This window comes from Coffea arabica, chromosome 9c (genome assembly GCF_036785885.1).
Source record: "Coffea arabica cultivar ET-39 chromosome 9c, Coffea Arabica ET-39 HiFi, whole genome shotgun sequence".
Lineage (NCBI taxonomy): Eukaryota > Viridiplantae > Streptophyta > Magnoliopsida > Gentianales > Rubiaceae > Coffea > Coffea arabica.
This window is the reverse complement of record NC_092326.1, coordinates 42,865,202-42,993,284: the sequence shown is the minus strand read 5'-3', so window position 1 is coordinate 42,993,284 and position 128,083 is coordinate 42,865,202. Positions and strand designations below refer to the sequence as shown.

The 128,083-nt window shown below is 37.8% G+C and overlaps 15 protein-coding genes across 28 annotated transcripts; 7 read left to right on the top strand and 8 right to left on the bottom strand.

The window, feature by feature from the left end:
- Window positions 1-1,243: 1,243 nt before the first annotated feature.
- LOC113707705 (nuclear transcription factor Y subunit B-6) lies at window positions 1,244-5,141 on the bottom strand. The gene is made up of 2 exons (XM_027229996.2): window positions 4,780-5,141; window positions 1,244-2,154 (listed from the first exon to the last, which is right to left on the bottom strand). Exons 1-2 carry the CDS (start codon window positions 4,838-4,840, stop codon window positions 1,412-1,414), a joined length of 804 nt encoding a protein of 267 aa, XP_027085797.1. The 5' UTR covers window positions 4,841-5,141; the 3' UTR covers window positions 1,244-1,411.
- Window positions 5,142-9,610: 4,469 nt separating this feature from the next.
- Window positions 9,611-14,069, top strand: LOC113707767 (nudix hydrolase 2-like). Of its 2 annotated transcripts, none has more exons than XM_027230078.2 (9): window positions 9,611-10,066; window positions 10,181-10,440; window positions 11,123-11,188; window positions 11,318-11,455; window positions 12,428-12,505; window positions 12,676-12,726; window positions 12,835-12,869; window positions 13,244-13,348; window positions 13,650-13,872. In XM_027230078.2, exons 1-8 carry the CDS (start codon window positions 9,859-9,861, stop codon window positions 13,335-13,337), a joined length of 930 nt encoding a protein of 309 aa, XP_027085879.1. In that variant the 5' UTR covers window positions 9,611-9,858; the 3' UTR covers window positions 13,338-13,348; window positions 13,650-13,872. The 2 variants fall into 2 exon arrangements, with proteins under 2 accessions (XP_027085879.1, XP_027085878.1); XM_027230077.2 differs by having other exon boundaries at window positions 9,612-10,066; window positions 13,240-13,348; window positions 13,650-14,069.
- A 9,678-nt stretch (window positions 14,070-23,747) lies between these two features.
- Window positions 23,748-26,257, top strand: LOC140014303 (uncharacterized). Its single transcript, XM_072064895.1, has 2 exons — window positions 23,748-24,112; window positions 25,688-26,257. The coding sequence occupies exons 1-2, from the start codon at window positions 23,815-23,817 to the stop codon at window positions 26,041-26,043; spliced, it is 654 nt and encodes a 217-aa protein (XP_071920996.1). The 5' UTR covers window positions 23,748-23,814; the 3' UTR covers window positions 26,044-26,257.
- A 103-nt stretch (window positions 26,258-26,360) lies between these two features.
- On the bottom strand, window positions 26,361-30,052 carry LOC113707970 (acyl carrier protein 3, mitochondrial). Of its 9 annotated transcripts, none has more exons than XM_072064896.1 (4): window positions 29,863-30,052; window positions 27,971-29,019; window positions 27,635-27,868; window positions 26,361-26,709 (listed from the first exon to the last, which is right to left on the bottom strand). In XM_072064896.1, the coding sequence occupies exons 3-4, from the start codon at window positions 27,857-27,859 to the stop codon at window positions 26,518-26,520; spliced, it is 417 nt and encodes a 138-aa protein (XP_071920997.1). In that variant the 5' UTR covers window positions 27,860-27,868; window positions 27,971-29,019; window positions 29,863-30,052; the 3' UTR covers window positions 26,361-26,517. The 9 variants fall into 9 exon arrangements, with proteins under 9 accessions (XP_071920997.1, XP_027086185.2, XP_027086186.2 ...); XM_027230384.2 differs by having other exon boundaries at window positions 27,971-28,071; XM_027230385.2 differs by having other exon boundaries at window positions 27,971-28,065.
- Window positions 30,053-32,121: 2,069 nt separating this feature from the next.
- Window positions 32,122-38,956, top strand: LOC113707968 (SNF1-related protein kinase regulatory subunit beta-2). Its single transcript, XM_027230380.2, has 4 exons — window positions 32,122-32,867; window positions 34,003-34,181; window positions 34,276-34,438; window positions 38,468-38,956. The coding sequence occupies exons 1-4, from the start codon at window positions 32,661-32,663 to the stop codon at window positions 38,789-38,791; spliced, it is 873 nt and encodes a 290-aa protein (XP_027086181.1). The 5' UTR covers window positions 32,122-32,660; the 3' UTR covers window positions 38,792-38,956.
- A 77-nt stretch (window positions 38,957-39,033) lies between these two features.
- On the bottom strand, window positions 39,034-42,918 carry LOC113707967 (oligopeptide transporter 3). Its single transcript, XM_027230379.2, has 6 exons — window positions 42,317-42,918; window positions 41,309-41,406; window positions 40,567-41,136; window positions 40,230-40,485; window positions 39,898-40,080; window positions 39,034-39,797 (listed from the first exon to the last, which is right to left on the bottom strand). Exons 1-6 carry the CDS (start codon window positions 42,887-42,889, stop codon window positions 39,180-39,182), a joined length of 2,298 nt encoding a protein of 765 aa, XP_027086180.1. The 5' UTR covers window positions 42,890-42,918; the 3' UTR covers window positions 39,034-39,179.
- A 956-nt stretch (window positions 42,919-43,874) lies between these two features.
- On the bottom strand, window positions 43,875-47,250 carry LOC113707739 (oligopeptide transporter 3-like). The gene is made up of 6 exons (XM_027230043.2): window positions 46,668-47,250; window positions 46,110-46,207; window positions 45,310-45,879; window positions 44,918-45,173; window positions 44,631-44,813; window positions 43,875-44,524 (listed from the first exon to the last, which is right to left on the bottom strand). Exons 1-6 carry the CDS (start codon window positions 47,190-47,192, stop codon window positions 43,907-43,909), a joined length of 2,250 nt encoding a protein of 749 aa, XP_027085844.2. The 5' UTR covers window positions 47,193-47,250; the 3' UTR covers window positions 43,875-43,906.
- Window positions 47,251-48,206: 956 nt separating this feature from the next.
- On the bottom strand, window positions 48,207-52,863 carry LOC113708716 (oligopeptide transporter 3). Its single transcript, XM_027231294.2, has 6 exons — window positions 52,168-52,863; window positions 51,574-51,671; window positions 50,384-50,953; window positions 49,773-50,028; window positions 49,461-49,643; window positions 48,207-49,353 (listed from the first exon to the last, which is right to left on the bottom strand). The coding sequence occupies exons 1-6, from the start codon at window positions 52,708-52,710 to the stop codon at window positions 48,736-48,738; spliced, it is 2,268 nt and encodes a 755-aa protein (XP_027087095.2). The 5' UTR covers window positions 52,711-52,863; the 3' UTR covers window positions 48,207-48,735.
- Window positions 52,864-60,167: 7,304 nt separating this feature from the next.
- Window positions 60,168-65,184, bottom strand: LOC113708968 (heavy metal-associated isoprenylated plant protein 7-like). The gene is made up of 5 exons (XM_027231716.2): window positions 64,742-65,184; window positions 64,398-64,596; window positions 62,812-62,999; window positions 61,042-61,132; window positions 60,168-60,602 (listed from the first exon to the last, which is right to left on the bottom strand). The coding sequence occupies exons 1-5, from the start codon at window positions 64,748-64,750 to the stop codon at window positions 60,265-60,267; spliced, it is 825 nt and encodes a 274-aa protein (XP_027087517.1). The 5' UTR covers window positions 64,751-65,184; the 3' UTR covers window positions 60,168-60,264.
- A 5,771-nt stretch (window positions 65,185-70,955) lies between these two features.
- LOC113708994 (protein FAR1-RELATED SEQUENCE 5-like) lies at window positions 70,956-75,971 on the top strand. Its single transcript, XM_027231748.2, has 4 exons — window positions 70,956-73,211; window positions 73,359-73,439; window positions 74,513-74,563; window positions 75,876-75,971. The coding sequence occupies exons 1-4, from the start codon at window positions 70,956-70,958 to the stop codon at window positions 75,969-75,971; spliced, it is 2,484 nt and encodes an 827-aa protein (XP_027087549.2).
- A 16,063-nt stretch (window positions 75,972-92,034) lies between these two features.
- On the top strand, window positions 92,035-94,526 carry LOC113708720 (uncharacterized). Of its 2 annotated transcripts, XM_072065120.1 has the most exons (3): window positions 92,088-92,384; window positions 92,991-93,072; window positions 93,376-94,526. In XM_072065120.1, the coding sequence occupies exons 1-3, from the start codon at window positions 92,373-92,375 to the stop codon at window positions 93,942-93,944; spliced, it is 663 nt and encodes a 220-aa protein (XP_071921221.1). In that variant the 5' UTR covers window positions 92,088-92,372; the 3' UTR covers window positions 93,945-94,526. The 2 variants fall into 2 exon arrangements, 1 of the variants encoding a protein (XP_071921221.1); XR_011821106.1 differs by having other exon boundaries at window positions 92,035-92,384; window positions 93,032-94,526.
- An 815-nt stretch (window positions 94,527-95,341) lies between these two features.
- Window positions 95,342-97,998, top strand: LOC113708533 (pentatricopeptide repeat-containing protein At4g16390, chloroplastic). The gene has a single exon (XM_027230997.2). The coding sequence runs from the start codon at window positions 95,690-95,692 to the stop codon at window positions 97,769-97,771; it is 2,082 nt and encodes a 693-aa protein (XP_027086798.2). The 5' UTR covers window positions 95,342-95,689; the 3' UTR covers window positions 97,772-97,998.
- Window positions 97,999-98,744: 746 nt separating this feature from the next.
- LOC113708535 (microtubule-associated protein 70-5-like) lies at window positions 98,745-104,140 on the bottom strand. The gene is made up of 11 exons (XM_027230998.2): window positions 103,336-104,140; window positions 101,683-101,768; window positions 101,350-101,415; window positions 101,101-101,271; window positions 100,787-100,957; window positions 100,543-100,698; window positions 100,284-100,430; window positions 100,107-100,178; window positions 99,429-100,022; window positions 99,169-99,311; window positions 98,745-99,033 (listed from the first exon to the last, which is right to left on the bottom strand). The coding sequence occupies exons 1-11, from the start codon at window positions 103,436-103,438 to the stop codon at window positions 99,015-99,017; spliced, it is 1,728 nt and encodes a 575-aa protein (XP_027086799.1). The 5' UTR covers window positions 103,439-104,140; the 3' UTR covers window positions 98,745-99,014.
- An 8,212-nt stretch (window positions 104,141-112,352) lies between these two features.
- Window positions 112,353-113,604, bottom strand: LOC113708995 (two-pore potassium channel 1-like). Its single transcript, XM_027231749.2, has 2 exons — window positions 112,709-113,604; window positions 112,353-112,578 (listed from the first exon to the last, which is right to left on the bottom strand). The coding sequence occupies exons 1-2, from the start codon at window positions 113,602-113,604 to the stop codon at window positions 112,416-112,418; spliced, it is 1,059 nt and encodes a 352-aa protein (XP_027087550.1). The 3' UTR covers window positions 112,353-112,415.
- Window positions 113,605-115,571: 1,967 nt separating this feature from the next.
- On the top strand, window positions 115,572-121,760 carry LOC113709034 (putative protein FAR1-RELATED SEQUENCE 10). 4 transcript variants are annotated; one of them, XR_011821030.1, is made up of 5 exons: window positions 115,572-116,019; window positions 116,310-117,422; window positions 117,520-117,963; window positions 118,053-118,969; window positions 121,019-121,760. XR_011821030.1 is itself a non-coding variant. In XM_027231784.2 (4 exons), the coding sequence occupies exons 2-4, from the start codon at window positions 116,397-116,399 to the stop codon at window positions 118,626-118,628; spliced, it is 2,046 nt and encodes a 681-aa protein (XP_027087585.2). In that variant the 5' UTR covers window positions 115,572-116,019; window positions 116,310-116,396; the 3' UTR covers window positions 118,629-119,210. The 4 variants fall into 4 exon arrangements, 2 of the variants coding, with proteins under 2 accessions (XP_027087585.2, XP_071920984.1); XR_003452556.2 differs by lacking the exon at window positions 121,019-121,760 and adding an exon at window positions 119,623-119,972; XM_027231784.2 differs by lacking the exon at window positions 121,019-121,760 and having other exon boundaries at window positions 118,053-119,210.
- Window positions 121,761-128,083: the final 6,323 nt, after the last annotated feature.

Genomic DNA, 128,083 nt, shown 5'->3' with positions numbered 1-128,083 from the left:
AAACGAACATGACTTTGATAGCTCCTCCAAACAAAAGGGTTCGCTATTGCCCTGACACACATGAATTTGGGGGCGGGGGGAAAAGACCTGTTCTCTATTCTTCTTTCTTCTTTTTTAATTTTTAGTGCCAAAGATATCAATTTATATTAATGTGAACTGGCTATTCCAAGATAGACATGGAGGAAGCAAACTCTGCTATGGTCAATCTTCGATTAATTTACCTAACTGGGAGGGACTCATTCGAACGGGGCCAATGATTCATGCAGTAAATTAAACTCGTGTCTTTGTTAGAGCACGGATTCATGCAGCCTACTACTATGCACCACAAATCTAGTAGACGCTGATTTTGTCATCCTTCTGTTAATATAACTTGGCAAGCAGCAGCATGAAGGGCAAATGTGGTACAAATCTTTGATCTCACTCCTTAAAAAAAAAAATTTTTTAATTGTAACTTTTCTGGCATTGACTAAATCTGCAACACAAACCTTAAGCTCGGGGATGGTAAGTGCTATTGTCTAAACTGCAAGGGAGATGAGTGTTAGTTCTAAATCTGCAATTACCAATATTATTGAGGATTCATGCTTGTTTGAGCTCGCAGAAGTTCCGTTAATCTGGTAAGCAAATTTTGTATACACAGTAAATACCAATTTATTTATTTAGATTTATCAAGTTTGGAGGAATGGAACTCTGTCTTTCCCAATAAATAAATAAATAAATATGGCCATTTTTCCTTGAAGAAATTTGGACACTTAGGTTAATCCTTTCGATTATATAAATTTCTTATATTAAATTTCCAAAAAGACGTGCCCTAGTTTGACTAATGAACCGAACTGAAACTGCTGAATATATATACTACTCAAGCAACAGTTTATGCTCGATCGTTAAGTATTTGAATTAACTTGAGCTTGAACATCAGACCTTGGGCTGGATTTAGCGTTTACTAGATTGATGCAGCCAACTTATAGTTTCTCTTTTTTTTAAAAAAAAAAAAAATCTTTTCTGGCACCTTAACCACTAAGATCAAAATTCTGTGGACAACCAACTTATTATAGTGTATACATTTCTTAATTTGAGCTAGGCCGAGTAATTTTTCTCGTCTGTTTTCATGGATGCGTGAATACAAAAAGAAAAGGTGATTAAAATAAGCATCCTATTACACGCTCACTTCCACTCCACCATTTCGAATATTCCACTGAAAAGCGAAGAGGTTAGACGGACCAAATTGTGCCAAAACAACATAACATGACAGCGCCTGCATCGAACTAGATAGATAGATTAATAACACAAAGTAGAACAACAAATTAAATGTCAATTGATAGATACCACCACATACGCAACAAGATCCGAAATAATTATCACCACCCCATGCAGCCAGCCGCTGATCAATTATTAATTACCTGCATTATCAGTATTACTCCTCGCAGTTGTCAAATGCTTGTTCTTGATGACCACCATCACTAGCCGCCACAGCAGCAGCCTGGGAAGAAGTTGCTTGGCCCCCTCCAGTTGAGGATGGATCTTTGAGAAACCCGTTCATGTGAATTGGAACAGCAGCGGTGGTGAAGAAGCCAGCAGCGACGAAAGGAGGGTGATGAGGCAAGTGAAAATGAGGTGGGGGATAGGTTGCAAAGCCTCCGCCTCCTAATCCTAAGCCAGCAGCTGCAGCTAGATGATCAATATTTGCCCTCTTCCCCACTGCAAGATCATGATGAGCGGCCCTTAGAGAGCCACCACGCTCACCGCCGTCGAACTCGCGAAAGCGGTGGAGATATAGGGTTAGAGGCTCAATGTAGTCATCGAAGCCAAGCTTACTCATGGCCCAAAGCACGTCCTCAGCAGTGATAGTCTTTCGCTGCTCGCGCTGGCAACGCTCATTGGCTTCTCCGGTGATGAAGCTAATGTACTCCGATACGCATTCCTGGATAGTTTCCTTGGCATCATCGGAGATCTTAGCATGTGGGGGAAGGATCTTTCGCATGATTCTGATCACGTTAGCAATTGGCATGAACCTGTCTTGCTCCCGGACCGTGCATTCACCGTCCATCATCATATGATCAGCAGCGGCGGCAGGGGACGAGGACGAGGACGATGGCGGAGTAGTATGGTTTGTTTTAGATGGCAGTCCCATGCTTATCTCTGCTGCTCTCATCATCCCTGGGCATGCATACGCCAATTGACCATATTATTAATTAATATATATGTATATATATATTTTTTTTTTTAAAAAAAAATGGAACAATAAAAATTTATTAAAAAAAATTTTCAATTAAAAGATATATTTGCACTCCAAAAATGATCCTTTGGCGCTCCTTCCTTCCTTCATGTAATCAAAGGTTAGATCAGAGTGCTAAAGTAATTATTCTTCAGCTGCAAATTAATAAATATTGCTTGCTACTAAATAATTTCTAAATCATATATAGTTAGACGCTTGTGTTGTGGCCTTATTAAATCATGAACAGCATCCTCTTTTGTGGTTTCTTTTCCACGCCTCAAAATTAACGCCTCAAAATTAGCCTCAAAATTACCAGTATCATCACGTTAATCTCTAGTTAATGAACACTACGTAGTATGGTTCTACTATATTCTGTGTAGTACTCTACTAGTATATAATAATAAGATCCTGAATGACCATGCATGCTCATAATTTTCTCCTTTTTATTAATTTTTTTTTCATTTTTTTGAAAAGAAATATTTGTTTTGAGTGTGATCAACAGGCACCGGCAGAGAAGTTAATGATAAAAAATAATAAAACCAAGAAAAATGACATCTTGAGTCAAAATTATAAGTATAAAAGAAATGAAACTAAAAGAGCACGTGGTATTTGGGCCAGGCAGCATCAACGACAAAAAATTCAGACGAGAGGAGAGGAGAGGAGAGTCTTGGAACATATATTTTTGTGACTCCATTTGTTTTTTTAACCTTACTCACAAAAAAAAAGTTAAAAAAGTGCTCGGAGGAGGAAACCGTCCAGGTTCCATACAACGCGCGACAACGACGAAGACGACGACGTAACAGGAGCGGTTCCAGTTCCAAGTTGCCGTCATCAATCTTTTGTCTCGTATCTACACATAATCCTCCGTCTATTTAACATAATAGTCACCACCATTTACTTTACTACTCCAAACAAAGCCGCAAGTAGCCAGAGACTCCCAGAGTTTCAGACTTCCAGTACTCATGGCTAAGCCAGTAGGACCTTTTAACATGACATGAAAGCATTGCATCTAGCTAGGAGCGGTTTAATTACTGATGATCAGAAAGCTTAAATTTTCCCAAAAAAAAAAACTTACTACTACTCCTCCTCCTACTAATATGAATGCTGAAAAAATTGCAGTAGACACAGATTCTTGTCGAATGTAGTTAAATTTAAAAGGCATGCGTGCAGAAAGTACTTGTATATGATGCATATCATCAGTGTTGTGTTGTACGTTAAATTTGAGGTTTAAAGTTTTAGTCCTGACTAACAAAGAAACAACATACACCGGGATTGTCCAAGCAGCAGTACTACTACACATCAGGACCGATCATACACACACACACACACACACACACACATATATATATATATATATATATATATGCAGATGATTAGGGTCAGAGTCTGTCCATAGACGACTAGAGTTCAACCGCTAGGAACCCAGAAGCATTAAAAGTATATTCAATTCCTACTTGCTGTTGTTAGTGAAGATGTCCCCCGGACTGCAGGCCAAATGGAATGCCGGGAAATGGAACCTAACTCAACACTAACAGGGATACAAAATGGAGTCGGGAAGATATTATAAGTCGCGCAGGAGAGTGCATGAGTGACAAGTGTTCGTTTTATTAAGGAGAGATGAATATCAAACACTACTGCATGCATGCCACTTGTGTCCCCTTTGCCCTTTTTGACAAATGAATACATCAGCTCCAATCGCATATTTGCAGCTCTGCAGAGTCATATAGTGTACCCCGGCCGGAACAGAAGTTCCTTTCTTTTCTGTGATCGAGAGACTCTGTAGTTTTTTTGTTGCTTTTTCTCCTACCTCTCTTTCGTGTGTACTTAATAACATCAATTATAATAATGCGTCTCCAGATTCCCGACTCCATACACTGGTAGTGTGTACATAGAACCGGGGGTTGGAACGCCCGCTGATCTATCATTATACTAAAATGAGCTACATCCACCACCCCATTCCATGCTATGAACAGCTTGGGGAAAAGTGAGATTTATTAGTTGAATTGTTAGGAGCCTGGCCTGATTTATTAGTACATGAATTAGCCAGCTAGGGAGCTATGTGTATACGGTTCGACAGGAAGAACAATTGAAGTGATGCACGGACAAGAGAGTAATCTCAGAGACAGTCTAGGCTGCTATATCTTACTTAAAAAACAGTAGTTGAAGACTAGAACTGTGGAACATATAGATACTATTACTGTATATGCGGATGCAAATGAACATTGACGGCACCCCATGGGAATGGGATACGACCAAACTTGCTTCATTGTCCTTTCAATTTCAGAATCAAAGATGCTTCCTTAATCCTTCTTCTTGTTTGTCGGTGTGCAATATAAAAGAAAAACCCAAAACCATATCTAGTTATATAGTATATAAAATGCAACAAAAATGTAGATAAAAAAAAAAGGAGATCAAATCATGTGCATAAATAACACTGTGATGTTGCCTAAAGAAGGCCGTGCGTTTAGTTGGCTCAATCTGAGGTGAGGAAAGAAAAAGAAATCGTCAATGCAGCATTTTTATTCAGAATACATAAATTCGATATCTTTTAGTAGCTAGTTCTTTACCGGAGTTTGGTTGGGGGAACCTGCGGTACCCAGTGAAGCCTCCATTTCCTCCAAGTTCCATCAGATCTCCCAGTAGTACCCTTTTCTGTGTCTTTGTTGTAGGACTTTATTTCACACACACACACACACAGAACACAAGAATTTTGCTCTGCGGTATGAATACGTGTGTGTGTGTGTGTGTGTATGTATATATGTGTGGATGGATGGAGAAGTTAGAGGAGTAGCTAGGGTACTAGTTGGTGGAAGAAGATGGTGATCTGCAGATGGCAAGTGGCTTTTATTTATAATGGTGAGCAAGAGAGGAAAGGGATGCTCCACGTGGCATCCAGGCGTGGTGGACGAGACGTTTGTATTCGCCGGTAGGATTAGCGACAGACAGAGGAGAGGAGGGGCTTCTTCACAGTTGGCCAGCACTGGGTGCATTTGACCGCCAGGAGAAAAGCTTAGCTAAGCAGGCCTGCCTGTGTTAACTGCTTTTGTTTTCATTTTCAGCAGCTTATGCTTATATTTCCAATTCCAATTCAACTTTTCGAACCTGGGGAGTGGGGATGAAATGGGGCTTCCGCCTTCCTTCACTCGGAGCCAGACACCAGTAGCAGTAAGCATCCAGGTCATCTCATGCTCATGCATGCATAGTCCATAGAGAGAGGTCATTTATCGGTCGTCGGGCTGTCAAACCTGCTTTCAGCGCCCATTATCTTGCTCGCTCGTGGTTGATTGGCGATTACAGTTGCCACTTACCAGCTCATCACAAGAGCACTAATGATTCATTTATTAAAGGGCCGGGGTCATTGACCTTTAATTACAAAACCCACTTAGATTTGCAAACCCAAATCCACAAAGAGGAGGTTGGAGTTAATCATTCTTTACTTTTGGTATGAACGTAATCAGTGAATTGCAAATTTGTCCTTTAAAAATTAATCATGTGATGAGTCCGTGACCTATTTTGGCTAAGATTTTATCAGAGAAGTGACGAGAGACTAAAAATAGGCATTTTTTTTATATATGTTAGTTAGGTATGAAAATCTATCATTTTTATTTTGATGAATTAAAATTTAATATACACAATATGTAAGAAACAATTGACATAACTTTTTCCTCACTCTTTTGGCTAGAGATAAGTTTAGGAACCTCCCCAAAATTTATGTTAATATTACTTGGTACCTCTTAAGTTTTAAAATTATCATTAACCTCTCCTAAAACCATATATTTTATAACAATCTCACCCTTGTATCATTAAAATATTCTTGTAAGAATCATTTAATGACACTATTTTTCTCCCAATTCCACCTTTTTGTATTGTTTTATATTGAATTTTCTACCAAATTGAATGTAATATAAGATTTACATGTTTGCCTCAAATTTTTCATTTCTATAGGGCTTTGTCTGAAAATTGTTAAAGTAGTGAAGATAATTTTGTCAATTCATTACTATAATAGTTATTAATGGTCCCATCTCACTCATATGAAAGTCCGGTGATATTTTTGAAACTTCAAATGTGTCATGTGATATTACTATAGACTTTAGGAGAGGTTTCTGAAATTATTTCTAGCCAAAAGGGTGAAAGGTATACTTTTGTTACAAGTTTTGAGGGCAAAAGTATACACTTAATAGTCGAAGGGTTAAGAGTTGACCAACTCTATAGTTTGAGAGTTATTCAGATCTTTTGCCCTGAATTTTATTAATGAATTGCTAAAAATCGTCTAGTACGATTTGATTTATATCGTTGTCTTAATGGCAGATTAAACATACACTAGAAATAATAGATGTGCACTTTAATAGATATAATAGATCTGAAATATTTTGAATAGATCTAAAAGTATAAGACATTGTCAATTTGTCTTCTAACAAGATAAATCGATGCAGCTCCCTTCTATACATGTTGCAATCGCCAATTTTACTAATCAACGCTTTAAACTCTAATGATGATGATGACATCTGACGGGATAGATTCAAGATCCCAATAAAATTTCAGATTTGACAACTAAATTTGAAATAAATTCAGATATAACAACAAAATAAGAAAAAAATTAGAAAATTCTCGCTAAAAACCTCCATGAGAAAAAGAAAATTCTCACTATAAACCTTTAAAAGAAACATAGAACTTTCATTAAGAACATTTAGGAGAGGCTTTATTAAAAATAATAATAAAATGAAATGGAAAAATCATCCAAAACGTCCCTCACATTTTGTAAAATAACTTTTTTCGTCCCTCACTTTTAAAAGTGTAATTTTATGTCCCTTACATATTCACATCGGTCAAATTTAGTCCCTAACTAGGTTTCCGATCATTTTTTGATCGGAATCCATCATATGCAAGGCACGTGATCATTTTTTAAGGGTAAATTTGTCAAATTATATTTTACATAATCTGATCTATAGTCATTCACATTTTATAAAATAATTTTTTTTGTCCCTCACATTTTATAAAATGATTTTTTTCATCTCTCACATTTCACAAAATGAATTTCTCCATCCCTCACATTTCAAAAAATGAATTTTTCATTTCTCACTAATTATGTGTGTGAATACATTTTTTTTAAACACATGTATATGTCTATTTGGTTTTGTTTAATAATAATAGCATAAACACATATATGTAATTGGGCCCAACTTATGGGCTATCTTCTCCTTTTGCATGATTATGACTAATATTTACAAATAGAACCTTAATTTGCATATTTTTATTGTATTTTGACCGAAAATAGCTTTATTGGCCAACTTGACAACGAATGCAAGATTTTTTACTAGCTAATACCAGATGAAATCAAATGATCACGTATAATATATGGTATTCGTGTTGTTAAGTGAAATCAAATAAACACATACATATATTTATGCTATTCGTATTATTAAGCAAAATCAAATAGACATATACATGTGTTTAAACAAAATGTATTCACACACACTTTTTTTTTTTTAGGGTTTTCCTCTCACACATAATTAGTGAGGGATGAAAATATTTATTTTTTGAAATGTGAGGGATGGAGAATTCATTTTGTGAAATGTGAGGGACGAAAAAATTTGTTTTATAAAATGTGGAGGACTATAGATTAGATTATGTAAAATATAATTTGACAAATTTACCATTAAAAAATGATCACGTGCCTTGCACGTGATGGATTCCGGCCAAAAAATGATAGGAAACCTAGTTAGGGACTAAATTTGACCGATGTGAATATGTAAGGGACATAAAATTACACTTTTAAAAGTGAGGGACGAAAAAAGTTATTTTATAAAATGTGAGGGACGTTTTGGACGATTTTCCCAAATGAAATTTATAAGTGGCTTTTCTCTCGAAGAAGAGGAACGTATTCTGAGAAGAGAAGAAGAAGTAGAGAGAAGTTGATAAAAGGGAGAAATAAAGAGAACTTTTGTTTGAGAGTTGGATTTGATAGGAATTGGAGAAATCATTGGGAATTTGGGTAAATGGGATTACAAGAATGAACATAGGTCAAGTGATGATGGTGGTTTGCTGGTGATGGAGTTAGCAATGAGAATGGTGGCATTGTCTCTGTGGCTTTTAAATAATTTCCTTTCACATGTATTGATAAATTTTGTAGGCTGTGAAGTATTTTGGTTTTGGAGTTTTGAAGTAATATTTGGCATTTGATTGAATAGAAATTTTGATCCAATCATCCGTTGTTCTCTTACACGCGATGGTGCATTTTCATAATCTTAGAAGACATATACTACTATTATCTTAACTTAATTAGGCGAACTACAACCTACTCTCCGTCTCAAGATTTTTCAAAACTTAGTACCTATTTATAAAATATTAAATCTTTCTTTCCTCTATTAATTATGTAGTGACAGAAATAATTTCAAAGGAGATTTTTTGTAAGTACCCTTTTTTGGGGGGCTGGGGAGAAGAATTATAATTGTGGTCGGTCCATCTTCTTGTTTGCTTCTCTAAGCTGTTTTTCCCCTTTTTATCGCTGCAGTTATAACACATACAGGCGGTAGTTGTTGTTGTTGTTGTTGTTGTTGAAGCCTTTCAGACTTCAGAGTCGATTGGGCAATGTGGGTTGCTTTGTAATTTTTCAAAACATAGAGACCTCTCTGATAATAATTTGAACAGAGCAGTTACCCGGAAGAGGGGAGGGGAGGAAGAAAATTAAATAACCGAAGTAGAAAGAAGAGTAAAATGCTATTTTGGTACTCAAATTTTAACATTTGTGCAATTTTCGTACTTAAATTCTGGATGAAAGCAAATTTAGTACCTAGTATTACAATGTGTAAGTACATTTGGTACACTTGACAAATTTTTTCGAACTTCAACGGAAAAAAAATCACATGCCATTATGTGCCCAATAATCAATTTTAAAAATTTTTTAAAAAAAATTGCATACCTAGTGGCCTACTTAAGGACCAATAGAATATAAGTCACTCGTTTAAGAATAAAATAACTTATTCTAAGAAAATATCAATTTGAGCTAATTATAAACGCCCAGAAATCCCCCTCTTCAAAAAAAATTTTTTTTTTTTGAGACCCTTATTTCAATCCAGTCTTTATGGATTTAACCATGACATTGTTCAAAAAAAGTTATGAAATTTAGTTACACATAAATACCTTGAAACAATTTGAGAATCCTTTAATGAAGCATAACCGTAAAAACCTTTTTACAATTTCGTAGCCGGGCACATGATTTTTTCAGTACGAATTCGAAAATATGTGTCAGGAGAACCCAATATGCTTAGAAGAGAAATTGTAATGTTGGTACCAAGTTTACTGTCAGCTAAAGTTTAGGTGCCAGAATTGCTAAAGGGTCAAAGTTTGTGTACCATTTGCATTTTACTTTTCTAGTCTAGAATGTTAGAATTGTAGAAGGCAAGCAGTGGGGAAGTAGTCGTGAATTGGGTGGCGGAAAAGGTCAGACTTCCACGTCGCCGTCGTCTTTGCCAATACCAAACAGACATACAATTCCGAAAACTGTACTTCCTCTTCTTCTTCTTACTTCTTAGCTCTTACATTGGCCGTCCGGTTTCCCCATCATAAAAAATTACGAGAAATAAGATAGCGTAATGATAAGATATTATCGAATCAAAAGCTAATTTACGACTATAATAATTAACAACATGATAGCGGTGAGATTATTAATTCCAAAACTATCGTCCTCTTCCTCCTCCTGCTTCATCGTCAAGAACAACCCCACCAGAACAAAATATTATGGTTTCTTTTCTAACCATCAAATACTTGCCTTCTTAAGTTACCCAATCACAAGTAGTAGCGCTCGGAGTCGGACTCGGACAAGGATTACTGGTCTATCTTCTTGTACATCACCAGGTCATCTCACCCCGGCACTCCTATCTCACTCCCTTGTTATATGTTAAAAAAAAAAAAAACAGAGATAATTTCGGGTCAAAGTTTTGAAGTCCGTTAATCATTGTATGATATCAGGGAAATTCAGCCAAGGTACCACCAGGTTAGGAAGCTACTGCTTGAAGAACAACACCACCAGAATCAGATCGTTATCATCAATGAATACCACGTCAGCTTTGGAGGTTTCCTCGTCATTGCCGCCGGACAAGCTGGACAGGATTTTAGCTGGGAAAGACGATGACCATGACGGTGTCATTGTCCAACTCACCGATCAGCCCTTGGACCCCTCTCTCTTTACTTCTTTGCTCCATGCATCCCTTTCCCACTGGAAATTGCAGGTCAACTCCCATCCATTGTATTTTTTGTCCTTTTTTGAACTATTATTCTCGAAGCTACGAACCTTTACAATCGTCAGGTATCTGTTTTTTTTTTTTTTTTTGCATTTAAAGAATCATTTTCTAGATGCCATGTTGGCTGTTTTTTTTTTCTTCTTTCCAACCACCCTTCATGCTTATATGTCTTGCCACTACAATCTCAAAGCTTCAATCGTTTGCTTTTTGTTTCTCTTGAACCATTTTCTTGGTCGTGGTAATTTCGTCTTTGTAAGTTCCCTGGGCAATTTGTGATGTAGCAAAAGGTTCAAGATTGGATTCAAAATGGGTCAGAGCACATTTTCTGATTGAGAACAAGGCAATTACATAGGTGATACTCTCCTTTGGTCGTGGGGGTTGGTTTAGGCTTATCTTATTCGTTGATGTACTTGATTACTGGCCTTTTCTGATTAGACACATAATCTTCAAGTACATCTTCTGCAAGGATGGTATCAATACTTGTAACCCAACTTCCCATTGTTCCACTTGGTCTCATCCACTAGTGTTCCCTTTGGTGCTAAGGAAATAATCTTTTCATCTTTTCACCTATGCGAGGGGCTATTCCCCTGCTTTTAAGCAACTTCTGTAATTTTTCTACAACTTCTCATTGTACTGTATATTTATTGTTAACAGGTTATCATCTTTGCAGGGTAAGAAGGGTGTTTGGATCAAATTGCCTATTGAGCTTGCTAATCTTGTTGAACCTGCAGTCAAGGTTAGTTTGTTGCCATTGTCAATGTTTTGTATATCTGGTTAGTAGAACAAGCGAGCCTTCATTATGGTGTTATAGATCCAAAATTTCTCAATGATGGAGAGATTTTGTCATTCCCATATCGCTTTTCAGGCAGGATTTTATTTCCACCATGCAGAACCAAAGTATTTGATGCTTGTCCATTGGCTTCCTAGTACTACAAATACTATCCCAGCAAATGCCTCGCACCGGGTTGGCATCGGTGCATTTGTCATGAATGAGAAGAATGAGGTACATATTTATACATTATTCACGTTCGCTTAATCTATTCTCTATTGCATGCACAGGTGCATCTATTACAGCTGTATTGTCCAGGCATTCCATAGTTTCTTTATTTATTTCACAATTTACAGCTGGTATTTAGGATAATCAGCATTGAAGTATTATCTCTACTTCAATAAAACTTCATTTTGTGCCGAATGCATAATGTATGCCAATGTATCTACACATGCAAATCATGTACAGGTATAGTTTACTTGTATAAGCACATGTATGAGCAGAGGTGCTTCTGCAGGTAAAGAGATGCTACTCAGTTCATTAGTTGTTAGCTTACTCGGTGGGCATTTTCTTGTAGTGATCTTCCAGCTTCCGCTCTGGAATTGTGTTTAGAAGCTTTTGCTTCATGAGCCCTCAGCCCTCATACCGCAGAAAATAACGCTAGAAACTAACCCAAATTAAGCTGTAATCATGGATCTTAAAATATTTTTCTGCAACATGCATCTTTCCTCCAAAATAGAGAATGTTATAAAGTTCTGAATAAATGCTCAGAGATGGCATTTTTGCCTTGGTTGCTTCTGTTACTCACTGCTAATCTCCAAGAACTAAGCTATGAAAGGCGCATCGTCTTGAGATTTTGGTGTTGCAGGAATATGGGAAATTGAATCTAGCATCACTCTGGTAAAAATGATCGTGCTTGTCACTGTCCAAAGTTGTATGTCATTTTCTGATTTTCATTTTTTCCTTTGGGGACTCTATGTCAACCTTTTTCTTCTTTGTTGTCTCTGTGATGGTTTGAAGAAATATTGATTTTTGAGGGGTTTAGGGCTGAGAATTGGGAGAGTGCCTTGCATATCATTTACTGATAATGTTGGTGACTTCTCTAAGTGAAATAATCAGCATGTTTTGTAGGATAACTTTGGAATTTAGTTTTCCGGACCTTGTGCATATTTGATTGCAATATTCAGTTTGCAAATTCTTGTTTAGGTGTTGGTTGTCCAAGAGAAGAGTGGAAGATTTCGTGGAACAGGCATCTGGAAATTCCCTACAGGAGTTGTAGATGAGGTATGTGGAGCTGGTAAGTTTGATATTGTAATTGTGCAACGTAGAGAGATATTGATAATACTAACAATGATCATGATCATGAAAATTGAACTCATCAAAAATTTAATACCAACAATGAAAGGTTTGCTTTTGGCATTTTCCACGCTCATTAAATCTTCTTATTTACTCAGGGGGAAGATATAAGTGCTGCGGCAGTTAGAGAAGTTAAAGAAGAGACAGGTGTAAGTGATTGTTTCTGACTTTATTTGATTAAGTAATGCCAACGTTTTCATTGTACATTTGATTTGATATTGATATTCTTTTTGTACTATTTTTTTCTCCGGCTGTAGGTCGATGCAAAGTTTGTGGAGATACTGGCGTTTAGGTATATGTGTTTGCACAGTCCTTTTATCTCCATTTATGCATTGTGAATCTGTTCGTTACATCTACTCTAGCTTGAATCTTATCTCTTTTGCCATGACTACTGAACTTGTCTCAGGTACATTGTTAATTTTGTTTTGGATAAGATGAAGGCTTATATTAAAGCCACTATAAACTGATGGAAGCACTAGTGATATTTTAATGAAATATAGTTTGCATGCTTGGGCCAAATTACACATATTTTTGGGTTTGCACTTGACATGTTGCTGCTGTGCCATGTTTAATAAATAGAATACAGTGTTCAGCTCTGCAACCATGCTCGTACACCATAGCTAACCACTTAACTTGGGATTTTGTGTCCACTTAATTTTCAGACAGAGCCACAAGTCATTCTTTGACAAGTCAGACTTGTTCTTTGTGTGCATGCTGCGGCCTCTTTCCTTTGAGATTCAACTGCAGGAAACAGAGATAGAGGCAGCCCAGGTATGCTAGATGAAGTTTTTGAGAAATAATGAAGTCATCCTTGCTAGTTTTGGATGTTAAAGGAGAATCAAAGAAATCTGACAACATTGCGGATCTGGTTGAGTGAGGTTCTTGTGGGAATATCCTGATAGTTAATACGAAATGACAATTTATGTTCCTCGAACTTCCCAGTTCTTTGTAGGCAATTGTCAATTTGCAGGTGTCTGAGTGAAAGACACTCGAACTTGTCATATTCTCCCGAGTTATCTCAGCACCGATAAAGTGATAATTAATTGTTGTGCTGGATTACTTTGCTCAACAGTGGATGCCGTTTCAAGAATACGCAGCTCAGCCATTTGTGCAGAAGCACCAGCTTTTCAAGGACATTTCAGATGTATGTTTAGCAAAGAAGGATGGGCAATATGCTGGATTTACCCCGGTGCCTGCAGAGACATCTCTCTCGGCGAAGAAGACGCATCTATACTTAAACAAGCACGGCCTTAATTATGAATGAGTTATGATGATTCCAAGTACATGGTTCAAAATTTTCATTTTTAGGCGTCGTACGATGCCACGATGGCTTTCATTGATTCTATTTCTTTCTTAGTCCGGCTTTCCATGGGGAAGGTCGGGTCCTGTTTTAGAACAATTTGTTCCATTGGGGGACGGAAAAATGGCTTCCTTACCTAAGATATTTCAGTTGTACATGGCTTCAACGTCATCTGTGCGCAGATTTACGTTACATGTTCTTGTACCTTCCTGTTTTTCGTTTTGGTGATATTGCTTTAGTTGGCGGAGTAAAAAAAAAAAAAAAATTCAATTCATCCCTACATAAGGTGTATGGGCTAAGCCAGAAAGGGGAGAAACAACACAGAAATGAAGTAACTCCTCTCCTGATTCTTCCATGCTCATTAAGGCCACCACCATAATGGCTTGATGTTATAATAAGAACATAATTTCAACAGAGTTTATCTACAAAAAAAAAGAAAAAAAAAGTGACTAAATATCATGACATATCTGAGCAAGCCATAAATACAAACATTAAAATTCTTAAAACTAGGAAGGTAGGTCATTATTTAGTTCCCATTTATCGCATAAACTAGTGAATGTTTTTAGAATTCTTAAAATTTAAAAAAGTAGGTCATTATTTAGTTTGTATCTATCGTACAAACCCAAAGTCTTTTAGAGTAGGGTTTTTTGGTCCGATATTTACTGGAAGTTTCCTATAATATAAGATTAGCAATACCATGATATGGTAGCAGTAGATGCCCTAAAATCTAAGCATGATGCACCACGAAATATCTGTCCTTCATGTTACGTTTAAGAGCTCAAATTAAGCTCGATGGTTGACTCCTTGGTGGAAAATCTCCAAACGTACCAAGCCTAATCTTTCTGAGCAGTCTTTAGAATAAGATGCTGACTTAGTTGGTCCAACTCCACCCAAATCCGATGTGCTGTGCAAGGAAGCACTTTCTTTCTTCGCTGAAATTAATTGGCCAGAAAGTTAAAACTTTTGACATGCATTTTGATTCTTTTTTTTTTTTTTTTGTAGTGAGTAAAAGTTGATGAACTCTTTTTTTTCTTTCTTTTTAATCATATTTATTACTTGTTCTACAATACACATCTGTAAGTTGATCAACCTGGGAAGGGAACGTGCACGGAACAAGTAATTAGTAAAGTAAGTAAGAATTGAAAGAATAAATTAGGAGTAGAAAAGGGAGATATTTATTGTGGATGGGGGTGATATGGGATCGTTGGGGGCAGGCTTGACGAATTCACTCGTCAGAGACACGGATGATTGTCAGCCAACGCCATTGGAATTGGAAGCCCTTTTCGTTTTTAGCCTCTAGACTTCGTGCGTAATAAAAGTGGGCTTTTCTTGCCCATAAAACGATACCCAAGTCGACAAGATTAGGCTACCAACCTTACAGTTAACCTTCCATTTCCAACTCCCATCTTCTTCCTCATTTCCCACCATACCCTCTTCATTTCTCTACAACTCCAGCTTTGACACACACACACACACACACACACCTTGTGTGCTACACCTTCTATGTGACCAATCTACCCTTCCATCCACATTGCTAATTAATTTAATTAGCAATCTAAATTCCTTGCTAGTAGTTTAGAAAACGCCTTCCTTCCACCACTTCAACGCGATTTAATTTAAGATTAGCTTGCCCTTTTATAAATTTAAGTAGTCGTTGAATCCTCTTAGCAAATCTAAATCAGCGGCTAATTCTAAACGTTTTTTGTTTCCTTTTCTTCTACTTTAATTTACACTAGTTAGCAATAAATGGAAACTTTTACCCTCCATGCCAAAGCAGCATGCATATAATAAGAAAAATGTACTCGATTTGTGGAGTTATGTTTGTTGCGTGATTTACTTGGTGGTCACGTGGGAATCAAACTTTCAAACAAATTGTTAAAATTCTTATCAAAATAATAATGAAAGATTGATCCAGCAGTGAAATACGCCATCTATTCTTTCATTATTTTCACAAGAAAATTACTCAAATTCTTGATCGATCTATCAGATTTTCCCCCCTGTAATTATGTTACTTAAAATAGCAGCAACTCAAAGTTTTTGGTCTAGTTAACAGAGACTGGCTAGTTGAACATGTTAGCTCTAGAAGATGTCATGTAACGGACACTTAATTTGCCTGCAGGTGTACGTAATAAATACACTAACTATTGAGTACTCTTCTCCCAAAAAAGTGATACTCAGCAATAACAATTCTTTAAAGCACATAGTAGTGTATGTAAAAGATCCAAGCCCCTCTTATAGTTATACTGTGAAATGAAAAATAGAGGAAAGTTTGTGACGACCCCACCTCCCCCTAAGGCGTACCAAAGGGTTCGGCGGACCGCCTGCCCAGCTCTCGCCAGGACTCACTCACTATCTCTATCGAGTACAAGTCAAAAATCAAACAACTAGTCTATGCTAGACTTTACATATCTCGCACCTCGCTCGTACCCCTGAAAGGAAAACAAATGGAGTGGAATGAGCTAAAAGCCCAGTGAGGTTCCAAATAGCAAATTGACCATTATTTATAAGTACGAGTTTTCGATATAGCAAAGTAACGAGCATAAAGTTCATAAAGTGTTCATAAATGTGAACAGTAACACGTCAAGTAGCAATCTTAAAATGAGCAAATGTAGAAGTTTTTCAAAAGAAACAATAATCCAATAAACAATAAGTATTCCAAAGCATAAGGATACGGATGGCTCTCAGGAGCCAAATTCCCCTTTGCATTACCAGAAGCTTGATCACGTAGTAGTTGACACTCCGTCAACTTTCAAGTGAGTAACTAATCCAGTAGAACACCACTTACACGACTCTCCGTCCACCATTCACACCCCCTACTGGGCCCAAAATCCTCAATAAACACGGGTGGTAATACTCGAGTATACCGATTAGTCGAGGAGATATCACTCCACTCGACAATACAAGAGACCCAGGGTTCGTTACCCAATCGACCAAGCCCTTGCCGGCTCGACTAGAGTAACTCGCCACAGGGTTTCTGGAATTCCAGGAAGTGCGCGCATCATAATCAAGTATATCAAGTCAATTGCAACAATAAACAAGTATATCACGTAAGGGCAAGTGCGATAAAGTACACTCTTGCCCTTACAATTCACGTATATAACATGTAATCAGATTGGTCACGTATCAAGTTCAAGTATCAAGTTCAATTCGGTATTTGAAAGCACTCACCAAAAGATATAGTGCCTTTACTGGTCACTTTCAGGTTATACTCCGGTTCGGAGTCCAAATCTGCGATAAAACTCAGTTTGAGAACTTTGAAACATGACTAAGATTCACAACTTAGACGTTTCGTTCAATAAAAATCAAGAGATTGAAATTCACTCGGATAGTAGTCGTGAAACACTTGCTCGCTTTTTAAACGATAAAACTTTGTAACATTTATACTTGAAATTGTCTTGCGAGTTGAAGTACAAGGAAAACATACTTCGAGCAATCATTATTTCATTTCTCAAGGGTACAAGTTCGGCCAAGTCCTTACTTACATACCTCGAAACAAGAAGACTCAAGTACCCTAGATGGTTCAAGTACTATTCATATCAATTCGACCCAAGTCGCAAGTGTATTTATATAGTCCTCGAGCGTAAATTTGGGCAGCATGCCCTTTGTGTTTACCTAATTTTCCAGCCATTTAGGCTTCATTATTTTTCTTCAACAACAGCCCAACAACATACATATCAGCAATTTATGTCAAGAGCCGTTCCATAGGCTCACAATATCATAACAACAAGAATCGCATCAAGTACAAGTGCAGAAACGCAATGTAGTTCAAGACAGATTTGACGTACAAATGCGGTAATACCATACCTGAGGCTACGCTTATCGGATTAAAATGAAACCTATGCCGTTTCGAAGCTAAGACACAGAGCTACAACATTCATGAAGGTCACTTAGTCCATTTCCTAATGTAACTTAGTCAAAATCTCAGATTACTAAACCAGAAACCAATTCACCGGCAGTTTAAACGCATTATGCTGTAACGGACCTAACTCAGTGTACACAAGTCCGAATCAGGTTTTCTTTGAGGCATTTTAAAGCTACTTCAGAACACTACAACTTTTATGTTTTGGCCCAGAGCTAAATCAGAATGGATCCTGGTCAAAAATCGTGTTAAACTGGACTGAACTGAAGAAACAGACTGCTGGGAAATTCTTAAAATAGTAGGGGTATTTTGGACTTTTCACGTTCTGCGTTGCTCCGATTGAGCTGAAATTTTGCAGGTAACTATAAAATACCATTCTCTACAACTTTCATGTTTTATGCCAAGCCAAATTCGGCCTCTAACATGGTGCAACAAAAACGGGCAGAATAGGATGAAAATTTCCAGAAATCTGAAATCTTTTGGTTTCAATTGAACTTTCTTCAATTCCTTGTTCCAATCACTACCAAGCCCCTTGTATAATCTTATATACAACATATACTAACTATACAACAAGTTTAGGCAGAAATTAATCAAACTCTAACTTACATATTTCATCCAACAATCACCACAACAACTTGCATCACTTGTAATCAAACCCAAAACATGGACTATTTAACATCTTAAACAAGAATAAAAGGATCAAAGCCATAGATCAGATTTTATACCTCAAAAAGAAGGCTTGCAAGAGTGATCCTCCACTATTTCTTGAAATTTTTGGTTCTCTTAGCTTCCCAAGCTTCCAAACTTACGATCAATCGGTTTAGAATTTTTGTTTCTCACTTGGATGGTGTAAATCAAGAAGAAAATGGTTGTTTCTTGCTCTCCCTTTTCTCTCTCTCTTGCTCGGCTGTGAAGGTGCAGAAATGAGGAAGAAAGGCTGCTAATATGGTGTTAATAAGACAAGAGGATTAGGACTAATTGTGACCACAAGTTGGCCTAACACTTGGCTCAATTTCAACCACTCAAATTTTCTCTTTCCTTGTTTTTTCTTTGCCTTAAATTTCGGCCAATAGGAGAGCTAAGAGGGGGAAGATATTTTTCTCCATTAGTGATAAACTTGTATGGCAAGAAAGTGGTAGTCAAGTGGTGCGTTCAATCGGTAGTGCGCGGGACCCGCCGGTTCGCGCCGTTTTTCTTAAAAACACACGTACTAGGATTTTTACTTCCTATTTACTAACCTTATATTATTGTTCCTAATCACATATTAATTCTCACTCAAAAGTCACTTTTAATCACCAAATTGATCCTTGGTCAGTACCGAAAATTCATCCGGCGAAAAATCGCGAAAACCCTAATTTTGCTCAAATCTTGAAACCGAAGTGTAAAACCCTATTTCCAGGTTCATCTGCACTTATTGTTGAACAATTGGGTAGTAGGGCCTTAATAAATAATAATTTTCAAATAAAAGGAAATTTTTAAGAAAACGTGAGGAATTTACAATTTCAATAATTAACATTAGAATCTCTAGTAAAATATGAAAGATTTAAGAAACCGTTTAGTCACAAGTAAACTAGGGTTTTTGATTAAACATTAGGGTTTCTAGTCGTTTAAAACAAAATAAGGTTTTAAATCAAACCCGAAGAAATATACTTTAATATTTTCTTCACAAACAACCTCCTAATATTCGGGATGTTACAATCTCCCCTCCTTAAAAGAATTTCGCCCTCGAAATTCCAACGGGTACTAAGAGTCCTTTAAAGTCAGTCAGGTACTAGAAATCACTCCAATCCCTTATATATGACCTTATCATTTAGTAAAGAGCTAAGAGATAACCAAATAGAACATGCAAAAAAAAGGCTCAATTCGCATAACTAGCCCTAAGTTGAAACAAAAGTCTCAGATATTCGAAAAATTTAAAACATGGCTTAGCCTCAAGTCGAAAATTTTACCCCTGGCGGTGCTTGGAAACACAACAGGCAAAGCCACACAAATACGAATAAGTTCAAAAGCAAGGTCAAAGCAGGGTTCAAACATATAAGTTCAAAAGTAGATTCAATTACTTCAAGTTCAAGAAGCACGGGTACAAATAAGAACTCACTCGACTAGCCTATACCCAGCAATTGACATTCTCAAACAGTCGCCGAATTCAAATCCTCATATAGGTCATATTACTCATGTGTAAAAATCAAATCAGGTCCATTACATGTACGTAAGAGCACACTCACCAAAACAAGTTCAAGTCCCAAATGAGCTCATCTTAGTCTGTCTCAGACAGTTCAAGTATTGCAAACCCCTTTGATCAGTCCAATAACAAGGTTAAATGTTAGAATCATCCACGCGTTAACCTTTCCATCAAAACTCACCTCAAGTGCAATCAAGATACAGACCCTTATTCTAACGCTCTTCACTATATGATACCCAAGTACAAGAATCCACAATAAGACAATTCACAACTCGAGCCGGCCGGTCCCAAGAGCAAATCATCCATATTAGAGATTCCCACCTGGCATAACTAACTAATGTCTCCAACAATAGACAATCGTTCCACACTTAACAAGTCAATTCCCACAGTCCGAGAACCTTCTCCCGGCACGAGCTCAAAAGGAGCTCTGATACCATCTGTGACGACCCCACCTCCCCCTAAGGCGTACCAAAGGGTTCGGCGGACCGCCTGCCCAGCTCTCGCCAGGACTCACTCACTATCTCTATCGAGTACAAGTCAAAAATCAAACAACTAGTCTATGCTAGACTTTACATATCTCGCACCTCGCTCGTACCCCTGAAAGGAAAACAAATGGAGTGGAATGAGCTAAAAGCCCAGTGAGGTTCCAAATAGCAAATTGACCATTATTTATAAGTACGAGTTTTCGATATAGCAAAGTAACGAGCATAAAGTTCATAAAGTGTTCATAAATGTGAACAGTAACACGTCAAGTAGCAATCTTAAAATGAGCAAATGTAGAAGTTTTTCAAAAGAAACAATAATCCAATAAACAATAAGTATTCCAAAGCATAAGGATACGGATGGCTCTCAGGAGCCAAATTCCCCTTTGCATTACCAGAAGCTTGATCACGTAGTAGTTGACACTCCGTCAACTTTCAAGTGAGTAACTAATCCAGTAGAACACCACTTACACGACTCTCCGTCCACCATTCACACCCCCTACTGGGCCCAAAATCCTCAATAAACACGGGTGGTAATACTCGAGTATACCGATTAGTCGAGGAGATATCACTCCACTCGACAATACAAGAGACCCAGGGTTCGTTACCCAATCGACCAAGCCCTTGCCGGCTCGACTAGAGTAACTCGCCACAGGGTTTCTGGAATTCCAGGAAGTGCGCGCATCATAATCAAGTATATCAAGTCAATTGCAACAATAAACAAGTATATCACGTAAGGGCAAGTGCGATAAAGTACACTCTTGCCCTTACAATTCACGTATATAACATGTAATCAGATTGGTCACGTATCAAGTTCAAGTATCAAGTTCAATTCGGTATTTGAAAGCACTCACCAAAAGATATAGTGCCTTTACTGGTCACTTTCAGGTTATACTCCGGTTCGGAGTCCAAATCTGCGATAAAACTCAGTTTGAGAACTTTGAAACATGACTAAGATTCACAACTTAGACGTTTCGTTCAATAAAAATCAAGAGATTGAAATTCACTCGGATAGTAGTCGTGAAACACTTGCTCGCTTTTTAAACGATAAAACTTTGTAACATTTATACTTGAAATTGTCGTGCGAGTTGAAGTACAAGGAAAACATACTTCGAGCAATCATTATTTCATTTCTCAAGGGTACAAGTTCGGCCAAGTCCTTACTTACATACCTCGAAACAAGAAGACTCAAGTACCCTAGATGGTTCAAGTACTATTCATATCAATTCGACCCAAGTCGCAAGTGTATTTATATAGTCCTCGAGCGTAAATTTGGGCAGCATGCCCTTTGTGTTTACCTAATTTTCCAGCCATTTAGGCTTCATTATTTTTCTTCAACAACAGCCCAACAACATACATATCAGCAATTTATGTCAAGAGCCGTTCCATAGGCTCACAATATCATAACAACAAGAATCGCATCAAGTACAAGTGCAGAAACGCAATGTAGTTCAAGACAGATTTGACGTACAAATGCGGTAATACCATACCTGAGGCTACGCTTATCGGATTAAAACGAAACCTATGCCGTTTCGAAGCTAAGACACAGAGCTACAACATTCATGAAGGTCACTTAGTCCATTTCCTAATGTAACTTAGTCAAAATCTCAGATTACTAAACCAGAAACCAATTCACCGGCAGTTTAAACGCATTATGCTGTAACGGACCTAACTCAGTGTACACAAGTCCGAATCAGGTTTTCTTTGAGGCATTTTAAAGCTACTTCAGAACACTACAACTTTTATGTTTTGGCCCAGAGCTAAATCAGAATGGATCCTGGTCAAAAATCGTGTTAAACTGGACTGAACTGAAGAAACAGACTGCTGGGAAATTCTTAAAATAGTAGGGGTATTTTGGACTTTTCACGTTCTGCGTTGCTCCGATTGAGCTGAAATTTTGCAGGTAACTATAAAATACCATTCTCTACAACTTTCATGTTTTATACCAAGCCAAATTCGGCCTCTAACATGGTGCAACAAAAACGGGCAGAATAGGATGAAAATTTCCAGAAATCTGAAATCTTTTGGTTTCAATTGAACTTTCTTCAATTCCTTGTTCCAATCACTACCAAGCCCCTTGTATAATCTTATATACAACATATACTAACTATACAACAAGTTTAGGCAGAAATTAATCAAACTCTAACTTACATATTTCATCCAACAATCACCACAACAACTTGCATCACTTGTAATCAAACCCAAAACATGGACTATTTAACATCTTAAACAAGAATAAAAGGATCAAAGCCATAGATCAGATTTTATACCTCAAAAAGAAGGCTTGCAAGAGTGATCCTCCACTATTTCTTGAAATTTTTGGTTCTCTTAGCTTCCCAAGCTTGCAAACTTACGATCAATCGGTTTAGAATTTTTGTTTCTCACTTGGATGGTGTAAATCAAGAAGAAAATGGTTGTTTCTTGCTCTCCCTTTTCTCTCTCTCTTGCTCGGCTGTGAAGGTGCAGAAATGAGGAAGAAAGGCTGCTAATATGGTGTTAATAAGACAAGAGGATTAGGACTAATTGTGACCACAAGTTGGCCTAACACTTGGCTCAATTTCAACCACTCAAATTTTCTCTTTCCTTGTTTTTTCTTTGCCTTAAATTTCGGCCAATAGGAGAGCTAAGAGGGGGAAGATATTTTTCTCCATTAGTGATAAACTTGTATGGCAAGAAAGTGGTAGTCAAGTGGTGCGTTCAATCGGTAGTGCGCGGGACCCGCCGGTTCGCGCCGTTTTTCTTAAAAACACACGTACTAGGATTTTTACTTCCTATTTACTAACCTTATATTATTGTTCTTAATCACATATTAATTCTCACTCAAAAGTCACTTTTAATCACCAAATTGATCCTTGGTCAGTACCGAAAATTCATCCGGCGAAAAATCGCGAAAACCCTAATTTTGCTCAAATCTTGAAACCGAAGTGTAAAACCCTATTTCCAGGTTCATCTGCACTTATTGTTGAACAATTGGGTAGTAGGGCCTTAATAAATAATAATTTTCAAATAAAAGGAAATTTTTAAGAAAACGTGAGGAATTTACAATTTCAATAATTAACATTAGAATCTCTAGTAAAATATGAAAGATTTAAGAAACCGTTTAGTCACAAGTAAACTAGGGTTTTTGATTAAACATTAGGGTTTCTAGTCGTTTAAAACAAAATAAGGTTTTAAATCAAACCCGAAGAAATATACTTTAATATTTTCTTCACAAACAACCTCCTAATATTCGGGATGTTACAAAGTTGACTAGGGTGAAAATAGTAAATAAGCAAATGAAAAGGGCATGTGAACCATGCAACGGCTCTCTATAAATAAGCCCAAGAGGAGATCGAGGGGATGGGAGGGTAGCTTTTCATTGTCTCTTCAGTCCATCTTTGCGTTGATACAAAGTTTAGGAGCAATACAAAGAAGATGACGAGCCATTTTCGCGGCAGTGACACGATCATGATCATGGCTTTCTTGGCTTTCCTCCTCTTTCTTGAAATTCCGGTGATGGCCGGCGGATCGGAGGACACGACAATAGATAATCCCATCGCGGAGCTGTCCACCAGAGAGGAGTTGGTGCATATGGCTGGTTACGGAGAAGAGAAGCTGTCCACGGTTACCATCAGCGGCAAGCTCCTCTGTCATGCCTGTGCGGATATCCATGATCATCATCATCAGGCTAACCAGTTGGACCAACCACTTCCCGCACCAGCTCCCGTCTCAGGTTTTGTACCAAAAAATGAGTTATTTGAATCTTCATAAACAAGCACTTACGTTTTTATAAAATGAAATATCCTGGGTTCTTTCTGGATTATCATACAACCGAATTGAATCATGCACCACTATACATGTGTACATGCATCTTTTTCCCCTTTAACATGATCAGATAAAATTAGTGGAATAATTACACTATTGAAACGTAGATATGGTTTTCTGTAAAATAATAATACATTAACCAGCATTGATATGCATGCTGACAGCAGCAGACTGGTTTTGTTGCATAGCTTCACATTCATATTGTCCGCCGGCCAAGACGACGCCTTTGCCTGCCCGGCCTTGATTCGTCGTACATTCGCATATTGTTGTTTCAAGTTCGCATGAGCAACGATTTTCTTTCTTTTTCTTTTTCTTTTGAATGTTTATTTTATTTTTCAGACATCTATCTATTAATTGCCAAGCAACTCAAGCGTCGGTTAAGCGTTGGCTCGTTAGGATTGGCAAATTTAATACTACTACTTGCGTTTATAAATACGGTGAACAATCAATAACTTGCCTTAATTAATACTAGTAATGGTTAATGGATGCATGTAATTAATAGCACCATTTGTGTCGTCCTTGTGAGTCCTATTTTGCAGTAGCAATAAGCTTCTCAAGTTACTAATCCCCTTTAATATTTGTTATATTTAATCTCGGTCAATAAACTCAATATTTACTACTAGTATCTGTTTTGGAGCAGATCAGAAAAGAAAACAAGTGAATCCTCCTTAATATACATTTTTCTTTCTTTAGGGGATCCATAATACGTGTGAGAATCTGAGTGTCATATATGCATATGGCATCAAAGTAGAACATGATTATGCTTATGGATCAAGTGTTTAGATCCCCGTTGTCAAGATTCAATAACTCAACTACTGGCCTCCTCTCCCAACCACAAACAACAACAGCAACAACAGAAGAAAAAGAAAAAAAAAAAAAGGGGGGGGGGGTCAATAACTCAAACTAAGTTGTTCGAAACCCCTCAAACAAGTAATGTCGTGTTGCTATGTACCCAAAACTGACAAACCCTGGTTGAAACGCTTTTTTTTTCTCTTTAGAAATGACGTATTAACTAGATTCATATTTTCAGAAATGGTAAAATACATGATCTCTCATGAAGCCCCAATCTTTGTGGATCACTTTTGTCTATATGCTGAAGGAAATTTAGGAGCAATTGTTGTTGGATTTCAGCAGATTTCTCGTTTGACGGTTGAATATATAGTGTGCTCTGCCTCTCCGTCGATCTCATGGAAACTCAGCCCAAGCTTACTACTAGTTAACTTCTTTAGGTGCTCCTTCATCAATCCAATGCTAGTCTTCTTCTTCGAGATCACCACTAGATAGGGTTAGGGCTGTAAAGGGTCCTGACTGACAGAGACAGTAACGCTACTTGATCTTCATGCATGGAGCCCTAACAAGATTAGAGGATTCATCTTCAAAGCTTTAATTTCTGGACTGTAGCCTTCTCAGCGTGAAGCTAAGATGCCAGTCTTCTGTTTTGGATAGATCTGAATGGATTCACATAGTCTTTGCCGTGCTGCAGGTGCGTCCGTGGCAGTTTTCTGCGGTACTAGCTGGAAGTCAAGAAAATCTTGCGCACGAGGTACCACAGATGAATATGGAGACTTCCTCATCGATCTCCCTTCCCATCTCCATGCAATTCCGAATCTAGAAAAAGTATGTCTCGTTAGAGTCCTCCATCTATCAAAGAACTCCGACTGCCGTCCGGCTTTCACAGGAAAACACAGGGCTATAAGGCTGCTGTCCATTGAGGATGGTTCCCGTGCTTACACAGTGAAAACAATACATTTGACAACTAAACATTCAAAGTCATGCAGAAATGTTTCAAGGAACAGCAAAGACATGATACATGTCTACTACCAGGAGAAAGGAAACTAATAGACCTCAGCTTATCTTGATGGCGCTTCCTCAGTCACAACAAAGTTGCGGTTTTCAATATTTTCCCTTGTAACCATGTAAAGAAGTTGTTCGCAGGCGCCACATCAGGCACAGGCTTTACAACTGTGAGTGTGTGTGTGTGAGAGAGAGAGAGAGAGGTGTAAATCAGAATATTGTACAGTTAAGTGCCACGGAGACCTCTGCTTGGCGACTATACCTATCACCCTTTATTACTCAAACAATTAAATCTGTCCAAATTGAACTCGAATAAAAAGTATGCTGTGATATTCCACATACAAATCAGAAAAGACGCAACATAAACGAAAGCTAGGGGTTCTCTTTATATATAATTGGAAGGGTGGACGGCAGAAATTGAAAATAATCCATTTGAATTCCAAATAAACAGCGTTTAAAAGGCTCCATCACTAATATGTCTATGCCAAGAATGAAAAAGCATTGCTACATCCCACAAAATCAGGAGCCTTCTGCGTTTTGATGACCTGCTCCTGATGTTATATATTTAGCTACGTCTGCACAACATTTAAGTTTGCCTGCTTCTTCATCTGGTATCTCGACAGAAAATTCTTGCTCAAAAGCCATGACAAGTTCTACTCTGTCAAGACTGTCAAGGCTCAAGTCCTTCTGGAAGTCAGCAGTTTCAGTAACCTAACAATTAATGGAAGAACACATCAGTTTAAAATCCTTGCAACTAACCATTTCACTAATTCAACAGCGGTGCTGTATTTGAAATTGGAATGCTTAAGATTACTGACAGAAGGCAAGGAAAAAAAGAAGTTACACTGTAGGTTTTTCCAAATAATTTAACCCCCTGCAGGTGGCTTTCACTATGTGCACAACTGCATACCGAATCTAACACTAAGAGTGTCTCTTCCAGAAATCCCAAAGCTTAATTAATTTTGATCTAAACTTGACACCTATGGCCCAAACAAGTGAGATTTTGCCTAAATAATCATATACAGCTAATGGATTTGAAAAACCAAACAACAAATAGAGCTAAGAGCAGATCGGTAGCATTTCATCTTAGAGACAGATGTCTCAGCAGGCAGTGAAATCTTATCTAGTTAGACAATTCCGTCATTGCAAACTGTCAAAATTAAATTCCAATACTGATTCAATTGGTAAGGAACTCCAGTATTCCAGGCAATTCGTAACGGGGATGGTTCTTTTTCCTAGCCATCCGCTTTAGAAGTGGTGACTAGTCAGACCCTAACGTCTTATAAATTGACCCGCACCATCATCCCTTCTCTTCCATTTTGCATGCCCTACAAGGATCTAAAAAAGTATGAGAACCTTTTTTAGCCAGATCAGTCATTATGCTTGAATACTATAGCTCAATTACTTGGCCAAAATCTGTTCAGTGTGCATGCCATGCATGGCTTCGCTCTAAAACTCGACTGCATAAAAGTCAAACCATGACAAACAAGGGACCGGAATTTCATTTGTGAGATCTTAAAATGCTAATGTTAGGAAATAACTATATCAGCATTAGAAACAACCATTACTTTAATTACCACATAATCTCTTGTATAAAAATTAGGCAAATAAACTAGGAAAGCATTGAGTTAATCACCTTTGTAGCATCAACACTGGAAAACTTCTTAACCAGTGAAACCACTCGTTCCATTATTTGGTCATTGCTGGAACTGGAAGAGGTGCTGCATGCATGCAGTTGCATGCTGAGTCTGCTTAGTGCATTCACATCTCGAGCGAAAAACTGCTCCCTGATAGAAACCCTGATCCTCACATAACTCAAAATGGAAGCTCTCAGACTCTGCATATTTGAGCAACCTGGCATTCACTGAAACTTCAGACGCAGATAGTCTTCAGATCAAGCCAATTAACAAAGTTCAAACACACATGGACTCCTAAATCTTACTATAGTAGTAAGTAGCATAGCAGTAATTACCATGGACTCCACGATAATCTTTACTATAGTAGAAGTAGAGCACCCTTTTTTGTCTGATGGTGTTTCTCCCACATTAAGTTTGCCCTAAAACAAAACTGATTCTTTCTCCGAAGAAAAAGATAACAAAAAGGATTACCATTAACACGATAAGTAACACAAGTAGTTCACACAAAAACTAATCTTATGGATTCATCACATATACCCATAAAATATACCAGTAATGTCAGTTACCCTTAATGTTTATTTTCTGTCACTTAACACACTTCAACTGTTAGTTAAGGGATGCTGCAATCTCAAAGTGATGACAAGACTATTATCCCCCCACTCCTCCCACACACAATTGGTTTTTTGTTTTTTCCCCGACATGCTCCTCATTCTTCACACCAAGTCAGAATCAGATGAGAGAACCGATCGTAGGTTGAGATACTTTTCAACCAATCATCATAGATGTCAAAGCAGACCGTTTAGGATGCAGTAGATATCAATAATATTAAATCACCAAATTTCTCAATCTCAGACCATGCATGAAAAGGCAAAGGAAGTAAACCACTAAGCATCCAACATTTTTTCATGAGTCACGAAGATTTGCTTCAGCTGTTATAGGGTAAGCAGGGACCGTACAACAGCAGCCATTTCTTTAGCAGTTTTCCACTTGGACAGCCGACTTAGATGCTTTTTCATAGTACAAGTACTTGTACAAATGACCTCCAAAAACAATTGCCATGTCCTTGGGTCAAAGAGGAAAATGGTGTAATTGATGGGTTGTGCTGTGACTTTACCATCACAAGATCTTATGAATGGCAGCATGATATTAGTATTTAAAAATTATGCGATTACTGAAAGTATCTCTCCCATGGTTCTGAGATGACAAATCTATATTCTTCGAAGAATACTATATCAACTCTTCCCTTATCAGTTTCCTTTGAACACAAAGTGCAGGATTTGACTTCATACTTTTGTTCATTCCCTTGACCAGGCAAAGGGCACTCCATCATCCTGCTAGACCACTTCTTTCTATTCTTCAGTTAGCCCAGCACAGATCCCACAACCTAATTTTGTTGAGGGAGTAGGTAACGTATAATGAGATGCAAGGTTTTCTTATAAAAGAAAAAAGATGCAAACTACTGTTGCCCCTTTCACAAAATGATTGAAGACTAAACTACTCGTACTAGTAGTTTGCTAATATCAAGCAACTAACTGAAAGAAGACAAATAATTTTCCCAGCCAAATGCCAGAAAAGAACCCTTTTTGGAGTTCAGTAGCCTGCAATTACAATTAAATATCGCAGCATCATCGCATGTTAATCTGCTCTTACTGAGTGACACAGGAAACACGTGAACAAAAATCAACCGAGGCGAATAGCTTTCAAAACATCAAGGCTACGATAAAAAAAATCAAGAACTTTGCGCCATAACATTTCCAATAGACAGATATCCAACAAGCACAACCAAGAAACAGAGACAACGTGCACATCCTAAAACAATTTGGATAAGGAATTTCCTCGAACATCATCAAGAGTATAAGGTCTCAACTGGGGTCCTATTTAGGAAGACGGAAAAGTGAACAAGTAGAGGGAAATGAAAACTCAAATCTTGAAAACCATCATGATGTCCACATTAGACTCCTACTATACTGATAGACTGGTGGTAGAATATTTCAAGCCTTTCCAAACAAGTGAATGCAAATTGTTTGCAATTGTTCATAGAGAGTAATCAAATAGATAAGGAAAACGAAGGAGCAGCAATTCCGAAGCCAATTTCAGAGGGCAAAAGCAAAAAGAGGAGAAGGGAAGTGCCAGTGCAAAGCGTAAATAGCAAGACTGGAAATCAAAAATGGTGGAAAGGCAACAGACACCATCTGGAAAAAAAAAATATGTATATAGGAACATCCACCTGTAGTGTGCTGTTGAGGATGTATGTAGCCTAGTAGATGTTAGCTGTTTTGTCTCTGAGAAATCAGCGCAGTGTATTATGCCGCGAAGCCAAGATTTTGCACGTTCGCCGAATGAATGGCCTCGGGCCCATTTACGCGTTAACAAGTTTTACTACAACAGTCTTTTCCATTTTTTCCCTCCACTTCAAAAATAACTAGATGTGTTTTCTTTGAATATTGAGGAATATATATATATATACACACACCAAATGTTCCCAATCAATTAGGAAATCCAATTAACAAAAAAAAAAAAAAAAGGAAATCCAAGGCTTCCTTATTCACCCCAATTGTCTCCCCCATCAAAAGAAAAAAGAAAAAGCAAAACAAACAATAAAAAAGACAAGCACTCCAAATTTTAATTCATCCCTAAGAAATTTGATAGTTTAGAGGTCGTCCATCGCCTGTTATTAATGTAACTCTTCTTATATTAGAATTTTTTAAATACATGTCTCTTTTTTTAAAAAAAAAAAATTAACAAGATTTTAGTAATTGAGTTAACTAACATCGATAAAAGGCCAAATCAATGGAACCAGAGATCCAATGGAGCTATGGAACTACCTTTTTTTTTTTTTTTTTTTTGCCCCTTTTCGGGATATAGAATATACATATAAATATATATATATGTAGTAGTAGAGAGCGTACATTATTATTGAATTATGCGGGAGAAACTTGTGCGCTTTTGTACCGGGACCCTGTGCAAAATTGGGCATCGTATTCATTGAGGTCCCAAGAAAATGACTTCACCAAATTCTCTTCCTCTCCGCTACCATTTCCACTATTTTCTTGAAATAGACTTAAAACCCAACACTTGAACTTGAAAGCATCATCTGGGAGCCAAGAAATGACTACCACCCTCTCCTCCCAGCCAGCAATCAGCACCACATTCTCGTTCATTCCCTACCCCCCGGCCCCCTCTTCCTTCCCACTTTTTTTTTTTTTTTTCTCTTCTCTGAGGCTGCTTATTAGTAATACACTACACTACTGTTATGCTTATCAATGCAAACTTGACTTTTTTGATAAGCAAAGTCACAGCTGCTGCTTGCTGTCGCTCAAATTATTACTATTATATGTTACTGGTACAATTACTTAAAAAAGAGTAATAATGACATGCTTCGTTAGGACGGAGCCTACTCAAGAATCCTAGCAGAAGCCTGTATGTAAATCGGTAATAATGCAACTGAATCTGAATGAGTAGCGGTAATAATTAATATCGAAGAGGCTTGATTGCTTGCATTTAGGTTCTAGGATGCAACTAAGGCTTGATTGCTCCAAGAATGTAATCATCCTGCTTCCATTTTCCAATAAGCCTCCTTACAAAGTGCTATTCTGCTGTTGGTACAGCATGAAACATATGATGTGCTGAATACAGTGTGGTATTTTTGTTTCACCTAAAACACCCTAGCATTAATTCATTTTTTAACCAAAAAAAAAAACTTTTTTTTGAAAGAGTTTTAACAAAAAAAAAAAAAAAACTTGAGTCTTGTCAAAATTTCAGTGCTTATGGAGCACCCATTAGAACAAATTTTATATATATATATATAATTTGTCTATTACTAGATCGAATGATCATCGGACTTGTATCGAACGGAAGAAAAAGGCACAAATAACAATTTCTCAGAAAAGATGATTCTATAATTTTAGGTAGAATTGCAAAATTAGGCGAATTAAATTTCATTGTGTGTGAGTTTTTTGTAATTTCTTTTCTTGTTTGGCAACTTATAAATTGATTTGTACAATTGTTTGAACCTTGATAACAGGAGAATGTTTGGATAGTATAAATGTCTCAAATATTAATGTTTCGCTTGCATCAGAAACACATTTCTCAACCCACATTTTTATATTTCTAATTATTTTTTTATCTCACATACATCATATCACAAAAAGTGTTACAATAATTATTTCAAATAATACTTTCTTGATCCAAACAAACCCGTGTAATAAAAAAGAAAGGAAGAGTTACGCTGACTATTTTTTTACCGCAATCTCTTATTTACATTTACTTTTCCGATCCATTTAACACGGTCCTCCTTCTCTCGGGTAATACTTGGTTGATATGATGACATTAACCATCCTAATTAGATCCACGTATGATATGATATGATTGTACTTTAGCTGCACCACCCCCGCCCCCCATCCACTGTGAAACCTACTCCTACGCCATTGCATTATAATTAGCAGCATTATTATGCTTTTGCATTTGCGAGTTCCAAAACCAGAGGAGTACTAATCATTAGTAATTGATGATCAAGCGCCCCCTCCCCCTCCCCCTATAATAAAATCTAAAGAGCTTTTATTAGTACCATTTACCATAAATAAAGCAAGCGATATTTTGGAAAAAAGAAAAATTTACCTTAAATAAAAGACTCCAGTTTTCTTCGGCAATCAGATCAAATCCATTAAAGATCCCAACCCCAAGCATCGAAATCAATCAAGTAGCGAAAGGGAAGATATTAATCCACCAATCAGAAGCTGCATTATACTCTCTAAAATCACAGCTTTCCATTTTCTCATCCCACAGTCAATCGCAACTCTCCAAACTTATGTCGGTCTATCAATGTATCACCGTCACCACTGACGCGGCGGTGATATTCAGCACTAGCACTGCTTCTGTGGGTGGCTAATATACAGTATATATACTACCGGTTTATGGAAGCAAGACCCCTTTATATGAAATCCTAAGCGGGGTTCTGGGTTTTGGTAAAGATTCAGTTTTTATTTCTACTAGAGTTTTTTCTTAGCGATTTATTATAATAAAGTAATGGGGAATGTTAATGGAAGAGAGGATGGTGGTGATGGGAACAGCCCTTCTGGACTTGATGCGGAGGATGGTGGTGGCGGTGCGCAGCAATCTTTGGCCGCTCAAGAGGGTAGATATGGTAATCATGCTGATGTAGGAGAGTTCATGGGTCAATCCCCCCCGCCCAGTCCTAGGGCTTCTCACTCTCCTTTGATGTTTAGGCCTCAGGCAAGTTCCTGCCTTTTTATTTTTTTAAGTAAAGTAACAATCTTTGCTTAGAATTTTTTTTTCCTTTTCGTGATAATTTCAGTAAGTTTAGCGGAATTGAATGGCTAGTTTTTTTCTTCTTTTTTTATTGCGAATTGCAACTGCATGGGTAGATCTGAATCGAAGTTGTAATTTTGGTGGTGGAGTTCATGTGGTGAAAGCGTTTTCTCTTGGATTTTATTGTTACCACAGCAATTGCTGAGTTCGGTTGCTTAATCTACTATATCTGTCTCATGTTCTCACTGTGGGATTAATGGAATTTTCTGAATGGTAATGACGTTTCCTTGGATTTTGAACAACTGATGCTTTGAGAGCATCCCTCTCACTAGTCTTTTTACCATTGGATTGGAAACTAGACGCGCTGGCTTAAACGCATCCTGCTCAACCACGAGCAATGCAACGCTTAGGCTTGTTGCCTAACCTCTGTAGTATATCCTGATGCCTTCCTTAGCTCTGCGTAATTGCTGCTTATCTCTGTATAAAGCGAACCTCTGAATTTGTTGCCAGGCATAGACTTTTCTTATTGTCTAACTATTCGTCATGAATGGATAGTTATTTGGTCGAGCTCTTATTTTTGTTTGTATGATGGCATGGTTTTACCCCACTATCAAAAGAGGGGGGGGGGGCGGCGGGTGGAGGTTGGCGTCTCTACAGTTGTGGAGAAAGTTATCCATTGCAAGTAAGATATAAAGGCTTTAGCAAGCTTTGAAAAACTGGAGAGGGCTTCAACTCCTATCCCGAAAATGAGAAAGCTTGACAGGATTGGCACTTATTATCTACTATCCACAAAGTTACCTGAAATTGTCTCATTATTAAATAAGAAAAAGGAAATGTTGGATATTATTTGTACTCTTAAAGTTTACCAAAATGATCTGGTGGTCCCGGTGGTTTTGAAAAAAAGAAACCGTCTGATTTAGCTCTGAAATGAGTGTCAACGTTTCATGTCCACATGCTTCCTAGTGTGTGCACAATGTCAAGCCAAGCCAAATATGCCTTTTTGTTGTCTTCTTTGTTTCTGAGTAAACTGTCTGCTATAGAATAGATGTCAAAGGCTATTGTGGCTTTTGTTATAACTCTTTGGTGATGGTGCTTTCAGATGCCAGTGGTTCCTCTGCAAAGACCTGATGAGATGCACATTCCAAGTCCATCATGGATGCAAACAATGTCGGGGCATGATGATATGTATTATGAACAAGGTATCCCAACAATGATTACATGGAGCTATGATGGTAATGAAGTTGCTGTCGAAGGATCATGGGACAACTGGAAAACAAGGTATCTCGAGGAGGACAATGGTACATGCTATGACATTTTCTGATTCTGGCTCAGTCGCTTCGAGAAAAATAACCAAAGTTATTTGTTTTGACAGAACACTTTTGGAGAGATCTGGGAAAGATTTCACAATCATGAAAGTGCTGCCATCTGGTGTCTACCAATATAGGTTTATTGTTGATGGACAATGGAAGTATCTCCCTGATATGCCTTGGATCCATGATGAAGCAGGCAATCCTTGCAACATTTTGGACTTGCAGGTATTCTTTTGTATTGTTCAGAAGTTGTCAATTTTTCAAATACTATAAGACAAAAAATCAGGGTTCTAATTTGTGGCTCTACCTTGATTTATTTTGCTGGAATTAATTTTATGGGTTCAAATTTATGATTCCCAACTCTGGAGATCTCTTATCATACATCAATTATATTGTAAAAGTTTTAATGCTTTTTTTTTTTGTGCTTAACTTTTATTAGTTATAACTCCAATCGGTTATTGTGTGGAATCAATTATTCAAAATGGTATTATGCTCTTTTCTCATGAGGTGGTGAAGTTTATTTAATGAAGGTGGTTAAGTTTTGAAGTTATGACAATCTTACATCTACTGCATTGGAACATGAAATTTACACAATGTTTTTTGATGAATAGAAGTTTAAAGCATTTTTCTCTTCCTTCTTCCCCTATACAACACAATGGGCACATGTCAGACTGTCTTTGAGATGAAGAAACTTTATGGCACTTGTTTTCAGTTAGCAACAGTATTTGTCTCTTTGATAGCATTCAAATGAAAAAGCTTGTCCAAAAGATGACCAGAATAAACAAAAAGTAATCAGAGAGACATATTATGGAAAGAAAGTTAACATTTATTTTTTGCGTATTGTGTCTCCTAGTGAAGATAGGAATCCTGAAAAATTGAATAACCTTAATCTTGATATTGCTTGGACATGGTTTGTAAATTATTTCTACCTGCTAGACGCTATGGAGATGTAAAATCAAAATCTGTGTGATATCCATATCGTGTCAGCACTCTGAACCTCTTAAGAGAGTCGAGCATTTGCATGTACTGATATTTGTAGGAGAAATTTCATATAGAAACATATGTCGCTTGGACTCGGGTATGGCGTCAGCTACGGGTATATATCTCGGTGACAATTTGTTTAACTCTAGGATAGAGGGACACGTGTCTAAAGACTTGGACATGGCACCAAGTTTAATAAATTTAAGAGTAATGACTAATTATTTTATCAAAATAGCTACTAGTTAGTTATAATTTCTGAAGAAGCAAAAAAGTTTTTTGGCTTTCATTAGTAAAAAAAGATATATTCTGAAGAAACATCAGATGGTAACATGGATTAAATTTGGCTTGCATTAATGAAAGAAATGTTTTGGAAAAATATTTTGAAGGCTCATTTACATTTAGAGGTTCTGAGTTCAAATTCCCCTTTCCTTTCCTTGCTTCTTAAATTGCATCCCTTCCCTGCTAGAAAAATTTTTATTGTTCAATATAATATTGCAAATTAATAAAGGATAAAAGCACATGTTAATTGTCAGATTATTTCATGCTTAAACACAATCAAAGCTAAGGCTGGATGATGACAAATCTTGGAGAATGGCATTGCATTTGCAGTGGTGTTCTATACAATTAATTCTTTTGAAGGATGTGGTATGGTGAAAGAGTTAAAGTCACCTAAAAGTGACTGGCTTCTGGTGGCCAACTAGCAACCAGTAAATAAAAAAATGTGTATATTATTTATCCAATGAATGCACTAGTAATCTCTAAAAGGTCACCATCATGTTACTTCAAAAAATTCTATTCTTTTTTCCTCCTTCTCTCTGTCCAGCATCAGCATGTTGAGTACAACTATAACTCTGAATTCGAGCTATTCTTAGTTTTCCCCAATGCGGAAAAATTCTCTTCCAATCTCATCAGTCATCTTGTAGATCAAATCATTCTCCTCCTTGACCAAGACATAAGCGCGGATGATCAGAAATTTGTCGATGAAGTGACATTTCCACTAGTTAACACACCCAATTATTTCTGACAGTATCTGATATGTACCCTGCACCCACAACCGCATTGTGTTATGTCGACACTGGTGTGCCTGGGCTGGATGGCAAGTCCGAGCAACATACCTAAGACTAGTCATGATTATTATACATTTTGCCCTAAGAACATGCTTGCTTGATCTAATTTACGTATAAGATGGACGCTAACTGAATTGAAGTAAAAACTGTGCAACTTCTATTTTATCTGTGTATGTATGTATTTAATTTTGTATTCCTGTCTAGTTGGATGCAACATGGTGTATGTCTGTTCATTGTATGATTGGGCTCATTACCGTAGTCCATAATCTACTGGATGCAGTTAACTAGTTAAAAGTAATTCTTCTTTGTTACTCCTCTTTTTCATTTTTTTTTTTTTTGGTCCTAGGATACATCACATAGTACATTTAGTGCAAGCTACATTTGATTTGTGTTAAAATATTAGATTATCCCCATTAACCCTTGTTTGATAGACAGAATGGCCTAAAATGGAAAGGCCTTTCTAATACAATCAAATTCATTCTCATGTTTAGTATGGATTGGAAAGGCCATTCTAACTTAATCTTTGAGAGCCCATCCTCAGCAAAACTTGAGGAAGGCCCTCTTCAGCATAAGTTGATGGAAACCCTTTTCAGCAAAGCTTATATTTAGGTGTATATGGAGCTGTAATAAGATTTCATTTGCCAATTCATATATTAGAAATTTTTTGAACTTGTACATATAAGAAAAGGGTTTTACTAGGATTTTTGGGATATTAACTTGTTAAGATTTTGAAGATCGGTGGTTCTGTACAAGGGTATGAATACTTCTGACAGAAATTCTTGGATATTTGGGTCTACCTTGTGCTTTCAATCTTGTGTAAATCTTGCAAAAGTCATAGTTGTTATTTCTTATCCTACCAGGATTGGGCCTTTTCAGTTAAATGTCTGGTTTAGGATAAATTCACTAAGGGTTTTGGTTTGATTTTTGACATATGTGAAAGGTCTTTGTTTTTGTTTTGTTTTTTGTTTTTTCCCCGTTCTTTGGGCAGTAATGGTGTATGTAATTCTAAATTATTATTATTATAACGAAGCCAAGAACACATCTAATTTAGAAGTTAGCGTGGAGAATTACTTGTATTAAATGAATTAGCAGATGATTGCTTGAAGTATCTCTGTCTGGATCTATAGACTTTACAATCAACAAAATAGTAACCCAAACATTCAGATGACAGTTCTCAAGGTTTGTAGATGCTAAGAAGTGGATGACTTTGCCATCAGTGCTCAATTATTGAGAATACGATGAGATTGCAATAGTTAATGTGATGCATGATGAATGTCCATGGAAAGAAAGGGGAAAAAAAATCAGAATGTCATGTTGAAGGTCCATCCACGTGAACATTAAACTGATACATTTTTTAGAAAGGACAAGAATCTAATAGAAAATGGGGATGCGAATGAGTCACGAGATGTATTATCTGATTGTGATCTTTTAGTTAAAGAGAACTTGCCGATATAAAAGGCCACAGTTTTGCTCACTGTTGAGGTTAATATGGTATGGCCTGGGCAATATTCTTGTGAATATGTTTTAAGAGGGAATGGATTAAGGAAAGATGAGGACAGATAGAAGAAAAATTGGCTGAGTGCTACAAGTAAAAAGAAGACAGTAATGTAAATGCTGAACATAGTGCTGGAATTAGGTTGGAAGTGGTTTAACCTTTATGTTTTGATGATTTTCATTTATACTTGAAGTAGTACTGAAATTTGTCTGAGCATCTTTGATAACTACCATGGGGTATTTTTTTTCTGGCTTAAATGCTAGCTTGGCCATTTCAGGTTTAATTATCTTTGTCTTGGCATCAATAGTTCTGTGCTGTGGTGAATAACGTTGTAGACCTTTATTTAGCAGATGCGTTATAGGTCTAGATTGCAGTGCTACATTTCATGTTAATATTTGTTCTAAGTAAGCGTATACTTGTAAATGTTTTAACTTCTGAAGAATTTCAATCTGTTTGAGTAGTAGCTTATTGAAGAATTAACTTGATCTTGAAAAAGTTGCTTCTTATTGGGATCTTTATTGAGGAAATTATCTGTGCTTTTCTTTTGAAATAGTGGCATGTATAACAATGGAGTTGATCTTGATCTTGAAATAGTTGCATATATAAGAATGGGGATGATCTTGATCTTAAAGTAGTTGCCTCTTATTGGGATCTTAGTTGAGAAAATGATTTGTGGTTTTGGACTGTATTAACTTGTACAATGTGTTATAGGATTATGTTCCAGAAGATATTGAAAGTATTTCTGGTTTTGAACCACCCCAATCTCCTGAATCAAGTTACAACAACTTGCAACTTGTTGCTGAAGATTATGCAAAAGAGCCTCCTTTGGTTCCTCCGCATCTCCAAATGACTTTGCTTAACGTCCCATCCGCACATATGGAGATACCACCTCCTTTTTCGAGGCCTCAGCATGTTGTGCTAAACCATCTCTACATGCAGAAAGGTCGGAGCCCATCAGTGGTAGCACTTGGTTCTACTCATCGTTTCCTGTCCAAATATGTTACAGTAGTGCTATACAAGTCCATACAGAGATGAAGATCTGGCCCACCTGTTTGGACAATGGTTTTCAGTCTTTATATGTAGTTGATATTAGTATTAAGGTTAAAATTTCTAGCCCCATCAGCAAACATTAATTGAAATTTGGAATATAAGGGACTTTGATAATTTATTCAACTTGGGGATAATTATTTTGGTGTCAAATTTTTGGATTTGTTTGTTCTCTGTATTCCTTTATTTTTCTTTCCCCAGCTGTCTAGTGAGAGCTTGTTCTGGCCGGATGGATCGAAATGTCGCCAAAGGGTTACGGTTAGAAACATTTTGGTCAAGTGTTTTAGGCTGATTGTCGATGAAACATCGGAAAGAATATTACATATGGAGAAGGATTTCCTTTTTGAGCTCGAATTACGTCTCCGGTGTTGTTTTGCTATTTGAAGGCTGGGCATCCTGCAGCTACAATCCCTGCTGCCGTTGGGCAGGATGCCAAAGGACAATGGTCTGGTTCGGTGCCCCACCACTTGAGGTTCTTTCCAGAATTCTGCAGTGCAAAGAATACCAGCACGCCCATGAAAGCTGTCCCAGCATCAAGCGCAGAAGACAGAACGTAGTTGTACTTCTGCCACCATCCTTTTCTGTATTTGAACACAAGATGGTTGAAGATCAATCCCATGACAATCCAGCTAGCAATATTGGTGGGAGCCGCTGGTGGAAGTCCGACAAAGCCACAAGTTATGAGCGGTATGTTGATTAGAGAGATCCATTTTTTGTCGGGGAAGATTCTGCTCAAAATCCATACAGGCAGTGGCAAGAGAGCTCCTACGGGGAATAGCCATACCATGTTCCTGTACAGACCTTTAGGTCCAAACAGTCTTTCTGGTCCAATAAGTCCCCAAACCACTGTTGTGTCAAAGGTTAACCGGAATCTGGGGCATGTCCATGGACTCTCTGGATGAAGCGCCTCCACGTCGCAGATGTTTGGGATGCTTCTCAGCATCCACCACCCTATTCCGAGGTTGGCTAGACCAGCAACTAACGTTCCTACCAGCTAAAAATTGAAGGGGTAAAGCATGAATCAGCCAGCCTCAGTTTAGCTCAGCCGGCTCTGAGTACGCAGTAAACGAAGAATTATTATTAGTATTATTTACCTGTGCAGTGAACATGCATCGTGGTGGAATTTTCATGTAGTGCCCAAGTTTAAGGTCAGATAAGAATGAAAGTGCATGAATAACGCTGGTCCGGCCATAGATCTTGAAAAGCAAGTTAGCGATTGGTTTCCCTGGAAGGATGTACCCAATCATCAGCTGGGCAATTATGTCATATCCAGGTTGCTGCAGGTTTAAGAGAAAAAGTAAGCAAACAGTTTTTTTGCAATTAATTTCCAATCAATAAAATTAAAGATGACGGATCGTTTAAAGTAATTTATTTAACAATAGTGAGCAAGAATTAAGTGTTTCAGTAAAGCTGTGCGGTCAATTACCTGGTTGGTGGTTGCTTGAATGACTCCAATAGGGAGAGTAAGCGCCCAGGCCAAGCCAGAAGCAAAGATGAAGCCCCACCAGGGCAGCTGAACATCTTGTCTCAACACGACAGACATGAGGAGTGATAGAGCAATGCTCACCGCCAATATGATGAGGAACCACCACTCAGGGACCGCCTTGTAACTGGCCATCAGCTTTGCGTGAATGTCTGATTTGATCTTCGTTGCTCCACAGCTGAATCGCTTCCAAATATCACTATAAAATAAAACATTTTGAGTTGAGCAGACATGGTTAATTATTTATTATTCAATGGGAACAGGTGATCGAGTGCCGAACCTGCCATGGAAAAGAGCTACATGCGCGAAAACTGCAGAAACTCTAGCAAATCCCGACCCAAGTGACATGGCATAGAGGGGGCACATGTAGAGCTTTCCGTACTTGGCATAGGCAGCGGTGTCCAGCTCCAGCTGCGAGTTCAAAATCTTCGTTACATCGTACTTCTGGCCGCTGGAGGTGAACAGCTGGTTGGAAAATATGGGAAACTTGCGGGCATCAAAGGTGTTGTATTTCCAGTAACAAAGAGGGTAAATAACGTATACGAACAAGACAAAGCCGAAAGCAATGTTGAGAATGGAAGACCAAGGGGTGACCAGTGGGCTGCCGTGATAGGCGGCAATCCCTGCCCAGTCAAGGGAGAAGGCACCTAGTCCAAGTCCGTGGTACCCTGAACCGATTTGCTGCGCCGTGACGCTATTAGGCCAAACCCAACAAACCCACGAGAAGAATGTCAGCAGCGGAAACAGGTACCCTGGAAATGTGTAATACGCGAAGCTCGCTGCCAGAAACGCGAGGAAAAATTGCATCCTTGTCAACCCTTCTTTTCTTGATTCTTTCTCATGGAGAGCCCTGTAATCAATCACTATTGGTTCACAGAGTTCGAATTATATCTTTGTCGTCAACTGATGCTGAATCTGACTTTTCTTTTTTCTTTTTCTTTTTTTTTTGATTGAAAATAATGGGGAAATACTACGCAAAAAAAAACGCAAAATGTGGTAGAGAATTAAAAAGCTGGACAGACCTAAATAGAGAAACTTGAGCAAGGTTTGCTGGCCACCACATTTCAACAGGTTCGATAAGGTATCTCCTTAGCATCCCAGCCCAGCCATAGCCAATTAGCTGCAACAGGATTACTCGCCGAAATGTTAAAATACATGCATGAACAAAACATTTCTTCGTACTGCATTGTACGATTATCAAGAAATGATTTAGTATACAAGAATAATATGTCGAGAAAAGCAATTTATACCCAAAACAAAAAGGGTAGATTACACTTTACCCTCTCTAGTTTAGTACTTTTTCACGTAACCTTTCTATGATTTCAAAAACTATACATAACCCCCTTATAATTTAAATTAAATTATCAAAATTCCGTAAGGAAGTTGACTAAAATATCAAAAGTATCCGTATGTGAAGTTAAAAATTATTTATAAACTAGAGGAGGGAATTATGTATATATTTTGAAAACCATAAGCAGCTGCAGGGTGAAGCCAAATGAACTTCAAGGTGTCAATTGCACTCTCTAACTTTGAGAAAGTTTTATTTTAGGCAAAAACTTTTGAAAATTTTTTAACATGCACTCTTGAAAATTTACTATAATTACATTTGATGTGATGGCGAAAATTGAACCCCCTAACCCTAAGATCCTGACTCTGTTGCTGATAAAAAAGTTGTGTTAAAACATTAAGCCATGAGCGGATTTTGTGGTAAAACACAAATTAAAGTGTCATGCATAGTATATTTATAGATTCTAACTACTTCAGTCATTCTAGTTTCTAAACAAAGGTAATATCGGCATTTCCGTGGATTCATCATTTTTATCGCTTTAACATTTTAGTCCAAACTACTAAGGAATTACGTATTGTTTTTGAAATCACATAGGAATTATGTGAAAAATGCAAAACCATAGGGGGTAGAGCGTGATTTACCCAAAAAATTGAAACACAAATTAAAGGGAAAATTTTAAATAGATGGATCGATGAAGGGGAGAGAGAGAGAGAGAGAGAGAGCAGGAGGGTTCGTCGCTTGCCTGAGTCGTTAAAACAATGAGCAGTGCAGCGAGCAAATTGACGTTGAGCTTGTAATAAGATTTCATGACGGTGATGGCACCCATGGAATAAGCTTCACTTCCACCGGCGGCAGCCCCGCAACTAGCCAATATAGTGATGACCACGTGCTCCTTCACATTGAAGGGCCCAGGGTTGAGGCTGAAACTCCACCTTCCAAAAACTGTGTATTTCTCCTCAGGCAGCACAGCTGCCATGAACTTCCCTATTGGTAATGCAACTATTTGCATCAGAATAGCGGAGATGAACAAAGGTTGGGTTCTGTAAATGAAGAAAGTGTTGAGGAATATCAATATCAGGCATGAGTTTAGGCCTATAAACCACGTTCGAAATGTCATTACTGGGAGGGAAGGGTCGTCTGTTTCTGGAACCACCAACCCCACCTCCTCCACCGAGCATCTTTCTAATTCTTCGGTTTCTGGAGGCCCTCCAGTACCGCTGCTCCGATTGTCGGCCTTGTCCGAAACCATGAGACGGCTATACTGGTGGTAGTACCTCCTCAGAAAGTTGCTTGATCCTCCTCCTCCTCCTTGCATCTCTATCTATATAGTCTATAGACTCCGCCACGCACGGCAACAACAACAGAAGGGACCCAAAACAGATGCCGCTAATTAATTACTATAATCGAGTAATTAACGACATCGAGAATCGTTGAATACTGAAAACTTCCAAAGATGATCAAAAGAAATCCACACATATAAAATTTGCTTTTATTTGTCTCATTTGTGATTTACTAGCATGTACTAGATATATAGTATATGTTAATGTCACAACCACCTTTGAAAAATTAATAATTTTATTTGTTTATTGTTCTCTTTATAATCTACATGTTATCAAGCTGAAGCATAAAAGATTATTGGGTTTGGGGCACTATCTGGCTCGCGGGGAAGCAGTGTAGGTAATATCTTGACGGGATCCGAACATTAACTAACCCAATCAATTCTTTATTTTGAGATACATATGTTTGCATCTTGAAGCTTGCATTTTCCTTTCTAACAACTGATCAGCAATTAATAACACTAGATCTGTTACCTAGGAGGAATGCATCCCACAGATCAATGCGATTTCCTCTTCTTCTTCTTCTTTTTTTTCGACAAAAAAAATTAATCTTTGGATATGATAAAATCCCAAAATTAATCTGCATCTCCTTCTTGTTTGGGTCAACTCTGTAGTTCATTAGTAGTAACTAAGCAACTTTAAGGGATACAATGCGAAGGATTCGATTACTAACGTCTAGGGGCTGGGGGGGGGGCCTAAAGTGCAAGTCAGGACATATTCTGACCAGTGCTAAGCTCCTGAAAAGCAAAATTGCTACTCCTTTTTTTCATGGGCGCAAAATTGGTAATCAACCTGTGGAACAACATGAAACTAATTATTCGCTTTAAACTTGGCATAACTCTTTCGGGTTAGAAGTGCTTAGCTCGATTATGACCCGTTAGTATAGAAAGCATCTGCGTACAGAAATAGCACATGAGAGTTGATTCTTCCCCCCCCCCCCCCCCCCCCAACCCCTAGTTTTTCTTCAAATTACATCTCCATTGTTGTTCTGCTAGCTATTTAACAACCGGGCATCCTGCAACTGTAATCCCAGGTGCTGTTGGGCAGGACGCCAAAGGGCAGTGGTCTGGCTCAGTTCCCCACCACTTCAAGTTTTTGCCTGAATTCTGAAGAGCAAAAAACAACAGAACCCCCATGAAAGCCGTCCCTGCATCCAAAGCAGAAGACAAAACATAGTTGTACTTCTGCCACCATCCTTTCCGGTACTTGAACAGAAAGTGGTTGAAGATCAAACCCATGACAATCCAGCTGGCAATGTTGGTTGGGGCTGCAGGTGGAATTCCGGTGAAGCCACAAGTTATAAGAGGGATGTTGATTAGGGAAATCCATTTTTTGTCCGGGAACTTTCTGCTTAAAATCCACACAGGTATTGGTAAGAGGGCCCCCAGTGGGAATAGCCATATCATGTTCCTGTACAGACCATGAGGTCCAAACAGCCGCTCGGGTCCAATCAGACCCCATACTACAGTAGTATCGAACATCACTCGAAACTTGGGGCACGTCCATGGACTGTCCGGATGAAGCGCCTCCACATCGCAGATGTTGGGGATGCTCTCCAACATCCACCATCCCATTCCAAGGTTGGCTAAACTAGCAACTAGTGAACCAACCAGCTGGAAGAGAAACGAAATCACAAATGTGTATCAAATGATGACATGATTAAACGGAGACTCAGCTGGAAGGAAAAGCCAGTTAGCTAGCCATCAAGAATTGGTTTACCTGTACAGTAAACATGCTTCTTGGGGGAATTTTCATGTAGTGACCAAGTTTGAAGTCAGACAAGAAAGAAAGAGCATGAAGGATACTTGTCTTGCCGTACATCTTGAAAAGCAAGTTGGCAATCGGTTTCCCAGGTAGGAGATAGCCGATCATCAACTGCGCAACAAGGTCATATCCAGGTTGCTGCACATTTATATATAATGAATTTATGTGGACAAGGAATAAGTGTGACTGCATGTGGTTGTATTAGTAGTGGATAATTAAAAATTAATTAGTTGAGTCCTTACCTGGTTGGTGGTAGCTTGAATGACTCCGACCGGGAGGGTGAGCAACCAGGCCAAACCAGCAGCAAGCAGGAAACCCCACCACGGCAACTGCACGTCTTGTTTCAGTAGAAAGCAAACCAGGAGTGACAGTCCAATGCTGATGACTAACACCACCAGGAACCACCAACGTGGTACTGCCTTGTAATTTCTCATCAGCTTCGCATGGATGTCTAGTTTGATCTTCTTTGTAGACCAGCTAAATCGCTTCCATATATCGCTGTTGTGCAAAATACTACATTTTTTCAGGGGAAAAAAAGAAAGTGCCGACCAAGACAGCAAATGTACCTTACTACTACAAGTATGCTAGCACGCTATGAACCAAGCTAATGACAAGCAAGCAAGCACGTACGTACCCGCCGTTGTAAAGCGCCACGTGCATGAAAACCGATGAAACTCGGGCAAAGCCCGACCCAAGTGACATGGCATAGAGAGGGACCATGTACAGCTTTCCAAACTTTTCAAAGGCAGCAGTGTCGAGTTCAAACCGGGAGTTCAAAATCTTGGTCACGTCGTACTTTTGACCGGTGGAGGTGAAGAGCTGATTGGAGAAGATGGGAAATTTGTGGGCATCGAAGGTGTTATATTTCCAGTAACACAGCGGGAATATGACGTAGATGAAGAAGACGAATCCGAAGGCTATGTTGACGATGGAGGACCAGGGTGTGACTAGTGGGCTGCCGTGATAAGCCGCGATCCCCGCCCAGTCCAGGGAGAAGGCACCCAGTCCGAGTCCGTGATACCCTGAACCAACCTGGTGGGCCGTGACGCTGCGAGGCCACAGCCAGCAGGTCCACGAGAAGAATGTTAGGAGCGGGAACAGATACCCTGGAAAGGTGTAGTAGGCGAAGCTGGCTACTAGAAACATGAGGAAGAATTGCATCCTGGTCATGCCTGCTTTTTTGGATTCCTTTTCGTGGAGGGCCCTGTTGTAAGAATGGAGTTTTTATCCGAATCCCGATAATCGAATGGAGCTTATATTGTGTTAGAGAATATTTTCTTTTTTTTTTTCTATAACTTATAGGATTAATAGGTATAAAATAAAATTATATATGTGTTTACGACAGTATATAGGCGGCAACGATGAAGTCTACAGTGCTATTTGTTAGCTTGAAATTTCTGTAACAAAATGGGGAGAAGTTAAGGGCGAGCATACCTAAACAAAGAAACTTGAGCCAGGTTTGCAGGCCACCACATTTCCGCAGGTTCAATGAGGTACCTCCTCATCATCCCAGCCCATCCATAACCCATAAGCTGCAGCCCAGGGCAAACTTATTAATTAGTTACTTGTATTGATTTGTATGAAAAAAAGAAAGGGAATCTGCATTATGCCAAGGGCCGATGGAAGCTTAATTAGTGTCACGTGATGATCTGAATCCATGTTTAATTAAGATGTAATTAGGGGTGTGAATGCGGTAGACATTAAAAGACAAAATTTGTTCAAGGGCTAGGTATTATTAATAGCTAGTGCTTGTCCTAAGCGAGAAATTAATATGCGATGCAAATATTTAATACTGGTAATTAGAAACAATTTGTTTGGTGGGAGGAAAACTTGAAGAAAATGAATGAAGGGCTAGAATAATTTTAAAGTTTAGAACTGGTAATTCTTGAAATCTGAACTCTTAGCATCAAAGCTTTTTTTTTTTTTTTTTTTTTGGTAAAAAAACATACAGTAGTATGAGGTTAATTAGTACATACATCGAGATACATATACCTGAGTGGTGACGACAATGAGAAATGCAGCGAAGAAAGTGAGGTTGAGGTTGTAGTAGGTCTTCATGACGGTGATAGCACCCATGGAGTAAGCTTCGAATCCGCCGGTGGCGGCACCGCAATTAGCCAATATAGTCACCATCACGTGCTCTTTCACGTTGAAAGGCCCTGGGTTGAGGCTAAAACTGCTCCATCGTCCAACGGAGTAACTTCGGGTGGGCAATGCAGCTGCCATGAGGCGGCCCATTGGGAGCGTAAGGATTTGCATGAGAATGGCGGAGATGAAGAGAGGTTGGGTTCTGTAGGAGAAGAAGGTGTTGAGGAAGATGAGTATGAAGCACGAGGTCATCCCAAGGAACCATGCTCGGAATGTCAGTACTGGGAGTGTGGGGTCGTCTGTCTCTGGAACCACCAACGCCACCTCCTCCACCGGGCATCTACCTTCTTCTTCTTCTGACCTGGAAACTGCAGCACAAGGCAGGGGCCCTCCTCCTCCTCCTGCATTGACGTTCTCTGGGGCTGCCATTTTGCAACTACTAGCAGGTAACTAGAGAAAATATGGTCTGAAGTTACAGCTGTGGAAAACTGACCGTCCTCACTAGATTAGACACATGCAAACATAAAATAAACAACACCAATAAAATGGGCATTAATTCAATGGGTTTCTAGTTCTACACGGGTATTATCTAGTTCTACAGGGGAGCAGTGTAGGTTGCAACCTGACTTCCTAAAGATCCACCAATTAATAAATTCCTCGCGGGTCGTTTGTTTATTGCCTGCAAGCTCTAAAGTACTCTTGCAAAGCAAACGAACTAAACCATCCAAAAAAGAGAATCGGAATTTGCCACTTGCAATTTACATCGATCGCACGGCCCACATGCTGCCTGTCTTGATCGAATCGGAAGTCCTCTACAGTACTGCTGTGCTGCTATATGATATTATTGCTCTTAAACCAACCAATATTATATTATTGACTACTTACTTAGTACCACCACATTCAATCTTAAAGGATAAATAGGAAGAATTGTCGTAAGCACGTATGGTACTAAATAATGCAAGGCAGATTTCAATCTGAAAAGATGAATAGCCGCGGGCGCATGTGCTTCTGTTTTTGGGGTCAACTTTGCAGTCGCAGAGGGAAAGCCAATTAATTCTGTTATGTTACTACGTAACAACGCCTTACATATATACATATATATACATATGTATATATATATGGTAGCATTCCATTGTAAATAAGGTCCTTCAAGAGGTAGCAAACAAGAAAAGACAGAAGAAAGCTTTGGGTTGTGCTCCGATGGCAAGATATGTTACTAAGCTCTTACAATTGAAGATTAACATGCCTTTTTAAAAGTTTTTGTAAAAAGTATGTTGTAATGATTTGATGATATATATATATATATATATATATATATATATATATATATATATATATATATATTAAAAAGGTAATTGAAAAACGTGTTTATGAAAAATGTAGAATTGAAAAACAAGTTGGTGAAAAATCCCTTTCCAAACAATTGTTCAAGTATACTCGCACTTTTGGAGGAGAAGAAGAGACCAACTTGTTCAAATTTTAGGAAATTAAGGACTAACTCCACGTTACATGTACTAACACAAATCGTACAATTACTTGAAATTGAAGACAAAGACCTATGGCTATCCCAGTTGAAAAAGTGGCATCCCTGAACTACAATTCCAGGTGCTGTTGGGCTGGAAGCCAATGGACAGTTATCCTTCTCAGCTCCCCACCACTTCCAACTCTAACAAAACAAAGTTGTATTTCTGCCACCATCCTTTCCTGTATTTGAATTCGAAATGGTTGAGGATTATTCCGGTAGTGATCCAGCTAGCAATATTGGTAGGAGTTGCCGGAGGCATTCCTGCACAACCGTATAATATAACTGAGCATTTACAAGAACTCAAAGATAGGAATTGCTCCTCAGAGTTTATGCAAAACTTCGTACGACTACAATCAGCGTCGAAGATTTCACTGGCCTCTAAAACTATGCATGGAACTTATCTTTAAACATGGGTCAAACCACAGAACCCATCACGTTCAACATATCCTACTTAAAAAGAGGGCATCCTTCAACTACAATTCCAGGTGCTGTTGGGCAGGACGCCAATGGACAGTGATCCGGCTCAGCCCCCCACCACTTGATGTTTTTCCCCTCATTCTGCAGCGCAAAGAACAATAGCACGCCCATGAAAGCAGTTCCAGCATCCAGTGCAGCTGACAAAACATAGTTATATTTCTGCCACCATCCTTTTCTGTATTTGAAAACAAAGTAGTTGAAGATCATTCCAGTAATGATCCAGCTTGCAATATTGGTCGGGGTTGCAGGGGGCATTCCAGCAAAGCCGTAAGATATAACTGGTATGTTAATCAAAGGGATCCATTTCTGGTCTGGGAACATTTTGCTCAACATCCAAACTGGCACCGGCAAGACTGCTCCAATTATGAATAGCCATACCAGGTTCCTGTACAAACCACCAGGTCCAAACAGACGTTCCGGTCCAATTAGACCCCAGATCACAGAAGCATCGAAAGTGACTCGAAATTTAGGACAGGTCCAGGGGCTCTCAGGATGCAGAGCCTCGACGTCGCACAGGTTTTCGATGCTTCCCAACATCCACCATGCTACTGCAAGGTTGACTGTACCGGACACTAGTGTTCCTACCAGCTGGAAAATGAAATTAAAAAAAAATGCAGGCAATTGAAGCCTCAGATATCCAATGTGAAGAGCAAAAATGTTCAGTCATTGGGAGAAAAGGTTTTTTCAAGCAAAACCTGAGCTGTGTACATGCATCTCGGAGGAATTTTCATGTAGTGCCCGAGCTTAAGGTCAGCTAAGAAAGAGAGAGCATGAATAGTGCTGATTCGGCCATAAATCTTGAAAAGCAAGTTTGCAATAGGTTTTCCTGGGAGGACATATCCAATTATGAACTGAGCAATTATGTCGTATCCTGGTTGCTGCAAAACAAGAAATTTACATCATCGACAACACTGATATCCGCTTGCTGCGTGAAATTGTTCATGCGGTGTTGAATCGACAGACGGATATTACATTCAACCATCCACAGTTTGAAAACCAGTTCATACCTGGTTAGTGGTTGCTTGAATAACACCTATAGGAAGTGTAACAATCCAAGCCAATCCGAACGCAAAGAGCATTCCCCACCATGACAGCTGAACTTCTCTTTTCCAGACAAAAGACATCATTAGGGACAGGGCAATGCTGCCTACTAATAAGACGAGGTACCACCATTGAGGGACTTGTTTGTAACTTTTCATCAGCTTTGCATGGATGTCCAATTTGACGTTCTTGGTAGCAGATCTACTTTGCTTCCAAATGTCGCTTTAAGAAGAATAAATGAATAGCATCCACGTCAGTCTATGTGTGCGCAGGGACATTTCAGCAAGTCAACTCATAATTAACATAAAACAAAGTGTGAACTATGAAATCACAAAATGCATGCTGATTAAGCATTTTACTTTTGATGATGGAGCAGGGACTACAGAGACCTTGAATTGCTAGACAACTAACAGTGGTTTGGTGCCACGAGGACTTTCCATTCTCACAGAATGTTTCCCCGTTCAATATCAATCATTGTCAGATTGAGGTACATCATATCAGAACCTTGATTTAGAAACTAGGTACTAAAATGCGCAGATGCTCAAGAACTGGAACATCTGCACTAGAAAGAGCTAACCTGCCATGGAAAAGTGCTACATGAGTGAGGGTTGCTGTAAATCTAGCGAAGCCTGATCCAATTGAAAGGGCAAAGAGAGGACTAAGGTAGAGCTTGCTATATTTTTCATAGGCAGGAATGTCAAGTTCGTAATTCGGGGTCAAAATCTTGGTTGTATCATATTTGTGGCCAGTAGAAGTGAACAGCTGGTTGGAGAATATGGGGAACTTGTGAGCATCAAAGGTGTTGAACTTCCAATAACATAGAGGGACAATAATGTAGATAAACATGACAAAGCCAACGGCAACATTCAAAATTGAAGACCAAGGTGTGACTAGCGGGCTGCCATGATAAGCTGAAATTCCAGCCCAGTCAAGGGTAAAAGCACCAATGCCCAATCCATGGTACCCAGAACCAATTTGCTGTGCTGTTATGCTACGAGGCCACGCCCAACAGACCCAAGAAAAGAATGTCAAAATTGGGAACAGATAACCGGGAAGTGCATAATAGGCAAAGCTCGCAGCCAGGAATATAAGAAAAAACTGCATCCTTGTCATGCCTTGTGATTTTGATTCCTTCTCATGAAGTGCCCTGTATGAAGTAAGAAAAATCAGCAAAGCGAGTGGAATCTGCATAAAGAATAAAGGTAACCAGACAAGATGCCCAAACGTTTATCTATATTTGGTAGCCAGATACAACGTATGGTTTATAGCAAATGTGTTTCTGGAATTCCAAAGCAAGAAAATATATGATTTGGAATCATCAACAAATGCAGAAATGTTGTTCTGTCACCACTCTTTTTAACTCAGTTTTATAACCAGTATATGTGGGACTTAATGTCCAGAAAGGAATGTTGGCTCCACTAAGCGTGACATCCACTAGGCAATGGTGCCTTATCCTTTGGGTAAGCATAGCATAGGTGATGCGTCAAATGGTTTCATGAAACCATGGATGCACTTTTTATATAAAGGCTCAACTCCTACATACTTTCCTGGTGTCTCGGTACTTCTTTTTTCAAAAAGAAAAGGGAAGAAAAACTAATTTTCACAAAGTCATTGAAAGAACACATGTCATAACTAACAAACCAGAATTGAATTTGTCAAAGGAAAATGTGGAGTCAATGAGAGAAAACAGAGCCAAACATGATACGAGTGTCATAAAACTACTAGAACTCAACGAGGAAAAGTTCAGGAAAAGCCAGAAATGCACACCTAAACAGGGAAACCTGAGCAAGGTTCGAAGGCCACCACATTTCAACAGGGTCAACCAGATACTTCCTTAGCATCCCAGCCCATCCATAACCCAATATCTGCATTTCAAGGTTTTTTTTTTTTTCAAGGAAAAAAAAAAAGGAACATAAGCACAGTCGAATAAATATTAGAGAATATTTCAGACACGACAGAGGTCCAGTTTAAGACCCGTTGTTCAATAATTAATAGTAGAATTATAAAAAGTAGATTGGATGTCCTGAAACTGATTGAATACATGTTTTGATTCGGTAAGCGTACTTCTCTGTTTTCCTCAACCATAAATGAAGAAATGGATTAAGGACATTCTCCTCGCAAAAAAAAAAAAAAAAAGAAAAGAAAAATTTTCCTCACAATCCACGACCCCGTCCCTTATCCCAAGTTAAAAATTCAATGAAAAAGGAAAAAACTAAAACTCAGCAAAAAAAAAAAATTTTTTTTTGGAAGCCAAAAATATATTCCCCAAGAAGACATGGGCAAGATTGTGAAAAAAACTCTCATGCTGTATTGTAAGAGTAGTAGCAATATTGGGCGAAATCAAAAGTGTTGAGCAGGTACCTGGGTAGTCAAGACAATCAAGAGAGCGCATAGGAAACTCAAGGTCTGCTTATAGTAAGCCCTCATGACGGTAATAGCACCAATGGAGTAAGCATCACCACCACCTATAGAAACCCCACAATTAGCCATAACAGTGATGATGACGTGCTCCTTGATGTTAAATGGTCCCGGATTGAGGCTAAAGCTCCACCGTCCGAATAAAGTGTAGGTTTTGGTGGGCAATGCAGCAGCCATGAACTTGCCAATCGGGAGAACGGCGATTTGCATGAGAATGGCGGAGATGGTGAGGGGCTGAGTTCTGTAGATAAAGAAAGTGTTGAGGAAAATCAAGATGGTGCATGAGGTTAAGCCTAAGAACCATGCACGGAATGTTATGACCGGGAGGGTTGGATCGTCGGTCTCAGGGACCACCAACGCCACCTCCTCCACGGCACATCTGTCTTTATGATCAGTTGGGGCAGGGGCATCTCCTCCGTTGAGCTTCTCCGGGTGAGGGGAAGGGTGAGCTTGGGGCTGGGCGGAGGGGTGCTTGGAAGCCTCCATAATGGATGTTATGGATCAAAAGTCAAGGGAAGGGAAGGGAAGGGAAGGGATGGGATGATGTGCAGCTATTTTCTTGCAATTGAAAGTTACAGAGGTCACAACCACAAAGCAAAAGTTTGAATGAAGCTTCTGTCTTGAGTCCCAACTGGTGTCTTTACCTGTGCTGTGTATATATAACAGGAGGGGAAGGGTTCTGATATTACTACAATGCCCTCTTCAGTACATCATCTACAATTGTATTCCCAATAGTAGTGTATTCCGACATTCTTAAAAATATATTGGGGTACTACTGCCAGTAAGTATTAAAGTTGTATTGGCTATAGTAGTGCCTTCCAGAGTTCCAGTGTGTGTTAAAAAAAAAAAAAAAAAAATGAAGACAAGGGTGGGGTGTCATTTTTGGTGATTGGTGTCAATTTAGACTAGGGGGACGTACTGGAACTATATATATATGTAGTTATGTATTGAGGTTGGCTATGGTTTGTCAATCAATTCATCATATCATCTCCGAATCCTACATATTCTGAAATTATTTGCTTGGTCTGAAAGTCACACCCTAATCAATCATATTCTACTACAAAACACCCTGACATTTACCGTATGAGTCATTCCTTCCTCTCCCTCATAGAAAGTCTCAAGAGACTCCAAAAATTCATGGTTAGATACAGTTCGGGTGTTGAATTTCAGCTTTGAGGATCATGTATGTAACATATACACAACACTTTGGTTTTCGTATACGCTTGAACAAAAGAGTTGAGAAAATGTACGCACTTTATTTTGATAAACGCAGCACTACACTTTAAACAGGAGATTTGGAGGGCTGGAACCTTTGGAGGAATCATAATTGCTGAGTAAGGACCGGGGGTTGGAACCATTTCTTTTACTTGTGAAGCTGTATTCGATTGTTGTATTAACAATAATATATTATTGCATTCTACCGCCGCAAGGTCCGCAGTTCCTACTTGTAGTCGTCTAAGGGACTAGTTCCAAACCAATTTCATCGTCACCTTTTTACCATTTATTTTACCATTCATAAAACTGGCACAAACGGTAACATTTTCCTGGCATATTATATTATTATTAACCCAGGAAATGAGACCAGTATGTATAATGCATATCTGAATAGTGAATTGTGGAGAATTTTGGCAGATGACCAATCCAGTGGATCCATGCAGACCTCCGGGACAGTACTGTAGTAGTGCTGCCAATATTCCGTAGACAAATAGACAAAAAAAAAAAGAAATAGGAGGAAAGAAGCATGGTCAAACGCTAAATGGAAATTGTTAAACCAAAAGTGGACGGATGGATCAATCAGACGAGCGGGTGGTGCTGCCGGCTTTGGAGCGTGTGATCGTCGCGTTGCCTAAGGCCTCTGCCACACTCCCGTTTCCCACTCACCCACTGAACTACGGGCCCCCCACGTGTGGCTAAACTCTGCGGGCTCCATTCCCTCCATCCACGTCGACACCCTCGCCCCCACTTCTTAGTACGGCGTTGCGACGCCGTTACTCCTCCTGCACGCTACTCCCCTCTGCTTTAACGTTTCCCGCTGACTTGGCATTTCCCTGATTTACGTTACCGTTACTTTTGCCATGTAACAACAAAAACACACACGTTTCGGGCGGCCGTAGTGTGCATGGCATGCCCGTTGCCCCGGTCGGGCCCAGCAACACTTTTCCTTTCCTTTGCTCGCGCACCCTAATAAAGATTTGGATTTCATACATTAATTCAGCAAAAGAGAATAGACAAAATTATATCGGAAAAGTACATAAATGTAAGGAAAGATGATAATTATTAATATATGTATATATATGATAGGTTATGTAAATGCTAGATGTGTTAATGGGTGTACCCATTACAAAAATCTTTTTTTGTTTAGTGCCTTAACGACACATGATACGTATCCTTAGGAAAACAAAAAAAAAAAGAAAAGTAGATTAAGTGGGTTTCTTTTCCATTACTTGCATCTTTCTGATTTATATCGGTTAGGTGCCTTTCTTTTCCGTTACAGTAGTATAGTATTTGTTATTCCACTAGAAGAAAAATATGAACATTAAACAAAAAAATTAACCAATAATAAAATAGTTATGATAATAATATAATAATAATGCACAAGTATGGAAGGCTGAGGTACATATATTTCGCTCTCTATAATGTAATTCAAGTTTCTGTGGAAAAATCAACTCCGATGCAGCATGATCTTTATCATGTCACCCCCTAAATACGATAGCTCAATCGCACTTGCTATTACTCTGATTAGTCTACACAACCAAGAAAGTATAGTTCTACCCAGAGTTATACACGAGTCGAGCCGCTTGCCAATCGATCGCGAGTAGTTCGAATCAAAGTTCAACTCTAACTTGATCAATATTGAAATCGAGTCGAGTTCGAAGTGACCAAATCTAATTCAAACTTGAACAATTTAAAGATACTTAACTTATTAGCTCACGAGCGAGGTTGATTTTATATTTTTTATTTTAATAATGAAATTACTTATATATTCCTAATAGTTTGTTATTTATTAAGAAAAACTATTATTTTATTCATTTTTTTAAAGATAAAATAATTAATTTTTAAAATTTTTTTAATCTCGACTCAAGCTTGAGTCGAGCTCGAGTTCGAATTTAATAAAATTAAGTCAAGATTCAGTTTGATTAGGCTAAAGTTTGATTCCACTTGACTCGTTTGTAGTTCTAGTTCCACAATGCCATTTTTACGTGCCAAAATATGAGCTAGAAAAATAAAGAAGAAAAGTGTTCTTTCTTCTAAGTACTCTAAAAACATTATTGGAAGTAGTTGCACAAGTCTTGAGAGTGCTTTTTATCTCAAGGTACACACACACACACATATATAGGTAATGAAAATTTGTCACAAGCATAAATTACACTAGCAATAGTATACTAGATAATGTAGGAGTTATTAGCTATTCAAATTTCACTATGTATGAGTTTTTGTTTCTGACTATATATGTTTAGTATTTATCCAACTATGTGTTTCTTGTAATATTACCAAAAAGAAAAGAGATTTTGTTAGTTTGTTTGTAAGACATTGTTAAGTAACCACGTATAGGCGGTACAAAGTATAAACTAAATCCCAGAATTATAGATGAGGAGAGTAGTGAATGAAAGTAAATGCTGAATGTAGCCTAAACCCTAACTTTGAGGCCTGGGATGTAATGCGAAAATTCTACTCCAAGCCAACTAGAAATAACGAACACTCGCTCAATAACTTAATTTGTATAGGACTTTGTCAGTACCTCCCCACAAAACACTCTACTTGTGAGTGTGGCCTACGTATGTTAAGGTAAACGATGAAAGAAAAGAACCCTACATCATTCATGTCATGTCACTACTGGTTGCGAGTTCATGTATATATATATCCCTTGCTCCACAAAGTCAGCGTAAAATCTCGCAAATTTTTATAGCAGAATTTTGGGATACATAAAGGCAACTTCATCCTAATGTTAATCTAATGTCACAGCCAACAACACCGTAGAGTTGAATGGAAGCACTGGTAGAGCTGGAGTAGAGATGGAGCTTGCGAGTACAAATTTGATGTCAACACCCTTTTTCATAAGTTGATAAGCTTCCTTCCCTTCATAGGTCTATTTTAGCACTGAAACCTATACTCAATTAATCTGAAGCAAGTCCGTAGGCCGTAACCGTAGTGGACAAATACCCACACGAGGGATGTACTGAGTAGTAGACTAGTAGTAGTGTTTCAGTTTGTTTGGGAAAGCACGTACGAGAGTGCAGACTGCGGAGTGGATCACTTTTGACAAGATGATCAGGAAGATGACGGACGAGTGAGTGAGGACTGAGGACAGACCGTTGAACAAGAAGAGCGGGAGGCGGCGGCCATCAGGAATTGCCTTTTTTGTTTTTGGTGGTCCCACCGTTTGTTGACTTGACGGACCTGTAGGCAGGCTTCAGAAAATGGTCCACTCCCACCATATTGTTATAGCCATAGGAGTACCTACTCTATCATTAGTGCTGGGGCCCACAGAGTTTTGCCGTTTGGCCTGGGCTTGACCCTATCGAGAGAAGCGTTGACCAAAGATCTTTCGCCTACTTGCCTTTGCGATGCTTAAGAATCATCTTCTTTCATGGTGCTTCTCACGGGCTGCTTTTTGCTTAATTAAAGATCACATCAGAAAAAAGCTGCACAAAAAAGAGGAAAAAAATTTCAAACAATGATGATGAGAAGCGGTGCATGTCAACGGATTCGATTTGGAAATCCAATTATTTGTGCCGCTAAATATTTCCGACAGGTGTCCTCCGACGGAAGGATATGCAGGAGGCGACCATATCAATGGAAAAAATGGTTGCCATCCGGAAGATTCTTGCTTGGCGAGAATAGTTATTTCATGTTTGGTATCAAATGAACCTCTTTTTTTTCTTTTTTAATTTCCATGTATGTATTTTTGGTGCATATTTCACGAGAGTCATTTCGATTAAAAATTTCTTTAAATTTAGTTTAGGCAAAACTAATAAATCGGATAAAACCGCAAATACAAGGAACCCAAAACAATTTTTGGATACAATTAATTTTTTTAAGCCATACGCGCAACTCAACTCATGCGAGTCCAGCACTAATTATTTTTACTTTGTCAGAATTAGAAAAAGAAGTAGTAGTAAATCGTAAACAGTGATGGATGAGGTAGGAGGTGCCATATCACAAAAACCCAAACACAATGGACAAAAATGATAGTCTCTCTTCACGTGGAAGTCGGAACACCAGCTCAGCTGCGCACCGGAGGTCCAGATCGAGCAGAACAAGAGGAGAGAGGGACGTGCTTGTTCAGTGGTTCGGCTACCATTTCAATCCTAACTAATTAAGAAAAGTGAACAAATATGGCGGGGCTCAATCCTGAGAATAAATCAATTGGATGGATCATGGATGGAGAAAAGAGAAACAACAAACATCTAGCTAAGCTAGCCAGGGAAAGGCCTATTTCAGGAGGGTCGTAACTTCGAATTTGATGTTTCCCTTTCTGTTTCATTAAATGCTGGAATTTTGTCTGCTCGTTAATCATCCAAATACTCTGTAAGCCCTGCCCATCAATGTTTTGTTTCCATTAGCAAGATGCCAATATTATTGATGGTAAGTGAGTTTTTTTTAATTCAATCCATCCTCTTGTTTCATTAACAAGTTGGTATACTTTATAGGTATGATAAGTGTAATTAAGGAAACGAACAGAAGATAGAGAAGAAGACCCCATCGTGTTTTTCTCTTACGACTATTATAATTACCTGAATAATGCCAAAAAAAAAAGAACCGAGTTGGACGAACGTACATTTGGATAAGGAAAACTCAGATAATCATTATTATTTGTGGGTAGAGACTGGAAAATTCTTGTTCCGGGGCAGGAATTCCTCAAGTAGGTAGCATCTTGGGAAAGGGTTATACACTTATACTAGTAGTAATTTATAATTATATCTGGAAGCACGGATTTTTGGATCTGTCGTGTGGTGGCGTCCTCCCCTCGGGCCTCATCCTCCTCCCGCTATCACCTTGGTTTGGTGGCATTAACGCTAGCTGCCTAGCTAAAGTTTGCAAAAAGAAAAGGTGGCGGGTCTGGACCATAAAATTGTGTGTTTGAATGCTCTGAGTCTCAGATCAGCGTGTCTTGTGGGTGCATTTCCTTTGCTTATATCTTCCCACGGCTAGCTGTGGAATTCCATCCTCCTTTCCTTTAGTCCGGTCCGGTAATGCGATTCCTTCATGTCGCGGTCGCGGTCGCGGTCGTGGCACTAGGGTTTTGAAATGTGCTTGCATTTGTAGTGGGAGTATTAGTTAAGTTAGAGAAATAAACAAAGGGGAGGGAAAAACATATTTGCTAAAGTATTTGCTGGACCACGTCACTGGCTGGATTCACAAGTTGATTTATTCTCATTCTCGTGTAGTAGCAGAAGACAGAGGCATCACTATCAGATTACGAAATTACAAGTTCAAGAACGTAACGATCGAGGAATTACGGCCTCTCTTTAAAGTCGCAGCACATACACTACTAGTCTACTACTACACGCTACATCAAAATGCTCCGATCCCTGTCTTCATTTAAAATATGATTGTTGCTTTCAGGGGGATTTCACACCTTTCGCACTGCCAATTTGCATTTCAATTAATGACACTCAACTAAAGAGGAGAAAAAAAAATTAAAACTGATACTTGCCCTGCCTTTGATACATCTTGTCAGAAATCGGCCGATGATGATGGCGATTGTAGAGTCAACCCAACGATCAACGGGTAATTTTTGTTGCGGGAGAGCCATCCGTAGTGCCTTATCTGAAGTGTGTCTTGCTGTGCACTAGATTACAGAATATATCCATGCCTGTTGAGTATGGACAATCAAGAAGATCTTAAAAAAGCGAACACCAAAAATGATGAGAAGATGGTCGATGCGACCGGATTACTTCGCTAGGGGGGCTCTGGCCACATTTATATCAATCGAACCCATCCAGCCAAGTGTTTGTTTCATTTCCCTTCTTTTTACTACACCACCTTTCCTGAACTTGTCATTTCCGGGTTAACGAACCATGTAGCCTATGTATATGGAATGGAACCTATGGCGGCCCAGATGCTGCAAAAAAAAAAAAAAAAAGAGGGAACGGCTTTCTTTCTTTCTTTTTTCTGTCTATTTATCTTTTAGCCGGGAGATGAGGTGTTGGAAGAAGTGAAGAAGGAGAAGGCAAACGAGGACAGACACAGAAATTAAGCCCTTAACCCGCGGGCCCATATCCGCTATTCGGATGGTCAGTTCTTCTTCTTTCGGTTGTCAATGGTTATCGTTGGAGTGATTAATGCTAAAATGGCCAGTTTACAAGTGAATTTCATCATTCAACAAATAGATGATATCACGAAGAACGCATAATGTTGTGAATTTCATCATTCAACTCGTTATGCTGTGGATAGAAATTAGTATAGCCACAACTCATTGCATGCGTATGCCTAAGTCAGCTACTGCTTGATGCACCAAATGGTTATGCTTGCTTGCTCTTCCCTTTTTTTTTTTTTTTTCACCTACAAATGATTGAAACAGTAGTAGTACTTTGGCGAAGGAAGGCCTGATGGCTACAGCGGGGCTTGGCATTATGATTTTACTTGATGAAAGAAGGTGCAAACTGAAAAGCACATAGTCTTGTGGGCTAGTTTGTCACCAGAACCACTTCATGATCGTCTAATGAGTGCGACCCAAGCCTCTACTATTGCAACTTTGAAAAAAAAAAAAAAAGGTTCCAGGTAAAAGAGCACAAGATCAATCTTTCGTTTTATTTTATTTTATTGGAGCTAGGGAGAGGAGAAAGGAGGGAAATTGAAGAAAATATAAGAATCCATTCAGTGTTTCATATTTGCAATTTTTTCCCCTCGTACGACAACATACTGAAATTATTGTCAAAGTCTTAAAAAGAGTGTATATATATATATATATATATATATATATATCATCAAATCCATAATTCGTCAAACTCGGAGTCTTATTGACACGTATTATTAATACACGGAAAGGAAGGAAAATTGCATAGAAAGCTCCTCCGTTATTGTAAATATGATTAGTTACATAACAGTGCAAGCATGTGGATTCTCATCACTGAACATTAGAGAAGGATAAGCGTACTCCATGTAGTAGTACCTTTGAGGCCAGTATTCACTTTTCTTGGCGTCTGTCTTCACATCATCTCCTTCCTTCCCTTCCTCGCTTTCTTTCTTCTCATTTTCTTTCACTTCCGTCTTCACGTCATCTTTCTTCTCATCTTCCTTCTTTGCCTCATCCTTCACTATCGAAGCTTGCTTGCGGGTTCGCTTGTACACATCAGTCAGCAGCTTCTCCGGATCAACAACACCTTTTACCACGACCTGATTATTTGCAACGTCTGTTGTGACAGATTCTACACCTACGTGATCATGACCAAAAATCTAACATTTCATTTACTGCTCTGCTCAGTAACGTTTCAGTCATTTCAATGCAAGATCATAAATCTTTGTAGTGGAATACGTCGACATTTCAGATGTTCCGCTTTTGCTTGCGAGGGGAAGTATCATCTTTTAGTGCATATTGTTACAACCGGGATCAAGTCAGATCGTATCACTATTTTAGAACGAACATTTCAGAAGCATTCCAAAATTTGTCTGACTACATTATGTCATTGTCCCCTCTTGCCAAACCAAAAAAAAAAATGCAGTCTTGGATCATGTTCAAAAGCTAAAAACTAGGTGTGAAATCTGTCACACAATCTCGGTACTCATACTAATATTGGTGAAGTGCAACAAGAGAGGACCCGAGGAAGTGGGACAAAAAATTGAGAAGCGGAAGTGGAGCACAAGACGAATTACCTTGGACTTTCCGGATTCGTTTCTGCAAAACCTGAGCACATGCTTCGCAATGCATTTGAACGTTCAACACAACTGTTATAACAGCAGGCGGCTGCCATCCATGCAACAGAAATAAAGTGACTAGGTGTGATTTTTTTTTTTGTTTATCACGTCTGAGTTGGAGAATTTGCTTAATGCAGTAGAGTACGAACTTTGTGAAGATTGCAGACGGTTAGGTGTAATGTCATGCCAACAAACATGTATAAACAGAGAAGTTTACATATAGCAAGCAAGCATACCGAGTAAAAAACAAGAAAGAAAAATGCTATATTTGGATAGCAAATTTTTTAAAAAAAAATTTTCACTCGCATCATAAATATAACTTTCAGTTCACATTCTATATTTTTAATCATCTTTTTTTTCATATATATTACGTCACAAAAAGTGCTACAGTAATTATTTCAAATAATTATTTAAAATAATACTCTATCCAAAACCAACTTTGGGATGGTTTCATCAGAAGCTTTAAAAAAATGCATACCAACTTTGGGGTCGTTTCATCAAAAGCTTGAGGAATATGGAGGTTAGGCAATCGAGTTTTTTTTTTTTTTTTTTTTGGAGGGGGTTTTCCAATTAAAAAGTAAAAGGGGAAGCCCTCCAAATCAATATTAACTTCAGCCTGGCCTACGTAACTAATTGACTCGATCCACGCATATCTATGATGTTTCTTGTCTCTTGCTAATTATGTGCCTGCGAAAATGAGGATCCCCATGAGTCATGACATGAGCCTATTGCCAAGCTTTCAAAACTACCCAAAGGTAATTGAAAAATTCATTCAACCGTTAAAAGCACCAGTTGAAGAATCACGAGAGACCTCTGTTCCAATCAATAATATGTTGCTCTAAGTATTTGTTTTTGTCTGATGAAAGATGGGATTGGAAGAGTCTCATCCATCCGACCGCACCCAGCAGTAGTAATAATAGTACTAACAGATAGAGACAAGGGACAATAAGATGGTGATGAGGACGACTAGCACTCTAGCAGCAGCAGCAGCAGGACTCCGGACAGGAGGAGGTCCCACCGTCCATGACCCATGACTTTCATAGGGAATTGTGCCACCGTGAAGGAGGAGGGGGAGCGGGCCCTTCCGTCGCTGGAAAATTAAAAGTCCGTTGTCGGTCATGTAGCTTTCGCTGTCAGCTGCACGGACGCCGCTCCCCTCCCTCTCCCTCCCGGCGAAGGAAGGGAGTTGCCTACCACACTGCAGCATACCCCTCCTCAGACCTCCCGCCTCCAATAATAGTAGTACTAGAAGCACACACGCATGAATCACTTGTCCTCCACGCTCTGCTCCTACTCCTATCCAATTGTCTTAACCTTTAAAGTTCAAGCTGCTGCTGCTACTACTAGTAGATAGATTCTTTGATTGCTGAGAAGGTTAACTAGCTCTCTGTTAGCAGCATGTTTAATCCCATCCCACCAAAGAGTACCATCAATTGACCGGTTTCATTTAGCTCAACTGTTTTAAAAATTACTTCCACATTGAAATATCAATCCAATCCCGTTTGTTTGCCCAAAATAAATCAAATGAATCCAAAATGAGTTCCTAGATAGACTAGAAGCTATTTCCAACGGACTATCTTATGGAGCTAATGGCATTAGAATAGAGCAGTACTGTTTTTTGGCTTTGGACAGATTGTTCTGAAACAGGAAAGGAAAGCTGACGACATGACATGACATGACATGCATTTAACGGCAAGCAGAGAATTAGAGAGTAAAATTTAAATTTACCTCTTCCGTCTTTTTCTCTTCCACGGGGGCTTTGGGTGCTTCCTCCAGCGGCTTAGGCAAAGGTGAAATAAGCTCCACTTTTCGGCCGCTTTTCCGATGGATCCTCTCGCACACCTTCACCGGGTCCGCGCTCTTGCCTTTCACCACCACCTTACTCCCCTTGCAATCCGCCGTTACGCTCTCCACTCCTGTGTAAAATGTAAACGTATTTCCATTCCCATCCATCATCCCATAAATATTATCCAATGCTTCTCATCACTTCTATTTTTTTTAACTTTAAAAAATAAAAATGTTAACGTTAATTCATAACTAAAATGATTCATGGGCCCTTAAGTTTTTTTTTTTTTTGAGCCCTTAAGATTCATTTAATCAGAAGTCGTCTGTTCATATCAACAATTTCAGCAATAACTCAACCCGTAAGCATCATCGAAAGTATTTGTACTATTATAGTAGTATATCTATATAAAGTGTTTGCCATCCATTAGCACAACTAAATTACATTTAAATTATACCATATTATTAATATATATATATATATATATAATCGCAATTATTCAGTTAGCCAAAGTAATATATATACATGGTATAGAAATTAAGGCCTTGTTTGGATTGTTTGTTTCCGTCAAAAAGTATTATCGTTTTTCGTGATCACATTTCCCTATCACCTTTTTCCCTCACATATATCAAATCGCTACAGTAATTTTTTCATGAAAAATGACGAAAAATGCAATCCAAACACAACCTAAATGTGCAAACTAAATACTCCCTCCGTCCCACTTTGATAGTCTTGTTTCTTTGTTCACACAGTTTAAGAAAAAGTAGTTAACTTTGTTGGAAAAGTAAATTTAGATTGCTATTTTTCTAAAATACCCTCACATTAAATAGAGTACAACTTTATGGGAACTTGAATTGATGGTAAAAAAAGAATCAACTCTCATTAAATGGGATAGGTTTATAGCAACAACAACTTGTATTGAATAAGGGTATTTTAGGAAAATGAAAATACAACTACATTCTTCAATTGGAAAGTGGACTGTAATTTGGGACAGACAAAAAAGGAAAACAGGACTATCAAAGTGGGACGGAGGGAGTAGTATAAATTTGTTCTAGGGTACAAAAGCCAAGGCTGCGGTAATTATTGACGGAGGGCTGCGTTTATGAGTGCAACATGATTAACCACTACGAGAAAGGCACGTAAAGGATGGTTCAAAGACTCTATACTGGGCTCTTTTTTTAAGAATTAAAGTTGATTTGGAAAACGTGCAGGCATGGATTATGGGAACTAACGTTAGTTTTTTTCTTTTTCGAAAAAAAAAAAGCCTCCATCTCCATGTACGCTAGAAGTCCAAGTACAGACAGTAAACAAAACAACTAATTGGAGGCCTTTCCCCTTTCGAAATTCTCCTTTTCTTTTCTTTTTTTTATTTAACCAAGGTTTCAAAAAATTGGAATTTCGAGGTTTCAAGGTTAGGGAGGCAGGAAAAATTGGTTGAGCCTCTGCACACAAGGTTGAGAATAATGCAGATCCTACTAACTTAACTAAACTAGGGTGAAGGGGGAGAAATAGATAATGCAATGAATGGAACCTTGGAATCCTTTCAAAGCTCGAGTAACTTTTCTTGCACAAGCCTCGCAATGCATGTCAACCTTGAGAACAATCTCCTGAACCTCTTCTTCCTTCTTTTCTTCTTTCTTGTCCCCTTCTTCTTCCTTTTTGCTAGTATCTTCTTTGCTTCCCGGTACTTGTTTCTGTTGCTCCTCCTTGTTCGCTTCCTCTTTCTTCTCCTGCAGCATACCATGCATGAGATCAATGAGAAAGCGATAGCAAAACTTATTACAGTAGTTACTGGGAGTTCCTTCCATTCATTCGAGGGAGCAATTAGAATAATCTTGTGCAAGGATATTTGGAAGTAGAAAACTAAAAACTTACTTCGCCCATATCGTCTAACTCTGACAAGCCCCTCTTCCTGGTCCTAGCTAATACTACTAATCAGTAGTATATATGTTTATATAGAATGTATTACTGCAGGGAGGAGGGGTGGGGGGATCGTGGAGATTTTCTTATACAAGAAATGAAATGAGAGCAAGGACCCTTTCTCTCAGTATGGTAGGCATACAGCAAGCTCTGGGCTTTGGGGTGAAGGAAAATGGGAAGAGAGGAACATTTAATTTAAGTAGCGGGAGGTCGCGGTCTGGTGGTACTGCCTACACTGCCCGGTGCCCACTGCTGCTGCTGCTCCAAAATTCCAAATTTCATTAAAGCGAGTTACTTACGGTGCTGTCCTTCAGATGACTCAGCACCTCATAATTTTGGCCCCCTTCTTATGATTCTATCCCCGACTACGAGTACATCATCTGCAAATGTAGTAGTCGCCTTTGACTGATGAAATAGTAGTCTGACACTACCGTAATTTAGGAAAATATATATATATAGTAAATAAAATCTCGCATGCGTGGAAGTTAATGGAAAGGAAATACTACGAATTATTACGGAGATGGATGGGAAAGGATTCCAACTTTGTAAAAGCCCTTGGAGTTATCCTGCAAGCAAAAGCCAAACGAATGGTCGGCCCGGCAAGGGCTATCAGGATCTTTAAAAAAGAAAAGTTGGAATCAAGCGGACCCCCCCCCCCCCTCCAAAACAAAAATTTACTACCAGTTTTCAGGAAACCATTCACTATATATATATATATATATATATATATATATATATGACGCTTCTGGCTTCTGCTCATGTATATGATCTACTGTAACTATTGTGTGTGTATATATATATATAGGAGTATGTTTTTTGATGACTACTGTCACTATTTTAACTGCAGCTGGATAAATACACCGGACCATAGCTTCAACATTGCACGTTATGGGAAAGATTGCAAGCTGCTGTTCAAATGTTTTGACGACATTTTCAAACTTAGCTAGGCGGCGCAAAATGTTAAACAGAAAAACAGACGTACAGGTGCAGGAAGAAACAATTAACGCAGGAAGAAACAGACGTCATTCCAAGAGAAATCGAACACTGGTACACGTCTAAAAGCGAGCAGTAATAATATTTTGCAAGAGGCAAAAAAAAAGGCAGTAAAAAAGAAAATAGAAAAGTTGCGGGAAGAAGGATAAGTTTTGGCCAAGAACCCAATAGACAGAGAGTAAACGACGTCCTGAAGTGGGGTTTTTTTTTTCACTTTTTTTTTTGAAAGCTTTGCATACACTTAACATATACAGTGATGAAGACGGTATACTTGTCTAGGAGCTAGGGATAGAAAGGTTATCCTGAAATTACAGAGAAAGAAGCGGCCACTAGAATTTAAAGGACAGGGCTATAACATTTGACAAAGACGGCAGCCCACCACAAAAGTGGACCAAGTTCCATGGATCTTGTGTTGATAGGTTCCTCAAATGGTTGAATTTAAAGGACGAGGCTGAAACATTTCACAAAGACGGCAGCCCACTGCAAAAGTGGTCCAAGTTCCATGGATCTTGTGTTTCTCAAATGGTTGAATTCTCCGATACTACTACTACTTCTTGAAACTAGTAGTGTTTGCATATACAAACTTGAAAGTACTACTGGTATATGTTTGGATGAAGACAGACAATTCATATTCATGTCCAAAGGCATTTTGCCTGCTGCCTGGCTCATCATGAGACTCGCTGTGTAGTTTCAAGAGTGCGCCCATAGAAATGCTTCGAACAGATCTTGTTTACTTTTTTTTTTTCCTTTTTTTCCGGAAACGTTAACGATGTACTGATCATAAGAAAATTTACAAAAGTTGGGCAAAGGCTCCAGCAAAGCTTTACAACAATGCATAAAAAATGCTTATAAATCCATATTTGTGGTTTTTTTTTTGTAATCTAAAAGAGCACATTCGAAACAATTTAGCTAAATCCTTAATGTCTTCCACACCAATTTGGTGTGATCAATTTAAACGTCCTTGGAGTTTCCTTGCTGGACAGATGAAAGCGAGTTCCTGTCCCTGATGCCGACTCTTTTCCACCACCGCCCGTTCGTTCAGCCACCAACTCCAATTCCCATTTTTGTTAGTACGTTGTTTACAAATCATTTTAGCAGTGAATTATTACCACTCCTACTTTATCTGTCTTCTAGGAATACAAAGAGTAGTAAACTAAAGCAGCAGTGCAGTGGGCGGGGTAGGTGGTGCCGGCTCTCAAATCTCAAATTTTGCCTAGGATTCCTTAACAGTAATTCATCACTTCTATGTTTACACTTGCACCTTGAATGAATGTTGTTGCTTGAGACTTCTAATGTCACAAAATTCATTCAACAAAGTCATCATGTGAGAGTCAGCAAACTACTACTGTATATGTCAAACCCCAAAACAATAACGAAACTGGTGGTAATAAATAGTTAGTGGATTTACCATTGTTAAGATGGAACTCACTAACAAGGTAATAAATAGTTAAGGTAGTAATAAATAGTTGATATTTTTAAAAAATAAAGTTAAATAGAAAATGTATATACACACAAGATAAGATAATAATAATAGTCAATATGTGCATTTACACGGTGGTTTATTAGATGTGATTTAAATGTCGTAATGATTGTCCGACGAGTACTACTCATTTACCCAAAAAAAAAAAAAATTCATAGTTAATTGCAAAGGGCATAGGATAATGAACTGGACAATGATGACTCTTATAGATAACGACATTTTTTGGCCTAGTCTTTTTAATGTATGGGATTGATGGCTCTGCACAGTAGTATCACAATACATGCTAACAAGGCCATGTTACCTAGTGTTGTTTTCTAATCGGTGATAGCAACAGTTCATTAATTAGCAGGGTTCTCACTTCTCACCACTGCTCTATCAATTTTTGCCCCCCAACCCCACCCCCAAAGAGAGAGAGAGAGACAAAAAAAAAAAAAAAGGTTTTATGACAGTGATTATGGTAAATGGTCTTGAAAAGATTTTTTTTGTTTTTTGGTTTTTCTTTTAAACTGAGTAGCTATTTATATACTATATATTTTTATCTTTCCATCCCAACTTAATTAATTAATATAGCATGGAGAACTGTAGAGGGCCCCACGTGAATGGGCTGGTGGTTGGCGCCTCTTCCTCGGTACCGTCAGGTCCTGGGGTCGAACTTCCGCAGCAACATCGGCTTCTCCGTGCATCTAACGTGCTAGGTCTGGTTGGGACGCTGGGCCGGATCAGAGTGGGATTAGTCGGGGCGCCTTTACGGACTTGACCCGGACACCCAATCCGTCGAAAAAAAAAAAATGGAGAACTGTAGAGGTACCACTCCCTACTCACCAAAAAACCCAGCTTTATGTGAGCAGCTATCATTACTGGTCGTTTTGATTGTCAAGTTTGGAACGTGTCTACATGAAAACTGTAGGTGCTACAAAAGAGTCTTTCCTCCGCCATCCTCATTTGCTACTCACCTTTGGGAAGAGATTCGAAGCTTCATCCGTGAATATTTCGTCAAAGCTGAATGGTGAAGATGATGAACTCGGACAGCCCTGCTGTGTTGCGATGAAGCTTTTGAGGAGGGCTGCGTTGCGATGAAGCTTGTGGGGTTTTTTTTTTGTGCCTTGTTTAATCTGTAATTTTGATTTTTGGGTTTTTTATTTTAATTGATGTTGGTTATAGAGATTAAGTCACCCAAGCTAGATTAATCGGTTAACTAAATAAACATGGTTCGAGTTGGGTTGTTTCATGATTGGGTTAATAAAAGGACACTTGGCAAGTTTAGGAGGGGTGGGATAGGGTGTGAGACAGGGTTGTGGTACAGAGGATCCGTTGCGCCAAAAAACCCAGCTTTATGTGAGCGCAACGGATCCTCTGTACCACAACCCTGTCTCACACCCTATCCTACCCCTCCAAAACTTGCCAAGTGTCCTTTTATTAACCCAATCCTGAAACAACCCAATTCGAACCATGTTTATTTAATTAATCGATTAATCGGGTTGAGAAACCGAATCTCTATAACCATGAACTATTAAATTAAAAACCCAAAAAACAAAATTAGAGATTAAACTTCCGGAAAAAAAAAACCACAAAATTCGGGCCTCATCACGATTCTGGTTTCCCATCAGATTGGTCTCCTTCTCAAAAGCTTCATCGGAAAACAAAATTAGAGATTAAACTTCCGGGAAAAAAAATCACAAAATTCGGGCAACGGAAACAAAGTTCAACTCAACGCAGCAGGCCACGATTCTGGTTTCCCATCAGATTGGTCTCCTTCTCAAAAGCCTCATCGCAATGCAGCAGGGCTGTGCGAATTGTGTAAAACGAGAATTCGGAGGACTTAATAGCTAGGGTTTATCCGGAATGGAATAAGATTTTTCAGCGTCCCGTGGCTTCCATTTCTCAGTCTCGATCCTCCCTCGCCATTCTCCTACTGGTATTTAATTATTAGTAACATTGTCGTTTTAAATTTTCAAACTTCTCTTTTTTCATGATTTCTGTGCTGCTTAATTTTCCAACAGTTTGCTTTGGAGCCAAGTTTATCATTTTTTCTGACCTTAAATTATTGACTGTGAGTAATTCAGAGGCACAAAAGATCCTTTAGCTTAGCTCAAAATGAGGCAACACGGTTTCCGTCTTTTTATGTGTTTGAATGGCATTTATATGTTTTGATTTCACGTATGCATCCTTTTGGCTTCATAGGCCCTGCACTGCTTTTGGCTGCTAAGTTATCTTTTGTTTCTCATCTTTGTTTTTTCTTTATCATCCACTGTTCCATATTATTAGTTGATAGGAAGTCAAATAGTCATGTAAATCAAATCGATGCTAATGTTTACTGCAGTGAGTTTGCAGGCCTTGGTGTTGCTGAAGCAACACTTGCGTTTTTCATCCTTTTTCTTTTTTTTTCTTTTGATGTGATCCAATTGTATTTTCTCAGTTAGAATTCTAAGTGCTGTTTTACAAACTAAACAGGGGAAAAATATTATTTACACCAGTTGTTTTCTTTGTTGGCTTTAATATAGTGCTGCTCACCTTGTACCCCCTTAAGCTGTTGAGATGTTTTGCATCTTATGCATTTTCTTGGGTCCTATATACCGCACACACAAAAACATCTCCAAAAATCATAACAAATGAAAGGTGTTATAGATCTTTAGATACTACTACTATAGAAAGTTCTCTACAATAATATGATAGTAAGTCTTATATTAGCCCAGGGGTGTGAAAAAAAAAATATAAAGCTTGTATATGCCCATCAGGTACTTCTTCATTATTCTTTTTCCTAGTTTGAGGGATAGAGCTGTGTGGGCAGTGACTAGCATGCAAATTTCTTTCTGCTTTTCATTTCCTGCTTTTGTTCATCTATGAGTGACTTATGCGAACAGAACATTACAGGAATAGCAACATTAAAATAATATGAGTCAAACAATAGTTGTAAACAAGAATAAGTGCAAACCGTATAGTTTTCTCTGTACATTAAGTTGGAACAAAAAGGTAACAAACACTTAAAAGTGCATTAAAGAGGACCTTCAATAGTAAAATTCCTGAGTAATGAATCTCCCTGGCCATAGAATGCATGCATGAATAGACTATGAAGGTAGACCAGTAGCATGAGATCATAAACGACAGATTAAATAGTTGTTAATCATCTAGAAAGGTTATATACACAGTAAATGGACAAAAGTATTCCACTTTGGGTTGGAAAAATCTGTCAAGCACAAATTAGACTATAATCTGAAATGCTTTTTCGTAGTCTGAACCGAAGACATGAATTATTTATTTATAGCTGGTAATTGATTTAATGACAAAGGAGAAAATATCTATCCAGGCTTTTAACTATTGTAAAAACAATGAAGAATTTGGTTAATAAGAAGAATATTAAATATAGAATCACCAAAAGGGGTAACAAATTATGTATTTGTATCCAGTAATTTGATGCCAATAGCAAAAAAATATGTATACAGACTTATAGGGTATGCATAATTAAGTAAGTGGGATGGGCTACATCGACATCCCTACATACTAAATTCACACCCTATACTATTATTAGACAATTATGTCCTTAACTTTTATACACTAAATCATCACTCTATAGTATTTAGTTATGTCCTTAACAATTCTTCGTGTAATGCATCTTGCAGTGACTAGCATGCAAATTTCTTTCTGCTTTTAATTTCCTGTGGTCCATGATACAGGTCATTTGTTGGGTTTTGGGGGAATATGGAGAATGATTTGCCAACTCATGAAGTCCAATCATGTCGTAAATTGGACTTTGAAGATGTTGACTTGCAGGAGATAAATGATAATGCCTTACCTCTTTGTATTACTGATGGCAATCAAGGAAATCAAATTTTTCTTCCTTTGGCTATACCGGATGACTTGGTCCCGAAACTTGACATGGAATTCGATACTGAAGTAGCAGCCAAAAATTTTTACCAAAAATATGCTAAAGCATCTGGTTTTGGAACTCGATTGAGTAAGGGACATAAAGACAAAAATAGTGATTTGATGTTGGACAGGATTTTTTGCTGCTCCCGTGAAGGAAAAAAGCCAAAAGACAAACGCAATATGATTGTTAAGTGTCCTCGTCCAGAAACAAGATGTGATTGCAATGCAAGGATGAAAATTAGCTGTAGACAAGGTGAAAAATACCGTGTTGTGCAATTTGTTGCTGAACATAATCATGAGCTATCAACTCCAAGCAAAACTCATTTATTCAGATCTCATAGACATGTGACAATGGCACACGAAGCTGAAATAGATATGGCCCGAAGTTGTGGAATTACACCAAAACAATCGATTGAACTGATGTCGAAACAAGTTGGTGGACGAGAAAATCTTGGGTTCATTCGAGATGATTTAAAAAATTACTTACGATCCAAAAGATCCATACCAATGATGCAATGTGACACAGGAGGAATCTTAGAGTACTTACAAGGCATGCAATTAGAAGATCCAAATTTTTTTTACGCCATTCAAGTAGATGAAGATGACTTGATAACTAACATATTTTGGGCTGATGCAAAGATGAGAACGGATTTTGCTCATTTTGGTGATGTGGTTTGTTTTGATACAACTTATAGAAAGCACAAAGATGGGAGGCCAATTGCATTATTCGTTGGTGTAAATCATCATAAACAAACTACTGTTTTTGGGGCTGCTTTATTATATGACGAGACAATTCTGACATTTGAATGGCTGTTTGACACATTTGCTAAGGCTATGATGGGAAAAATACCAAGAACTATTCTTACAGACCAGGACGGAAGAATGGCAACAGCTTTGGCTTCTCAATGGCCAACAACGTACCACCGCTTATGTATATGGCATATCTATCAAAATGCAGCAACGCATCTAGCTGATGTCTTTAAAGATTTTCAAAATTTTGCGGCAGATTTTAGTCAATGCATATATGACTATGAAAATGAGGATGATTTTTTTGAGGGATGGAGTGAAATGCTAAAAACGTATGGTCTGGAAGACAACAAGTGGTTGAAGAAAATGTTTGATATAAAAGAGAAATGGGCTTTAGTGTATGGGAGAGAAACCTTCTGTGCTGATATGACCACAACCCAACGAAGTGAGTCCATGAACAGTGTGATAAAGAAGTATGTAAGTTATAAACATGGCTTACTTGAATTTTTTGAACACTTCCAAAGGCTGTTAGATGATCGTCGCTATAATGAATCCGTAGCAGATTTTAAAGGCAATCAAAGTACACCGGCAATGACATTTCCTTGTAGGATTTTACAGCATGCAGCAAGTGTATATACACATGAAGTGTATGAAAAATTTAAGGAGGAGCTATGCAAAGGGATTGATTGTAAATGGGAAGTTGATGGTGAATTAGGAAATCAAATGAGTTACAGAGTTACACCACATGGTAAGACTTCCCACCATCTTGTAACTTATGATTCATCCACGAATTCAATTTGTTGTAGTTGTAAGAAATTTGAATTTGCTGGATTTTTGTGTTCACATGCACTAAAAATATTGATGACTCTGAATATTGTAACAATTCCGGATGCATATATATTGAAGAGATGGACAAAAGCAGCTAAAACAGGAAATGTGCATGTTTCCAGTGAAAGTAGCCCGGAAATGGAGTTAAAGGCAAAATTAAGTTTTCGTTACAAAGAGTTATCCTATCTATATATGCAGCTGATGACAAAAGCTTCTGAATGTGATGAAGCTTATGAAATTGCTAAAGATGGATTTTGGAAAATGTCAGAACAAATGGATGCATGTTGTCAAGGAAAAAAGAAAATGAAAGAAGTGCGTATTGAAGAACATTGTAGTGTGTATCAAGATGTTGACACTAATCCATCTGAAATTGCCTATAATAAAATAAAAGGCATCAAAGTGAAAGAAAAAGTCACCTACAAGTCGAGCAAGAGACCAAGAAGTGCACTAGAAATGGCTACTAAGAAACGCAAGTACAAGGTGAAGGAGAAGTTTTCATCGAAAAGATTACAGGTTTGACAATTTATTTAATATATGTGAACAATGCTATTTGATTGTTTGACTATTACTTTTTTTTGGGTTCCTTGGTTGTATGATGAATGATGAGTATAGAAATAGTATTAGCATCCTTATTTATAATTTGGATAAAAATGATTGTAGGAATTTGGACATAATGTTGTTAATTCAAGTATGGATTCTGCTACAATTCAAGGTTTTGCTCGAGAATTACCGCCACAGCAGGTATAGTTATTCGTCATTTTTGTCTTGTATAGCATAGTACATATGTAATTTATTTTAAATTTTATTTGAATAATTTATTCTTTAGATGACTAAAGTACATTAACGACATGTTTTTTCAATGAAATTTTTAATTTGTGGTCGTCTCTTTTTAATTATATTAGGAATTTGGAATTTCAATAGAAGACATCTACAATAGGCGAAATCCCACAAACATGACACAATTTATAATGAAGGGTGGTCTTCTATTTCTTATTTTTTGGGCAGTCGTTGGACCCTAACTTTACCCAAGGCTATGATTTGATGTCTTCAAGTTCAATAGCACACCAGCAGCGTCAATGAGTTTTGTCCAAGTAAGACAAAACCTTGATTAATTACTTAATTTTATATATATTAGTTTGATAAGTTACACTTATAATTCAATACATTTGCTAACTTAGCATTTGTTTTTTATAGGCACAAGAACGGAAATAATGATGATAGTGATCAACAAGCTGCTAAAGATGAATGATCAGTGCAAAAAACTTGGATGGTGTGAAGTTATACATTTATACACCTCGGAATCTATCCACTCTTTTCTTTCTGTTCCCTTGTAGAAGAGGGATCATAGATTTTTATACACATCATTCCATTTTTTGTTTTCCTCTTTCTGAGGTTTGAGCATATTGAAATTGATGATTATGCTGCCAAAATTCAAATAATGCTAAAAGTCGTAGAGAAAATGAACTAGAATAAAAAAATTGCCATAACGTTATGAACTGCACGGTTGATTGCAAACCTTTCAGTACTTAACATCATTTTCAAGAAGTAATAACCAAAGAAGTAAAAAAACCAACCAACAAAAACATTTGTACAAATATGAACAGTTCTAAACAATCTTGACAAATTCACCGTTTATCCCTCAATTCACCAAGTATTTATGCTCCGAATCTGGGCTTGCCAGCAGGTCAAAGGGTTTGCCCAGGGCATCTTTCAATATTGAAATCTGACCTACTTTGAGCAGTATGTCTTCATCAAGTCCCTCTATCTTTTACAAGTACTCTACTACAGCTTCTACCATTTCTGTGCAATGTCAGCTGTCTAATCAGGTTATTACCCCACAAGTAGTTGCAGCCCCATTAGCTCAGGTGACAGACAATCGCTATATTCTTGACTTCAGAAACAATTCTTACCACAGAAACGGATTAATGTAAAATACCTAATACTGGTAAGGCAAGCGAGCAAAAAAGGCCAGTTCCTTTTTCTTTTCCTAGCATACAAAAATGATCAGACATTTATAGAACATTGCCAACCGTAAAGATGGATTACATCAAAAGTATGTCAGCCATGAGCACAAGTAATATGCCAATTGAGCTGCATAACTTCCATCAGAACAAAGGCTTGCTAATTGAGTAGTGAGACTTCAAGTCATAAGAATACTGACAAGTGGTTAATCATATGCTTGAAACAGAATGTTGAAGTGTATGAAACTAAATAATTCTAACAATGTAGCGCCAATAAGCAGAAAGATGCCAGTTAAGTTGCAAAACAGTATGTAAAACAAAAACCTTTTCATTGGGTTGCAAAAATTCCATGCAAGATACTTCAGAGTGATAACAAATTGGTAAATACACAATGGATTTTCACAAATTAACAGATTAAGCATAAGCACCAAGATAATAACCAGCTTTAGTGTTAAAAACTTAATAAAAGCTCGAACTCCTCAGTGAGTTATATGTTTTATCCAACGAAACTAGTTAATTTATTTTCATTTATTTTGATTTGACTGCTACGCGACTAGTATATGCTTAACCTTATGCAATTTAATGCGCACATTCCAAGGTAATCCAGTCAAATTAAATTGCCATAAATGCAAGCATGCCAAACAGTAAGGTTGCAGGATTTCCTGAAGTTTGAGGTCTACTCTGATTAATTTGACTAGATCACCTTGGAATATGCATCACAAATTACATGAGTGCCGACGGATTTAGCACTAAAGCTGATTCTCAAGCATCTCTTGGAATATGCACCATAAATTAAACCGCAAGTAAAAGATCAAATTTAAACCTCAAATCGCTTCCCTCATTCTCAATTCTAGACACAATCTGCTTAACCATTTGGAATAACCAAGATGCATTGCAGACTTAAATGAGTCAACAGTTATGAAATCCATGATCCTTTGTAATTACAAACTGCAACATAAGAAAAGAAATATGCACGAGATAAATAAGATAATTTGTGAATAAATAGGCTTAGCAAAAGGATTATTCAACTCTATGCATATTCATTCATTGGGACTTTGAGCCACGCATTTTTCTTTTTGATAAGACCACAATCAATACCTTCCATGGAAAGTACAAAAACAGAATAGAGAATGTGGAGAGTTGTTAACAAAATTTGTCACTCATGTAGATTACATTGCAATGTGCACCATAAATTTTGTACTCATCTTCCTCTTAGGCATTTGATCGAACAGGTGGTGTGCTTCGTCCAGGTGATACCGAATTTTCAGACAATTTAACGCATGAAACATTCGGAGTGGAAGCTGCAAATTAGAAGAACAATTCCCTCAATCAGCAAAAGATAAACGCAAACTTGTTACCCTCCCAAAATCATCTACACCTAAGTTCCAAAACACTAAAACAGAGACACCTATCTGTTACAGAATATAACCAATTTCTTACTTCCTCCCTGTAATTGAGGATATAGCAAAACTAATTCAATTGGTGTGTATCAACAGACCAATTTGAAGTTGAAAACTAGATCAAGTGCCTAAGCTTAGCAAATCACATCAAATTGGCCTGCGAAGAGCTTCGAAGGTTTCCCACCAAGGTTTTTAAGAAATAAGTTGTTTCTCACCTTTGGGAAGAGTTTCGAAGCTTCATCCGTGAATATTTCGTCAAAGCTGAATGGTGAAGATGATGAACTCGGACAGCCCTGCTGCGTTGCGATGAGGCTTTTGAGAAGGAGACCAATCTGATGGGAAACCAGAATCGTGGCCTGCTGCGTTGAGTTGAACTTTGTTTCCGTTGCCCGAATTTTGTGATTTTTTTTCCCGGAAGTTTAATCTCTAATTTTGTTTTCCGATGAAGCTTTTGAGAAGGAGACCAATCTGATGGGAAACCAGAATCGTGGTGAGGCCCGAATTTTGTGGTTTTTTTTTTCCGGAAGTTTAATCTCTAATTTTGTTTGTTGGGTTTTTAATTTAATAGTTCATGGTTATAGAGATTCGGTTTCTCAACCCGATTAATCGATTAATTAAATAAACATGGTTCGAATTGGGTTGTTTCAGGATTGGGTTAATAAAAGGACACTTGGCAAGTTTTGGAGGGGTGGGATAGGGTGTGAGACAGGGTTGTGGTACAGAGGATCCGTTGCGTTATGTGAGCAGCTATCATTACTGGTCGTTTTGATTGTCAAGTTTGGAACGTGTCTACATGAAAACTGTCGGTGTCATAAAAGAGTCTTTCCTCCGCCATCCTCATTTGCTTTTGGCTTTCTTTCGTACTTTGTACGATTTCTTCTCTTTTTTTTTTCTCCTCTCTCTCTATTGGCTGACTGTAGATGTAATTTTGCGAGCATATCAGGACATGCAACAAAAACCTTTGGAGCTAGCTAACTCATACATATTCTGTACTTAAAATAAAAATCAATATTTTATACACTGAAAAATATCACTGCATGCATGCTGCCCAGTTGCCATCTTTCGACATAAAGTCCTCGCACTTTTTTCATCCTAATTGGCTCCTACCATTAATTCTTCAACCATTTATTAGCATCAGTTTAGTAGTATATTGCTTGCTTGCCAGCCTACATCCCTTCGCCACTCCCCTGCTCTTCCTCTCCCACAGGAACCACACCCACAACACCCTCATCCCCCAACCAAAAAGAATAAAACTTCCCATTTCCAACATTTATCATTTGGGCTGTGGATTCTTGATCAGATCCACCCATCGCCACTGACTGACTCCTTCCTTCATCAACCATGGCTGAGAAGGTGAGCCAATTCTCTTGCTAGCTTTCGCAACCATCCCTCAAATGTTCGTGATATATTAATATTATTGTTTTGCATCTTTTTTTTTTCCCCCTCTTTTAGTAGTGTTTGCTTGCTCAATCTGAAAATTATAATTGCAAGTCTATGACAGCACATACAACGCGAGATATGCTTGCTTCTCTTTATATCAAGATCTCCACCCACATCTCCCAGCGTAAACCATATAATTGTGCATTTCTTGATTGTTATATATATACATATATGGATCGAGTTTGACTATTTTGCTCCGATAATATATACGCAACCATACAGGTGACTACAATGAGACTCAAGGTTGATCTTCAATGCCCCTGCTGCTACAAGAAGGTCAAGAAAATCCTCTGCAAATTTCCCCGTGAGTCTCTTATAATTACCAATTCTATCTCTTTATGTTTTCAGTACCAGTAGTATTACTAGTAGTAGTTCTTCTTTAGAGCAAGCGCAGTTGGATGGAGGACATCCACCGTTCCACCGACTATATACATGATGGCTAGGCATGTGCGCCACTCCATGATTATTATTAGCCGAGTTGAACAACAAAAGTTGGGTAGTGTGGCTTATAAAACTACTAGTGATCAGTTAGTGGCTTTAATTTGTATGGACAAGAATTTGAGTTTTTTTTTTTTTGGGTGATGCTCAATTTTTTTGGACAACAGAAATCAGAGACCAGATGTATGATGAGAAGCAAAATCTGGTGACCATCACCGTCGTGTGCTGTAGCCCCGAGAAAATTCGCGACAAATTGTGTTGCAAGGGTGGCAAAGTCATTAAGAGCATTGAGATCGTGGAGCCACCAAAGCCCAAGCCGCCGGAGAAGCCCAAAGAGCCGGAGCCCGATGAGCCCATACAGCCAGGGAGACCCCCAGTTAGAGTCGTTGAAAAGTCGAAGACACCTGTTTGGTATCTTGATTGTTGTCGGGGAATACTCTGAAGTATCTTTTGCAGGAGACTTTGAAGTCTGGTATCAGAGCCAGATTCTAAGGAGAAAACTAGTTACAATGTCATCCTTAACAGCATCCTTATCTTCTTCTGATCTCATTTTACATAAATCTAATTCTAATAAGTTAGATTATCTATATGAAATATCTATTGAACCAGAAGTAGTAAATCCAACCTCTTTACGCCTTATTAATCCTTATTCTACATATGGAAAACAAGCTTTTTCACTATTAAGGGCCATCAAATCCTTAATCAAGCATCATCCAAAAGGAGTACGAGAATATATCCAGGCCTCCAAGGTTGATCAACATCATATCCTTGCTACAAAAAAGGAACAATTTATCACTCTCTTTATCCCACCGGACTTTCTTTCTCAATGGAAGCAACAAGGATTTACTCGTATTTATTTTGGTGCCATACGTTTTTCCTTATCTTTTCATGAAAGAAAAGGTTTATGCATGGTTGCTAGAATAGCTCTATTGGATACAAGATTCAAAAAATATCAACATGCATGCATTGCGATAGTCGAAACAACTCTAGACGCAGGAACAGTTTTTATAACCTTGTTTCCAAATTTTAATACGTCTTTGTTTGATCCTCATCTGTTTGATGCTCTTAAGGTACATGTTCAAATAATAGGAGCATATCAAGTTTCAGATGCCATAGTTGCCACTCTCCACTATCAGATGGTATATAGCGTACAAAACCATGCTCTAGGTCTGACAATTTCTGGTGGAGAGGAAGCTCTTCTCATCCGAGTACATGAAAAGAATTTAGCTTCTTGCACTCATGTTCCAAAACCGATTTCAAAATCTGAATTGATCCAATTGTTACCAGATAATTAGATTACAGATTATGAAACTCTTCACACTCATGCTAATGAATCCATTGAATCGTCAATTTCAAAAATTTCTCAAATATCTGAGGGACGAGTTTCTATTAGTTTTGATCATTCTCATCTTAAGCTAGATCGAAATAAGTCTTACCCATCTATTATGCTTGCACAGGTTTCCATAGAAATGCCAATCGAACAAGGAAAGGCGCTGGGCGCATATGATTATGACTGTGAGAAATGTAATTTCCAAGACATCATTGATCATTTTGACCAAGAAGGTGACCCTGTTTATTATTTCCCATACCTCATTTCTAGACACATATTTTGATATATGTAACAAATGTGATGATTGCTGGAACAACTCTTTTGACGATGATTATTCATCTTCAAAAAAAGGGAAGAAAAAGAAAGAGTTAATATTTCCTATACCGTCAGTGTAGACGGCTCATCATATTGCGCCACCTTGTTAATGAAAATTGGCAACCTGTTATAACTTGTAACCATTACATATTACCAAACATAAAATATTTTAATGATAAATATCTTGTTTAACTAACCTGTAACCATTACCTATTACCTCTTTCTTGTCTTTCTATTGTATTCTGGATTTGCAACCAAGTTCCTCAGTAATCAACTCAAAATTGGGATGACAGGTTAGACTTCTTTAATCTCCCTCTCTCTTTTATATGTATGATGTCTTTTATAAACCCACTTTAAGTTAATTTTTACAAAGTGTAAACCCTAATTCAATATTTGTTCAAGAATGGATTTTGTAGTATAAAAGAAAGATGAAATAAATATGTCAAAAAATTGTCGCCATGACTATCATATTGCTGAATGATTGAATTTTGGAATTAGAAGTTCATAGGTTATGTTGATTTTTGAACTTGTTTTTAAAGTAACTAAATTATAGTGTAGGTCGATTCCAGCCATGTTAGCGGAAATTCTTATTAAATTTGTTTTGAATATTTTAAGAGAGGTAGTTTTTTTGTTGTGTTTATTGAATTTAGTGAAACTTGTGTCTCTAGTTTAGTATTGTGGTTGCATCTTTCCGAAAAACAATCGGTACTGAATGTCCTATGGAACGTAAACTTGGTACTAAATGTCCTATGGAACAAGATCAATTTGACCATGACGCTGCACATAGATCTATACCTGAATATTCTACTAATGAACAAATTGAACCTGGAAAAGAGGTAAACTTATATGTTGGAATGGAATTTGAATCATTGGGTGATGCCTTTAAGTGTTACTCTAACTATGCACACAATAAAGGTTTTAGTGTGCGAAGAAATCGTATCACGAAATCAATGAGTGATAAATCGATAACTAGACAAGAATTTGTTTGTTCTAAAGAAGGATTTCGCTCCAAAAGAGATTCTAAAGCTGATATGCCACGGGATAAAACAAGACAAGGATGCAAGGCATTGGTGTTTGTATCCCAAAAGGAAGAGGGCAAGTGGATTATTGCTAAACTTGTTTTAGAACATAATCCTGAACTTGCCTCTCTTTATAGCAAAAAAATTTTTATTCAAAAAGAAAAAAAAGTGAGGCGCAAAAGAATTTGACTGATATGCTAGACCAATCTAGTGTTCGGCCAAACAAGATTGTCTCAATTTTAGCTACTCAAGTTGGGGGAATTGGAAACTTGAATTTCACTAATCATGATGTTTGTAACTATTTGAGTACAAAAAGACAAAAGGAACTAGAAAAAGGAGATGCACAGTTAATGTTGCAATATTTTCAAAAGCGCCATTCTGAGAATCCTGGCTTCTTTTATGCAATTCAAGTAGATACCGAGGGGGTTGCCTTGCTAATTGTTTTTGGCCTGATACTATGTCAAGGTTATCATATAAACTGTGACGACCCCACCTCCCCTTAAGGCATATCTCGGGGTTTAGCGGATCGCCTACCCAACTCTCGTCAGGACTCACTCTCACTTACATCAAATAAAATAGTTTACAACCTCAAAAGTCAATGAAATAACTGTTCCCAAGTTTGGAACGTACATTTACATTCATTTCTATTTCAAACATTCTTACAATCCCAAATATAACAAAAGATATGAGTTACAAATACATTCAACCCTAATCGAGCACTAGCGCGAGTACAATTGCAAAATTCAAAAACTAGACTACACTAGCCTGTACCAGTCTTACGCCCTCGCTCGTACCCCCTGTAAGGAAAATAAAAACTAATAGAATGAGTTAAAACTCAGTGAGATTCCAAAACATCAGATAGACCCAAATAGCGAGTTGACCATGATTTAAAAACATATGTATCAAAATAGTGAACTTATGAAGTCAAGAAAAAGAAGCAATAACACTTCGTAAAGTCAATCACTGGATATTTAACAAGTCAAGTAAAAGGATATAGCCGCTATTGCAAAATAGTCCCGCCATAACTTGATCAAGTAATAGTTGACATTCCGTCAACTTTCAAGTAAAGTAACCAGTCCAGTAGTGCCCCACTTAACGCCAATTTTCGTCCACCGTTTAACCCCCTTATCAGGTCCGAAGGTCAAGATAAACACGTGTGGTAATACTCGAGTATATCGATTAGTCAAAAAGATAACACTCCACTCGACAAAATAAGAGATCCAGGGTTCGTTACCTAATCGACCAAACTTGAGTCGAGCGAACCCTTGCCGGCTCGATTCAAGTAACTAGCCACTGGGTTTCTGGAATTTCAGATAGTGCTTATGTCATACACAAGTATATCAAGTCAATTGGATTCAATGCATAGTAACAAGTCACTTTTAGGACAAGTGCGATAAAATACATCCTGACCGGTCCAAACAAGTCAACTATTGTCAAATAACATTGGTAAAACATTTAAAATCAAGTATCAAGTACAATTATGCACTTGGAAGCACTCACCAAAGATTTAGTGCTTGTCAAAATCACGTTCAGATACAACTCCTTGGTTGGAGTCCAAATTTGCAATAAAATATCATTTAAAAGCGTAAAATTCATTAGAGTTCGAAACATAAGAATTTCACTTCAAGAAAATCAAATAAATAAAACTTGCTTAAGTAGTAGTCATATGGTTTATCAAACTTGAGAAAACTCATGCTCGCTCTTTTAGTTTCGATAGAGAAATGATTTATACTTTTGAGATTACACTTGGTATAAAACTCGAGAAAATCATATTTTTAATGGTCGTTACCTTTACTTTTTCAAGGGTATAAGTTTCGACAAAAATTTCAACTTATGTACCTTTTACTAACGAAAACTCAAATACTATAAACAATCGAAGTTCGTTTCAACCCTGAGTCGTCGCTCAAGTCTCAAGTTCTCTCGTTTAACCCCTGAGTGAAAATTTGGGCAGCATGTCCTTTGTATTTTGCTATTTTCCAGACACTTATGGCTTCATTTTTTTTCCTCAACTCAAACCAAATTCAACACATAAGCAAGCTTAACAAAATAACTCTTCAACTAGGCTCAATATTATCCAAATACAAATCAATTCTAGCAATGAAACCATCAAGATCAAAGCTGGAAACCAATTTTAAAGAAGAAATTATAAGTAGCAGATATGTCATCCTTCGGTGTTTTAATCATAACTGCAGTTAGGTATATCGAATCAAGGTAAATTTTATGGCGTTTTGAAACTAAAACATAGATCTACATTTTCTATGAAACATTAACACCTAATTCTCGCATTTTCAGGGTCAAAATGGGACGGTCAGAAGCACATGAAAACAAGTCAGGAATATTAGAGTTTTTTTTTGTGAAGTCAGGAATGCTCTGGTTAAATCCTAAGCTAAAATGATCCAATTGATTTGAAATTTTGTGGGTAGAAAGTTAACTCAAAACCCTATAACTTTCATGTTTTGTCCAAAAGCTAATTCAATCTAAAATATGGAGAAATTTGCAGCCCAACCTGATACCAAAAACAGGGCAGAATTGAAATTCCCTACCACATGCTGGAAATTCAAATTTTAACATTACAAAGTCACACTCAAACCCATAATCACTTCATAAGTTCCATTTCCAAGTTCAATAACATCATTTACTAGTTAAACAACACTAATCAAAACTGAAAAAGGCAAACCCTAGCTGAAAATTCTACTACACCATCAAAAACTAGAAAATTAACCATAACAAGTCAAGATTAAAAGCTTCTATACCAAAATTAGCAAGATTAAGCAAGAGAAAAGGAAGTTTAAGCCTTATACCTTCCAATAACTTCTTGCAAGTGAGAAACAAACCACTACCTTTTAAAAATTTCACCATACCAAGCCTTCCAATCACCAAGAAGTAAGTTTAATCGGTTTGATTTTGTTGATTTCACTCAAACAAGGGTTGATTCAAGATTGGAGTTGCAAACTTTCTTCTCTCTTTTCCTTCATCTCACTCTCGGCCAACAAAAAAAATGAAGGAGAAAAGAAACCAATTTGAAGATAAGAAGGAAGGAAATTTGCTTAGTCAAAGTTGGTTTGATTTTCGCTAAGTGTCGCTTCATGGTTTAATCTCAAAATTTTTTCTTTCCCTCTTTTTATTTAGTCCAAAATTTCGACTGCCTTGAGAGATATTTTGGGGCTAATTTTGCTGAAATAAAAGTAAGGAGATTAAGGTAATAAAGTAGTGTTCAAATGGTGTATTCAATTGGTAGCAAATGGTGCACGTCGATTCAAGTCTATTTTCCTTAACTCTCGCGTACTTGTGTTTTAACTTATGATTCGCTCACTTATTAGTAGCACTTCTAATCACACCCTTTCTCTTATCTAAAACTCACTCTTAACCATCAAATTTATAATACACACCTCACCAATTAATCGCACTACCAAAATACACAAAAATCCTATTTTACCCTAACAATAAAATTAAGGGTAAAACTCTTAATTCTATTATTTATTACAACTATTGAGAAAGTAAATGAGTAATAAAGATATTATAAAATAATTTATTCAAAATAAAAGGAGATTTTAAGAAAATATGCGGGATTTTGCAAGTCGTCACATAAATACTTTGGTGACGTGGTTACATTTGACCCTACATACCTGACAAATAAATATAAGATGCCTTTTTGTGAGGCCCCAGTCCGTTCGTAAGTTGATATTAGGGTTATTCATTATTTTGTACGGTTAAATTAAGGTTTTAGGGCTAAGGAGAAACCATAATCTCGGTTAAGATTGAAAACCCTAACTTTGCTTATGATAAAATCCTAGTTTATGTATTATTTGTAAGCTCGAACTATAGTTTATATGCGATATTCTAGTGTGTGTTTTGGCACAAGTAAAAATAGGATTCGTTTTAGTTTACAAAGGTTTAGCAAGTTTGAAATGGTTAGCAAACCTTAGATTAGTAAACCTTTAGTGTTATAATTTATTAAAAAGCTTAAGTTGGGTTTAAAAACCCTAATTTTGCCAATGTTATAAAAGTTATTGGTTGATTGTTTTATTATGGAGAAAGAATGTTTAAGTATAGGTGATTAAAATAAGAAAGTGATTAGTGAAGTAATTGAGTGTGATTACATGTTTTAGACTAGATTAAGTTATCAATTATGGAGTTAATTGAAAGAGTTCAAAATGTTTGAGGGCAAGAGTAGAACAAAAGCTAAGTTGAAGTGCAAGGGTTAAAAAGCAAATAAAGCACTTTTATGTGATTGGTTAGCTTAATAAGTATCTTCCTACACTTTGACTAGCTTATTTATATCATAGACTTGCAAGTTATCATAAGAAAACAAAACAAATTAAGAAGGAATAGAGAGAGAGGGAGTGCCGACATTGGAGAGAAAGAAAAGAGAGGAACTTGCTTCAAAATTCTGCAATTTATAGCTTCTATCTTGCCTTTGGATCTTATGGGAACAACTTAAGAGCTTGATTGTCAAAGATTGATCATCTACCTAACTCACTTGAAGGTATGCTATCTTCTTTAAAAGATAAAGTTTGGGGTTTTGCTCTCTAAGCTATGGAAATAATGTGGTATGTTATGATTATGGATTTATATGGTAGATTTGATGTTTATATTGAAGTTTCATGGTTAATTTTAGTGTTGTTTTGCTGTTGGAAATTCAATCAAGAAGAGAAAAATTAGGGTTTCTTGCTTTAATGCTTTCCTTAGTTGCTTTGATTGAGAAATTGATTTGTAGTGGTTGTGTTTGATAATTTGCCTCATTGGATTGGTTGGTTTCTAGCAAAAATCTGATTTGGATTAAGAAACCCTAGACTCCATTAGGTTAGTTTAGTTTAGTTTGTAGCTATTGAGTTAGGGTTTATGTAGTTGGATGTTAGAACAAGTTCTATGGTGCAAATAAAATTAGATTAAGGATTATGGTTAGTATTTGGTGATTTTGGGCTGACTTGTGAAGGAATTTCGGACTACTCCTAGACTGATATAAGTATGGTTGTTGGGTATCAAATTGGTTAGAAAAACTTGCATAAGAATCATAAGAACGGACCGTACGGTTGTGGCGCGCAGAACCGGCAAATCTGGGAAATTAGGGCAGTTCAGGATCTGAACATTGGCTTTGTTTTTCCTGATGTTGCGTATGGATTCAGAAGTTCCTGAAAACATAAAAGTTGTAGCCTTGTAAGTCCTGAATATGCCTGTAAAATTTCAGGTCAATCGGATTAGCGTATCCTGAGTTATAGATGAAATGCTCAAGCATATTTTGAACATCAGATTTTGTGCGTTTTTAGTTTAGCTTCTGCCCGTGACTTTTTCAGTTTTGATACCATACGATTTGCATGTTGACTCCTTCATAAGAAATGTAGATATTGGTTTTAGCTTCGAAACGGTATAAAGTGCGTCAAAATCCGAGTTCCGTAGCTCCTGTTATGACCAAAACAAGATCGATCGTCAGAACTGCCTTGAATCTGGACAGTTCTGACGGGTACTTTGACACTCAAATTTCGTTCTGTTCTGAGTGGATTCAGGTCTTGGACAAAACATCAAAGTTTTAGCCTTATGTCTAAGCTTTCTAATACCTTTGGAATTTCCTGATTTGGATTTGTGAGTTGGGAGTTATAGTCCAGCAAACATACCCTGTCCGTTACTTTAGAGTGCGAATTCCTGGAACGGTTTTCTGCACTTTCGACCCATCTCTGTTCAGATCCGGAGTTAGGTGTCTTTATTAAAGTTATAGATTTTTCTCTTAGTTTCACAACGGTGCCTCATGTACCTTGATCCGACACTCATAGCTTTGATTAGGCTCAAAACAGTTTTGACAGCAAAATGGCTAGGCCGCCATTCCCGTTTCCGTGTGCCGTTTCCGCACTCGTATGTGCCGATTTTGCCGTTTTGCTTGTTTTAGGCATATTAGTAGCCGTTTATGATATTATGTGATGCAATCGTCTATTTCAGACGGTGGTGAGTTAGGTGGAGCCGGTGGGACCTACTAGCTATTCCTCGCGGCACAAATTTCAAACTTTTGCTCTTTTGTTCGTTGAGTAAGTATTCATGCCGCTCTTACGTGTTAGTTGCTTATGTGTTTCGATATATATGAAAAGGGTACCTAAGCGAGGGTGTACTTTATCGCACTCGACCTAAACCCTAATTTGCGCACATATTTGTACATGACATATGTATATGAATCATTTTGGAACTAAACCTCTTGAGCTTGTGGCTCGGGTGACTTTTGAATAAATTTTGTGAAGTTTGTGAGTTTGGGGCCCGATCTCATGACCTAGATGGACTATTCGAGCCAGTTAGGGCTTGGTCGAAGCCAATCCAACCTGGTTGAGGTCACCAAGTTTGTGAATCCAGTTCACCGATTATGTGGACCAAGTTTGTGACCCGAGCTTGCGAACCAAGCTCAATTTCGTTCGCTCGAGCAAGTTTGTGAGGTGTCTGGCCAGAGAGGGTGATAAGGTGTACGGTGGGAGTACAAGTGAAGTTCTACGGACCATTAATTATGGTCGACGGAGTGTCGGCAGGAGATCATACATGGCACATGAATTGGTTTTGGAGCCACATGTATCTTTATTATGTGATATTACTTTTCTGCTTTTGCTTTACTCTTACTGTGTAACTGTTGTTACGTGAAATTTACGCTTTTACCCCTGTTTACTTACTAAGCATATAACTTACCCCTTTCCTTTTGTTTTCCTTAGCAGGGGCCGACGCGGGGACTTTTAGCACATACACTAGTATAGTTAGGTTTGATTGTAATAATCGAACAGTTAGTATGTTTGTTTTTGTTTTTGTGGTTTGTATAAGGACACTCCTTAGGGTCTATCTTCTGCTGGTTGTGGTTATAGTGTATTAGAGTGGTTTGACTCGAGACTTTTGAATATGTAAATATAACTTTTGGTGGTTATATATATTATAAACAGTTCTCTTTTGGTTTAATATAGTTTTATTAGTTTTGTGCTTCGAGTCCTGGCGCGAGTTAGGCAGGCGTCCCGCCGATACCCTAGGGTTCACCCTTGGGAGAAGCGGGGTCATCACACTTTTGTTCCATTAACTGGAGTTAATCATCATTACCAGTCAATTTTGTTTGGGGGTGCTCCGCTTTGGGATGAAACCGAAGAATCGTTTGTTTGGTAACAAATGCTGTTAGAGGCCTATCCCCTTTTGAAATTCTCCTTTTTAAAAAAAATTAACTAAAGTTTCAAAAAATTGAATTTCGAGGTTTCAAGCTTAGGGAGGCAGGAAAAATTGGTTGAGCCTCTATACACAAGGTTGAGAATAATGCAAATCCTACTAACTAAACTAGGGTGAAGGGGAAGAAATAGATAATGCAATGAATGGAACCTTGGAATCCTTTCAAAGCTCTAGTAACTTTTCTTGCTCAAGCCTCGCAATGCATGTCAACCTTGAGAACAATCTCCTGAACCTCTTCTTCCTTCTTTTCTTCTTTCTTGTCTCATTCTTCTTCTTTTTTACTAGTGTCTTCTTTGTTTCCCAGTATTTGTTTCTTTTCCTCCTCCTTGTTCACTTTCTCTTTCTTCTCCTACAGCATACCATGAATGAGATCAATGAGAAAATGATAGCAAAACTTATAGTAGTTACTGGGATTTCCTTCCATTCATTCGAGGGAGCAATAAGAATAATCATGTGCAAGGATACTTGGAAGTAGAAAACTAAAAACTTACTTCGCCTATATCATCTAACTCTGACAAGCCCATCTTCCAAGCTAATACTACTAATCAGTGGTATATATATGGGCAAAAAATCTCAGCGGCCACTAAACTATTGGTCAGTTCATGTTTTGACTATCAAATTATTTTTTGTTAGTAATTGGCCACTAAACAACTTAATCAGTAAATCCATGGCCATTTAGTCGATAATTGCTTTTTTGATGACAACTGTAACTATTTTAACTGCGGCTGGATAAATATACTGGACCATAGCTTCGACATTGCACGTTATGGGAAAGATTGTAAGTTGCTGTTCAAATGTTTTGACGACATTTTCAAACTAAGCTAGGCGCAAAATGTTAAACAGAAAAACAGACGTACAGGTGCAGGAAGAAACAATTAACGCAGCACATTTCCTCGTCATTCCAAGAGAGATCGAACAATGGTATACGTCTAAAAGCGAGTAGTAATAAATATTTTGCAAGAGGCAAAAAAAAAAAGGTAGCAAAAAAGAAAATAGAAAAGTGGGGGGAAGAAGGATAAATTTTGGCAAAGAACCCAATAGACAAAGAGTAACCCACGTCCCGAAGTGGGGCGATTTTTTTTTTTGAAAGCTTTGCATACACTAACATATCATATATAGTGATGAAGACGGTATACTTGTCACAGAGAAAGAAGCGGCCACCACAATTTAAAGGATGGGGCTGTAACATTTGACAAAGACGGCAGCCCACTGCAAATGTGGTCCAAGTTCCATGGATCTCAAATGGTTGAGGAATTCTTCGATACTATCACCAACAACATGTTGGTACATGACACATTATTATTATTATTATGATTTCAAACCGTACCTAGTACATATATATATATTTGGATGAAGAAAGACAGACAATTCATATTCATGTCCAAAGGCATTTTGCCTGCTGCCTGGCTCTGCAGTCAGTCTCATGGGCCTCTCTGTGTAGTTTCAAGAGTGAGCCCATAGAATTGCTACGAACAGATCTGGGTTTCAAGATGGGCCGCCGTTCCTTCCCTTGCCATTCCTTCTTCAATTCCTCCAGCGTACACGATCCACTCAACAGGTCAAGTGACGATTATTCGTCATTCAATTCCAGGGAACATGATCCAGTCAAGTGACTTCGAATTCGTTATTCAATTCCCAGGGTACGAACAGGTCCATTCAAGTGACGATCGATCATTCGTTAGCTGGCAAAATGACGGACTGACAATAATGACTTTGAGCTGCTTTACGTCAATTTAACTTTTTTCTTTAGTTGTTTACTTTTTTTTCCCTTTTTTTTTTCGGAAACGTTAACCATGTATTGATCATAATAAGAAACTTTACAACAAAAGTTGGGCAAAGGCTCCAGCGGAAGCTTTACAACAAAAGTTGGGCATATGCTCGCACTTACATGAACGCTAAGACTTCTATGCCACAAAATTCATCCAACAAAGTCATCATGTCTGTGTTAAACCCCCAATATAATAATGAAACTGGTAATAAATAGTTAGTGGCTTTACCGTTGTTAAGATGGAATTCGCGTGTTGATATTTTTATTTTTTTTTTAAAAATAAAGTTCAATAGATAAACACAAGATAAGACAATAATAATAATTATCAATATGTACGCTTACGCAAAAGGTTTATTAGAAGATGTGATTTAAATGTCGTAATGATTGTCCAACGAGCTAGCTAGTACTACTCATTATTAGAAAAAAAAAATTCATAGTTAATTGCAAAGGGCATAGGATAATGAACTTCTTGATAATAACAAGATAACGACATTTTTGGCCTGGTCTTTTAATTGACGGGATTGATTGATGGCTCTGTACAGTGGTATTACCAATACATGCTAACAAGTTTGGTACGTGTCTACATGAAAACTGTCGGTGTGTATTTAAAATAAGAATTAATATTTTCTTTTTCTTTTTCAAATGTGTTGTTGACAGTCTACTTAACAAATATGCGGTCACTTGCACGAGAGAGAGAGAGAGAGGAAGGGGACAATTAACATTGGAGGAGTCACTAATCAGTCGAAGCATGGATTGATGCCACGCCCAAAAAACCAAAAAAAAAAAAAAAAAATTGTGATAGCACCATGTGTAGTGTAAAATGGCTGGCCCATGTGGAGGGAAGGTGCATCATGTGCTTGGATAAGCTCTCTCGCTCATAATTTCCGTCAGCACATCAATCAAACAAAATACTCACTGATAACCACCTCACCTTGAATTCAGATGCTGCGTTGCATCTTAAAGCTGATAGAGCTGGGTGGGGAATGGTGGCCAGGGATTGGTTGGGAAGATTGAAGGTTGGATGAGGGTGGAGTTTGAAGTGGACTGTAGTCAAGTAGTGAAAGCAGTGTGCAGTGAGGAGGAGGACGTAGTGATAGCAACAATTGTACATGACATCAGGATACTTAGGTTAAAATTTGATGAATGTTGTTTTAACTTTACAAATAGCTAAAGTAGCTATTGCTTTGGGACAAAATACTGAATGGAAGGAAAACTTCCCAGTTTGGCTGCTGGAACTTGATTGTAAGGGCAGTTGCCCACCTATACTGTACTTGGTTTTGTGGGAATTGGGAATACCTGAATGATGGGCATGGGAGTGCGTTATCTCACTGAAATCACCTCCGAAAAGCTTTTCCACCGTAACACTAAGGATAGAATATTTGTCTCCGTCCAATGTATAGATTGTTATCCTTCAATGGATTAATCTTTCAAGTCCCTGCTGCATCAATGGTCCATTTTTGGCTAAAATAAAAAAAATGCAATCGACAATCTTAACTTAAAAAATTCTTAAGCTGCGAAAAAAAATAAAAAAATAAATCAGACAACCTTTAAGTCGATATTGTGACTTGCGGCGACCCTTATGATAGACAAACTCCCTACAAAACACTACTTTTGTGATAATTTTTTATTTTAACATTATTCCAAAAAATTTGCCCAATTTTTACCCAAATTATCCAAATTTTATTGCAAATTGGATAAATTGGATAATTGATTTTAACATTATTCCGAGAATAATGTAGGTAAATTAAATTTTAGTCTTCCATGGTTTGGGTTTACATATTCAGGTTTTAGTGCTAGGGTTTAAGGATTAGGATTCTAGAGTTAGGGTTAGGATTTTACAAAAATAAATAAATAAATAAAGGAATCGCCACACATGAGCTTTGCGGTGATTCTTTTTTAATATAATATTTTTCGCCACACATGCTTTTGCAAAAAAAAAAAAAAAAAAAAAAAAAACCGCTCCATTAACTTCGTTGGCAAAAAAAAAAAAAGAAAATTAAAACAATTTTTTTATGAAACCCAACTTCCTATTTGCGGCGACCCTTTAGGTAAAAACACCATTCAACTAACACCACTTTTATGATAATTTTTGGTTTTAACATTATTTCGAGAAATTCGCTGCACTGGCTGTGCATAGCATAGCCCACCCCTATTAGTACTACTACAAAGTAGACAAAAAAAATTTTTACGGCAATGATAGCATTTTTATAACATAATCTGTCATAATCTATATGGAGGGGAGTATAAAGAGACTGTGTATAAGGGGTTAGAAAGTATAAGAATATGACTAGACCAAAAGGGTACTCTGATACCTCATTTGAATTTTTTTCACTGCAAGTGGGGTTCGAACCTCCAACTTACGGTCCAAAAAGAGACTTAATTCCTTTTTTTTTTCACTACAGACCATCTTTTTTTTTTTTTTTTTTTTTTTGAGGAGGAGAAAGTAGTCTTGATGATGGCATCAAAATTCAACGCCCCTTCCATTTCATTTCCACCCTACTTCCATGCTAGTACTGCAAGCTGCCCGGTTGCTATCTTTCTATATAAAGTCCTCGCACCTTTTCTAACTAAATGGCTCCTACTATCTAATTTAACCATTTATTAGCATCAGTTGAGTATATTGCTGCCTACATCCCTTCCCCCAATCACACACACACACCCCGCGGGAAAAAGAAAAAAGTGAAAAAAACTTCCATCCCTTCCCCCAATCACACACACACACCCCGCGGGAAAAAGAAAAAAGTGAAAAAAACTTCCATTTCCAACATTTATCATTTGGGCTGTTGATCAGATCCACCGATCGCCCCGTTGACTCTTTCCTTAATCAACCATGACTGAGAAGGTAAGCCAATTCTCTTGCTAGCTTTCCCAACCATCCCTCAAATGTTCGTGATATATTATTGTTTTGCATCTTTTTTATTATTTTTATTAATTTTCCTCTTTTAGTGTTTGCTTAATCTGAAATTTTTAATTGCAAGTCTAAGACAGCACATACAACGTGGGATATGCTTCTTTTTATGTCAAGATCTTTAGCCACATCTCTCAGCGTAATAGTAGTAGTACCGTATGATTGTGCATCTTAATTTTACATTTCTTGATTGTTATATATATATATATATATATATATATATATATATATATATATATTCAGTGACGGAGCTAGGATTTTTTTTTTTAAGAGATCAAAATTTTTCATAACAAAATTATCTTAATATATTATGTTCAAAATAATTTTCACGTACTCATATATAAACTCTCGTAACATAAATTAAAATTATAAAAAACTAGAAAGACGACCTTTAATTTTACATATATATTTATATACTATGAATTAAAATTTTCAAAATTTAAACAACCATGGCCCATCAGCCCCTTGGCTCCGTCATCATATATACACATGGATCGAGTTTGACTATTTTGCTCCGATAATATACATGCAACCTTACAGGTGACTACAATGAAACTCACGGTTGATCTTCATTGCCCCAGCTGCTACAAGAAGGTCAAGAAAATCCTCTGCAAATTTCCTCGTGAGTCTCTTATAACTATCAATTCTGTCTCTCATGTTTTCATTACCAGTATACCAGTAGTTCTTTAGTGCAATTACAGTTGGTCGGAGGACATCCACCGTTCCGCTGACTACGGACATAGGCATGTGCACCACCATGAGTTACAGTTTTTTTTTCCCACTTTTTGGGATCATTTTTTGAACAGAAGTTAGGTAGTGTGGCTTATGAAACTACTGGTGATCAGTTAGGGGCTTTATTTTGTACAGACAAGAATTTGAGTTTTTGTTTTTTTTTTTTGGGGACGCTCAATTTTTTGGACGAGAGAAATCCGAGACCAGGTATATGATGAGAAGCAAAATCTGGTGACCGTCACCGTGGTGTGCTGTAGCCCGGAGAAAATCCGCGACAAATTATGTTGCAAGGGTGGCAAAGTTATTACTAGCATTGAGATCGTGGAGCCCGGGGAGTCCCAAAAGCCTAAACCCGACGACCAGAAGCCCCCACAGTCGGGAAAGGCCAAGGAGAAGACCATAGAGCCTAAACCCGACGACCAGAAGCCCCCACAGTCGGGAAAGGCCAAGGAGAAGACCATAGAGCCTAAACCCGACGACCAGAAGCCCCCACAGTCGGGAAAGGCCAAGGAGAAGACCATAGAGCCTAAACCCGACGACCAGAAGCCCCCAGCGGCGGGAAAGCCCGAGCCGTGCTCTCACCCGCCAATTCCAGTGGTGATCTGCTGTGTCCTATGTTCGGAAGGGTACCGAGGGGGACGATGCTGCTGCAGGAACTGGCGGCCTGTGCCCCCGCACGCGTGCGGGTGCGGGTGCGGATCCCGGTATAGTCATTGTGATTATTTCAGTGAGCAGAACACTGCGGACTGTACGATTATGTGAGAGGAGAGGAGAGGAGAATTTGATATGGGGTATGATATGCTATGAAAAGCCCAAGCCGTGCTCGCACCCGCCAATTCCAGTGGTGGTCTGCTGTGTCCTATGTTCGGAAGGGCACGGAGGGGGGCCATGCTGCTGCAGGTGCCGGCGGCCTGAGCCCCCGCCACGCTGTTGTCGCAGTTGTGGACATGGGTGCGGGTGCGGGTGCCGGTATAGTCATTGTGATTATTTCAGTGAGGAGAACACTGCGGGCTGTACGATTTTGTGAGAGGAGAGGAGAATTTGATATGCTATGAAAAGCATCCAAATTAATCAATTAATTTGGTTTGGTGGGCGGTACATGCAAATGCATTGAAGCAAAATTAGTACTAGTATTGTGTAGTTAGGGCCTTAGGCCCTCATGGGACCTATAATATAAAAGGAAGAAGAAAATAAAAAGTTACTGTGTATGCGATTATGGAGTGTATATATATATATATATAGACGTACGTGTGGGGATTTATTCAAGTTGGAAGTCACTTAGAATAAACTTTTGTATGTATCTGATGAATAAGTTTTCTTAAGTGTCAAGTAAACTTTTGTAAAGATGTTTGAGCCGTTGTCCAAATATTATCAATAAAAATTTTCTATCATTTGAAAAAGAAAAAAAATATCATTATTTATAATAATAATAATAGTAATGATATCATTAAAAGTGCATGCACTCTCTTCTTCTTCTTCGATCTTTATTGTTATTATTTTTTTGGATTTCATTTTCTTGCTTTGCTCTATAGTAGTAGTAGTAGTAGTAGTGGTAGTAAATTAATGTGCTAGCGTAGAGTTCTGGATATACATCTTCTTTCCTGTTTCTTCATTTCTTAAATCTCTCCATTTTTTGCCAGAAATAAAATTTAAAATAAAATTATATATATATATATATAAGTAGCAATGTGCTAGCGTCACAGGAAGGAATGCAGAAAGGAGCTAGTAGTACTTAACAGTTGGGTAAAAGTAAAAAAAAAGGCATATGAATTTGCATGCCATCTCAAATGCTCGCGATGCATTCAGCGACCGCATGCAATAATAAATGTCAAAAGTTTGGTCAACAAAAGAACAACCAACGTTAGTTTGATCATCAATTCATGAATTCATCAACCAACAACCTTCCGGGGCACCATGGCACGGCAGTAAATGGAGTGTATTATATAGATATATAGTTGCAAAGCAAGACAAGACAAGAGACAGACTCACTCACAGTAACCTATTTTAGTTTGATTGATTAATTAATTTCGGATTGGTTTGGTTGTCTCTGTCTTCTGTAATAAATTGTCACTCAGAGCCGGCGTCGTCCTGTTGGATTGTTACAAAATAATTGAGGAGAAGAAATTGCGAACGTGGTGGGGTCAGTAATTCGTTGTCCTTCCAACTCCAAACCCTCCTTCAACATACTACTGTTACCGGTCATGAGAAAAAAATTCTTGCTTCAGTTTCTTGTATGACGTAGCAGAAATCTATAGGTCGAAACTCGAACGAACGTCCGACAAATGACCTAAGAAATGATTTTCCTGGTGCCCATTGGGCTATAGAACCCAATGGATGATAAGGCCTCACCTAAAACATTAGCTAGCTGAAAACACCACCATCTCCGGTCCTTGCACCCCACCGGCAGCCCAATGTAGGGAAAAAAAAATAAAGGAAGAAAACTCAAATGCTGCGGACTGCTCTGCTGAGTGACGACTGAGAAGGAAGGAAGGAGAGTAGAGAGAAGAATGGTGGCCGCCTCCTATTCGCCGTCTCATGTCTCTCGCGACCCTCACCTCTTCTGTAACTCTCTTTTTCCCACTCACCTCCACCAACTCAGAATCATCCCCCATAACGCCCTCGCTTTTCATCCTCTCAAGCCCCATCCAAAACCTTCCCTCTCTATACCGGCTTCCCAACAACAATCCCCCTCAATTTCCCACCGCCCAGATGCTAAAACCATCTCTTCTTCCTCAAAAATCTATATCTGGGTCAACCCCAACAGCTCCAGGGCATCAAAGCTCAGGCGCAATTCCTACGATTTCAGGTATGCTTCTTTAGTCCAAGCTTCCCAACAATTGGACTCGTGTGACCCTGTAGAAGCTGACGTTATTAGTATTTTGGCTAATTTGGGTGGCAAAGTTGTAGAACAAGATGCTGCAGTTGTGCTCAATAACATGTCCAACTCTGAAACTGCGCCTTTGGTGCTCAGATACTTTCTGGAAAGGCTTAAGTTGAAGAAAGAAGTGATTTTGTATAATGTTACCTTCAAGGTGTTTAGAAAATGTAGAGACTTGGACAGAGCCGAGAAATTGTTTACGGATATGATTGAGAGAGGAGTTAAGCCCGATAATGTCACCTTTTCCACCATAATTAGCTGCGCCAGGCTGTCTTCTTTACCTGAGAAAGCCGTCCAGTGGTTCGAAAAAATGCCGTCTTTTGGGTGTGAACCGGATGTGGTTACCTATTCTGTGATGATTGATGCGTACGGGAAGGCTGGGAATGTAAATATGGCTTTAACTTTGTATGACCGTGCTAGGACGGAAAAATGGCGAATTGATGCTGCGACCTTTTCGACTTTGATTAGGATTTATGGGACGGCCGGGAATTTTGATGGTTGCTTGAATGTTTACGAGGAAATGAAGGCTCTGGGAGTTAGGCCTAATTTGGTTGTCTATAATTCCTTGCTGGATGCGATGGGGAGGGCCAAGAGGCCCTGGCAGGCAAAGAACATATACAGAGACATGATCAACAATGGGTTTGAGCCCAGCTATGGGACGTATGCTGCCTTGCTTCGGGCCTATGCTAAGGCTCGGTACGGTGAAGATGCGCTTGATGTGTATAGAGAGATGAAGCACAAGGGCTTGGAGTTGAGTGTCGTTCTCTACAACACTCTGTTGTCGATGTCTGCTGATGTGGGATTTATTGATGAAGCTGTTGAAATTTTTGAAGCTATGAAAGGTTCTGAGAGTTGCAAGCCTGATAGCTGGACGTATTCTTCCATGATCACAATATATTCCTGCAGCGGCAGAGTCTTTGAGGCGGAATCCACATTAAATGAGATGTTGGAAGCGGGCTTTGAGCCTAATATCTATGTCTTGACTTCACTGATCCAGTGTTATGGGAAGGCCAACCGCATAGATGATGTAGTTAGGACTTTTGATCGACTGCTGGGTTTAGGAATAACGCCTGATGAGAGATTCTGTGGTTGTCTTCTTAACGTAATGACTCAAGCACCAGCTCAAGAACTTGGTAAGTTGACCAGATGCATTCAGAAGGCTGACGCCAAACTTGGTCATGTGGTGAAGCTCCTTGTGGGCGAGGAGAACATTGAAGGTGACATCTTGCGGAAGGAAGCTGGCGAACTCTTTCATGAAGTTGGTTCTGATGTTAGAAAAGCATATTGCAACTGTTTAATTGATCTTTGTATCAAGATTGATCTCTTGGAGAAAGCTTGTGAGCTGCTAGACCTCGGCCTTAAACTCGAGATTTATACTGATATACAGTCTAGAACTCCAACCCAATGGTCTTTACATTTAAAGAGTCTCTCACTTGGGGCAGCTCTGACGGCATTGCATATATGGATAAATGACTTGTCCAAGGCCCTTGAAAGTGGGGAGGAGCTGCCTTCACTGCTTGGGATCAACACTGGTCATGGAAAACATAAGTATTCAGAGAAAGGTCTAGCAGGTGTTTTTGATTTACATCTGAAGGAACTGAATGCTCCATTCCACGAGGCACCTGACAAGGCTGGGTGGTTTTTGACGACAAAGGTTGCAGCCACATCGTGGTTGGAGTCTAGAAGCACTCCTGAGGTAGTTGCTGCTTAGAGATTGTTCTTTGTCTGGCTTACATTTTCAATACTAGCTTTTAATTTTGATAAAAGATCTGGGAAAAGGGTATAACTTATTTTGATTCTCTTTGTTTTTGTTAATCTAGATCTCTCTCTAGATTAATTTTGTCATGGTAATGCTCAAAATGTAGTTGCTATCAGATGATTTTTCCAATTTCGATTGAGCTTATGGTGCAAGATTAAAGGAGTTTTAGAATTTTCAAATCCCATAACTACTCTTTAAGTATGCTTGGTAACGTCTTATGGAAACAGCTTTAGAGGAAATCAAAATGGTGAGGGATTGACTTTGGACTTATGATAAATATTACATTTAATAATTCGTAAACATCTGCTAATTTTTTCACTAACAGGGATTTACCTAGATAAATCAGGTGCTCAAATTCTTTGACTGATGTTCCAGCATGAAATAAGTAGCTGAAATTATTAAGTTATGTTTAAATTTCATGTTCACTGAAGCCTCCAAAAAAGAGTTGATGTCACTCGGGTCTAAACTCCCAAATACCACATGTTTAGAATATGCAAAATCATCTGCATGTTCTGTTTCTCTAACATATGGAAAAACCTCCTGAATCCTATCTACATTTAATTTCGCCCTATATCTTCACAGAGGTAGCATATGACTGACAATATGTTGTAAGAGCAGGAGCCTGATTACTATTATTTTTTTATGTCTAGTTGTAAACATCCTGCCAACAAAAGTATATGAGAACTATTTGGTGCAAGGTACAAAAATAACTCAGCTTGCCATTGAAATTCATCTGGGAGTCATATTGTTGCTAATGAACTGTATCCAGTAATATTTTACTCCTAGCCTGTTGGTTCCTAAAGAGTATTTAGTGTATGCCAGTTGTCCAGATTGCTATTACTAGTGTCTTCTCAATGTTCAACCTGTAATTCTAGACACAGAATGTGAGAAAATAAAAAATACTTGAAATTGTAGTCCATTGATATGTAAAAACACTTTCATATCATGATAAAACAAGCCATATTAGGTCTTAAACGGGATGCCTGGAATACAAGCATGATACAAGCGGATTACTAGTATTGTTTCAGTTACTAACACTGTAGGAAATAAAAATAAGGAAACAAGGTGTAAACATGGACGAAACAAAAGCTAATTAGCAACCACTGAGATGCTCTTCATGTACATGTCCATACATATCACAATTGTCTGGTGCACCTACTCCTCATACCTCCATTTCTTCAGAATTGAAACTTTTTCAAGATGCTTTTGTGGCCCTAATGGATATAATGAACCATCAGAAAGGACATTGATGTTGAACCTTTATGTATTAAAATATGGTAAAAACGGTGTAACTCTAATGAGCAAGGAAAGTTAACGAAAGGTAATTACAGGTATAGGGAAATACATACCTCCTAGATGAGTTCATGTTTCTAATCTTGTCATCCACCTTGGTAGAAATTGAACTCTTATCTTTCCTCGTTGCTTCTCTCTTTGTTCTCTTATACTCCATTTCTAGGGCTTTTGCCAAAGTCTCAATCTTTTTATTAAGCATCTGTAAATGAACAAATTTGTGATGCTGGATTCAGACTGTATAAAAACCAAAAACAGTAAAGAGAGCATGCGTGCGCAAATACCAATCATACAAATCCTAAGAATTGTTAATGTTCACCTTGATATCCTCATCTTTAGTATTCAGATTACTGTCTTTTGCCTCACAAAACTTCCTCAAAATTAGGACCTCTTTCTGAAGCCGGTCATATAGAAACCCTGAAACAGTATCAGTATTTTCAGTGTTGGCCCTAGCCGTACCTTTTGCTTCCTGATTGTCACCAAATTTGCTTTTTATGTTCCCTGATCCTGGGATTTCAGTGTTGTCACACATAACAACATCCATTGCAGAATTTTCTTTTCCATCCTTGTTCTCCTTTTCACTGCTGTCCATGACTTTCTTTCTAGTAGCCCACAAACCTTTTATTAGTGGATTTTCTGAAGCATATATCTTTTTTATACCACTGGACTTCACTTTTTCTGCAAAATCAGTTTTCATCTTCTCCACAGATGACATGTCAGGACTTCTAACTGTGGTAGCTCTTGGTTGTGATTTGGATCTCTTCTTCAATCCAGCATTACTTGAAAGGATCCCAAAGAAGTTATTGGTTTTTTCAGATTTTAAGGATCCGCTATATGTGTTTGGATCGATGGGGATACTGGATGCATACTTCAAGCCATCTTCCAATGTCTTTAACCTGAGCTTCAGTTTATCCTGGATCATAAATGAAATGCAATCAAATATTTCTGATTTAATAGGTTAAGTGAGTAAAATATTAGTGGACATGATCATTTAGACCTTCAATTGAGCTTCTGCCTTAGCTGTTTTCTCTGATATAGCCAACTTGTCTCTCAGACGTTGCATCTCTGCCTGCAAGACAAGGATGTAATAAAAAAATTGCAAAATGAAGTTGTTCTCTTCATCTGCAAGGGGTTAAACCACGAAAAGCAGATTATGTAATCATAACAGGGATACCTGCAACAATCTTCTCTCTTCTAGCCATTGCTTGACAGGCATAACTTTGTCATTCTCATCCTTCCACTCATTAGCCACCACACTTGCTACTCGGTTTGCTGAAACCTTGATTCTTGCTAGTTCCCTTTCCAGTGTCCTCTTCTCCTCCTACATGATTGTGCAGAATTATCACTAGTTATTATAAACTTTATTGACAGTTCTCAGCTTGACAGGCTGAAAGGCATCCCCATCCGGAAAAATTAAAAAAATGGTGATCTACTTGTAATTCAGAAATTTGCCGTCGGTAGTCTCGAATTGTGTTGGCAGCTTCTCCAGCGGCAAGAATTGCCTCCTCAAGCTCCTTAATGGTTTGGCTGAGCTTTTCAACTTCTGAAACTTTTTGACGGTTTGTTTTGTCTAGTATTTTGTTTTCTTCCTGCATAGAGATAGTTGAATATCACATAAATTTATAACTTCCATTCAGGCATTAGCATTTATGGTATCAAATTTTAGTCGGTGCATGCCTGGCAGATCTCTATCTGTCTCCTGAGCTCAAAGTTCTGGTTTTGAACCTCTTCTACAATGAGTGCCCTTTCTAAAGCACTCTTCAGTATCCTCTCCGCCTCAAGCAAAGCTGCTTCTTTTGACTTGTTCAGTCTTTCTATAGCCCTCTTATCCTCCTGCAGTGCTGCAATCTAGAAAGACCAAGATGCATGTAAATTATACAAAAAGACACCTTACAGTTCGTAGGCTCCAGCCTGTGCTTCTCCAGAAAGTAAAAGAAATCCCATATTTTGGTCACGTTTCCTTTTCAGGGAAATTCCCATCTATCGTGTACCTCATTTTTATACATCTTAATATCTGCTTCAAGAGGAGCAATGATGGACTCCATAGGAACAAAATCATCATCCTTTTGATCTGCATAGACTCTTCTAAGTGTTGCTTCAGCAGCATATTGAGCAGCCAATGCTTCTTTCTTCTCATAATTGAGTTTCTTGATGTCAAGGTTCTGAAATTACCACCAAGTAACATATTACTACAAAATGAAGTTTTAGCTGCCTAGGGACACAGAAAGACAAGATTTCACCTTTTGCTCGAGAAGGCTTTCAGTTGCCGTAAGCTTGTTCTTCAATCTGTTCACCTCACTTTCAAGCTGGGAAAATGATAGAAGCGCAAAGTTAAATGTATTGATGACTAGTGTACACAGCAGTTACAGAATTCTCACTAATCTACGACCCAGACTGTTTACTTTGTCATTAAAATCTTTCCCTAATAGAATCTGTATAGGCACCTGCAGGCCATATTCATGACTGTTTAGTGTTAGGTAAGAACTCAAGTACTGATTATTGCCCCCGCTATTTTTTGAAATTACTTCTCTAAGGTCTATTTAGATATAGGTTCTCAATTGTAATTGTGTTACCTCCTCTATGGCTTTATCCTTCAATACTTCTGTTGCTCTCAGTGCCTTGATTTCACTTTGAGCTTCCCCCAGCTCTCGATCCTTTTCTGCAATTTTTGAACGACACTATTGACATCCTGATGGTAATATATTGCTAATGGCAATTTTGACAAAGTAAAAAACTCGAACTAAAATACAAATCAAGATATTGAAAGCTGCATAATACTACTGACACTGAAAGCCGGTGAATTGATGTTATCCCCAAGGACCCCAAACTACCCATAGTCAGAGATCCTTTTGCATTGATACAGGCTCCAACTGGCCAGTGTCTCTTACAAGACCGGTGTCATTGAACTGGATATTTCCAAGGGTGCTTCTTTAATAAAATTATGGAAGGGGAATTAATAATATGATGGAGGCGTAGAGAAGGGAGGAAAGTCCCTAAAACAAGCACGATGCATTTAAGCAAATATGCGGCTGGAGAGCCACAAAATTTGTTGTTGAGCTTTGCATATTAGCTTCTGCAGCAAGCACTGGAGGAAAATTCTTTGCTAGCCTTTTTCAAGTGCTATTTAGATGGCATGGTCCAAACATCTGGTACAATCTAACCTACGTGACAGGTAATCGAAATTTACTCAAATGAGAGACCCATGGGGCACAATCAGACGTCAATCCTCAGTTCTGTAATTACCTAACAGATTTCTCCCGAGAGATAAGCTGAAGTAATCATGACTACAAAGACCCATAGAGCTTACAAAGAAAGGCAGCAACTCGTTCGTACGGTAGGCAATTTGAAAAGGGAAAGCAAAACTCAGGTGGGAGCTTACAATTACATGTGTGTGTAATTAATTATACAAGTTAAAGGTCTCTGTCAAGAAACGTTTAGCTGAAATGATCAACCATGGGCCCGGAATCATGTTGTAGCCAGACAGGTTGGATTGAACGAAGGAATGTAACAACTTTGACAACTACTCATTAGTTTTTAACTTTGTTTTAGGTCATGATTAATCTATCATCACCATATATGGACGCCTTTCTTTGCTGTTTGCTCTCTAATTTTGGTGTTTCACTCACAGCCACAAGAGCAGAGCTAAGCATGCTACGTAGACGTCTCTTGAGTCTTGAAAAATAAAACATGGCAAGGGCGGCAAATACTAGTAGTAGTAAGACCAAAACATATAAGAACTTAAAAGTTGTTTCCGGGGACTATTGAATTCTGGGATTCCAAAGTCTTGAAAATTCACAGATCCCAGAGATTAGTTGTAAAAGGATTTTAAGGAATTCAGAAATTCAAATATGGTTTTTTTTTTAAATATTAAATGTGTGCGTTAAGAAGTTGCGGTGAGATAACCCCCAAAAAAAAAAAAAAAATTGCAATGAGATGGACAAGGCAAAAATTGCCAACCATATATATTAAATTACCCAAGAACCCCCACCGAACCTTAAAAAAAAAAAAAAAAAAAAAAAAAAAAGTGGAAACAAAAAACCCAAGAGAGAATGAGGAGCAGAAGAATATGAATAAACCAACTTGACAAACTAATGATCCGTTGCATTGCACCCAAGAGCCAATATTTTGTCAAGTTTTAGCAAACAAGTTGCAAAGCTAAGATACATTGCGAGGTGGAAAAGTACACAGAAGATATGTGGGAAGAGAGGAGGGGTTAATTCTCAAACCTCTGAGTTGGTTTTGCAATCTATTGAGCTCCAAGACCACAGGGTCCGGATGAACAAGACAAAGTTGATGATCATCTCCTCCAACTTCTTCCATGCCCGGCATTTTTCTTCAAGTTTGTCTCTTGAGCAGAGTGTTGATATGCAGAAGAAGCTAAGACTTGTGTAGCTGGACGAGCAGGAGAAAGAAAACGAAGCAATAATAACGCTGAAATGGGCAGAGGGTTTAAGGAAAGCTGTATCCTTGTGTACCATTATATACTAGTAATGAGTGCCAGTGCTAAAAGTCCATACTGGCTTAACGAATTGACCGCAGAGGGAGGAATGTACATGGGATACGGGACTTCCCCTCGGTTTGAAGCATACTCCAAAATAACTGATCAACATGATAAAGAAATCGAAGCCGGCCAAGCCGGCTACGGTTAGCCAGCAACCCCTCCTTCTCCTTTCCCTCTCACTCACTCTTGACAGTAACCATTGCAATTAATGTTATCATCATTTAACGCATAATTATTGTTTGTTTGCTATAATACCAATAACATATCTGTGTTGTTTTTTTTGTATGCTTATCCCTATTTCCTTATAATCCTAAATGTAAGCATAGTATGTAAATCATAAATGATAAAACAAAAATTTTTTCTGGTTTAAAACTGCCACAATCGAAACGTCCATCCTAAAAATAAGTGTTCTATGTCCTTCAATCTAAGCTAAAAATAAAAGGGATCCTTTTTTTTTTCACCCTCTGTCTCCCTCTCTCTTTAACTGATTGCTACTCCTAAGAGTTAGGAAAATTCTCCTATTGTGTTCTTTTCATAAGAATAGAAACAAATACAAAAGAAATGACGTGTTTCTTGGCTTTCAACTCAAGAACAAAAAATTACACTAATAAGCAACAAAAGATGGTAGGTAGGCTAAGAAGTGTACTTGTTTGCAAGTGCATTGGATCATTTGAACTTTGAAGTGAAAAATGAAAGAAGAGATTGAATTTTTTTTTTTTTTTTTTTGATTTGGCTAAGAGCATTGTGTAGCATGCTTGAGAGCATGGTCATTCAATTCCCAAGCGTAATTAGCAACTAAGATAAGATGGAGAGAGAGAGAGAGAGAGAGATTATTGAGGCATGGTGTTTTTGGTCATGACATGATTTGCAAATGTTGATAGAAAGCTCTTTCTTAGGGGGATCCTTTAATTGCTTAAGCGTTAAATGCTCCCGCGGACTTAGTGGGAAGGCCATGCTTCAAACAGGACGAGATTGAAGTTTGGAAATTTATCAATGTAATTAGAAAGGGATCAAAATGATGAAGTGGCTTGAAAGTACAAAATTGATCATATTCAAAAGAAGATTATCAAGAAGGAAAGATCTTTGCTTGTAAGCATGCGTCATGATGCATGATCATGATCGGCTGTAACAGAACTTTGTTGAAGCTGCAGCCTGCTCAAGCAAACTTGCCAATGGATATGGCTCTTTTCATCATCGTAAATACACATAAAACTAGTCTGGTTTTTCTTTTTCTTTTTTTTTAACCTTTTTGGGGTGAGGCGACGAAATGAAGACTCCATAGTCGTACACCTGACCTACTCGATCGGCTCATTAGCCCTTAAAAAAGGGAAAAATAGAGAGGAGAGAAGACAATGTGACATGAATGTTCAAAGGAACTTTTGATTAACAGATCAGATTTTTCACTAATGTTGTCCCTTGATGAAGTTCCTTCCCACTGACCCATTTTCCGAAAATGACTTGAACACTGAAGCGTTGAAATTTGTGAGAGATATTTCTCCCGGGTGTGTGTTCCTCATTTGTTTGAGTAGGTAAAAATTTTGATGGCACATAGGATTTTGTTGATCTTTTACCTAATAATTTTCTCAATGATTTCATGAAGGTGGCGCTTTCATCAAGAGTACCATCTTGAAACCAATCTCCAGAGCACAAAGTACTGAAAGTAGGCGCGTGCGATTGTAAAGAAAAACAACAATCAAATCAATGGCTGGGGACTGGGGTTGGACCATAGTTCTTATTTGTTCAAAATTCAGCAGAAAAGAAATGATTTAGATCCCGGAACTTCATTAGTTTAGTGGATTAATTGCTAAAGAATTGTGTGTTATCCTTAACAGTCTTGAAAAATCATCATTTTTGTGTTCACCTGTTGCACTGTCCCCTTGCAAACCACACCTACTACTAGCCATTATTAGTGGGATTGTTAGTAAGCTCGAATTTTCCAAATGCAAATAAGTACCTTTTCTCTTCCCCACTCTTTTTTTTTTTTTTTTTGGTCTCTCTCTCTCTTTTATTATATATTTATTTATTTTCTTCTAATAGTTATATGAAGTTTGGTAACCTCACTAAATTTTCAATTCGTTCTCTCTTTCACTTTTTCTTGTTATTTTATAATCATCTAATTTCTCTCCAGTAGTTGTTCAGCAACAACTTCATTAGCTATAGGAATGTGTTTTATATATGTTGTTCTTTGAAGTACATATTTCAATTGATTTGTAAATGGTATGTTGTTTCCAAAAAAAAAAAAAAAGAGTTATATATATACAATAGTTATATCAAAAATAAATTTAATTAAACTGTGAATAGGACTAGGAGAATGTTTGAATTCCGTTAACCTATATCTCTAATATAATTTAATCAATTTTACCACTACTTTATTCAATTTCCTTTTCCTTTTCAAATTTGACAATTTGGTCATACAATTTCATTGTGATGTGTGGTATTGTATTTAGTGCAAGCAAACAAAAATATCTCAGTTACTGTGAATGTTTCTTTCATGTAATCAATTTATTTAGTTGAAACGTTCTAAACTTTCATTCATTGACGTTCTTCTTTGCTAGCCAGTATATCTAACTTTGCATTTCTGATTTTTTTTAAAAAAAAAAAATTCTACAATGGATTAAACAATAGTTTAAGTATCTCTTTTCAATAGTATCCACTAAGAGATGATAATGATATATAGCAAAAAGACATCGATCTCAAGTGCCATGTTTAATCCAACTCTTTTTTCTTTTTTTTTTGAAACAATCGATTGGCCATATTAGTTGATTTTGGTACTTGTTTAAATTTTCGTAGGCGATCATGTTTATAATAGTAAGTATTGAATTATGAATTGAAATAGGATTTGGTCTTTGTCTTAAATTTTTTGTGATTTGGTGAAGTGAGTAAAGAGTGACTTGGAAATTAAATAAAGAATGCAAGATTAAGTATGGCGCTTTGATTGAAATTTAAGTAACAGAAAGTAGCAGAGTAGTGGAAAGGGGTCTTAGATGACAAAGAGTTTTCAAGATCAAAGTGGGTGTTTGAGCCAATTTTTGAAACCTCAAATTTAATTATTGGGGAATTATTTATTTATTTATTATAGTAATTTCTATACACGATCAGAAATTTAAGGTTGTGTTTGGATTGCATTTTTCGTCATTTTTTATGGAAAAATTACTGTAACGATTTGATATATGTGAGAGAAAAAGGTGATAGAGAAATGTGATCACGGAAAACGACAATATTTTCCGACGGAAACAAGCAATCTAAGCAGAGCCTAAACTTGCGCTTGCAAAATTGTGATCCGTATTCAAATATTTCTTTCTCGACGTTTTACTAGAAAGAAGAACTTCACTTTCATCGAGATCACTTAAAATTAAAGAAAGATAAATATTATTATTAATGTGAAAAAAGCTCAATGACTTGAATTTTAAGAAACACGCCTGCTCCTCTAATTAATCAACTAAGAAGGTCCTTAAAAGTCTAGTAGCATGTGCATGTGTGGGCTTAATTAAAAACAAACTAGCAAAAAAAAAAAAAAATCTAGAAAGCAAATTACTCACTAACATTTACCAATGGGTGTTAATTCACACTTCACAGAGGATATTTCAAGTTTGTTTGTATTTTCCATTTCTTTACATTCTTATTTTTATTCAAGAATAAAACTGGCACCTGAATAAAACCGGCACCTTCAGAAGTCAGGAGCACCTTCAGAAGTATACGTTACTACAGCAAGATATAAATGCATAGATTTGTTGAAGTAAAAAGTAAGAAAAATTATATTACTAAACATGAGAAAACAAGAAAGTGAAGGAAGCTTTTTCTCTGCAATGTGAAAACGAGAAGGAAATAAAACAGGAACGAAATGAAGCACCGATAAATGTTGGTAGTGTATGTAAGGGTGTGTACTGTACTATTCAAGTTTAATTTGTTAATAATAATTCCATCTAAAAAGATAGTCTACCAAAGTTAAACTAAACTAGTACTTTGTCTATAATCTAATAATGCAATAAGTTTGAAAATTTTTTTTTTTCTCTCCAAATTAGAACTCATAATAAATAAGTTTTGTTGAATAATTTAATAATCTGACAGCACAGAAAATAAGAAAAAAATGCAAATCTAACGGTCACCATGAAAACAACAAAAAAGACATTTTAATGAAATATAATAGAAATACACATAGTTTTGTCACTTCGACGTTAATGCATTCGTTTGATTAAGAAAGGAAAAAATATTAATTGTAATAAAAAACACATATTAAGGTATAAGTGAATTAAAATAGAATTGACAACAAAATGACATTAGTTTTAAATAATCTTTTTCGTTATATTAACAAAATAACAAAATGTCAAAGAATATAACAATTTGAAAAAATCCATGCAATTCGACAATTTTTAACAAATGCAACTTAATTTGTCAAATATAACTTTAAATGATAATTCATATTGAACTAAATACAAATATAAATTCAAATAAAAATAATGATAATAACATTGTAATCCGATTAAAACTTAAATTACTTTGTCAAATATAAGTTGAAATGATCATGTAAATAATACTTCAATTGAATTATATCTCTCCAAAATCTAGAGTTTGAAAAGTCTATTAAAAATATTTGCACCTTATAAACCGTAGGCAGATGACCTTATTCCCCTAGTCAATCTTATAAAGCAATGCCAAGCAACTAATAAACCAATTTAAACTTGTCTAAGTTAAGAAGGCAAGCAACTAATAAACCAATTTGCTGGATAAAGCACAGTTCCATGCCTTCACAGGATTGCTTTCCGTTTGGCAAATTTACCTTTTTGCCCTTACCCCATCAACCTAGAGGCTAGAGCTAGGACCAGGGTCACGGCACCCAAGGCCCAGGACCCCCTCAAACCCCAGGCATGATCGTTCCTTCAAAATTTCAAATCCATTTTTTTCGCTTTCTTTCTTATATAAATGTCTTGAAGATTTGCTGCCTTTTTAAAAAATTCTCACAGAACATTTTTTGTAGGCAATCCATTCTCTGGTTTGTGTTACTCTACTCGTGCATGCTACGATCCATCTGAAGAGTACAGCGCCAAGGCCAACGTTGTGATGGAACGCTTCCCAAGCTGACTGATCCATATGATGAAGACTACGACCTCACATTCCCAAGTTGATTGTTTAAGAGTAATGTAAGATTTATTTAATAATTAATATTTAGAGTGTTTTATGTGATAGTAGGTTGGAATAATAAATAGTGGAACAATATATTGGATTAATATATTTATAAATAGATATAGTAATATTGTTGTGATTTGTATTTAATTTTTTAAGAGTAACAGGATGTAAATATTATTTAAATTAATGGAATGTAAATCATTTTTAAAGAGTTGAGATAAATTAATAATTTGAAATAATTTTGATATGTTTATTTTTATATTGTTAAATATAAGTGGAAGTAGAATAAAGAAAATTTAGGGAACAGATTAATTATGATTGTTGGATAAAATCTCTGCTGAAGAGCTACAGATGATAATTGTTTTCATTGAGCATGGTGAATAGGATGACACTTCCTTCATGTAAGAAGTGTTTTTGTGCGAATATTGACCAACTTTCTGTTATTTCTATTCCTTCTAACTGAAAGATCCATCGAGTTTTAGCATGATAGCAATTGATGACTCCTATGTTGTCTGTTTGTATATGCGAGAGTATATCACCAATGAGTACCTGAGATAGAAAATAGGGGAAAAACGTAGTTGTATTATGAAATGAGAGTAGCAATGTAGTGTATGAATTATATTGATTGGAATGTAATTTGTATGAAACTCACCAAAGATTCAAGATCGTGTGTTAGATAGTGGAAGAGTTTAGTATTAGAAAAACTAAAAGAAAGGAAATATAGTGAAGAATATAAATTCATAAATATAATATATACAAATTAAGGATTTTTAACAATTTGAAATTATAAATTTCGAATCATATATATGTATTTATTGATCGAATAATTGTTTTTTGAATCAATAAATATTGGATTGATTTATTTTTAAGTATATATATATAAGATACATGTCAAGTACATATGATTTTCATTCATTTGTATTAATACGAAATAGCATAATCAATTTATATATATTGACTGGATACACATAGAATTTGTATTCACTTGCATCTATTAGATGCACGTAGGATTTTTAGCGATTTGCATATTTTTTTCATATTTAATATTTTTGCTAATATATACATTTTGGAGAAAATTAATTAAATTTATATACATTAGATACATGTTAAGTACATATGATTTTTATTGATTTGTATTAATACGAAACAGCATAATTGATTTATATATACTGATTGGATACACATGAAATTTTTATTCATTTGCATATATTAGATGTACGTAGGATTTTTAGGAATTTGCATTTTTTTCATATTTAATGTTTTTGCTAATATATATATTTTTGGAGAAATTTAATAAATAAGTAAATAAACATAAAAAGAAGGCTATTTTATGTATTAGATGTGCATAGCATTTTTAGTGATTTGCGTATTTTTTAATAGTCAATATTTTTGTCAATATACACACTTTCGACAAAATTAATAAATAAGCGAGTTAATAAATAAGCGGATAAATATAAAGAAGGAGAGAAAATTATAAATATAGAAATAGTCTCGAAATTATAATTATTTGATATAAATAACACTTATTATATGTTAATACAAGGCAATATTATTAATTTATATATATTAGATATAGGTTAAACACATATAATTTTCATTGATCTGCATTAATACAAAACATCATAATCGATTTATATATATTGATTAGATACACATAGAATTTTTATTCGTTAGTATGTCTTAGATATACATAAGATTTTTAGTGACCTGCGCAATTTTTTTGATATTTAATAGTTTTTTAGTCTCGAAAAATAGTCTCGAAAATGCAAAAGCTTTAAATTAATAATTTAGTAGTTAACAAATATTATGGAAGTTACATTTAATAAATATGGAATTTATATACTATTCTATACATATTTGTGTATTAGGTGTACAAATAATTTTTTAGCAGTTCGTATATTTTTTCACAGAATCAACATTTTTGCTAAAATATATATATCTATCTATAGTAAATAATGAATATCGTAATAAATCATAAGAATTACAGCGAAAATGGAAGAGAAAGAAAAGGGCAAAATCGCAACATTTTCATTTTTGCTAATATATATAATGAATATCGTAATAAATCATAACAATTACAGCGAAAGTGGAAGAGAAAGAAAAGGGCAAAATCAGGGAGTAAAGGTAACAATTACAGCTGCGGAAAAGGAGGGAAAAAGAAAAGAACAAAATTGGGGACAAAATTACAGACGTACCAAGCAAAGGGCACAATGGGAACAAAGCAACAAAACAAGCAACAAGGACAAGCGGAAGCGGAAGCAGAAGCAATTGCGGTAGATGGAGCCCGCGAAAAGACGAAAAAGGACAAAATGAGCTGCAAAACCACAACGAAACCGGCACAATCAACTATTCATCAGGCTTCGCGGCTTTAAGTAGTTTAAGATATATATATGGCTCTTCATTATTTGCAGAACCAGTAAAAGGGTGCCACAACCAAACTAGTACTACTTCCTACTGAAATGAAGTAGTTCATTTAGGATTTAGCAGCCACGAGTTCTTAGGGAGAACTGATAATATGCAATGCAAGGGGAAACTAATGCTCGAAGTGTTCACATATACGTCTAAGATCAGCTAAAGGGTTTTAAGTGGACAAGGGTAATTGTGTACTTGTGTGAATAACTATACAACAAGAAAGGCATAAGAAAGGAAAAATGCCAAAGGTTAGGTTTGTGCTAACCTAACTGCATAAGAAAGGCATAGTTGATCACCGCTCAGCGATGAATCCCTACGCTTAAAGAAAATTGAAGCCCCCCTTTTTTCGTATCCGTTTCTTTCCTTAAATGCTCCGACTGAAAATCAACCAGAAAAGAGATTTCAAACAGCACTAAGCAAGGGACAATGGAAATCTCTGTCAAACTTCTGCATTACAAGTATCATTTTGCTGCCGTCCTCATCTCCTCACTCATTATTGCAATCTTTGTTATCATGGCCCCTCATTTTCTGTCAATCTTCTCCTACTTCTGGCCGCTTTTGCTCTCCACCTCTATATTGTTGGGGACAATCATTGTCTTCGGTCAATCTGCCCCTGAGTTCTACGGCAATGGAAATGGCGAAGGCTTCCTAGACTATGTTGCCGGGAGGCCAGAAGAGCTGGAGGATTTTTAAGGCTGGTACGTCAGTTGCAAGCATGGTGATTCTACTATTCAACTGTAAAAGTCTGTAATAGACTTGAACTCATTGTCAGGTCCCCTTGTCTCCGACAGGACCATGCATCATATTAGGAATGTGATTCAATGCAACCAGATTGTTCCTTAAGAGGAACCTTTACACTTATGCTGAACCTGTAAATTGAAGGTAATAACTTAATAAAATAGCGAATGGGTTCCTAATTCAAACTTGAATTTGGATTGGACACGATCGATGAGTAGAGAACAGGATGAATGTGGATAAAAGGCATCCACATACTCCATAAATATAGGTGATGTGGCTGCCAAAAAGTGGCATATAGCAAGAGCTACCTTTACATCATCAAGGGGAAAGAAAATAAGATGAAATGAGTGTGAAATCCGGCCACCGAAATTAAGCACAACACCAAGAGAAATATAGAAAAGAATACTCTGCAAAGGACCTTATTAGTTGATGTAAGAATTTCTCCGATTACACATTCAACAAGAGAAAAACAATGAACAATGAAAAAGCTCAACATATTCCAAGTGTTCAGCCTATAACAAATGATACCCTTCAGCTTTGGATGTCAGACGAAGTTGTCAGGAGGAGGTCAGATTTTGTCAATGTTCCTGATTGATCGATGTCTAAGTTTTTAAACTGCTGCATCACCGGCGCAATATCTTCCTCGCTTATTTTCCCCATCTCTTTAAGTTTGTACAGTATAAATTCTGATGCACTGGATGAAAATTCGAGGCATACGAATTACTATTCAAGTGAATCTAAAATAAAACTGTGAGATAAAAAAAAAAAGAAGACGTACACAAGTGCTCTGCAGGATCAAAACTACGTTTAATGAGCTTACTTACCTGACTGTGCTATCTTGATCAAGATCTGCAGCCTCGAGATCTGTGATCGTTAGCTTCCTTGTTAGAACCCACTTTACTAATGATCTTCGCCTACGCTCAGTATACAATTCTGCAAGGCAGTAAAAGACCTGTGCCAAGCAAAGGGTGCTTATCAATATCCAAAAAGAAGCAAAGAGTCGCCCAGCTCTTGTTGAAAAGCTCTTGTCTCCATATCCCAAAGTAGTAATAGTGGCACAAACGCAGTATAAGGCATCGAACAAACTCAAATCCTCGACTTCATACAAGAAGATGGTGCCAAGAATTATAAGCAGAAGAAGAAGGCTCAGAGCAACAACAAACTTGTATTCAGTTTTGTAGGCTTCAACTTGTTTGAGGATTTCAGACTTGCCAAGTTTCTCCTGCAAGTGTGTCGCTTTAACCAAAAGGATTTCCTGTTTTTCCAAGATCGAGTCCGCAGCTTTACTTAAAACAAGGCCAACCAGTGTCATGCCAGCAAACACAAGTATGCAAGCGAGGAGCTTAGACAAATTGCTGTTAGGAACAAGGTCTCCATATCCAACGGTAGTCATTGTGACAACACAGAAGTAGATTGCGTCGAGAATCTCATTCGTTTTCTTACCGGTTATCTGATTCCTGACGACAGAAAAGCAGAGAACTCCCATACTGATATAGGCCACCAAAAAAATGACTACTTGTTTGTAATTAAGTTTATTTTGAGAAAGAGATTCAGGGTGCTGATCCAATATTCCGTAATCATTCTGCTCATGAAGAAGGATGTCCTTTGGAAGTGCATGGTTAGAGCTGCTTGGCCGCCTTCTCTTCATAGTGTTCTTTTCATTGTGCAGAGAATCCAGAGACCTTGGAAGGAGTGGATCTTCAGAGCAACCATCCTCCATCACAGCTCAAGCAGAGAGGTTCCTGTGGTTAATAATCCTGTACTATTTTAACTTTTGAGTGAGTTTGAACCAGTAACATCCTCCTTGGTGCGTACAAATGTTCATTCAAATCTGTGCTCTACTTAGCAGAGGATATCTCTATACATGTAGTGATATGACAACTACTGCAAGATGTGGAACTTCATTGGAGATGGAAAAAAGAACACAAAGTTATCGAGATAAAGATGTCCGATTGATTCCCAATTACCATATATGCAATCAAAAAAGAAAACCTCTCTTATTCCACAGATCGTCCTTGAAATAGAACTAAGGGGATCAAATGAAAACTAAAACTCGATCCACGTTAGCGTCTTTATTCACCTTCAAGAAAATTTATATTTTATCAGCACCGGTAAGACTGACCATGCAATCAAGTGCAGTGTGGTGCTGAATGAAGATCAAATATATTGATTCTTCATTCTAGTCAAACCATGCATGGCATGCTGGTGGAATACCACATTAATTCCAGATATATATAAGTCAGGAAATCCCACAGGGTCTTGTTTCTGTTTTTGCTGTATGATTGAGTATTTACAAGGATGTCACAGTTCTAGCGAGCACATTATGTCAAATCAGACACGCAAGTTTGCATGTAAGCAACATGATTATTTGATCGATCAACAACTATGGGAAAAACTGAATTCAACAATATACATATGTCGAAGCATTCTATAATACTAGGTCACGTACAAATTCACATCCCCATGTTCACGGGTGCAGTAAAAGCAACAAGAGAGAGAGAGAGAGAGAGAGAGAGAGAGCCAGGGGATTAGGCCTGGTGCCGCATTGCCAGAACAACAGCGGTAAAAAAACCACCGCCACCACCACCGCCATAACAAGAATAAAGAAAGAAGAGGATGTGCAAAGGATAAAGGAGACGTTTAACCATACCATACCTTAATAGAATGCGTAATTGGGGCGTTGCATTATGTGGAACATGTCTGCTTGTCATGAGTTAGATTAAGAAAAGATACCGATGTTGGACCGTGACCATCGGCACTGAGCTCTGAATCCTCGTACTGATTTTAATTGTTGTGGTGCAGCGTCCAAATTACAGAATCCATCGAGTGATGAGACCCACAATGGTTGGTTTCCCTTGTTATCGTATCCCATTTTGGAATGCCAATTAAAATGCCAGTCGAGGCAGCTTGCTTCTCAGCCTTGCATGGCTAAAGGCAATTACGCACAATGACATGTAACAAAGGGTGCAACTCAGTACTGCTGTCTCTAGAACCACAAATGCATTGAGGCTTGGTAGGGTGAGTGGTAATCCCACCAATTTGTTACAATTAAATGTGATCTTGCTTAAAAAATTCAGACGAATGTGTAGTGCATCGGTCTGGTCCGATGGTAGTTCAATCCCCTCCGACTTATTTTAGAATCTCTTCAGATTCTCCCCCTCCTCGTAACATAGAAAACTATCGTATCGACAAAAAAAAAAACAATACTGCTGTCTCTAGGTCACAGGGCCGACTAATATGTAAGAACTAATACTGCTAGTTACTAACAAGAAACCATTGGACCATTTCAAATTGGTGCAAGTGCAACACTAGTAGGTCGGAAATAGGTGCATTTCTCTCTTTTTTTTTCAAGGGTTATAACAGTAGCTAACTCTTTTTTTTTTTTTTTTGGCTTTTCACCAATTATGAGATGTCCTCCTATTTATTTGAGACACAATTGCTTGAGAGTTGAACCAGAAGTGTACGCTTATTCAATGACCTCATGAAGTTACAAATGTAAGCGAGACCTTTTAGGTAAAATTTATAACTAGTAGTAGTAGGTTTTACTCTTTCTAAGTTTATCGCAAGGAAGGGGCAATTTCTATTGTAAACTTTTTTTTTTTTTTTTTTTAGGATTCTCTTCATTGTAATCCGAAGTAATACACACTTCGCTATATAATTAAAACAAAACACAAAATATAAGCTGCATTCTTCAAAGGAATGAAAGATTTTGAAAGGTTGATTATTCATAATTTACAGAAGATTCGGGGTTTTTTTTTTCCCTTTAATTAATACTACTACATGAATAGAACCAATTCTCCATCATATAGCCCAGAAGATTAATAAAACAAAAATAAAAACATACTAATTCTAAACTTGTCTGAGCCCGGCGTGCTTGACCCATCGCTTCAGGCATCCTCCCAAGTCTCAACCATTTTGCAGTTGCCCAACGTATGTTCAGACTCAGCTCTCAGTCCATATCGGGATTCTTTACGCAGGCGAACTCTCCAGCACTCAAAAAGGGATCTTTCTTGCTCGCTGTTGCTGACGACTACAGCGATCGTCACACGGCAACTAGCTGTCGGAAGAAGAGAAGGAAGATACTGAAGATTTCTACTAAAGGGCCAACTCATAATGTTTTACTAATTCTTTACAGGTGAGTTTGAGCGCAATTTCGAACTAAATTCACTACTTTACTGATTTACTTCCAGTACTCCCTTTTCCCTCTCTGCATATCATTCTTCTGTTGATTGTCTATGCAATTTGATTTCACGGTCTTGATAGTTATTGTTCGGACAAAAGTGTACCAGTCTTGATCAGTTGCAATTTCTTCAGTTAAAAATTCAATCTTTATGCGCGTAATTTTATCTAGAATCTATGTCTAAGGGCAAGAGGAAAAGGAAGGGGGAAAAAAAAAGAAGCCCTTACTGGTTGCTCCTTATGCAGTGGGGTAGGTACAATGCAAAAATTAGAGGACTTTTCAAGGAGTTATGTAGATTTATAAGCTAAAGCATCAATTGGGTTTGGTGGAAAATGGTGTCAATACCATCTAAAAACATATGGATGAGGAGGCAGCAATGTCCTTGTGGGGATTGGAAATGTTTTCTTGCATACGAAGGAGAGGCTGAGGATACTATTATTTCGCCCGAAAGTGCAGTTAAAAATGTTGATTTCGGGTCCTCCGAAGCTATGGTTGCCCCTTATGTGGGAATGGTATTCAAGAACGACAATGACGCTTTCGATTATTATGGTAATTTTGCAAGAAAGAATGGATTTTCGATTAGAAAAGAACGCTCGAGATTGAGCCAACAACTTGGTGTTTACAAGAGAGACTTTGTTTGTTATCGTGCTGGGTTTGCACCTGCGAGAAAGAAACCCACTGGGGAGCATCAGAGGGATAGGAAGTCTGCCCGGTGCGGGTGTGATGCAAAGATGTACTTGTCAAAGGAAGTGGTAAATGGTGTTTCTCAATGGTTTGTTGTGCAATTCAGCAATGTGCACAATCATGAGCTCCTGGAAGATGATCAAGTGCGTCTCCTTCCAGCTTATCGTAAAATTCATGAGGCAGATCAGGAGCGCATTCTGTTGCTGTCAAAAGCTGGTTTTCCAATACATCGCATTGTCAAGGTGCTTGAACTGGAAAAGGGAATTCAAGGTGGACAACTGCCATTTCTAGAAAGGGATGTCAGAAATTTTGTTCAAAATCGCAAGAAACTCGTTCAAGAGACCGATGCTTTATTGAATGAGAAAAGAGAAAATGACACAATGGATCTTCTCGAGGCCTGCAGGGTGACTAAAGAGTCTGATGCATACTTCGTCTATGATGTCACTGTAGATGAAAATGACAGGGTGGAGAACATTGCTTGGTCATATGGAGACTCAATTCATGCCTACAACATGTTTGGTGATGTAGTTTATTTTGACACGACATATCGTTCGATGACTTATGGTATGCTTTTTGGAGCATGGCTAGGGATCAACAACCATGGAAAAATTATTTTCTTTGGTTGTGCTTTATTGCAGGATGAGACACCTCGTTCATTTGCTTGGGCTTTACAGGTGTACCATCAAATCACTCGAGACATTGTACTGTCTTGGATTTTTTTTTTTTTTTTTTTTGTCCCTCTTTCATGTATTGACTTAGTTATTCATGTAGGCTTTTTGTCGTTTTGTTAAAGGAAGATATCCACAGACAATTATCACTGATATTGACCTTGGACTGAGAGACGCTATAAGAAGTGAATTACCAAATACCAGGCACATTATTTCTATATGGAACATCCTACCAAAAGTGTTCAGTTGGTTCTCTCTTTTACTTGGACCAAGATATTCAGAACTCAAGTCTGAGCTTGAAGTATTATATCACGTTGAGAGCACAGAAGAGTTCGAGTATCAGTGGAGTCAAATGGTTTCTCGGTTTGGACTTAACTCAGATAGGCACATTTCTTTGATCTTTTCCCTCAGGCTGTTTTGGGCATTGTCTTACATAAGAGGTTGTTTTCTTGCACAAATGGCATCTATATCATACTCGAAGTCTGTAGACACATTTTTGAAAGGAATTTTCAGTGCTCAGACTTGTTTGCGTAGCTTCTTTGAGCAGGTAGTATGCTTACAGTTTTATTGTATAATTATTACATTAGTAATTGCGTGGTTTAGATTCCTGAATACAGCCATAACATCCTTTTTCAGGTAGGAATCTTATCAAATTACAAAGCTCAGGCAGCACATGAGGACTTGCAGTATATGCAACTTCGCACATGCTTACCTCTTGAACAGCACGCACGAAATATACTTACCCCATTTGCGTTTAATGCTTTACAGCAAGAATTGATCTTATCTATGCAATATGCTGCTTCTGAAATGGCTAATGGATCATATCTTGTACGTCATTTTAAAAAGATGGATGGGGAATACCTTGTTATATGGATTCCAGAAGATGAACAAATTCACTGTTCGTGCAAGGAATTTGAGTCTTCAGGAATCTTGTGTAGGCATGCTCTTCGAGTACTTGTGGTGAAAAACTATTTTGAGCTTCCTGACAAGTACTGTTTGAGTCGATGGCGACTAGGAAACTCATTAGTTTCTTATGGTGAGCATGGTAATCAAATTGGAATTGATAAATGGTTTCAGGAATTCAATTGTCTTACAGAAACATTATTTTCTGAAGCATCACTAGCAAAAGAGCGTTCTGATTATGTGCGTAAGGAAATTACAAAAGAACTCACAAGACTCATTAATGAAGTAAGAGATATGCCATGTAATTGAAGGGCTATTGTAACTTCAACACTCTTGACCAATTAAACGGATTGTACTAGAATCTGCTTAAGTAGATGCACCTACTTAACAAGCTCTTTGTTTCCAAAACTGGGATATAAGGACATCTAAGTGATTTTCCAATCAGAAGGTTATGGAGGGTGTGAAATTTTGGAGATGAAGATTACAGCTTGATAGTTTGGCATGGCAGCTTCTCTAATGACTAAGGGATTACTACGCTAGCATTAGCATCCGCTGTCCCTGATCAATGGAAGAAAAGCCAAACAAAATCTTCTCGGATTTTGTTCTCCCTTGAGTTGGAAGTGTTTATGATCTGTTGTACAATAGAAAAGGTATTGCAGTCACAGGGTCTAACTACTTATTCCTGCCTACTTACATATAGACTCATGTAAATCCACTGTAAGTAGATCATTTACTCATAGGTTTGGAAAGTCAAATTCTAAACCACTTTTGAGCTATTTATTTATTTTTTTGAAAGAAATTTGTCATGAAGAATGACTTTCAGATGACTGACTTTTGGATATGTTCTTTTTATCAAGAGAAATGCTAAAAAAAGTTCCTTGGACTAGGTAAGATGCTAGAGAAGTAAGTTTTGCATAGATGTAAAAGTTTCTGTATGTGCTATGGTTCTTAATGCTAGATGACTTACTGCAGTTAAGACATAAAATTTCATTCCGATTATGCCGCTCATTTCTCTTCTGTACAGCGTGGATGCATTAGTTGAACCCATGGTCATGTTTTATGACTAAATGAATCTTATATGTTGGTATCATGATGATTTTAAGTTTTCATAGTTGCTAGAAGTTGTAGACAGATGATATTTCGAGTAACAGAACATCTAATGACCCAATATTTGTGAATAACTGACTATCAAGATTGCTTTTTTGTTGAACTTCACTGGTGAGATAGATGTTAATCTGCATTACAATTTGATTATTTCAACCAAGTCTTCTCACTCTTTCCTTATCTATAAATTTCCTTGTAGGTTATTTCTTCCTTTTTTCATTAGCTTATCTTTATTTTATGAAGAAGAGAAATCCTTCATGGGAGTCTGCAGTTTAATCACTGAATGGTTTTCACATAGCTGATATGACCCATTGTTATGGGTTAATTCTGTGTTTTGATCGGGAGGAGAGAAGAAAATCCTTTCAAACATATAGTGAGGGGGAAAATAACCTGCCAGAGGTGAATGGTTTGTGAATGAATTTTGGGAAAGTTTTTTAGGCAAATTCTGATGGTTCAAATAATGCCATCTTTAGGAATTTCTGTGCCTGTACATGTACCCTTTCTAATATATCCTGATAGTCACTGTAAGTGGCATCTTTCTTGTTTTCATTTCGTTATTTCCCATGGAATTGTCTTCATTCTGTCTTTGATAATATGGTTAAATAGTCAGATGACCTTAATGTTGAATTTGTGAAGCGGAGTATGTCATCTTGCAGAGCCAGGAAATGGAAGCTAATACTTTGCTATGACAAAGTTTATGGATTTTTCTCCCTTGTCAAACTAAGCAACTCTGAATTACTTCCTTGTTCTTTTTAAGCTGGTATGATAATAAAGTTTTCCCACTTAGCTATCTCGTGGTACTGCCTGGTGGCCAGTTGGTGTAGTGCCGCCCAATGCACAAATATTCTGACCTGTTTATCTTTTTGTGTCTCTGACAGTAGAGAGTGATGGCCTATTTGATGACATGCAAAACAGAAAATCGACCTAGTCCCTTTTCTTTCTTGTGCCTATTTTTCAATTCATTCATCCGGATGTTACAAGTTTTCTTTTTCATCAAACAAACTTGCAACTTGGAGCGGTAACTTGCATTAGCGTGTTGCTGATGAAAGAAACAGAAGATGTGGTAGTTAAAAACTTTATTTGAGTTATGAACCGCATAATGTATAGTTTCAGATCACTGCTGTTGGCATGTCCGCCAAGAAGAGAATGTTCATTAATCCTAATTGTGTGTCAGATTATAGTGTGATTAATGTTTCTCAATGTGGTATTGTACTAGCTCATATGCTGTCAATCTGACTATCATATCTGGAAAAGGTGAAAAGCAAAAGAGAGTAAGAAATAAACCATTGCGGCCCTTAGTTGTCCCAAAATCACATGTTTTGCATGTATGCCTTGTTTATCTTGGTAAAAATCCACCTATTCGTGTTGTTTGTCGTTAGGCATTATGGCTGAGCGTAGTTGCCTTGTTCCTAGTGTCAAATTCAATCTGTGTTGAACATGGCTGAGGATACGTTCTTGTTCATGGTGCTTCTGATTAAGAATATTGAATTGTGTGGCACGACATCTGCCTTTGTGTTGGTTTTCTTATGTATAATTGGAGTGTCGCAGCTTGGAGGATGAGCAAAATTATGATTGTCATTGTTCTCTTCTAACAGTTGCAGTTTCACGTGCCTTGCAATAACTGCCTTGGTCTCTGCAAGGATCAGGGGCGCCAAAAGCTTCTTGTTTTGTTCTCTTGCTGCGTTGGTGAACACGAGGGATCGTGTGCCTATCTACTTGCTTCATTTTGAACCCTTTAAGGCTGAGCTGTGACATAAGAATAATAATAATGTTATGCGCTTCCATTATCACGCATTCACAATTTCCGTTCTGTGGATTGACTTCAAGTTTTAGGGAAGGCAGAACGTTTGCTGTACGATTGACAATTATGGCATTCCACTGTGTTCGTCTTCACCTGATGATGGATAGGAACTGGGGTCTTGAGTTCTCATTATTCATCATTACCTTCCGCCCGACACCGAGGCCCTTCTGGATGTGTCCTCCAATAACTGCAGTCGTTGCATGTTAGACAGGGTTTAACTCGTTCCCTCGTGGTTCGAGGGACCCTCTGATGGATTCTCTGTGGAGCAAACAAAAGGGCAACAAGATTATCGAAAAGGAAAGCCACCCCATTGTGGACCGCATAAATCTGTAGCCAGGATATGAGCTTCATCGTCTGAGACTACTGCGTAGTTTTACAGGACAAGGAGAGCTAACAACTGTCATGAGATTTCCATTAAATATCATCGGTTTTGGGTTTCATTCTTTAACAGCGCAAGTACCGTGCCATGATGCATGTTGTATAGAACGAGTGAGATTCATACCTCGACGTTAGTTTCTATGTACAAATTTTTTTTTTTTTTTTTTTAAGGTTTTCTATCCCGATTGTGCCTTAAAATGTTCCAAAAATATCAGCACTAGAGTGTTGCAGTTGAACCACAATAGAATCATACCTTAAAAAGAGTGAATCAGAAAGTAGCACAGCACAGGAATTGGAATAGAAAATCCTTTACACAGTTGAACCGTAGTTGTTCAGCATATACTTCGGGAGTCGGTAACTGTAAAAGATTTTTACAGTCATTAGCTCAATCACCAAATTGATTAATTTATCACTACAAGTTTTAGGTTGACGTTCTTGTGTTTGCCGGTATGCAATTGTCCAACCACGTGTATGGCTTTGCCGAAATGTTGGCTGCTCTAATTTAATTTAATTGTCTCTGGTGAATGGTCATATGTAAGCGTCTAAGTCAACCGGCGACGATAAGATACGCTACGGGAGTTTGACAAGTGTGATTACCAAAAATATTAGGTGTTGTAGTGTGTCAACCTTTTCATTATACGTTTGGGGATAATTAGCTTCTTTTAATCTTGAACGATCAATTACTAGCGTCTAGCGTAGAGGAGGATGGCATTATAAAGATCAGACAAAACCCATCAGGAGCCTTTTACCTCCCGTCAAAGGCTAAACCATTAAGCCAAAGCTCCCGTTAACTGTCAAAAAGTACATCAGATGGAACGCATTATGGGATGCCAGCTACCGTACATACAAGATGCTGCTTATGATTGTAATGCTCGTTTCTTTGCCTGGCCGACATCTCAGGCCGCAAACCTCTGCAATTTGGCACGGTGGCCTGGATGATACTTGGGACCCTGCACCCTTCGACCTAACAATAATACCATTCTTTCGTCAATCCAACTTCGAACTTGCATAAAGTTTTGTGCGGCAAAAGTCACTCATAAGAGCTTTTGATGAGAAGCACATGTTATGCATTGCAATTTCAGGTGGTGGGATATAGATTCTGTAAAGTGGGATACAGATTCTGTGAAGTGGGATACGATGCTTGCTTCGAAATAAAGCAGCATGATAGACCCCAAAAAAAGAAAAAAGAAAAAAAAAGAGGTGTCTGGACTTCTTTGTTCCAATTGTTTTCTATGCTGTCAAACTGCATTGAGAAAAACTCAGTCCTATCCTAGGACTATTAATGAAAACTAGACAATATTGGGAGGTGGATTGCATCTCAAAAACTTAGTAGGCCCTTGTTTTGATAATATCTGCCTCTCTAGTCAAAGCAGCAGCTATCTAGTTAAGTTAAAGAAGAACAATAATGCATTAACCACAGGACAGTGCTACCCTAAACAAACAAGCAAACAAACTCCTATAACTTAGCTGAGCCTTTAAAGTTGGTTCTACCATTTTAAAAGCATGAAATTTGGATATATATAGTACGAGTGCTTCATAATTTCGTACTATCCACGTCTACGTGTAATCTCTTAATTCTAGCTTTTTCCCCCACCCCTACTCATCCGGTTTCAATTACCCTAAATTAGGCTTCTAGTCGACATCAATTATCTGTTTCAAATGGCCTATATATGTAACTCGAAAATCATTATTGTGCATTTTTTATACCAGCTAAGATTGTTCAAAAAAATTACAGTTGAAGAGGTCAAAGCGTATAATTAGCATTTCAAAATGCAGAGGTTTAGATTTAATTGTCCTAGTCCTTTCCTTTGTCTCCATGGCCTTCCAAAAAAAAAAATTTTGTGTGCGTTAGGCAATGATCCTGCAGGGCCAAAGCTACGTAAGCACACGAGCAAACAGTCTAGTAGGCGAAGAGGAGAAAGTAAAAAATAACGACTCAGTTACGAAAAACACAGAAGAAATACTACTTGGCAAGAATTGAAGGAAGTGAGCTTCTTCATAATAAGATAAAGACAAGCTAACAACTTGAACTAAGGAACAGCATGAAGTTTTTTTTTTTTTTTTCACTTTCTTAATGAGCTACACAGTTACAAGTTGTGGTTGTTGAGCTTGGATCCTGATTTCTTCCTTCATCTTCCTTATAAACTCTTCAAACTTCCGATTTAATTCCTCAGTGTTAATATTTACTCCAACTTCTTCTTCAGATGCTGATGCACAAAGCAGACCTCCGCCTTCTTCCATGTCCTCTTCGTCTAGCGGTATTTCTTCCTCTTCTTCTTCAATCAGGTCTAGATCTTCATTGTCAATCATTAAGCCTCCAGCCTGCGTGCCTTGATCAATCTCTGAGGTAAAAGATACACTCACATGTTCATTTCCGTTCTCTTGTAGCTTCAGTTTTTCTTCTGCTGCATTAACTTCAGTTTTATCAGGACAAGCATGGATCTCATCCTCTTGTCCTGCAAATAGAGTTGATTCAGACACCGGCTTTTCTTCTCTAACTTCAGTAGTACTCCTCGTGGACTCGTCATGATCATTAAAGTCTGGCACGGAAAGAGAAGAGGAGTAAAATTTGAACGTCTTGCCAAGAAATGCAAGGATGCCATTGCAAACGAGGAACATGTACTTCCTCTCGAGGGCACGAGCGAAGAGTGGAAAAACTAAAGCTGAGAAGTGGAAATTGTAGGCGAAGAAGAAAGAAAAACCCGTGACATAGGAGAGGAGGAAAGATACAAGAGAGACGGGAAGTAAAAACTTGAATGTTTTCTTGATGAAAAGATAGTAGTATCTGTTGGATTGACTTGAGATTCCAGTGTCAGAGAGTTCATTTTGATCCATCTTCCTCTCTTTGTTTGGTATGGAAAATGCACTTGACTTTAGGTATGCGACAGGTTTGGTTTGAGCTTGACCTGGACTGTACGTGCTTCTGCAATGAAATGAGTACTTGTTCGATGATCAGGGGAGTCGATCTGTTCGGCTTTGGTTGTGGTTGTGGTTGCGGTGGGTGAATATCATGTCATGTCTTTTTATACTGCTTTGATTATTTGATTCAACAATCATTTGGGCTTGTTTCGATGGACGAGAATGCCCCTAGTAACTATGAATAATTTCTAATTGTAGATCAGTCTATCACCACTTGTCTGTGTTTTTTTTTTTTTTTTTTTTTTTTTTTGGGGGGGTGTGGGGAAGGCGGATTTTCTCAGAATCATTTGGACGGTACTCTTACATAATGGGAAGGGGATCTCTATCTAAAGACTAAAGGCAGAAAGCATCTTTGTGAAGTTTCTAGCATCTACGCCAAGAAGCTTTGTCCACCAGTAGAATACACTGCCACAATGCCGGCTAAAATGGCTGCAATAGTAGTGTACACCCACCGAGGCACCGCATCAACACAATCCAGAATATTTCCCACTGCAGTCCGATGGGGACCCGAATGTTTGATTCCACCACAATGCTTTTCCTCCAATTTTCTCAGTCGCTGTAGCTAGCATTTAGCTATGTCTTACCCAGAAAGTGTGTATGTACATGCGCATAAAGGCATATGGGCTTGGTTCCTTCTTGTATCAACTTTTTATTAAAAAAAAAATTTTTCCTTAGTTAATTAGAACGTATGAATAGTGCTGCATTGTTTAATTTGGAGACAAATTAAATTGAAACAAATCATCATCCAAAAATATTTCCATTGTTAGTTCCAAGGAGGCAGGAAACGAAACAGACGAGTAACAAGTTATGCGAATGAGTGCTGCGTGCCAAGGTACCTTCCCTGCATCAATTCCAGACATGGATCGGCTGCTGATCATCGAAGTGTTGTTAACTTTGGGATCCATCAGGCTGGCATTGGCAACTACTCCTTCCTTCCTAAGCCTCTTAACTGGACTCTACAGTCTCTTGGTAAGCAATGAGCCCGACCTCAAATCACATTAAAAGGTGCATCATGCATTCTTCAGCTCACACACGGCTTACAATTATTTTATATTTGGGCTATAACTCATTCATTTCCATGACAATATACCCTAGGAGGCAGAGAAATGTCACAGTAGTTATATATGCGACTCTGTGAATTTTTATTCCGCCTTCGAACTCTTTCTTTTCTCTAGTCCATTTGTAAGACTCAAACCCTTATATCTAATGATTTTATTCCCCCTTCTCATATATATCTAATGATTTTCTTGTTTTGTCGCAAGTTTATTCCAGTAACCATGTATAAATGCCGACCGAGCTGGAATATAAACCAAAGTTCAGCACACATTTGAATTCCACAACTTTTTTTTGAATTCCACAACTTCATTTCACACAAAGAACATCTATAAGCTTAATAATTAACAGAAGAGAAGAAACAATATGATACCATCGAGCTCAACTCATATTGAGATCGGACATAATATTGAAGCTTAAGTCGACCGAGTTTTAGTTTGAATAAGGTTCAATCTCAATCTTGCACAGAGTAGGTTGAGATCGAGGCGGCCTGGCCCTAATGATGATGCTTATACATTTATTCAAAGTAATAATTGATAAATTTATTTTTTGAATTAAATATATTAATATCAAATATTTCTCAATTAATTATGTGTCCTTGACTAGTAGTTATTATTATTAGTTAGATATGAAGGAACTGACTATTGTTAGTGTTTCCATTCATATATTTTTGTCGCCGCCGGTCATTAAAACTCATTGAATTGAACAGGACGAGGGTGGAGGAGGCCACAGCGCATGCCCACAGTAGCTAGCCGCTCAACACGCCCAGCTTAACGTACGTGTTAGCGTGCATGAAGCAAGCACACGCTTCAAAGCTCTAGTTCACAGAGCCTTTACAGTCACTGTTCTCAATTCACACGCGTCGTCACAAAACAACATATATATGTATATAGCGGGGCAAATCTAATCTATCGTGTCCAGGCCTAGCAAATTCTAAAACAGTTCTTACCGTATATATGCCAACTACATCAACTCTCAGTATTTAACGATCAATCACGCCCAAAGAATGCTGTTTTGGCGTCTTAATTAAGTTTGAAGGACGACGTTACAAAAAAAATAAAAATAAAAATTGGTACGTAGTACAGCACGTATTCATTCATGGTTCGGTTCCCCCATTAATTTGAAAACATGACCGTAGACACGTGTATATCAGCCAATGAAATCCTCTTGATCTGCAGTTGTCAATGAATGCTTTTCTTCTCGGGGATGATTGTTAGCGAAGAGTATGCCGAAATCACAATCCGAACAAAGCTTCTATGTGTGTTCCCGAACTTACCTGCAATGAGTCGAATAGAGGGACCAGCTTCCCGTTGTAACTCTGACACTGAAGTCAGTTGAGAAGTAAGAGGGAATAGAGAAAGTAATTGTATTGTGTGGCGTTGTGTGTGTACCTTGTTAGATTTCCTTTGTTCCTTATTTATAGAGCTGCTAGGGATAGTTTTCGGGGCGTCCAAAGTTATCCCACTACCCCACAGTAGTTATTCCATTGGAATACGAGTTCTACTGGGTCACTAGAAGCGGAGTCCTTCTTGGACTCTAACCCTGGCCTTATCCCGAAGAATGAGGAGCTCCCTTGCCAGTTCGGCATATGATCGAACGGCCTCATAGGTTGGGCCGAATTGGCCCGAAAGAACGTCACGTGTCGGTGGACGATTGGCTCCTCTACACTAGCCCCTCTTGGAGACCAGAGTCATTTGAACGGCACTTGGGATCCTCGGTGACATGTTTTCTATGCCAATCCAATGCCACCAATAATGTTGTGCCAAGTGTCTTGTTATTATTTACACTTTAATTTTTTAATAATTCAACTTGGCTTGGTTTAACACAAGTATAAATAATAACATGATACTTGGCGCAATTCTATTGGTGGCATTGAGTTTGCATAGAAAAACATGTCACCGAGGATTCTAAGTGTTTGAACGGTGGGATGAATCTGGACTGAATTTTGAGAATGTGTCAGTTCGGCCAAAGGTCACGTCGCTGGCGTCATGACCTCGGACATTTTGTGTAACAGCCACGTTATTCCGTCACTTCCTACAGACGGCGCCAATTGATGCGACTACTGAGAGCGCGATCCGATCAGAGCACCAAGGATGTTCTCGTGCTGAGGAGAGCTGAACTAGCACCCGCAAATTGGTCACGAATTGACCTGCAAGAGAATGAACTGCGGGACTAACTCTCCGTTGTAATTTCGACGCTCATGTCAATTATGGCTACAAGTGGGGATATTATGGGGAGAATAATAGTGTTGCGTATTGTGGTTGTGTACCTTGCTTAGGTCCCGTTGCCCTGTATTTATAGAGTCCCTAGTAGTTATTTCCTCGTAGGAATATAAGCCCTACTAAGTTACTAAGAGTGGACTCCTTTTTAAACTCTACCTCCAGCCTTATCCCGAAAGACCAGGGATTATAGGCCCATTTGGCCCATCCCTCGGGGAAGCGTGGTGGCCACGCTCGAACAGGCTTCCCAGTCAGTCCAAACAGGCTTGTCCGAATTAACACGTGTCCAT

Coding starts and splice junctions, on each gene's coding strand:
- LOC113707705 (XM_027229996.2), bottom strand. CDS start 4,840: ATGGAACTTGGAGGAAATGGAGGCTTCACTGGGTACCGCAGGTTCCCC. Junction 2,155..4,779: donor GTTCCCCCAACCAAACTCCG/GTAAAGAACTAG, acceptor ATGCATGCCCAG/GGATGATGAGAGCAGCAGAG.
- LOC113707767 (XM_027230077.2), top strand. CDS start 9,859: ATGATAGCGGTGAGATTATTAATTCCAAAACTATCGTCCTCTTCCTCC. Junction 12,506..12,675: donor CTACAGGAGTTGTAGATGAG/GTATGTGGAGCT, acceptor TTATTTACTCAG/GGGGAAGATATAAGTGCTGC. Junction 12,727..12,834: donor AAGTTAAAGAAGAGACAGGT/GTAAGTGATTGT, acceptor CTCCGGCTGTAG/GTCGATGCAAAGTTTGTGGA.
- LOC140014303 (XM_072064895.1), top strand. CDS start 23,815: ATGACGAGCCATTTTCGCGGCAGTGACACGATCATGATCATGGCTTTC. Junction 24,113..25,687: donor CGCACCAGCTCCCGTCTCAG/GTTTTGTACCAA, acceptor GCCGTGCTGCAG/GTGCGTCCGTGGCAGTTTTC.
- LOC113707970 (XM_072064896.1), bottom strand. CDS start 27,859: ATGCCAGGTTGCTCAAATATGCAGAGTCTGAGAGCTTCCATTTTGAGT. Junction 26,710..27,634: donor CCAGTGTTGATGCTACAAAG/GTGATTAACTCA, acceptor ATTAATTGTTAG/GTTACTGAAACTGCTGACTT.
- LOC113707968 (XM_027230380.2), top strand. CDS start 32,661: ATGGGGAATGTTAATGGAAGAGAGGATGGTGGTGATGGGAACAGCCCT. Junction 32,868..34,002: donor CTTTGATGTTTAGGCCTCAG/GCAAGTTCCTGC, acceptor TGGTGCTTTCAG/ATGCCAGTGGTTCCTCTGCA. Junction 34,182..34,275: donor TGGGACAACTGGAAAACAAG/GTATCTCGAGGA, acceptor TTGTTTTGACAG/AACACTTTTGGAGAGATCTG.
- LOC113707967 (XM_027230379.2), bottom strand. CDS start 42,889: ATGCAAGGAGGAGGAGGAGGATCAAGCAACTTTCTGAGGAGGTACTAC. Junction 40,486..40,566: donor GTAGCTCTTTTCCATGGCAG/GTTCGGCACTCG, acceptor TTTATTTTATAG/TGATATTTGGAAGCGATTCA. Junction 40,081..40,229: donor TTCAAGCAACCACCAACCAG/GTAATTGACCGC, acceptor TTAAACCTGCAG/CAACCTGGATATGACATAAT.
- LOC113707739 (XM_027230043.2), bottom strand. CDS start 47,192: ATGGCAGCCCCAGAGAACGTCAATGCAGGAGGAGGAGGAGGGCCCCTG. Junction 45,880..46,109: donor GCTCAAGTTTCTTTGTTTAG/GTATGCTCGCCC, acceptor TTCTTACAACAG/GGCCCTCCACGAAAAGGAAT. Junction 44,814..44,917: donor TTCAAGCTACCACCAACCAG/GTAAGGACTCAA, acceptor ATAAATGTGCAG/CAACCTGGATATGACCTTGT.
- LOC113708716 (XM_027231294.2), bottom strand. CDS start 52,710: ATGGAGGCTTCCAAGCACCCCTCCGCCCAGCCCCAAGCTCACCCTTCC. Junction 51,672..52,167: donor TGATTGTCTTGACTACCCAG/GTACCTGCTCAA, acceptor CTTGAAATGCAG/ATATTGGGTTATGGATGGGC. Junction 49,354..49,460: donor GATGCATGTACACAGCTCAG/GTTTTGCTTGAA, acceptor TTCATTTTCCAG/CTGGTAGGAACACTAGTGTC.
- LOC113708968 (XM_027231716.2), bottom strand. Junction 63,000..64,397: donor AGCTTTGAAAGGATTCCAAG/GTTCCATTCATT, acceptor CATTTTACACAG/GAGTGGAGAGCGTAACGGCG. Junction 61,133..62,811: donor AAGAGAAAAAGACGGAAGAG/GTAAATTTAAAT, acceptor CATGGATGGCAG/CCGCCTGCTGTTATAACAGT.
- LOC113708994 (XM_027231748.2), top strand. CDS start 70,956: ATGGAGAATGATTTGCCAACTCATGAAGTCCAATCATGTCGTAAATTG. Junction 73,212..73,358: donor TTTCATCGAAAAGATTACAG/GTTTGACAATTT, acceptor AAATGATTGTAG/GAATTTGGACATAATGTTGT. Junction 74,564..75,875: donor TTGCAGCCCCATTAGCTCAG/GTGACAGACAAT, acceptor TCTTCCTCTTAG/GCATTTGATCGAACAGGTGG.
- LOC113708720 (XM_072065120.1), top strand. Junction 93,073..93,375: donor AATCCTCTGCAAATTTCCTC/GTGAGTCTCTTA, acceptor TTTGGACGAGAG/AAATCCGAGACCAGGTATAT.
- LOC113708533 (XM_027230997.2), top strand. CDS start 95,690: ATGGTGGCCGCCTCCTATTCGCCGTCTCATGTCTCTCGCGACCCTCAC.
- LOC113708535 (XM_027230998.2), bottom strand. CDS start 103,438: ATGCCGGGCATGGAAGAAGTTGGAGGAGATGATCATCAACTTTGTCTT. Junction 101,272..101,349: donor AAAGCCTTCTCGAGCAAAAG/GTGAAATCTTGT, acceptor TGGTAATTTCAG/AACCTTGACATCAAGAAACT. Junction 100,699..100,786: donor GACAGATAGAGATCTGCCAG/GCATGCACCGAC, acceptor ATCTCTATGCAG/GAAGAAAACAAAATACTAGA.
- LOC113708995 (XM_027231749.2), bottom strand. CDS start 113,604: ATGGAGGATGGTTGCTCTGAAGATCCACTCCTTCCAAGGTCTCTGGAT. Junction 112,579..112,708: donor GATCAAGATAGCACAGTCAG/GTAAGTAAGCTC, acceptor ATTTTCATCCAG/TGCATCAGAATTTATACTGT.
- LOC113709034 (XM_027231784.2), top strand. CDS start 116,397: ATGGTGTCAATACCATCTAAAAACATATGGATGAGGAGGCAGCAATGT. Junction 117,423..117,519: donor CATTTGCTTGGGCTTTACAG/GTGTACCATCAA, acceptor TTATTCATGTAG/GCTTTTTGTCGTTTTGTTAA. Junction 117,964..118,052: donor TGCGTAGCTTCTTTGAGCAG/GTAGTATGCTTA, acceptor ATCCTTTTTCAG/GTAGGAATCTTATCAAATTA.